Consider the following 144,179-nt stretch of genomic DNA (forward strand, 5'->3'; position numbering starts at 1 on the left):
AAATATCCACCATCTATGTTTAGTCATATAAGCTTCACTGAACCCAAATCAAAGGCTCAACTCAACCGCATGAATTTTACAAGCAAACAACGTCCTCGTGTGTACATTTTAAGAAATGGCACGATTTTTGTGCATTTATTGACAACGACGCATTTTGTTGAGGCATCAATTCAAAAACATTGTTACATATTATTTTGCTGACATTTATTAAAAATTGCATTTAAAAGGGATGCACTTGCATGGAAAACCGGTCAATTCTGGTCTTTCAGGGACACATTCGAGCACATTCATAGTTTAAGATTTTAACTACGAAAAATATCAAAAAATTAATTGCAATTAATTATTTTATATAATTATTAATTGATTAATTAATTAAATTCGTTGTTAAATAACAGCAACACTTAAAAAATGCCACCAGATTATACGATTTATTTTCAATGTGTTTTGAGCTAATTGTTTGCTATTTGAAATCATGTTCTACTTTTTATGTAGGCTAAAAAGTCTGGAAATGGCATGATTCATTACGATTCATTAGTCTTTGTAAAACAGCGAGATGGAACCTGCTGATTCACTCTCGCAGCTTACCTTGCCAGTGCGTAAGTTTTGTTTCTCCACCTAGGTTTCATTTTCTCTCCAATAGAGGCGGTTCTCAGTTCAGTGTACTGTTGACTCGAGAGAACTGTTGCGACCGGAGCGGTTCATTGCAAAGAAGAGTTGGCAAAATCCGTCATCACCAGTTCTAGGATCATATTACTCCCGGATATCGGTTCATTTCCAATCGGAGTGTCATGCACGTCCAAGAGACACGTTAGGATTGGGTAACTTGTGGATCAGTGTTGACTCGAGACGCGAACTGTTCCAATTTCCAAACGATTCAGTCCGGTTTGGTGAATTGGTTCAACTAGTTCACTGAAAAGAACCGGTTCAAAAGAACAATTCGTTCACGAAACTGACGTCACTAGAGACGCAGTTGTGTGTTGATGATAGCTGGCGCTGCTTGCTTAGACCTCTAACAATGGCCGACACATTGTCTCTGTTGAGTCTCGAGGACGATTTGACATGCAGCATCTGTTTATGTCTTTTCGATAACCCAGTGAGTTTACTTTGTGGACACAGTTTCTGCACGAGCTGTCTGGAAGCGACATGGAACGACACGACATCCTCTTTGTTCTGCCCTCAGTGCCGTATGCATTTCAGCAGCAAACCCGATCTCAAGAAGAACACCGTCCTCAGCGCTGTGGTGGATGCCTACATGGTAAAGGCGGGTGTCTCCGAACCCGTCAAGGAACCTGTTGAGGTGAAAAAGAAAGATACAGGGCAAATCAAATGCGACAGTTGTATGGAAGCCAAAGCGGTCAAAAGTTGTCTGACGTGTATGGCGTCTTACTGTGAGGATCATGTGAGGCCTCACCGGGAGAATGCCATATTCCGGGCCCATCAGCTCTCAGACCCGCTTCCTGATCTGCTGGAGCGTCTCTGTCCTGATCACGGCAAGCTGATGGAGTTGTACTGCACTCGACACCAGTGCTGCATCTGTAGCGCTTGTCTTCAGAACATACATAAGGGCTGCGAGTTAATCACAGCAGATGAGCAGCGTTCCAAACAAAAGGTATCTTAAACCCTGATTAGTCGAGGCTAAACTTTGTGACAACATGCCCCAATAGCTGATCATACTGTCACACTATATGGTAAGTTGTCACAATGGAACCTGCAATTAAACAGCCTATTTTAGCACATTTTAAGCGGTAAAACAATAATGAAACAAAATCACTCACGAAACAGCAGAAATGTAAAGGCAGCCTAGCCTAGCATAAAAACATAAAACAATTGTTCTAGTCAATATACAGTTCATTGTAATTAATTAATTGTATGGCACGTGACAACTTGCCCCAATAAAAATGTGACAGCTTCCCCACACTATGCCAGCGTTCACTTGTTTAGCCCAGTGTTTCCTAACCTTTTTTCTGCCACGGCACACTTTTTACGACTAAAAAAATTCTACGGCACACCACTATCAAACATAGGCTAACCATCGTCAATTATTTTCCTTTTCAAGAACTTGTCCATGTTTTCTGTCCGTCTTAGTAGCGTGTTTTCTTGTAATGTTTGAAATTCGGCTATGCAAAAAAAACAAACAAACAAACAAAAAAAAAAAAAAATCACATAGGTAGGCTACGCTGTGTGAGGTCACAGGTGGCAAGAGCGTTAAATGGGTAATGAAAAAACAACAAATTTGCTTATTTTCTAATTTTTAGGTTTGTTCTTGCAATGCCACAACAAATTACAGGGATGCAAACTCATGAGGGCCGAAAAAGGTACAGCGTTTTTAGTCGTTTTCGCGGGTCCGTGTGAACGGGGATCGTTTTGACAACGTTGTCGTCTGTACGCGAAACTTTTCAAAAACGCAAAGGAAAAACTTTTCCGTTTTTAGTACATCGTTGTCGTGTAAACGTACCCTTAAATTGACTCCAATCTGAATTCAGAGACAAACGCTCCATGACTTTTCAAGCATTGCAATCAGGGTACAACATTTTTTGCTCAATTTTAGCAGCCATTTAGATTTATTTACCAGCCACTTTTATTTTTCATATAGATTGTTTTATTGTTTTTAGTTTTTACTAATATATATGTATATACACTGGTGGCAAAAAGTTTGGAATAATGTAAAGAATTTGCTGTTCTGGAAAGAAATTGGTACTTTTATTCACCAAAGTGGCATTCAACTGATCACAATGTATAGTCAGGACATTGTATCGCCAGTGTATGTATATAATGGTTACCGAGTGCCATAGGTAATCACAGCAGTGCTAATTTAGGGCCATATAGCACGATTGCAAGAGTTATATTGCTTATATACAACAGTTCAATGAACAAGTACATTTTAAAAATGAGGAAAAACTGAGTATGATCACAAAAAACGCATTTGTAAATGGAACTCTCAGAATCTGCCGTTGCTAGTTCAAACCGAATGATGCATCCAAGCCTTCGTTATTAATTCAAAAATGTCACTTTAGAACTAGTATCACGGCTTGGGCTGTTTCTAACAAGTTATTGGGGAAACAAGGATGTGTGTGTGTGTGTGTGTGTGTGTGTGTGTGTGAGAGAGAGAGAGATGGAGCATGTGCCATCACCTGTTGCCACTCCCAAGCAGAGATGCTGTAGTGTGTTAGTCAGCTTTCTGAAGATAATGTAATTTTGGTCAAATTCATCCTATATTCTCAGTGGAAAAATAGCCGTCCAAGCGGGGGTATTTCTCCCTATTTTGTGGTAGCTGGTGCGCAAGAGTCATTCACTATAGAAGCCGCAATCAACTCTGCCATTTTGAACAGTATGTCCTCTCCAATGTGGAAACTCCGGTAAGAGGTAAGCGCCTTGAGTTTGTGTAATTAATCAGTCTGTTGTGTCTCTCAACTGTTATGAGGTTTAATGTTGAAGTTGTTAAAGCCGTTTAAAGCTATTTCCTAGCTTTAGTAGTGTAGTAGTAATACGAGTGATCACGTAGTGCACTGCTGGGGCCAGTTGCACCAGCTATATTTAAGTTACAACTTAGCCTAGTTGTGGCGTAAATGGGCACTAAGTCACAATTTACGCACTACTAAATATTTGGGTGTTGCACTATTAAATTTGGGTAGAATGTAACCCTTCGTATAAACTAAATATTTACGGAAGCCTCCGACCAGGAGTAATGGTTGGATGTTGACATTTACACTCAAAAACTTAAGCTCTTCAGCATGAAACCGTTCAAACGGTGCAGTTTTCAGGGTATGTTGCCCAGTGTCAAGTTTATTAGGATATTAAAATGAATAAATGTCTATTTTTTTCAGCCTGTAATATTAGTATTTATTTATCACCCCCTTATTTATTTTTGATACATTTCCTATATATTGTTATTTACAAAGGGCAAATAGACTATTTTTCAAATCTAATTTTATTATGTATCGTATTTTAATAGGGATATAATTTATTACAGCTGACAGTTACGTGAGCAAACAAGGTTTGAACATCAACCGTAACAAGATAAAACTAAAATGCATGGCTTTTTAACACTTCTGTGTCAAATTTGAAGTCTGTTTATTAGATCAATACAGATAAACATCATATTATGTGGCAATGCATTACGGAGAGCTTACGACCTACTAGCTAAGTCTTGTCTTAAGAACAGGTGGTGCAACCAATTTAAGCACTGACTTGGTTACAAACTAACTAGTAGTTACTAAACCCTTAGTGTGAACTTTACGTCCCAACTTAAGACCTTACGCATAGCTGATGCAACCCTACCCTGATGAATGAAAACACTGACTGACCCTGACTCACTTCACATCACCTGACTTATATTACTCAGAAAAATGGTCTTTTGCCGCCACCTGCTGGCTAAAATATGTAATGTCAAAAAATTAAATGTAAAGAGACACAAAGCTCTTAACACATATGCACAGCTCTTACACTTTAGTTTTGAACGGCACGAACACAAGCAGAGTGGTACAAACAGTGAAGCGTTGGAGTGCTGATGGTGTGAGAACCATCAATACTCGTAGAACGTCTCTCGTCCAATCAGATTCGAGGACCGGAACTAACTGTTGTATATAATATATATATATATATATATATAATGCCGCTTATAGCACGGTTACCACACCTTAATACGGTTTCATCTCAAGACATTTTTTGGTTTTCATCCCTAAAACACACATCTCAGCAGCAGCGAGTGTCGCCATATTTCTGTTGTAAACCTTAACAACTGTTTTCAACCCTGCTGAGATGCAGGTGTGCACTGACATGACAGCTCTGTTTTTCGATCGCAAGTGTGTACGTAATGCGTATATGTTTGTGTGTCCACGTGTGTGAGAGCTTAAGAGAGGGGGAGCGTGAGAGTGTTTCCCACAGATGTTTCAGATAATATAGAAATTTTATTGATCAAGTGTATATAGCTCTAATACAGCTCAAGCCTTCATTGCTAGTTCGACAACGTCACTTTAGAACTAACAACAGAGGATGTGCTGCTTTTCGGCAAGGTAGTGTATGTGTTTGTGTGTGTGTGCGCGTGCATGTATTTATATATTTATCCCCTATATCAGGGGTCGGCAACCTATGGCATGTGTGCCAGCATTGCCTACATTCTGTGTTTCATTTGTTTCTTTCTGCTTTCAGAACAACACGTGATGTAATAAGGAAAATACCACTATTAATCCTTGAGATTTCCAACCCAGCATCAGGTACACCTTCCTTAAATCATGGTCACACTCAAAATTACATTAAACGATTAAAAGAGAAATCTGAGTCTAATCAAAATATAAATTAAACCTGGAAATAAAGTTTTAGGATTTTGTAGGTGTGATTCACCGAAAATGGCTAAATAGTTGATCAGCTTGTAATGTGCGAATTGCTTGCATGCGCAGCGTGGTCTTGTCACATTTTAATAGTGTTTAGTCTCCCATCAGCTGATGAAAACACGCTGTGTGATCATCTGAAAGGATTACAACAAGATGTAGATTGGAATGCAGGTGCGAAAAACTTCATACAAGTAAAATAGCCTGCTCCACTCTCACTGTTGCTTGCGTGCTAGTAATTACCCCTCTGTGTGATTTTGAAAATGTAGTATGACATAATATAAGAAATATTTAAGATTGCACAAAATTTCGTGATCAGTAATCAAACAAGCAAATTTGTGACATTAACTGTAGCTCATTTAGTACAAAATGACAGGTTTTCTTTCATTAAAGCATTTAAGATGCTCTGTGAAATTCACATGCAGGATCATGATTATATCATAATCATTAGGTTTTCTCTCAAATTTTTGATAATATCATTTGTAATAAAAAATAAAAAAAAGATTAAATTAGAAAAATGCAAAATAGAAACATTTTCACAAGTGGACTCACATACAGGTGCATCTCAATAAATTGTCGTGGAAAAGTTCATTTATTTCAGTAATTCAACTCAAATTGTGAAACTCGTGTATTAAATAAATTCAGTGCACACAGACTGAAGTAGTTTAAGTCTTTGGTTCTTTTAATTGTGATGATTTTGGCTCACATTTAACAAAAACCCACCAATTCACTATCTCAAAAAATTAGAATACATCATAAGACCAATAAAAAAAACATTTTTAGTGAATTGTTGGCCTTCTGGAAAGTATGTTCATTTACTGTATATGTACTCAATACTTGGTAGGGGCTCCTATTGCTTTAATTACTGCCTCAATTCGGCGTGGCATGGAGGTGATCAGTTTGCGGCACTGGTGAGGTGGTATGGAAGCCCAGGTTTCTTTGACAGTGGCCTTCAGCTCATCTGCATTTTTTGGTCTCTTTTTTTCTCATTTTCCTCTTGACAATACCCCATAGATTCTCTATGGGGTTCAGGTCTGGTGAGTTTGCTGGCCAGTCAAGCACACCAACACCATGGTCATTTAACCAACTTTTGGTGCTTTTGGCAGTGTGGGCAGGTGCCAAATCCTGCTGGAAAATGAAATCAGCATCTTTAAAAAAGCTGGTCAGCAGAAGGAAGCATGAAGTGCTCCAAAATTTCTTGGTAAACGGGTGCAGTGACTTTGGTTTTCAAAAAACACAATGGACCAACACCAGCAGATGACATTGCACCCCAAATCATAACAGACTGTGGAAACTTAACACTGGACTTCAAGCAACTTGGGCTATGAGCTTCTCCACCCTTCCTCCAGACTCTAGGACCTTGGTTTCCAAATGAAATACAAAACTTGCTCTCATCTGAAAAGAGGACTTTGGACCACTGGGCAACAGTCCAGTTCTTCTTCTCCTTAGCCCAGGTAAGACGCCTCTGACGTTGTCTGTGGTTCAGGAGTGGCTTAACAAGAGGAATACGACAACTGTAGCCAAATTCCTTGACACGTCTGTGTGTGGTGGCTCTTGATGCCTTGACCCCAGCCTCAGTCCATTCCTTCTGAAGTTCACCCAAATTCTTGAATCAATTTTGCTTGACAATCATAAGGCTGCGGTTCTCTTGGTTGGTTGTGCATCTTTTTCTTCCACACTTTTTCCTTGCACTCAAGCTTCTTTGGCAATGAATGTTTGTGGCTTACCCTCCTTGTGAAGGGTGTGAGTGATTGTCTTCTGGACAACTGTCAGATCAGCAGTCTTCCCCATGATTGTGTAGCCTAGTGAACCAAACTGAGAGACCATTTTGAAGGCTCAGGAAACCTTTGCAGGTGTTTTGAGTTGATTAGCTGATTGGCATGTCACCATATTCTAATTTTTGAGATAGTGAATTGGTGGGTTTTTGTTAAATGTGAGCCAAAATCATCACAATTAAAAGAACCAAAGACTTAAACTACTTCAGTCTATGTGCATTGAATTGATTTAATACACAAGTTTCACAATTTGAGTTGAATTACTGAAATAAATGAACTTTTCCACGACATTCTAATTTATTGAGATGCACCTGTACATGCACATATATATATACAGCTCTGGAAAAAATTAAGAGACCACTCCAAATGCTTCTTAAATCAGTATCACAACAGGCCCTTTTACAACATTTTTTTGTGATGGCTACAATCAAATTGTAATGCCATGCTTTCTTTAGAGATCCCACATCAAGAGCTTTGCCATTTGTAGTAGAACATAGGGACGATCACTTTCGATTGGAATTCACCCATATTTTTTTGGCGGGGGTTGGGGGGTGTTGGGGCGGAAGTCGGCACAGCCATTAACTAGGAAAATTAAAAATGGCACTCCATGTCAAAAAGGTTGCCGACCCCTGCCCTATATTAATGACCGCCTCATCGCCTAAAATACAGAGTCTGGGGCAAAATGAAATTTGACGTCACACATAAAACTCTGAACCCTCAACCAAAAATCTTGGATCTTAACATACCGCCAAAAAACATGGGTTGTGCCCCCATCTTCTGATTGGCATCGCCAGCAGGTGGGTGTGTCTTTAAGACCAAGCCTATACAATCTAGAGGGGGTCCAATAGAATCAATGTAAAATCTTAAATTGCATAAGGCGCACCCTTGCATCTCTAGATGTAGACTTGACATTTTTTAGAATCCTAGCCCACACTCCCTCCTCCAACACCAAGTTTAAATCTTTCTCCCATAATCTCTTGAGAGAATTTGAAGCTCCGTCCCTCAGACTCTGAATTAGCAGGGAGTAATACACTGATGTTTCATGGCCTTTTCTAAAAGCAGTAATCACAACTTCCAGAGTATCTACCGCTTTTGGGGAGTGTATGCTACTCCCAAAAATAGTAAAAAGCAGGTGGCGCAGCTGTAAATACCTAAAGAATTGAGACCTGGGGATCCCAAAATGTTGAACCATATTTTCAAAGGATCTCAGCACTCCACTCTCATATAGGTCACCGAGTGTATTAACCTCCCTCACAATCCACTCTGTCCAGCAGAAAGGGGACTTATTAATACATAATTTTGGGTTCAGCCATATGCTCGAAGCAACATTTAAATAAATGTCTGAATTAAACACTCTGGACACTTTTGTCCATACCACGTGCATATGTAAGATAATGGGGTGTAACTTAACTTCTCCGATTAGTTTGGTAGAAAGGCTTTGCAATGGCGAAATAGGGGCAAGAACTTCCTGTTCAATACAAAACCAGGCAGGGGCTCTCTCAGGAGGAAGCGACAAATGAGCCAAATGTCTGAGACCGAATGTATAATAATAAAACAAAATCTTGGGTAGGCCTAGCCCACTTTTGTCAATTGCCTATGCAACTTACTGAAATGTAATCTGGGACGTTTACCATTCCAAATGAAGGACTTTGCTATGCTATCAAATTGCTTGAAATAAGAGAGGGGGACATCTAAAGGGAGAGATTGTAGCAGGTAGTTGAATTTTGGAATACAATTAATTTTAATAACATTAACCTTCCCAATAATAGATACATGTAATGAAGCCCACCTGCCCACATTGCTCAAACCTTTTTATTAAAGAATCAAAATTAACTCAAAACAAATTTGCAGGGAATAAAATGTCCAAATACTTAATGCCCTGTTTGGGCCACTGGAAGGCGCCTGGCTGAAAAGCCGTTACTGGGCAGTAGGCTGTCAGAGCCTAAGATTTGGATTTAGACCAATTCACTCAGTATCCTGAAAACTTAAAGGAATTAATATTTCTGTGGAGGCAAGGCATAGATCTAGTAGGGTCGGAGACAAATAATAAAATATCATCTGCGTAAATCAAAAGCTTATGCGCCACACCTCCCGCCACCACCCCTGGAAAATCATTCTCCTTTATTATCGTGGCTGCTAATGGTTCCAGGGCAAGACAGAACAATAATGGGGAAAGAGGGTAACCCTGCCGGGTGCCCCTGTCTAGGGTTGCAACTAGAGCCCGACCGATATGGGATTTTTGATACCGATTCTAGAGAGGGGAAATTCACAGATTACCTATATGGTGGCCGAGATATTTAATTTTTGAGCTGGAATGAAAACAGACCTTTTCTATGTGGATTTTTCACCGATTTTGCACCGATATGACTATGCAAAGGTACTCAGATGGCTGCTTTCTTGAACAAATATTTTTATCATGAATATTTTACATTATTATTATACATTGTCAACAAATTCTAGAAATGAACACTGAGAAAATAAAGAATAAATAAATAGCTTAATAAACATCAGTACTGTATGTTTAGTATGTCAATTGCTAACCATTAAAATAAAGAATAAATAAAAATAAAGTAATAGCTAAATAAACATCAGTACTGTTTAGTATCAGTCAAATGCTAACCATTAAAATAAAGAATAAATAAAAATAAAATATATAGCTAAATAAACATCAGTACTGTTTAGTATCAGTCAAATGCTGAGTATATTAATACTGCCGAGTCAAGATAAACTGTGTGTTACACCATATTCTGTTATACAAGTGCAGGGGAAACTTTCAATGGTGGAAAACCAGACTTTTAAATATTACATTTTGTAAATGCAACGACTGGAATTGTTCGGTTGAAGGGGGTACCAAACTGTGAATCCTGAACAAAACAGTTTGGTGAATACATGTATACTCATCAGCTTCCACTCAGCTGACAACAATGAAAGTAGCTACGTAATTAGCTAGTTAGCTATGAGCTTGTTGTCACAGAGAGTAAAAGACGGACGTTGTTTATTTTACTTTCCAGCATTGTGTCTCACCAACTAGGTAATAACATAGCGTGAAATCAACACTCAACAGACAAAATCCACCACCGCACCGTTGTCTACTGAGCTGCAAAAAGATGCTCTGATGTTTACCTTTCAATCTGCTACATTACTGACTGCACTGACAAACTATAGCTGGCTAACAGCAAACAGACATGAGTGACATGGTTGTTAACGTTATATTAGTAATATTGAAAAGGTAGAATTATGGGGTCATTTTTTATTAACTTTCCAGTATGTATTTCACAAACTAGTTAGCAACTTACCGTGAAGAGACAACTCCGCCCTATCTGCAGAGCCACCGTCAGCTCAGAGTCAGCTCTGTAAACAGTGGAGTCGGAGCACACTCTGCTGGACAAACTACGCTATGACACCAATTCTAAAGTATTGTTTTTGCAATATATGTTCTGAAAAAATTTTCATATCAGCACATATCGGTAAACATATACGCCGATACCGATATATCGGTGAAAGGATATATCGGTCGAGCACTAGTTGCAATGGTATGAGATTTTCACGGTATGATAAAAGTCTCAGAAAATATCACGGTTTCACTGTATACGGTATTACACAATAACTATTATCAGTTACAATGACCCTTAAAGCAGTGAAAACAGAAGGGGTTTTTATTTTTTATTTTTTTTGGTTGAGCAAACACTTTATTATAATTGAAACTTGAAACCATTTTTTTAAATTGAAGTATGTGTAAAAAAAAGTTTCCCTTTTGAAAATAAATAAAATAAATAGAATAAATAAGAAAGCTAACAGAATTATAATAAGCCGAAATATAAACATGATAAAAAAAATAGCATGTAATTATAACATGTTATATAACTAAAGCATGTTAGTTTACATGTCAGCATAGCATGTTCAGTTAACTACTAAATGAAAAATAACATCAGCTGTGTAAGCTTTTAAAGTAATGTCCTATGATTATTAATAATTAACATATACCGTAGGTGCGCGACTGCACAGCCAGACTGCTCCTGTCTGTACCATTAACTCAGTGGTTCTCAACTGGTTTTGCTTCAGGACCCAGATTTTACATTTCCTTTTATGTTGCATAGTTTTGTTCATGGTTTTCAAGTACAAGGACATGCATCAAGTGACATTATTTTTGTTGTTGACGTCAACAACAAAAGCGACAGGAAGGCAGGAACACATCTTGAAAAATGCCACTGTTGATGTAAAATGAGGTGTAATAGATTCTACCTTTAAATTATTTAATATGAAACTATAACATTTTGTCAAAATATAAAAATTACTTTTACTCATGTAAAATCGTGAAACAATTTTGTAAAGGTGATGATGCATAATGAAAAAAAATTAGCGCATAACACAGTGTTGATCTTTTCCTCCTCAGTGCTGTTTGGCATGTCAGGGCTGCCTACTGTTCGAGAGGTTCGACAGTAATGCTTTAAACTAGAAAAGTCTCACTAGAATTTAAATTGGTCACATCAGTTTTGAGGTCTGTGCTCCGTAATATTGAGGGAAGCCCGGTTGTTGCACGTGTGCGCCAGAGAGCTGAGCAGATCATTAGCGCAAGCTGGTTCCGTTACACTCGTGCAAAAGTGCGGATGAGAAGCCTTTAGCTGATTGTGAGATTATCATTAAATCTGCCTCGGCAGTCCTAAATAGGCTATCACTTGGCGGCCGCCGGAATATCTTCAATGGAGAACCATGGCATTGTTCTTTCCCTGCTGTCCACGACCCAATCCGAATAGACCTGCAACCCACCAGTTGAGAAACACTGCTTTAACTCACACACACACTCACTTATGTCAGACCGCCTTGCCTCGCTTCTCTCTGACATTTTCTCCACTGCATGTTTGTGGAGCAAGTTGACGAGTCTGACAGAGGAGGAAAGGAGATGCGCAGGTGAGATTCTCTGTCCGGTTAAATTTTTTTCTCAATACTGTAGATAAGCAAATGTATACGGTATGATAACTGTCAGTTTTCATACCGTGGTATACCGTGAAACCATATCAAACACCTTTTCGGTGTCAAGTGAGATGGCAGTGACCGGAGTCTGACCATTCGCCGCTGACCACATGATATTGATGAAACGCCTAATGTTATCAGAAGAGCTACGGCCCCGAATAAGCCCCACCTGATCTATATGTATAAGAGATGTCATAACTTCACTTAATCGGTTAGCCAAAAGTTTTGACAATATTTTTACATTTAGCTGGATCAGGGAAATTGGATGGTAACTCTTACACTCGTTTGGATCTTTGTCCTTTTTAGGAATCAGACTGATCCGAGCTTGTGTCATGGTTGGTGGAAGTTTTTTCCATTCTTTAATGATTCCTTATAAACTTCCAGCAAAAGTGGAGCCAGTTCTGTAGCATAAGATCTAAAAATGTCTGCGGCAAAGCCGTCTGGCCCTGGAGCCTTGCCTGTAGGCAAGGCCATAATTACATCGCCAAGCTCCTCCAAGGTTATCTCAGAATCAAGAGAATTTGTTTGCTCAGTCATCATTTTAGGAAGTTTTAATGGTTCCACAAAGTTTCTAATATCTTAATCAGTAGACGAAGACGTGGAACTATAGAGATCAAGATAGAATTCTTTAAAAGCAATATTAATATCAATGGCCGAGGTAAATATTTCACCACCAGCAGATTTCACTGAGGGAATGGTAGAAAAAGACCCTCTCCATTTTATATATCTAGCCAAAAGCTTCCCTGCTTTGTCCCCCAACTCAAAGTATGACTGTCTTGACCTGAATAGCCAAAACTCCACCTTCCGCAACAAAATAGTATTATATCTGTATTTCAATCAGGTCAATTCTCTGAGGTCATTAGACTACATTCGGCATTTCAGCTCTGCCTCGGCACTTTTAATATTCCCTTCCAATTCCACAAGTTCTTGTGCTTTGGATTTTTTGGTGAATGAGGCATACTGTATGATCCAGCCCCTAAGAACAGCCTTAAGTGCCTCCCAAACCACGCCCACAGAGGATACTGAGGACCAGTGGGTCTCCATATAGACATTTAATTCAGCCTTTTGCATTTGTTGGAATTCAGGATTTTGCAAAAGGGATACATTAAAGCACTAACCATATGATTTTTTTTTCTCCGTATGTGGCAACACCTCTAAACACACCAGGGTGTGATCTGAGACTAAAATATTTCCAATTGAGCAATCAACAACAGATGAAACTAAGGATTTGGATATATATATATATATAAAAAATCTATTCTAGAATAAATCTTATGAACTGATTAAAAATGTGTTATAGTCCCTACCAGTTGGGTTCAAATGTCTCCAAATATCAGTAAGACCAAGATTTTTAAACATCCTGAGAAGCGTCAATGTTGCTCTAGGGGGCTTGCACACTTTTGCTTCACTATGATCAAGGACTGAGTACATCAAAAACTAAATTCTCCTCCCAATATTATATCATGAGGGGTGCCAGCGGCTTGCAACATCCCTTCAAGATCTATAAAAAAGCCCTGATCATCAACGTTAGGTGCATAAATATTTGCCAAAATAAGACTTTGTCCCTGAATTTCAACTAAAACCATAATGACTCTTCCTAATTTATCTTTACTCTGTTTGAGACATTTGAATTTTAGATGTTTACTTATCAGTGTAATGACTCCCCTGCTCTTACTCGATCGATGCACTATAAAAAAACAATGCCCACCACATATCTTTCCAAATGTTTCAGCTTCCTGTGGGGAAAGGTGTGTTTCTTGAAGAAACCTTCATTCTTTTTATGGGATGCCCCAACCCATTCACATTCCATGTGGAGAGAGACAATCCACTCATATTAACATTTGACATTTTGAGATATAAGAAAAAATGTATTGTGTGTCAAAAACAGGATTATAAAGACCACATTCCAACATTAGTGCAACAGTCAAACCCCGAACATTCTCTAGAACCAAACAAACAGAAAAAAGAAAAACATGCACATTAACCCCGCACATGACAGCGCCAACTGGTGTCCATCCTTCCAAACTCAAACAGTCCATGCATGCCTATGAGAACCTCCGCGACAACTTTGCCGTCGGATTGCTCAAGTCTGGTGATTCTATAAAACTTTTGTGAGACAGAATTACACAGCAAAATATAATCTATTAAACAAACTCCAGCCAATAGGCAGAATAAACACAAAGAGCATGTAGCTTTATCCATAAAACTGTCCTAAAGTTGTTGTATTCAACAAAATGAACTCCAGCCGCTAGGCGGAACCAGCACAAAAAGAGCGCGCAGATTCTTCAGACAGTCAAACGGATGTTCAGTGAGCAGGTCCATTTGGCTGCAACATGAGTACAAGCAAATTACTTACTCCAGTGACTTTGCAAGAAATACTCCACAAAATAAACTCCAGCCGATAGGCGGCACCAGCACAAAAAAAAAAAAAAAATGTACAGAATTTTCAAACAGTCAAGCGAATGTTCAGTGAGCCGGTCCACCCGGCCGCAATGTGAACACCACAACATGACCCACTCACTCCACTGACTTTATGAAGGACATCGCTTGCTGTGGGCATGTGAATGTTTTACGGCCATCCTTAGTGTCTATTCCCAATTTGGACGGGAATATCAGTGCAAAAGCAACCTTCCATTGATGTAAAAGTTTCTTGCATTCCTTGAATCGATCACGTTTCTCTCGTCAAGTTCGCAAAGTCTGGGAACAAGAAAATGCTGTGGTTCTTCCAAGAAAGCCTTCCTTTATTTCTCGCCTCATGTAACACAAGATCTTTATTGGATGATCTCAGAAATTTGGCCAGACGTGATCGGGGCCTGTCTCACTCAGCGGATTGCTGAGTGAGACAGGAACCCTGTGAGCTCGCCCGATTTCCAGCTTATGGCCTGCTATTTTGAGCAGACTCGGAAAGAGCCCGTCCAGGAATTCCACCATATTCTGTCCCTCCACTCCCTCTGGGACTCCCACGATACAGACGTTATTCTGCCGGCTATGGTTTTCCATGTCCATGTCCCAGACACCCTCCAAATCCACCTTGGTCGCTAGCGGATTAGCAGATAATTCCCTCTCCAATGACTCCAGATAATCTATCCAATTCTCGACATTGTGACCACATCAGTAAATTTCGCCTCCATGGCAGTGATTGATCGACGTATCACAGCAAGATCCTCCAAGTCAGCAATGACCTTCGTCAGCATTGCTGACATGTTCAACATCTCTTGCGGCATTTCCCGCAACTCTCTGACCAAATTGACTCCCTGGTCCACGGTCTTCTCAGGGGTGTCAGCCTGAGCATGTAAGTGTCTTGTAATGTCTCCAAAGCCCAAGGATTTTGAATTCTTTGACATATTGTCCTCCAAGAACAGTTATGAAAAAGAGTGTATCGAATCTCACTGGTTTATGTAATTAAAAGGTATAAAAACTAGCAAAGTGTGCAGAGCTCGCCGTTCACACGTCCGATCTTCGCATGGCATTACACCCAGTCCATTGTTTGATGTTCTTAACCGATGTACTTTAACCAATGTCTTTGTTTATGTGGTTATTTTGGTGTGGTAGCATGTATGGTGTGGGTGTGTGTGTGTGTGTGTGTGTGAGAGAGAGAGATGAGAGAGAAAGAGAGGGAGCCCAAGGATGCTTTTCAATCGAAATTGAAATAAATGTAGGATATTATAGACATTGTCATTCTTATCCAATGTACTTAACCAGTGTCTTTGTTTTAATTGTTTATTTTGTTGTGGTAGCCTGTAGGGCTCTTTGAAATAACTGAAATAATTTTGCGAAGTGATATGGAACCATAATGCGGTCAAGACCTGGAACTACTTCATAGCCGTGGATTTACTTGAAAAATAATTGCACACCTTAGAACGTCCGTCAACCAATCAGAATCAAGCATTCAACAGACCCGTGGTTTAAAACGGAAACATGGCGTCACTCGCTGCTGCTGAGAAGTGCTTAAATTTACATCTTGGCGATTTTGAAGCAATGTTACTTCTGATGAGAGCTGCAACATATAAAGGTAATCCCACAGGTGATCTCGCTCAGTTTCTGAGCTTCTCTCTTTCGATCCCTCAAAAACAAACTTGCACACAATCTCTCACACATGCACAAATGCACTAATTTGTTACCACAGTAAGTGATCCAGTAAAGCATCACAAGCCTTGCTATCCTCCGTTGCTAGTTCTAAAGTGACGTTTTCGAACTAACAACAAAGGCTTGAGCTGTATAAGAGCAAGACGCTGAATCCGTAGCGGAAGAAAGTAGTTCCACTCACAAGAGCGTTTAAGGACAAAATTCACAAAATGTCTTGAGATAAAACCCTGAATGATGTATTAAGGTGTGGTAACCGTGGTATAAGCAGAATAATTGACTCCGACCTGTTGAATTATTGAAAAATTATACTACATCTGTAATTAGGGCTCGCTGCTAGAGCTGAATTCTGTAGGAAACACTGATATATATGTAAGGAATAATTGACAACGGACCGTTGAATTATTGAAAAATAATGCACACATGAGGTGTAATGGTCATGATGCACATTACCACCTCGGGTGTGCATTATTTTTCAATAATTCAATGGTCCGTTGTCAATTATTCCTTCCTTACATATATTAGTGTTTCCTACAGAATTCAGCTCTTGCAGCGAGCCCTAATTACAGATGTAGTATAATAACTAATAACAACAACCCTATTATAATTATACAAGTAATATTTCTTTAATAATTTCTTAATTTGTACACGGCATTGCTATGGGATCTGGTTAAAAAAAATCAGTAATTTTCTGTGTGAAATCACGTTAACAAAAGACTTTGAATGAGCACCTGCAAATTCCAATATGGTAAAATGCTCTCATCTCTGCTTCTGTCCAAAAAAAAAAAAACTGGTGTTATGAGATTTTCGATTTGAAATTGTATAGTAACTTGTAGTGGCCAGTTAAAGTGAATTTAGAGCACTGTAAATACAATTGAAGGCAACATCTGTTATTCTGTGCATGAGATGAGATTCGTGGAGGGCAGACAGAACCACCTCACATGCGCTCAGAACAGAGCTTCGCAGAGCAGCGTGTGGCGCATGCAGACTGTTTGCTTGATTAGATCACAGCCCTTTGCAGTTTAATATTCACAAGGGCATATCTTGATTTCGATTTTATTTCAATGGATCATTCTGCCCTACACAATGCAATAGAAGGACATGTTGTTTTTGCGCTATTTTGCGGAACGCGTTCTTTTTATCTCATCACATTGAATTCAGACTGCAAGCTCACAGCTTGAGTATCATTCTCTTGCCATGGCACTGTCACAGGAAGCACTGATATATATATATATATATATATATATATATATATATATATATATCAGCAACAACATTAAAATTGTGTAGGTCCCCCTCGTGCCGCAAAACAGCACCAACCAGCATCTCAGAATACCACTGAGATGGTATTCTTCTCACCACAATTGTACAGAGTGGTTATCTGAGTTACCGTAGACTTTAGTCTCTTTTCCACCATTGGGCCAAACGGTTCTGAGCACGATGAGGAATGGTTACAGTAGCTTTTCCACCTGGGCACAATTCGGCTCAGCATGGCATGATTAGAAACCATTTTCGGCCTGGAATTCTCAGCACGGTTAGACAACCATGCTCAACTGTGCTGGTGGAATGCCTGTAGTGATGTTGCGACACACGATTGGTCACTTGTCAGTTGCTAAGATTACTTATTTTTCTCTGTAGCTGGCTAAGCGCACTATTTGGGCAAAGTAAACACACTTCTCATGTGGTCCTTAAACTCTTGCGTTACCAAGGTAACGACTAAAGTATTTCTTGTATACATTCGAAGTCTGTTCTCAGCACCACAGTGGAAAAAAAATCCAGCTGGCCCGGATCAGCACAGAATAGAATGGTTTCGCAACAAGAAAAGTTTGGCCCGATGGTGGAAAAGAGGCTTTTATCAGTTCAAACCAGTCTGGCCATTCTCTGACCTCTCTCATCAACAAGGCATTTCCGTACACAGAACTGCCGCTCACTTGATGTTTTTTTGTTTTTGGCACCATTTGGAGTAAATTCTAGAGACTGTTGTGTGTGTAAATCCCAGGAGATCAGCAGTTACAGAAATACTCAAACCAGCCCATCTGGCACCAACAATCATACCACGGTCCAAATCACAGAGATCGTATTTTTTCCCCATTCTAATGGTTGATGTGAACATTAACTGAATCTCCTGGCCCTTATCTGCATGATTTATGCACTGCACTGCTGCCACACGATTGGCTGATTAGATAATCGCATACATGATTATTGGTGCCAGGCGGGCTGGTTTGAGTATTTCTGTAACTGCTGATCTCCTGGGATTTTCACGCACAAGAATTTACTCTGAATGGTGCTAAAAACAAAAAACATCCAGTGAGCAGCAGTTCTGTGGACGGAAATGCCTTGTTGATGAGAGTGGTCAACAGAGAATGGTCAAACTGGTTCAAACTAACAAAGTCTATGGTAACTCAGATAACCGCTCTGTACAATTGTGGTGAGAAGAATAGCATCTCAGAATAGAGTGTTGGTGCTGTTTTGGAGGCATGTGGGGGACCTACACAATATTAGGCATGTGGTTTTAATGTTATGGCTGATCGGTATGTATATATGTGTGTGTGTGTGTATGTATATATATATATATATATATATATATATACAGTTTATGCTTAAGTGTAGACAAGCACAGAAGAGAAATTGATTGTTAAAGCACAATTTTGGAGGCTGCACTGAATTATGATGACATATGTCATGACATTTCACCTGTAGTCCTAATGTCGCTGCATGCCCTTTGTACGGTAACGTATACAGCCACAAATATCTAGAATTATTAGAATTCTTATGCCAAAATACAGTGAAACTGCAGAGTTGTGTTCACAATGAATCGTGACTGCTCTGTGGAAATAAAGTGAACAAATCTCAGAACCTTTGCAGCGATCACATATTCAACACTATTCTTGCAAACTGTTTCTATCAGAAAGACTCAGAACAACATAGCTTAAAGGGAATGACAGTTTATTGATGAACAATAAAATAATAAACTCTTTTGGTGTAAGCCCCTTGCTGACAGTCCATTGAAAATTTTAGTGAACCATCAAATCCTGCCGGGGAAGGCGGCAGGGGCGAGGAACCTACCTAGATGAAGACTTGCTGGTGGTGGTGAGAAAGAGACGGTGGCCACATTGGCACCTGAAGGCAGCAGAGTGGTTGGCTGCTGGCAGACCTTTAAAGCGAGAGGTGTACCGTGATTGGTTAAAGGAAAATATGAATGAAACGATGATGTGTACCGTGCAAGTCTCCCTGACAGAACTACCTCTAGCGCTTCCATTTCTAGACAACTGACAGAGAAGAAAAAGTGAAAACACGCACAAAAGAGTCTTCACAGGCGCGTGCTCTGTGAGAAGTGCTCGCTGTGAGCTGCAGGGCGCACCTGAACCTTTGAACACACAGCTAATCAGGCACATGCACTGGCAGTTTTTGTGTTTCTTCAAGTGCGAGTCTGTGTGTCTGAAAGCATTTCTTGTCATATGTCACTCCGAGATCTCTTACAGGTCACCTGTTACAATGGTGGCCTAATGAGCAAAATTTACAGCCAGCCACTGCACAAAAAGGACTCACATTTGGCATGGGGCGGGTGCTAATTTCATACCCTGATTACAATCATGTCTTTACTTGTTTTGTTTGTTTTGTGGATTTAGGACAGGGTGATCTATAACTTGCAGCAATGAAGGGATTTCACATGTGGTCTTGTGTTTGTTGTAACACTTTTAGACTGACCTGATTGACAAGCTCAACACTCTTGATGTCAAAACTGACAAGAATCAGCAAGTCATCACGCAGATGAAGGAGCAACAAAACAAATTACAGGTTGGCAAATTTTCCTTTTCCTTTCGGGAATCTATCAGAATCAGTCTGTCCATAAAGTAGGCCTTTGTGACGTGTTTGATTGTTTGTTGTTCCTGTATTTTGACTGCAAGAACATCACGCTAGCAATGCTAAGGTCATCTGTTCGATTTGCACATAGTCTACTGATACAATGCATGCCTTGAAACTGTCTTATGTTGTTTTGGATAAAAGTGTCGGCCAAATGAATAAATGCAATGTGCTTGTCTTCTTTAAATGACAAGATGTGTATACTGCAGATCTCTTCACCTACTGTACCATCACAGACACCAGGTGCTCCTTAAAGTCAGTATGAAATGAAAATTCTATTTTATAAATGCATGTTATTGATCGTATTGTGAACGATTCATCCATGCATATGTTTTTATGTTGTTGTTTTTTTGACCTCGTAATCTTTAATCAAAATGTAATATCTCAATTTTCCGGTGAAACGACAGACTTCTCTCTGACGTATGCAGGACTTCTCCAATAATTTAGTTTGCTTAAACCCTGCCCCTTTCTCATAAATACCACAACCTTGAGTTGAACGAAGTGCCAATTGTATGTTGGTGAAGATGGCAAGGTGTATTTTCATCTGTTTTCCTTCAAAACTATCGTTCCTTAACCCAAACTTCCTTGGTTATGGGTCAGCTTGCTTGAATTTACATTTTGAATGAGACATTTCATGTCTGAATTGCTGAGGTGATCACTAATGAATACAACACTTCCGATGCCTCTGGAGTTTATTTATATTTTTGAATGCAGTTATCTTGGGATGCACAGCATGAGTAAGTGTTTTTTTCCCTTTATACTTAGTGTATTGTGATTCAAAACATTAAAATATGGTTATCTTTTACTTAATCGTTTTTCAACTTCTACAGCCCCTTCAAAGCAAAGACTGCGATGTGCTGGTGCGTTTATGTTGTCAACTTGATCATAAATGTGTTGAGATCGCTGCTCAATTTCACAGATAACTGGCTCTGACTCGAGCAGCACAGTGGTAGGGGTGTGTGTGCCCACTGCAAACTCTCATTCAGATCTGCCTTCATTCTGCTATGCAATGCCCATATTTTCACAATCCAATCAACAACCAATTGATAAACTCAAATCCCTGCCCCACATTTTTTTCTTGTTCGATAAGCTTTTTCACTTGGAAATATGTCACAATACGGAAGTCGGTCACAACTTCCATTTCATGCCGACTTTAAAGGGATAGTTCACCCAAAAATGAAAATTCTCATCGTTTACTCGCTCTCATATCATCCCATATGTGTATGACTTTCTTTCTTCTGCTGAACTCAAACGTCCTGGTTACTTTCATAACCTCCGTTCCCTGATGGAGGGAATGAGACGTTGTGTCGATGTAGTGACACTAGGGGTCACTCCTTTTTGAAAAAAGGCCAATGGGAATTGGCGAGTGGAATTTGCATGCCACTCCCCCGAACATTCGGGTATAAAAGGAGCTGGTATGCAACCACTCATTCGGGTAATTGTGCTGAGAAGCCGAGACAAGGTCCTGGCCATTTCAGTGGGTAGTTCAGTGTTGTGGCAAGAGGGACACAACGTCTCGTTCCCTCCATCAGGGAACGGAGGTTACGAAAGTAACCAGGACATTCCCTATCTGTCACTCACTCGACGTTGTGTCGATGGTAAGATTGGAATCAACCCGGTGTGGGCATGTTTGTGCCACAGCTGGGTGCGCAGGGGTGGGGGGTCCGCCGCCGGAGCGCCAAACCTGCCAACAGTGGACGGTGGTCGTGCGCACCTGACATGTGACCCAAAGAACAAGGAAACCACTCTTTTGTTGAAGTTTTGGGTACCGCAGCCTCTTGGGCATGCGGCGAAAAATTAAACAAGATTCTCCTCCCGGCCCTCCACCAGGGGATGGAGTGGTCTGTCCACCAGCTCCATAGAAGCAGGTCACCTCATCCCTGGGTCGCCCATCTCAAGGGCACTTTGAAGCCTTCCTTGGGTTCTTGGCGGCCGGCCATGAGACGGGTGGCATTTGCTTGTGGGCTCCATGCCGGGGCCGGGCTGTGGGGGCGGGCTGCGGTGGAGTCAGTGCTGTTGCTGCAGGAGGACGCCCTTGGCGACGAGCAGACGGGGTGCGGGGTCTTGAGCCGTGCCGGGGCAGGATGTGCTGTATAGCCTCCGTCTGCTTCTTCACCGCCGAGAACTGCTGGCCGAAGTCCTCGACGGTGTCGCCGAACAGGCTGACCTGGGAAATGGGGGCGTCAAGGAACCGTGCCTTGTCAGCCTCTCTCATCTCGACCAAGTTGAGCCATAGGTGCCGCTCCTGGACCACCAGGGTGGACATCGCCTGCCCGAGAGACCACGCCATGACCTTCGTCACCCGGAGAGCGAGGTTGGTCGCTGAGCGCAGCTCCTGCATCAATCTACCCTTGTGCAGTTCTCTTAGAGCCTTGGCTTGATGCACTTGCAGGAGAGCCATGGCATGCACGGCGGAGGCGGCCTGCCCAGTGGCACCGCAGGCCTTAGTCGCCAGAGACGACATAACCCTACAGGCGCTGAACGGGTGTCTCAGGCGGCCCCGCCAGGTGGTGCCGTTTTACGGGCACAGGTGCAGCACAACCACCTTATCCACCTGGGGAATCGCTGAGTACCCCCTGGCAGCCCCACCATTGAGGGTAGTGAGAGCGGAGGAGCTCAGAGACTGGTGAGCTCCTCATGCACCTCCGGGAAGAAAGGGACCGGGGCAGGGCGTGGCCGTGAGTGGCGCTCCAGGCCCAGGAACCAATCGTCAGGCTGCGAGGGTTCGGGGGGGGGGTGGACACACACAGCTGCCCAAGCAAGCATGGCTGCCAGCTGCGCGTCAGACTGCGACTGGGCCACCACACCCGAAGGTGGGAGCCCAGTCGAGTCCTCGGCATCAGACTGCTCTCCGTTGCTGCAATCGAGAGCACATCCATTTCGTGAGCGTGAGACGAGCCAGCGGTCTCATCCCAGCCGGGCAAAAGAGCATACTGGGGAATGGGAGGTCCGTGGGGAGTTACCCGGCGGAGTGGCTCCCATTGGGGTCCCCAAATTGCCCCCAGTGCTAACCATTGCGGCCTCAAACCCGTAGGTAGAAGGACCGAGGCGGGGAGCTGCTGGGGTGGTCTTTCCCTCTAATAATGAATAAACCATGACCACAACGTTGCCATGGTCAGGCTCTTGCAGTGAGAACATGACCCATCCACGAACGCTGTCTCCGCGTGGGCAGCGCCCAAGCACGTAAGACCACGATCGTGGCGATCGGAAGCGGAGAGGTAACGACCGCAACCAGGAAATACACACAAACGGAGAGGCAACTTTAAAAAGACACTCTCCATTAATGCCACTCTTTTAAGAAGGGAAAATATACACTTTTAGTAGGAAGAATATACTCTTTTAGCTGTTGAAGTGCCCAGGGGCGTTCTCTGCACTTCACCAGTGCAAGAGGAGAAGAGGCTGCTGTAATGCTCCGTAAATCCAACAGCTTTTCGAGGTGAATGGATCGGCAGAGTAATTCAGCTCGCTGAACACAACTGCTTGGCTCCGAAGAGAAAATCTGAATGAGTGGTTGCATACCAGCTCTTTTTATACCCTATGTCTGGGGGAGTGGCATGCAAATTCCACTTGCCAATTCCCATTGGCCTTTTTTCAAAAAGCAGAGGTTTGGGGCTCCCAAGAGTGACCCCTAGTGTCACTACATCGACACAACGTCGAGTGAGTGACAGATAGGGAACAAAGATTTTTAGAAGAAAATTTCAGCTCTGTAGGGCCATACAATGCAAGTGAATTGTGGCCAGAACTTTGAAGGTCCAAAAAGCATATAAAGGCAGAATAAAAGTAATTCATACAACTCAAGTGGTTAAATCGATATCTTCAGAAGAATGACAGCTTCTTCCCCCAAGCAATCAGACTTCTGAACTCTTGATCTCTCACGATCAATATACATCAGCACTGCACTTTATTAATCTTATCTCACACTGGACTGTCATAAATTATATTCTCTCTTAACAACACACTGGCAACTGACTATCAACCGACAGCCCAAATGTCAATACAGCAAATACAACCTACTGTATATTTTATATATGCTATATATACTATTTTTATTGTATGATGTGTATTCTATATTGTGTGTATGTGTATTCTATATTGTGTGTATTGTATACTGTACAATATTCTATATTGTGTGTATTGTATACTGTACATTGCATATTATTATTTGTATATTGTGTTGTGTGAAATTATGTGTATATTAGATATGAAAATTGTGATGTTTAAATCTGTTTATTGTAAATTGGTATATGTCTCATCACTGTCATGACTGCTATGTTGCTCGGAACTGTATCCAAGACTTTGACCCACTATTGCACTTGTGTATATGGTTGTGTGACAATAAAAGTGATTTGATTTGATTTGATTTGAGGTTTGGGTAAGAAAAAGATCAATATTTAAGTCCTTTTTTTTCTAAAAATCTCCACATTCACTTCAACATTCATCTTTTATTCTTGGCGATTTGCATTCTTTTTGCATATTGCCACCTACTGGGCAGGGAGGAGAATTTATATTAAAAAAGGACTTAAATATTGATCTGTTTCTCACCCACACCTATCATATTGCTTCTGAAGATATGGATTTAACCACTAAAATTGTATGGATTACTTTTATCCTGCCTTTATATGCTTTTTGTACCTTCAAAGTTCTGTCCAACCATTCACTTGCAGTGTATGGAAATACAGAGCTGAGATATTCTTTTAAAGATCTTCTGAGACCGCTGACTACCATCCCTGGAGTTGCGAGTTCAAATCCAGGGTGTGCTGAGTGACTCCAGTCAGGTCTCCTAAGCAAACAAATTGCCTCGGTTGCTAGAGAGGGTAGAGTCATATGGGATAACCTCCTTGTGGTTGCGATTAGTGGTTCTTGCTCTCAATGGGGTGCGTGGTAAGCTGTGCGTGGATCGTGAAGGGTAGCATGAGCCTCCACATGCAGAGTCTCCGTGGTGTCATGCACAACGAGCCACATGATAAGATGCACGGATTGACGGTCTCAGAAGTGGAGACTTGTCCTCCGCCACCCGGATTGAGGTGAGTAACCGCGCCACCACGTGGACCTACTAAGTAGTGGGAATTGGGCATTCCAATTGGTAGAAAAGCGGATAAAAAAAAAAAAAAAAGATCTTCTGAGACATTCTTCTGGGATGGCATGAGGGTGAGTAAATAATATAAATTAATTTTCATTTTTGGGTGAACTATCCCTTTAAGGTGCAGTGTAGGGTAAGTTCTTGTTTGTATTTTATGTCTCAGTTTGGGCTGTGCTTAAATTTTTTCTCATTTCTGCTTTCTCAGGAGTCAGCTGCATCCCGCAAACGTATTCTTGAGGCAGAATACAGACAGATCAGAAAAATGTTTGACATAGATGAGAAAGAGGCCATGCTTGCCATTGATAAGGAACGGGACAAAGGTCAGAGCAAACTGGCCTCCCTGATGAAGAAATTTAATGAGAACGTTGAGAAGATGAATAGAACCAAATCTGAGATCAACAGTCTGCTGGACCAGTCACAGTCACTCGCATTCTTAAAGGTGATTTAGAGTACAGTTTACGGGAAGAGATTCTATTGAATGTGATTTTATTGCATCCATCCAGATAGTTTTGGTTCATTCCTGTTATTTTTTTTAAAAACTTTTTACTTTTATTTTTATAATTGAAATTTGATCCAACCTAGTGTATGAAATCAAGTCTGAGAGAGTGTTGGAGTAGGATCTCTTAGGAAGAGCAAAAGACAATTTAATTCAAGCTCTCATACTTGGATCAGTTTTACATGTAACCCAAATGTTTTTTGTTTTTTTTGTGTTTTGTCATTGATGCAGTTTGTACAATGTATATTTGTACTCTTGACTTTCCTGTTTCTGTCACAGGCCTCTGTAGATTTGCCCTCAGTGGTAAATTTTGAGCCGTATAACCCTCGAATATGTGTGGACTCTAAAGAGGTGATAGCTTACCACTCCTCTGCAGTAGCACTGAAGGAATGGATCACCAAATTACTGAGTCAGCCATCAGAGAACAGAATCTCTGTACTTAAACCAGGTGTGTTAGTGTGGGAGCTTGTGTACATTGTCGTGCAGCATGTTTTAGCTGTTTTGAATATTGCCAGTTGTTATAGTATACAGCAACACCACTCATAGTCTTTGCATGCATTGGGTCTGACATACAGATGTTTTTACAGAGTTTGAGAAAGCAGTTCTTGTCCAAGGTGAGATTGTCTTTTGAAGTGATTATTGTGGAAATTATGATTGGATTATGAGGTATGAGTTATTGAAGTTTTCCTTACATAATATAAATGCATGCAGGTGGTGTGAACTACTCCTCTAATATTCCTGGAAACCAGTCCCCAGGAACCAGTGAGAATACTGCAACCCTGCCAACCATGTGTAAGTTGTAACGCCAATGCACTTAAAGCAATAAGTTATGCTGATGTTTGTAGTAGTATGGAGTTTTTGCTTATTCCACTGTGTACTCGCACTTGGGGCACTACCATCCATCCATCCATATCCAATGCAATTAAATGTTCTCTCAATATCTTTCAGTCTCTATTCAAACCACACATTTGAGGTCTCCCAGTCCTGGAGCCCCTCTAAAGGCCAGAGATTCAGGAGCAAAAAAGAAGAATCAGCCCCGTAAGTCATGAAGCACTGTTTTTAAACCATCAACAACAATATTAATTAAAAGAAATATGTTCATATGTTTGTAATTTATCATTTATTATTAATTTTTTTTGTTGTTGTTTATTTGTAAAAGGACAGTTCACAATAAAGGTATTGTAACAGTATTAGCCAAAAGCTAAAAAAAATATTTTTTTTACTTTATTTTTTATTTATAAATTATAAAATATAAAGACAAACAAACAAATATACAAAAACACAGAAACGAACACAGCCAGGACCAATAGGGTACATATCTTCCATGGATTTGCATTAGCGAAACATTAGGGATGAGTTTAGATGTGTAACTCGAATCACACCAACAAACTAAGGGCCTCATCTGGGCTGCGTAAAAATAATCTTGCAGGCAGGGCACAGATCTTCCTCCTTTTTCTTTTGATAATTGTAATGTTTTAAATCTAACTCTTGGTTTTTTGTTGTTCCAAATAAATCTAGATAGTATTCTATCCCAATCACAAAACTGTTTCTGTGGAATTTCAACAGGTAAAGACTGAAATAAAAATAGCAAGCGTGGTACTATTTTCATTTTAACTGTCTATCCGATTACTCATGTCTAATGGAAGTAATGCCCACCTAGTCAAATCTGATTTTATTGCCTTGGTAATGTGCCTGTAATTACTTTCATAGCGTAAATATATATCTCTCTGTATGATAATTCCAAGATACTTCATGCTCCGCGTGTCCCACTTAAAATTCTATCTCGTTTTGAGAATTTGCAATGGTAAGAAGTTTAGTGACATAATCTGAGTTTTGTGTGCATTTGTGCTCAAAAGTTTGCATACCCTTGGAGAATTGGTAATATATGTACCATTTTTAAAGAAAACATGAGTGAGCAGGCAAAACACATTTCTTTTATTTCTTATGGGACTGTAGGTTATAAAAGAATGGCACAATCATAAAACAAGACATGGCAACAAAGAAAAAAATGAAATGACCCCTGTTCAAAAGTCTGCATACCCTTAGTTCTTAATACTGTGTATTGCCCCCTTTAGCATCAATGACAGTGTGCAGTCTTTTGTAATAGTTGTCTATGAGGCCCCAAATTCTTGCAGGTGGTATAGCTGCCCATTCGTCTTGGCAAAATGCCTCCAGGTCATGCATAGTATTTGGTCGTCTTGCATGAACCACATGTTTGAGATCTCCCCAGAGTGGCTCGATGATATTAAGGTCAGGAGACTGTGATGGCCACTCCAGAACCTTCACCTTTTTCTGCTGTAACCACTGGAGGGTCAACTTGGCTTTGTGCTTAGGGTCATTGTCGTGCTGGAATGTCCAAGAGCGTCCCATGCGCAGCTTTCGTGTAGAAGAATACAAATTGTCTGCCAGTATTTTCTGATAACATGCTGCATTCATCTTGCCATCAATTTTCACAAGATTCCCCGTGCCTTTACCCCCAAAACATCAGTGAGCCACCACCATGCTTCACAGTGGGGATGGTATTCTTTTCACTATAGGCCTTGTTGACCCCTCTCCAAACATAGCACTTATGGTTGTGACCATAAAGCTCTATTTTGGTCTTGTCACTCCAAATTACAGTGTGCCAGAAGCTGTGAGGCATGTCAAGGTGTTGTCGGGCATATTGTAACCGGGCTTTTTTGTGGCATTGGCACAGTAAAGGCTTCTTTCTGGCAACTCGACCATGCAGCTCATTTTTGTTCAAGTATCGTCATATTGTGTTCCTTGATACAACCACGCCGTCTTTTTCCAGAGCAGCCTGTATTTCTCCTGAGGTTACCTGTGGGTTTTTCTTTGTATCCCAAACAATTCTTCTGGCAGTTGTGGCTGAAATCTTTCTTGGTCTATCTGACTTTGGCTTGGTATCAAGATATCCCCTAATTTTCCACTTCTTAATAAGTGATTGAACAGTACTGACTGGCATTTTCAAGGCTTTGGATATCTTTTTATATCCTTTTCCATCTTTATAAAGTTCCATTACCTTGTTATGCAGGTCTTTTGACAAGTTCTTTTCTGCTCCCCATGGCTCAGTATCTAGCCTGCTCAGTGCATCCACGTGAGCGCTAACAAACTCATTGACTATTTATACACAGACACTAATTGCAATTTAAAAAGCCACAGGTGTGGGAAATTAACCTTTAATTGCCATTTAAACCTGTGTGTGTCACCTTGTGTGTCTGTAACAAGGCCAAACATTCAAGGGTATGTAAACTTTTGATCAGGTCCATTTGGGTGATTTCTGTTATCATTATGATTTAAAAAGAAGCCAAACAACTATGTGATAATAAATGGCTTCATATGATCACTATCCTTAAATAAAAGACTAATGATATATTTTTTGTCATATTTTCAAAATCAATGCCAAAATTTCACAATTTCTGCCAGGGTATACAAAATTTTGAGCACAACTGTATGTTCAATGAGTAACCTGAAAGAGCCCCAAAAGCCTCCAAGGTGGACATTAACTTTGGTATACTATTTTCAGGGTTACTCAAAAATAACAGAATGTCATCAGCGTGAAGGCTGATCCAGTGTTTCCTCTAGGATTTGTTTCAGCAGCGGTGCTGTTGTGCGCGTGTCTGCAAGCCCACAACACTGGACTCGTATTAAAGGGTGTTGGTAAAAGAATAGATTAAAACAGGGGTGTCAAACTCAATTTCAGCCTGGGCCACCTCAGGGTTTATTTGTGCCCTCAAAGTGCCTTTAGAAAATATGGTACCAGAACCTGCTTTTGTAGCACCCATGCAAATAATATTACATGTTATGTGCATTGAAATGCACATTTGACAGTACAGCATTGATTTTGAGGTTGCGATGCAGATGAAAATTATGATATTAACAGCAGTATCATCTGTGGAAAAAATTAGCAACTAATTTTAATATGGCTAAATTGAAACATTCTGACAGTGTGACTAAGTTGGGTCTTCTTTACAGATTCCTTTCATCAGGCTCCAGGGCTCCAGACTGCTACTAAAATGGTCGTGGGGGGCCTGGGTAGCTCAGCGAGTAAAGACGCTGACTACCACCCCTGGAGTCACGAGTTCGAATCCAGGGCGTGCTGAGTGACTCCAGCCAGGTCTCATAGGCAACCAAATTGGCCTGGTTGCTAGGGAGGGTCGAGTCACATGGGGTAACCTCCTCGTGGTCACTATAATGTGGTTCTCGCTCTCAGTGGGGCGCGTGGTGAGTTGTGCGTGGATGCCGCGGAGAATAGCGTGAAACCTCCACACGCACTATGTCTCCACGGTAACGCGCTCAACAAGCCACGTGATAAGATGCGCGGATTGACGTCTCAGACGCGGAGGCAACTGAGATTCGTCCTCCGCCACCCGGATTGAGGTGAGTCACTATGCCACCACGAGGACTTAGAGTGCATTGGGAATTGGGCATTCCAAATTGGGGAAAAAACAATAAATAAATAATGGTCGCAAATGCGACCAAAAATTATTGATTGCGACAGTAATATAAAATCTAGTCGCCATTGGCGACAGTCGGGTTGTGTGCATTCATATGCGGTTTCATCAGATATCATCTTGTGAGTTATTGAATAAATTTTTAGAATGTGCACCACCGGTATGTCTTGCATTTCGGCTTTTCACCCATTCTGTTTCTGAAGAACTCGCTGAACCGCAGGCAGCAACAAAATCAGCGCAAAAGAGTCATGAACAAATGACTCTTTTGAATTGGGTCTTTTTCATGAATCACCCAAAAAGAACAGAGTTTGAACTCAGGAGCTCAGGATAGCAGTTTGAATCAGATTCACTTTCTCAGCGAATCAGCCATCAGTGATCTCACAACTGGGAGTGCAGACATTTCAAAAAAGAGTCCCATTTGTATTTTGAGGTTCTTTATCATTTAAAGTAATGTAGTGTATACCTGTTTTTTTTTTTCCTTCTGGAATTATTGATTGGGATTGGAGTAGCACAATAAACTGCATCTGGGATTTCTTTCAATTTGCACTTTTGTAGTCTCTGTGTCTGGGCCATCTGGTAACAGTAAAGAAAGACTAAGGCAATATTGTAAAACTAATATATATATATATATATATATATATATATATATGAGATCAAGCTTTTGACACTTGGGACAATTGAGGGACTTGTACACAACTATTACACAAGGTGCAAACATTTATTGATGCTCAAGAAGACAACACACTACAATATGCATACTGTCTGTAAATATCTGTAATGTAGATTCTGAAGAACAGTACTAAATAAAAAAATCTTTTATCTCTTATATTTGAATAAATTATGAAAGGGGTGTGAACATTTACGAGACTAAAGGGGATGCAAACTTATCTTCTCAACTATATATACAGTTTAATAAACCTCCGATTAATGGGTTATCAGCTGTCTTCCTTTTCTTCGGCTTTCTATCTTGTTTCGGAACACCAATCTAAATCAAGAAATTCTGTGATTTGGTGACTAAAAAACAGCCATTTGGCTCCTTAATGTTTCAGTTTAGGAGCCAATGGCTCCTAAGTCATTTTTTTTTGTCTGGAGCCCTGGGCTCCTATATACTGATTAAACTACAGTCATCTCTTGGAATTTCTGAAGGCAAACAAAACAACTTACATTTTCCTACAATCAGAGAGCATTACAAGAGTACAGGTTTTACACAGATGGAAATCTGATAGCTTGGTCCATAATTATGAAAATGCACCATAGTTCTTCCATAATTTTAACAATGATATTGATAATAGTTCATGGTAACCATAGGTAAAACCATGCATGGCTCCTCACTACCATGGTTAGTAACTATGGTTTCTATATAAAGAACTGTGGCATTTTTGTAATGACATAACAGCAGTCTAAATACATTTAGAAATTTTCTGTCACAACCACCATATTAATACAGAATAGTTAGTGTTACTACTGTAAATTCATGGTAAATTTAAAGTGTTGTGATTTGAGAATTGAAAAGCCTTCTAATTTGTTTTCTCTTGTTTGTTTTAATCTAGTTTAATCACCGAGACATAAGAGTTTTACAACAGACAATTCTGTACCGCATTCAAACGGGTTTCACGATCCCCACCACGCATCTCACTGGTTCACAAGCGCATTTAAAGACCTGGCTAAACAGCATGAATATAATGGCAGTATTAGTTATTTGTGTGCAGTGCAAGTCATAGTTTAAAATTTGTAAACTAAGTAAGTGTTAAGGTCCTGTGTTTAAAATACGATTTTTTATGAACTTTAAGATTAATTGGACTAATGAGAAAATTCAGGTACGTATGTTACTTCCTTGGACAATGGGGAGCAGCAACTAGACGCGGCGCATACTGTCACTGGAAGCAAGCTTAGGAGGAATCTCAGGAGTTTTATACTCTCGATGACATCATGGTTGAGGGACGCGTTCTGTTGTGCATTTCATCCAATAGAAGTTGAGAGTTTGATCCTTCAGAATCTCACACCTAGGTGTAAAGTGAGCAAGGCTTTGATGGATCTGTAGTCTGTTTGGACTCCGTTTGTTTGATTTTGCCACTGTTTTCGTGTTATCAAGCTTTGAGTGTTCCCATAGGCCTCAGTCAGGCTTTATGATGGTGTGTAAGACCTGCCTTTTGTCTCTTATCTGAGCACATGAGGCCCAACACAAAACTCTTTTCAGTGAGAAATTCGTGCCAAACGTGTGAGCGCAAGAAAGGGAAGATGTAACTGTGTATATCGGATTATTTCTGTAAAATATTTATGCAACAAACACAAGCCATTTACACATTTGCAGTAGTTTATTTTACACATACAGACTGATTCTACAATCCATTTTGCTGTTTATGACACCATTTCTTTGCTTGCATATCACTGATTGCAGGCTTGCAGTGTTTTTGGTCATGTTTAGGCGCAAAAACATTGCCAAAAGTGTAAGCGCGAAAAAAAGGAACAAATTTACTTTGTGTTAATAAGCAATTACAGATTCACAGCACATGAATTACACTTATGCAAAGCATTAAATATTGCTAATATTTTTTTCTTACGCTTGCAACTTGATTTACACCTTTACAAAACATTCTGTGTGTATGCAATTTATTTTTACACATGCAATTTGATTTATGCTTTCACAAATCTTACTCTGTGCATGCAAATCATTTAGGCACAATTTTACCTTCATGTTACCGCACCTGCTCTGCCTTCGTGCTGCTCTGCCTTCATGCTGATATGATTAAACCATGTTGATAATTGACCGGTGTAGTGCTGTTTCATTCCGCTTTTGAAGTGAGTAAAATGCACACCAAAACATACAGATGACAGGGGAAGGCTCATTAATTGTCATGAGGAAAGCGGTATCTGATTGTTCAGTGAAACGTTGCGATCCCCTGCCATCCTACGCTACAGAAATTAGCTTGCAGACCACTTGAAATGAAGCGAGTTTGACACGTGTTGTTATGCGGTGTAGGGATGGGCAGATCGATTTTAAAATATCGATACTTCCGATACTGGTGTTGTATCAGAAATGTTGATCCTCACACAAAAATATCGATTCTAAAAAAAAAAAATTTATTAATTTATATACATTTATCATTTGGTTACCATGAACAATAATCATAAGCTTGAAAGTTAAATAAAATGGATAAGGCCATATTAGCAAATACTTGTGCAGGATGGGAACTGTTTCTTCCTCCACTCATTTTAACATGCATGCTGAAAGACACAAGCAGACAAGCGCTTGCTACATCACATGTCTCGTTCAAACAAGAGGGATCATGCCTTGTAGAAGTAATGATAGAAAATCAGAGAAACAGCTTCTGGAGTAAATTCAACACATTTCTTATGTCACCTTTAGATATGTCATATTCTTAATAACTATGTGTGGTAATTGTGTGGTAACTATGGTTTAACTAAATACCATGGTTAAAATATAGTTACTGTAGTGAAACCATGGTTAATTTTTGTAAGGGTAAACAAAACTGAAGTCTAATAATTTTCTATTTAGGCTCACACATGTAAAAAATAAAATAAAGAAAATAAGTGGTATCGCCCATCACTAATGCTGTGACATCACTGTAAGTGCTTGTATTTGAGTGTGTGTGTGTGGTGGGGTGCCGTTCACGGTGTAGAAAGTGCACAGCTGACTGTGGCTGACAAGCATTATGTTGCGTCAAGAATATTAAAGTAACCATGTGAAACCCCAACAGTGGCGCTCATAATTCAGCAGTGGCGCCGTGCCGCTGCAAAACGCATATAGGGGAAACACTGTAATCTTCTCTTCCACATCTAAGTAATTAATTTTAATACCCTGTACTTCAAAGATTTTTCTTATTGATTGTGCTAGGGGCTCTATGAAAAATGCAAATAAGTATGGGGACAGAGGGCAACCTTGTCTAGTTCCTCGCTCCAATGTGATAGTTTGGGATAAACTGCCATTTATCTTTAATCTTGTAGTAGGGGCAGAATATATTATTTTTATAAATCTGTCTAGCATTTGATACAAGTATAGCCATCCCACCGATTCAAATGCCTTTTCTGCATCCAGACTAAAAAGGACCACACTAATTTTGTTTTGAGTTATATGGCTCATTACATGAAGCGTACATCTTACATTATCTTGAGTCAGTCTATTTCGGATAAACCCTGTCTGATCCAATTCTATTAATTCAGGCAACATTATTTCCAATCTCTTTGGTATGGTATACATTTTATAGTTTGCATTTAGGACTGAGAAAGGTCTATACGAACTACATGGTGTACTGTTCTTCCCATGTTTAGGTATTACAGATATAATAGCCTCTCTCCAGGACTGAGGAAGTTCTCCCTCTTTAAGTATGTGGTTAAAAGATCTAAGCAGTAGGGGAGATAATATTGAACTAAATATTTTATATCACTAGGATGGAAAACCATCCGTTCCAGGGGACTTATTCGCTTTTAACCTTGATAATACCCTATCTAATTCCTCTGGCGTTATTTCTGCTATTAACATTTTGTTCTGTTCTTCATTGATTGATGGTAAATTTAAAGAATCAAGAGTTCTATAATAATGTTCAAAATACCCTCCGCCCTGCATGCCATGGCTCTCCTGCAGGTCCACCAAGCCAATGCGCTAAAAGAACTGCACGAGGGTAGTTCCGCCCCAGATTTGATGCAGGAGCTGCACTCTGCGACCGACCTCGCTCTCCGGGTGCCCAGCAGTTCTCAATGGTGAAGCAGCAGACGGAGGCTATCCGGCATATCCTGCCCCGGCGCGGCTCAAGATCCCGCACCCCGCCTGCTCGTCGCCAAGGGCGTCCCCCTAAGGTGGCTACACCGGCTCCGCTGCAGCCTGCCCCTTCGGCCTGGCAGGAAGCAGACGCACCCGTCTCACGGCCGGCCGCCAAGAACCCACGGAAGGCTTCAAAGCGCCTCTGAGATGGGCGACCCAGGGACGACGAAACCCACCTTGGAACTGGAAAGTAGACCACTCCATCCCCCGGTGGAGGGCCGGGAGGAGAATCTTTTGTTGCTTTTTCATTTAATTTCGCTGCATGCCCAAGTGGCTGCGGTACCCAACAGTTCAGCAAAAGAGCGGTTTCCTCGTTCCCTGGGTCACATAACCGGTGTGCACGGCCGGCATCACGACCACCATCCACATTTTTATCCTTGCAGGGTCGGCGCTCCAACGGCGGTCACCCCGCCCCTACGCGTCCAGCTGTGGCACAAATCCGCCCCCCGATGTGACAGTCTCTACGGGTCGCGAGGACAGGCCTCTTCCTCCCCCATCCCAGGCCGTTCCGGGGGTGGTCACAAGGAGCCAGGTAAGTGCTTTGATGTCCCTGGACTCAGCACAGCCACAACATGGCGTGGCACCTCGTGCTCCGCTCCACCGCGAGGCCCCACCTGCTGGTACGTCCGACGAGATTGTCCCTTTGGTCCCCCTCGCTCGGAGCTTGGATGCGTGGCTTGCATTTTCCAATCCGTCGTGATGGCTGATCCGGACCGTCCGACTTGGCTACGCGATTCAGTTCGCCAGGCATCCGCCCAGGTTCAGCGTCATCCACTTCAACTCGGTGAAGGACGAAAACGCTGCTACCTTGCGCGAGGAGATCACTACACTCCTATGGAAGGATGCGATAGAACCTGTCCCTCCGGCCGAGATGAAGAAGGGGTTTTACAGCCCCTACTTCATTGTACTCAAAAAAGGCGGTGGGTTGTGGCCAATCTTGAACCTGCAAGTACTGAACCGGGCTTTACACAGACTCCCGTTCAAGATGCTGATGCAAAAACGCATTCTGGTGAGCATCCGGCATCAAGATTGGTTCGCGGCGGTAGACCTGAAGGACGTGTACTTCCACGTCTCGATTCTACCTCGACACAGACCCTTTCTGTGGTTTGCATTCGAGGGTCCGGCGTATCGGTAAAAGGTCCTCCCTTTCGGCCTGTCCTTGTCCCCTTGCGTCTTCACGAAGGTCGCAGAGGCAGCTCTTGCCCCGTTAAGGGAGGTGGGCATTCGCAATCTCGATGATTGGCTAATCCTAGCTCACTCTTGGGATATGTTGTGTGCACACAGGGACCTGGTGCTCTTGCACCTCAGCTGACTAGGGCTTCGGGTCAACCGGGAAAAGAGCAAGCTCCTCCCGGTTCAGAGCATATCTTTTCTCAGTTTGGAGTTGGACTCAGTCTCGTTGACAGCGCGCCTCACAAACGAGCGCGCACAGTCACTGCTGACCTGTTTGAAGGCGTTCAAACAGAAAACAGCGGTTCCACTGAAACTCTTTCAGAGGCTCCTCGGGCATATGGCATCCTCAGCGGTGGCCACTCCACTCGGGTTGATGCATATGAGACCTTTTCTGTACTGGCTTCAGACTCAAGTCCCAAGATGGGCATAGCGCCGCGGGACACATTGCGTGATCATCACGCCGATCTGTCACCGCCTCTTCAGCCCTTGGACCGACCTCGCATTTCTATGGGCAGGCGTTCCCCTAGAGCAGGTCTCCAGGTGCGTCGTGGTCACAACAGACGCCTCCAAGATGGGCTGGGGCGCTGTTTGCGACGGGCACGCAGCCACCGGCTTATGGACGGGCTGCATGGCACATCAACTGCCTCGAGTTGCTGGCAATTCTGCCGCCCTGCAGTGGTTCCGGCCGTTGATCCAGGGCAAGCATGTGATAGTTCGGACAGACAACATAGCAACGGTAGCATATGTCAACTGTCAAGGCACCTCAAGTCGCTGCGAGCCGGGCGACCTCAACACTGCAGCGGACGCGCTGTCATGGCAGGTTACCCTAGGGGGAGAGTGGAGACTCCACCCTCAGGTGGTCCAGCTGATCTGGAGTCGATTTGGACAGGCACAGGTAGACATGTTCGCCTCCCAAAAATCCTCCCACTGCCTGTTCTGGTACGCCCTGACCGAGGCACATCTTGGTATAGATAAGCTGGCACACAGCTGGCCCCCTGGACTGCACAAATTTCCCCCAGTGAGCCTACTTCCACAGACCCTGTGCAAGGTCAGGGAGGATGAGGAGCACGTCGTCCTTCTAGCACCCTTCTGGCCCACCCAGACATGGTTCTCTGACCTTACGCTCCTCACGACAGCCCCCCCCCCCAGGCGAATTCCCCTGAGGAAGGACCTTCTTTCTCAGGGACGGGGCACCATCTGGCACCCGAGACCAGACCTCTTGAATCTCCATGTCTGGCCCCTGGACGGGACGCGGAAGACCTAAGTGGTCTACCACATGGGTGGTCTCTACGAGGCACCTGTATGCCTTTAAGTGGCGTCTGTTCGCTAAGTGGTGTTCTTCCCGATGGGAAGACCCCCAGAGATGTGCAGTCGGATCGGTGCTTTCCTTCCTACAGGAGAGGTTGGAAGGGCGGCTGCCCCTTCCACCTTGAAGGTGTATGTAGCTGCTTTAGCGGCACACCACGACACAGTGGACGGTAAGTTCTTAGGGAAGCACGACCTGATCATCAGGTTCCTGAGAGGTGCCAGGAGGCTGAATTCCTTCAGACCGCACCTCGTTCCCTCATGGGACCTCTCTGTAGTTCTTCAGGTTCTACAGAGAACCCCCTTTGAGCCTTTGCAGTCAGCTGAGCTTAAGGCACTCTCCTTGAAGACTGCCCTCCTGACTGCACTCACTTCCATCAAGAGGGTAGGAGAACTGCAAGCATTCTCTGTCAGCGAAATGTGCCTGGAGTTCGGTCCGGGCTACTCTCATGTGATCCTGAGACCTCGACTGGGCTATGTGCCCAAGTTTCCCACGACCCCTTTTAGGGACCAGGTGGTGAACCTGCAAGCGCTGCCCCAGGAGGAGGCAGACCCAGCCCTGACTTTGCTGTGTCCAGTGCACGCTTTACGCATCTATTTGGATCGCACGCAGAGCTTTAGAGTCTCTGAGCAGCTCTTTGTCTGCTTTGGTGGACAGCGGAAAGGAAGTGCTGTCTCCAAGCAGAGGATCACCCACTGGCTCATTGACACCATAACTATGGCATATCACGCCCAGGATGTGCCGCCCCCGGTAGGGCTACAAGCCCATTCTACCAGGGGTGTAGCGGCCTCCTGGGCCTTGATCAGGGGTGCCTCTCTAACAGACATTTGCAGAGCAGTGGGCTGGGCAACACCCAACACCTTTGTGAGGTTCTACAACCTCCGAGTGGAACCGGTCTCGTCCCGTGTAGTGGCACGTGCTAACTAAAGCACTGTACTAGGGTAGGTGCTCCGCATGTGGTGGTTCCCCGTAGGTAACTCCATGCGATGTATATCTTCCGCTAATTAGTTTCCCTGTTGGTAAACTGCGTCTTCCTTGGCCAGTCTCCATGCTTGTAGTAACTCCTCCCCCGTAGGGTAGGACCTACCATGGGACTTCTCCACATGGCATACTTCCGACATAGCTCGGCAAGACCATGTGATGTATTTCCACTTAAATATTCCACTCAAATGCTGACCATTAAAATAAAGAATAAATAAAAATACAATAAATGGCTAAATAAACATCAGTACTGTTTAGTATCAGTCAAATGCTAACCATTAAAATAAAGAATAAATACAAATAAAATAAATAGCTAAATAAACATCAGTACTGTTTAGTATCAGTCAAATGCTGACCATTAAAATAAAGAATAAATAAAAATAAAATAAATAGCTAAATAAACATCAGTACTGTATGTTTAGTATCAGTCAAATGCTGACCATTAAAATAAAGAATAAATAAAAATAAAATAAATAGCTAAATAAACATCAGTACTGTTTAGTATCAGTCAAATGCTGACCATTAAAATAAAGAATAAATAAAAATAAAATAAATAGCTAAATAAACATCAGTACTGTTTAGTATCAGTCAAATGCTGACCATTAAAATAAAGAATAAATAAAAATAAAATAAATAGCTAAATAAACATCAGTACTGTATGTTTAGTATCAGTCAAATGCTGACCATTAAAATAAAGAATAAATAAAAATAAAATAAATAGCTAAATAAACATCAGTACTGTTTAGTATCAGTCAAATGCTGACCATTAAAATAAAGAATAAATAAAAATAAAATAAATAGCTAAATAAACATCAGTACTGTATGTTTAGTATCAGTTAAATGCTGACCATTAAAATAAAGAATAAATAAATAGCTAAATAAACATCAGTATTACTGTTTAGTATCAGTCAAATGCTGACTATATTAATACTGCCGAGTCAAGAGATAAACAGTGGCAGCCGTGTTACACCGTATTCTGTTATACAAGTTCAGGGGAAACAGTGGAAAACCAGACTTTTATATATTACATTTTGTAAATGCAATGACTGGAATTGTTCGGTTGAAGGGGGTACCAAACTGTGAATCCTGAACAAAACAGTTTGGTGAATACATGTTTACTCATTAGCTTCCACTCAGCTGACAACAATGAAAGTAGCTTCGTGATTAGCTAGTTAGCTATAAGCTCGTTGTCACGGAGAGTAAAAAACGGACGTTGTTTATTTTACTTTCCAGCATTGTGTCTCACCAACTAGGTAATAACATAGCATGAAATCAACACTCAACAGACAAAATCCACCACCGCACCGTTGTCTGCTGAGCTGCAAAAAGATGCTCTGATGTTTACCTTTCAGTCTGCTGCATTACTGACAGCACTGACAAACTATAGCTGGCTAACAGCAAACAGACATGAGTGACATGGTTGTCAGGGATAAGGTTAACGTTATATTAGTTAAATTGAAAAGGGAAAATGATGGGGTCATTTTTTATTAAGTTTCCAGTACGTATTTAACAGACTAGTTGACAACTTACCGTGATGACACCGCTGAACTGTCTGCAGAGCCACCGTCAGCTCAGCTCTGTAAACAATGGAGTTGGCGTGCGCTCTGATGGACAAACTACACTATTACACCAATTCTTAAGCATTGTTTTCTGCATTATATTTTCTGAAAAATAGTTTTCATATCAGTAAAATATAGGCTGATACCGATATATCGGTGAAAGGCTAATATTGGATAATATCAGCCAACCGATATATCGTTCAGGCACTAATTAGGAATCATGATTTCAGACTAAGTTAACAAAATTTTGTCCATTATTCTTTGCGACTAGAGTTTTATCTGTTAATTTAGAGTAAAATACCCTGTAATACCTTCATAATTATCCATGACCCATTGACTTTCATCTGATCAGGAACATGCTGATAACTCCGCAGTTTGTCACATATCTGAGCCTGATGACTCTACTGCTGCCGTTCACTCGCCGCATTTTCCCAAATCATTCCTTCCTCAGCTCTATAGCTGCTTCTGTCGCACTGTTGTAGACTTTAATCCTGCTGTCCAAGAACACTTTCAGTTTCACCGGGTATGGTGTTTGGAATTTTATTTAATTGTTCTTGAGAACTCTCTTGACCTCACCATTCTCTTTCCTGTGCTGAAGGATTTTTGTAGCGTAGTCATGATCGAAGAAAATCCTCCAGCCCTGGCAGTGTATTTCTTTCTTACTCCATGCGGCTCGTAGAACCATCTCCTTTACCCAATATTCCAGAAAACAGATCACCAGCGATCTAGGCTGCGCTTCATCACTTGGTTTAGGGAAAAGTGCTCTATGAGCTCTTTGTATCTGGAGGTTAATGTCCTGTAGGGTACCCAGTTCTGATTTTATGAATTCCGTCACAAATTCAGTCACATTCTTCCGCTCGCAATCTTCGGGAATCGCATATAAATGTTTGTTGTTCCGTCGGGGGTGTCCTTCCAAATCCATTATTTTGGCTCGCAAATTGAGCACATCCCTTATGTCTGTGGTGAACATCAGTTAAGATGGCATTTCAGGGACCAGTTTATGGCAGGGCCCCTCTCTAACTGGCGGTGTGGAAGAAGATGTGCTATACTGTGATTTGGATCCTTGGTGAATGAACATAAACAAATGTTCAGCAACATCAGATAAGATGCTAAAACAACTGCCAGACACCTCTTACAGGGCAGGAAGGGGGACCTTCTGCATCCTCCACCACCAAGGAGAGGACTTCTCATTGGACTAGAGGTTGACTTTAACCACCAAACTCATTCCTAAGGTTTAGGCAAGAACTGCCATAAAAATTCCTTCAGGACCTCCCGGATGCAGCAGCAGTGGAGGGCCACAGAGATCTATTCATACCTATGTTTGGAGGCCTTAAATTAATATGAACTGCAACACATCCACTCCATCTTCATGCAAAGCACAGTTTATGTTAATTAGTGCCCGACCGAAATATCGGTCGGCCGATACTATCGGCCGATATTAGCCTTTCACCGATATATTGGTATCGCCGTATATCTTACAGATATGTGCCAATATGAAAACTTTTTGTTAGAACATATAATGCAGAAAACAATGCTTTAGAATTGGTGTCATAGCGTAGTTTGTCCAGCAGAGTGCACTCCGACTCCATTGTTTACAGAGCTGACTCTGAACTGATGGTGGCTCTGCAGACAGGGCGTTAAACGGTGCGGATTTGAGCAGTTCCTTCTCGTTAAATTGCTAACTAGTTTGTGAATTACATACCGGAAAGTTAATAAAAAATGACCGCATCATTTTATATATCTAATATAACGTTAACCCTGTCCCTGACAACCATGTCACTCATGTTTATCACATCTGTTTGCTGTTAGCAAAAATTGTTAAGATAAATTAAGATAGTATTCTTAACTGGTGCCCCTTATTGCAAAGTGGGAGGGGTCATCTGACACACTCATAACCACACCTTAAGTGACACGTGATCAAAAATCACTACGTCATCAGTAAATTGAGTAGAAATCACTACACGTGGTGAGGCCTACTAAGATTGAAATGAGTCTTCTGTTCAACACAAAAGAATTCACCTAAAAGGTTGCAAGGTAATTTACTTTAACAGGAAACTAAAATTCTCAGTTTGGTCAGTTACTGTTTGCTTAGCAGGTGGTTCCTCCCAAGCCTGATTCACTCAGCTCTGTGGTACTATTTATGAATAGGATTTGTTACATTTGAATTGTTTGCAGTACATAGAGTTGTTGTTTAATCTTTGGACCACTTAACAGTGGCATAGTTCTGGTAAGGGTTTCCTCATTCAGGAAACTATAGTGTTAGCAGAGGTTGTGATTTATTAATTATAACTAATTGCTACTACTAAGTATAGCAAAGGGCTCATATACCTTATACAAAATTTGAGAGTTCTGTGTGAATTTAGATAAGTGTCAGATAAGGGAAGTTCCCACTGACCACTCATAGCCAAGTGATCAATTATCACTAGTCAGTGAGTGACTTACTTTGTCCCAGTGACTTCAAACTATCAACACTTTTGTGTTAAATACTGAGATTAGCTAGTTGCTAGGTGCAGTAAAGTATCTGTCAAAAATGGCAGAATTAACCCTACCTGAACAGCTGGTTGTAGACCTGACCAGTGCTGTGAACCCAGGTTACATAGAGATGATTAAGGGCTTAGAATATGATCAAATCAAATCAAAATCACTTTTATTGTCACACAACCATATACACAAGTGCAATAGTGGGTGAAAGTCTTGGGTGCAGTTCCGAGCAACATAGCAGTCATGACAGTGATGAGACATATACCAATTTACAATAAACATCAGATTTACACATTTTTTATATCTAATTTACATTTTACATATCTAATATACACATAATTACACACAACACAATATACAAATAATAATATACAAAGTATACAATACACACAATATAGAATACACATACACACAATATAGAATACACATTATACAATAAAAATAGTATATACAGTATACAGTTGTGCTCAAAAGTTTGCATACCCTGGCAGAAATTGTGAAATTTTGGCATTGATTTTGAAAATATGACTGATCATGATCATGTCTTTTATTTAAGGATAGTGATCATATGAAGCCATTTATTATCACCTAGTTGTTTGGCTCATTTTTAAATCATAATGATGACAGAAATCACCCAAATGTCCCTGATCAAAATTTTACATACCCTTGAATATTTGGCCTTGTTACAGACACACAAGGTGACACACACAGGTTTAAATGGCAATTAAAGGTTAATTTCCCACACCTGTGGCTTTTTAAATTGCAATTAGTGTCTGTGTATAAATAGTCATTGAGTTTGTTAGCTCTCACGTGGATGCACTGAGCAGGCTAGATACTGAGCCATGGGGAGCAGAAAAGAACTGTCAAAAGACCTGCGTAACAAGGTAATGGAAATTTATAAAGATGGACAATGTTACAAAAAGATATCCAAAGCCTTGAAAATGCCAGTCAGTACTGTTCAATCACTTATTCAGTCAATCACCTATCTGGACTCAAGATGGTGCCGAGTATGGCTGCTGCGTTGCGAGCTCCTACACAAAGTGTTTTGTTTGTTTTGTTTACAATTCTTATGTTTTTTGTCTTGGATGTTGTCTGCCTTTATTGTCTATGACAGACAAACACTTTTGGACATTGGTTCTGCAATTACACACCGTAAACCGGACTTCAAATTCCTCATTACCTACTTGCTGTTTACAAACACAACAGCGGAGCCATTTGTCTGGGTAGCCCAGCCGTGAAAACGCAAAAGATAAAGGGGAAACAGAGCCGGCGTTCTCATCAGAGTAAGACGTCGTGCAAATCGACCCCCGCTACCCAGTATTCTACTGGCAAATGTTCAGTCTCTGCGAGCAGTGAGCGCGGATCTCTTTCCAACGAGAGATGAGGGACTGCTGCATTATCTACCTTACGGAAACTTGGATGTCTGCTGAGATTCCAGATTCAGCCATTGAACCCGCGGGGTTCTCCGTGCACCGAGCGGACAGAGCGAAAGACCTCTCAGGTAAAAGCAGAGGTAGTGGTGTATGTTTTATGACCAACAAATCCTGGTGTGATCAGAGGAACGTACATTCTGTCAAGTCCTTCTGCTCTCCTGATCTGGAATTTCTCATGCTTCTGTGTCGACCATTCTGGCTACCGAGGGAATTCACAGCGGTCATTATCACTGCTGTGTACATCCTGCAACAAGCCGACACAGACCGGGCACTTAAGGAACTGTATGGCATCATAAGCAAGCAGGAAACCACGCACCCTGAGGCTGCGTTCATTGTGACCAGGGACTTTAATAAAGCCAGTTTCAAATCAGTCGCACCAAAATACCACTAACACATTAGTTTTAACACACGAGGGGACCGGGTTTTGGACCATTGCTACTCTCCCTTCTGGGACGGCTACAAATCCCTCCCCTGCCCACCATTTGGCAAATCGTACCACTCTTCCATTCTGCTTCTGCCCGCTTACAGGCAGAAACTGAAACAGGAAGCACCCACCCTCAGAACAATCCAGTGCTGGTCGGACCAATCAGACTCTACGCTACAAGACTGTTTTGATCACGTGGACTGGGAGATGTTCCGGTCTGCCTCTGATGACGACATCGAGCTTTACGCTGATAGCGTAACGTGTTTCATCAGAAAGTGTGTGGAGGATGTCGTTCTGACCAGAACAATACGGATCTACCCGAACCAGAAACCTTGGATTAATAGCGATGTTCACGCGGCACTTGATGCGTGGACCTCCGCTTTTAATTCCAGGAATGCGGAGGAGCATAAACAAGCCAGTTATGCCCTCCGAAAAACTATCAGAACAGCAAAACAAGATTGAAGGACAGGGGACAGGGCAGGGAATTAATATCATCACGGACTTTAAAGGGAATAAAAACTCCGCCGTGAACACCGCTGCCTCTCTCCCGGATGAGCTAAATACTTTTTATGCTCGTTTCGAGGGAAATAACACTGCCCTCGCGGAGAGAGCTCTCGTGGCCCAAGCTACAGAGGTTAGTTCACTCGCCGTCTCTGTAGTTGATGTAACCCGATCCTTCCGACAGGTGAATATCCGCAAAACAGCGGATCCAGACGGCATTCCGGGCCACGTCATCAGAGCGTGCGTGAACCAGCTGGCTGGTGTTTTTACGGACATTTTCAACCTTTCCCTTTCTTTGTCTGTAGTCCCCACATGCTTTAAAACGTCCACCATTGTGCCTGTTCCAAAGCAATCCAAAATCACTTGCTTAAATGACTGGCGTCCTGTTGCTCTGATCATCAGCAAATGCTTTGAGAGACTAATCAGAGATTACATCTGCTCTCTGCTGCCTCCATCACTGGACCCATTGCAGTTTGCTTACCGCAACAACCGCTCCACTGATGATACTATTGCATCTACAATACACACTGCTATCTCCCACCTGGGAAAAAAGAACACTTATGTGAGAATGCTGTTTGTAGACTACAGCTCAGCATTCAACACCATAGTGCCCTCCAAGCTTGATGAGAAACTCCTGGCTCTGGGCTTAAACAGCTTGCTGTGCAGCTGGATCCTGGACTTCCTGTCAAGCAGACGCCAGGTGGTTAGAATGGGGAGCAACATGTCCTCATCACTGACCCTCAACACTGGAGCCCTGCAGGGCTGTGTTCTCAGCCCACTCCTGTATACCCTGTACACACATGACTCTGTGGCATCACATAGCTCCAATGCCATCATTACGTTTGCTGATGATACGACGGTGGTAGGTCTGATCACTGACAATGATGAAACAGCCTACAGAGAGGAGATGCACACTCTGGTGTCAGGAGCACAACCTCTCCCTCAATGTCAGTAAGACAAAGGAGCTTGTGGTGGACTTCAGGAGAAGAGACAGAGAACACAGTCCCATCACCATCAATGGAGCACCAGTGGAGAGAGTCAGCAGCTTCAAGTTCCTGGGTGTACACATCACTGAGGAACTCGCATGGTCCATCCACACTGAAGCCGTTGCGAAGAAGGCTCATCAGCGCCTCTTCTTCCTGAGATGGCTGAGGAAGTTTGGAATGAACTGCCACATCCTCACCTGGTTCTACACCTGCACTGTAGAGAGCATCCTGACTGGCTGCATCTCCGCCTGGTACGGCAATAGCACCGCCCACAACCACAAAGCACTGCAAAGGGTGGTGCGAACTGCCAGACACATCATCAGAGGTGAGCTTCCCTCCCTCCAGGACATATATACCAGGTGGTGTGTGAAAAATGCTCGGAGGATCATCAGAGACTCCAGCCACCCGGGCCATGGGCTGTTCTCACTGCTACCATCAGGCAGGCGGTATTGCAGCATCAGGACCCGCACCAGCCGACTTCATGATAGCTTCTTCCCCCAAGCAATCAGACTTTTGAACTCTTGATCTCCCACGATCAAAATACATCAGCACTGCACTTTATTACTCTTACTCTTATATCTCACACTGGACTGTCATAAATTATATTATTATTATATTATATTCTCTCTTAACAACACACTGGCAACTTACTATCAACCGACAGCCTGAATGTCAATACAGTACAATACAACCTACTGTACATTTTATATATACTATATATACTTTTTTATTGTATAATGTGTATTCTATATTGTGTGTATTGTATACTGTACATTGTGTGTTATTATTTGTATATTGTGTTATGTGTAATTATGTGTATTTTAGATTTTAAATTGTGTTGTAAATCTGATGTTTATTGTAAATTGGTATATGTCTCATCACTGTCACGACTACTATGTTGCTCAGAACTGCACCCAAGAATTTCACACACTATTGCACTTGTGTATATGGTTGTGTGACAATAAAAGTGATTTGATTTGATTTTGATTTGATTTGATTAAGAAGTGGAAAATTTGGGGATCTCTTGATACCAAGCCAAGGTCAGGTAGACCAAGAAAGATTTCAGCCACAACTGCCAGAAGAATTGTTTGGGATACAAAGTAAAACACACAGGTAATCTCAGGAGAAATACAGGCTGCTCTGGAAAAAGATGGTGTGGTTGTTTCAAGGAGCACAATATGACGATACTTGAACAAAAATGAGCTGCATGGTCGAGTTGCCAGAAAGAAGCCAAAAAAAGCCCGGTTACAGTATGCCCGACAACACCTTGACATGCCTCACAGCTTCTGGCACACTGTAATTTGGAGTGGCAAGACCAAAATAGAGCTTTATGGTCACAACCATAAGCGCTATGTTTGGAGAGGGGTCAACAAGGCCTATACTGAAAAGAATACCATCCCCACTGTGAAGCATTGGCGGTGGCTCACTGATGTTTTGGGGATGTGTGAGCTCTAAAGGCACGGGGAGTCTTGTGAAAATTGATGGCAAGATGAATGCAGCATGTTATCAGAAAATACTGGCAGTCAATTTGCATTCTTCTGCACGAAAGCTACGCATGGGACGCTCTTGGACTTTCCAGCATGACAATGACCCTAAGCACAAGGCCAAGTTGACCCTCCAGTGGTTACAGCAGAAAAAGGTGAAGGTTCTGGAGTGACCATCACAGTCTCCTGACCTTAATATCATCGAGCCACTCTGGGGACATCTCAAATGTGTGGTTCATGCAAGACGACCAAAGACTTTGTATGACCTGGAAGCATTTTGCCAAGACGAATGGGCAGCTATACCACCTGCAAGAATTTGGGGCCTCATAGACAACTATTACAAAAGACTGCACGCTGTCATTGATGCTAAAGGGGGCAATACACAGTATTAAGAACTAAGGGTATGCAGACTTTTGAACAGGAGTCATTTAATTTTTTTCTTTGTTGCTTTCTGTTATAACCTACAGTTGAATATGAATCCCATAAGAAATAAAAGAAAAGTGTTTTGCCTGCTCACTCATGTTTTCTTTAAAAATGGTACATATATTACCAATTCTCCAAGGGTATGCAAACCTTTGAGCACAACTGTATATTTGTTTAATGATAAATAAGCATTATTTATCACCATTTTGCCAGAGCCATTAGGTGGTTTCCCATAAGGAGAATTCCCATACAATTCTCTCCCATTGCTACATTCTGTTCAACAGTATTGCATTTATCCATTCTGTGTTCAAATAATTTATATTGTTTAATTCAGTACTTTCCTTTTTGGTTATTAGTTTATTATCCTTTAGCAGTGCATATTCATTATTAGCATTATTAATCGTTGTGGTATTTACTCTTGCATATCTATTGTATTTTTTGTTGTTTTTTTTGCTCCCAATTTGGAATGCCCAATTCCCAATGTGCTTTTTTAAGTCCTCGTGGTCACGTAGTGATTCGCCACAGTCCGGGTGGCGGAGGACGAATCCCAGTTGCCTCTGCGTCTGGGACCATCAACCCGCGCATCTTATCACGTGGCTTGTTGAACGCATTGCCACGGAGACATAGCGCGTGTGGAGGCTTCACGCCATCCACCGCGGCAACCACGCTCAACTCACTACGCGCCCCACCGAGAACGAACCACATTATAGCGACCACGAGGAGTTTATCCCATGTGACTCTACCCTCCCTAGCAACCGGGCCAATTTGGTTGCTTAGGAGACCTGGCTGGATTGCATATCTATTGTTAATAAATTTCATTAATTTTATTACAACTGTCTTCATTGTGTTGATGATCAAAGACTCTACTAGTTGTCCAGACTCTCACAAATCCTTCAGATAAATCAGCTGGCCAACTCCCTCTAGTTTACATTAATTCTAAATTATCGAACAGCTCTTTTGGGAATGTTCTTAAATTGTTAAGATAGTATTCTTAACAGGTGCCCCATATTGCAAAGGGGGAGGGATCATCTGATACACTCATAACCACACCTTAAGTGACACGTGATCAATGTCATCGGTGAACTGAGTAGAAATAACTACATGTCCATACCCCACTCTTCCAGATCCACGGTTCGTTTCTCCACCTCATCCACATTTTCCGCTGTTGTTTGCAGAGATTTTGATGCCTCGTTAAGTTTTTGGTTGATTTCTTCTTTGAAATCTGTCAGGTCCTTCCTCTAAATTTTTGAGGGAAATCATTTAGTTCACCTTTGGAATCAGATCGTAGGCCCAACAGCTCACTGTGAATTGCATGCATACAGTCCTAAATCGCTGTGTTAATTTCAGAGGAAAGCGGGGACACGCTAGTATCGCCACCTTGATCTCCGTCATTTTTCTGGCCTCGTCGATCGCTCTCTTCTTCATTTTTCCCCTCTTTTTCTAGTCTTGTACCCAATTTCCTCATCTTCTTGTGTCTATCTCCCTCTGCCATCTTAATTATAATGATTTAATCTTATCAGAGTTATTTCAGTTGAGGGAAAATATCACAGACTGGGAGAGCTTCTCTCACACTGCCATCGGCTGCGTGGCCAGACCGGAAATCCAAAAGCTGAATTTCAACTGTTGTCCCCAAGCGGAGGTTACTATAATACGTAAAGAAGGCATTGCTTTAAGAAATGTGCATTGTCTAAAAAGACATTCCTACATTTATCTATAAAGAAAAAAAGAATAGAAGTTTGCACATAAACAGTTATGTTAAATACTCATACCCTTGTATACACACTGTAACCTTTATCTCTTTATTTTTCTCTGCTTTTGTGTCTGCATCATTCTCTAATTCTACATCTCTTTTTTTCTTTTAGAAAAGAGTCATGCTAAGGAGCAGAAAGATCACAAAGTGCGTAAAGACCAGAGGGCAGACAGTAAGCTCCAACCACCCTGCATATGTTGACAGTTATTGTTAATTGACACCCTGACCTGAAATAGTGGTGTGTGTAGAAAAAAAAAAAAAACACTTGAGGTGCTTGGATTGGTATGTTGGTTTTTATGTTTTACAGAGTTAATCCCAGAGTGTTCTGAAAATGAATGTAGATTTAACTAATTTTTCACAGGATCAATCTCTTAAGAGACATGATTATAACATGATTTTTTTTTACCCCAGGAACCACCCTAAAGAATTGAGTCCTGCTTTCTCCAAAAGCATGGAGAACTTCTAGACCTCAGACCTAAAACTGTAGAGATACGTGAAATATATATGTGAAAACGTTTAATTTCACCCTATTTAAAGGAATACAGTTGCAATCAAAATTATTCAACTCCCCTGACCAGCAATACATTGTGGTGATGTGAATTAAAACACATCAACTACAAGTCAGTAAACAGTCAAAGTGTGATTTTGAGAACAAAGAGTTCAGTTTTCCCAAAATTTAAAATAAAAAATGACTAATTCTCTCCACAAATGTCATGTCAAAAATATTCAACCCCCAAAGTCAATCATTTGTGGAGCATCCTTTATGCTTAATAACAGCAAATAAATGTTTCAGGTAAGTGTTCTCAGGCTTCGGACACCTCTCTATTAGAATTATTACACATTTCTCTTGAGCAAAAGCTTCCAGCTCATTGACATTCTTTGGTTTCTGTGCTGCCACTGCTTCCTTGAATTCCAACAAAGGTTTGCAATGGGATTTCAATGATTGACTGAAAGGGCCATTTAAGGACATTCCACGACCTATTCCTGAACCAGATTTTGGAAAACTTGGATGTATCCTTAGTGTTATTGTCTTGCTGGAAATTCCAGTGATCACCGAGCTTCAATTTACACACTGAAGGCATCATATTTTTCATGCCAAAATGGCCTGATACCTGAAAGAATCCATGGTGTCAGTCACATAGTCAGGATAGCCATTTCCTGCAGCGCAAAACACCCCCATAACAGGACTGACCTACCTCCATGCTTGACTGTGGGGATGGTGTCGTTCTTGTCATCACCTTGTCATCTTACTCCAGACGTACTGCTGACCCATGGGTCTAAAACTCATTTTCAGTTTAGTGTCATACATCTATAAATCCTTCTTCCAGGACTCCACAGATCTTTCCTAACTACTTCTTGAGTACTCAAGTCAACATTTCAATTGGTGAAGTTTTGCTTGCCACCTCAAGCAGGTTGCTGTTGTGCCATATTTTAAAAATGTATGAATGGTGCTGCCAACTTTGTCTATTGGAAATTGAAGTGCCTTGGAAATGTACCTTTAGCCATGACCTTTCTTGTGTAATGAAATAATCTCCTCTATTAGCTTTTGAGACAGCTTATTTTTAATTGCATTTTTTCATAGAAATATATTTTTGCTTACAACACTAAACTTACATTTTAAAACTTAAATAAGTGTCATTGCAGATTGATGACTTAATTTTGTTTTAAAACAATTACTTGTGTAGCCTTACATATTTAAGAAACGGCTACATGCAATAGGGGTTGAATAATTATGACATGGCAGTATTTTGACAAAATCCTGCTATTTAGAAATATTAGGTTATGTATGCACACTATGACTTTGAATGTGTCACTCAACTGATATAGATATAAAGTTTAAAAATTCTGGGTCATCAGAAAAGCTTACCTTTGTAAATCCTTTTTTTGGGGGGGGGGGCTGCTGAATAATTGCAACTGTAGTTCACCTTAAAATAATTTACAAATAACCCTCATGTTGTTCCAAACTAGCATGACTTTCTTAATTATGCGGTATAAAAATGGAGATGTTTTAATAAATGTCCCGGTCTGTTTTTCTGTACAAGGGCAATTGATAGGTACTCACTTTAAAACTTAAAAAAAGGCCACAAAAGTATCATAAAATTAGTCCAGGTGATTTTTATTTTATTTTTCAGTGGAAATCTTGACCTGTTCTCGTGGGAACGTGTGCCACTGTAAACAAGCTTCTCTCATTCACTCATGAATGGATGTCAAGATTTTAACTGATAATTGATTGTCTTATTTGAGTCATCATTACCTTAATTGTCTGTTTCTACTTTATCTGGATTGGACTAATCATCACTTTCCTGTCAAAAAAACACTATGGTTTCAACTGCATCAGAACGAGTCACTGAATTTTTCCCAATACTTAGCTTCTCAGTAGCTACTGGCTGTCACTATAGTATGTTTGTTTAATATGAGTACAGAGACATTTAAATGTGCTGTAAGCGATTTTTGCCATTCTAGAATTTCAACAAGTTGAGCTGTTGGATTAGCCACCCCCCACCCCCCATCAAAAACAACAGCAGCAAAATAGCGCCCTCATGAGCAACATGGCATAAAAATGGCATTATGCCTCAATATTTTGCTGCAACTACAATACTATGACAACGTGGAAAACGATTGACAGGTAAAAAGTGTCATTGTCCATCGACAATTTTATGTTTGCTGTTTACAGAGTCTAGAGCTGTCAGAGACTGGTGAGATATCTCAGGACACTTATTTCATTAATATCTAGTAGTACAATTTATTGAATACCTTTCCATAAAAAAATTGCTTACAGCACTTTTAAATACCTGAAACAGAGGGGTTTGCTAAAGCATTAATAAAACGATCAAATTTTTCATTCCCTTCAAGAGGGATACATTAGTTATTGCTGAATGCTTTATAGTTCCTCTTTCTCTTATTCCAGATCAATCTGCAAGTTTATCAGCTCTGGAAAACTTTGTTAAAAGAAGTGACCTTCTCAAATGTGAGATACATCAATTTTGTATAGTTTAGGTTGCCTAATGTATCCACATGTTCATCTTCACCATCGTTTACATTTATGTGCATGTGTTCCTCCCTTCTAGATGGCACTATCCTCAATTTTGATGTCAGGACAGCCCACAAGCGGATCTTCCTCTCTGAAAATGACACCAAAGCAACAGTCTCAGATGAGCCCGCTAACTATCCCGACATTCCTACTCGCTTTTCTGTCTGTTCCCAGGTGCTCTGCACCAAGGGTTTCTCTCAGGGTCGCCATTACTGGGAGATCAAAATGAGCAGCAACAACTTCTGTGGATTAGGGCTTGCGTATGGCAGAATCGACCGGAAGGGTCCATCCAGCCGTTTGGGGCGTAATGCAGAATCCTGGTGTGTGGAGTGGTTTAACGTGAAGCTTTCTGCATGGCACAACAGCATTGAGACGGTGTTGGCGAATCCCAACCCTAGCCGCGTAGGTGTCCTGCTGGATTGCGACGCAGGAAGTGCAACGCTCTATAATGTGCAGGACCGGGCCTACCCCTTCCACACTTTTGTGTTCCCTTTCTCTGAGCCTGTGTATCCAGCTTTCTGGATTTTCTCAAATGGCTCTTCTGTATCTCTGTGCAAGCTCAGTAACTAAAACTGTATGAGGTGAACTCATATTAGATTAATGTTGATTATTTCATTTTTAATAACTTTGGTGTCTTGTTGTATATTATAATATGGGTGTGTTTCAAAGGACCATGGGGATAAAATGAGCTAAGATTAATGCAAATTAAATTTTTAATGCAAATTCCAGTCTGCTGTGATATAATGCATTAAGCAGACTTCCAGAAATAATTTCTCTATCTTTGAATTCTGACCAAAAATGTAGTTGATAGATATGGATATACACTGCCTGGCCAGAAAAAAAAGTTGCATACCCTAATATTTAGTAGGACCACCTTTAGCTTCGATTACGGCACACATTAGTTGTGGCATTGTTTCAACAACCTTATGCAACATCACAACATTTATTTCCATCCAGAGTTGCATTCATTTTTGGCCGAGATCTTGTACTAATGACTGGAGAGTCGAACCACTCTGTAAAGTCTTCTCCAGCACATCCCAAAGACTTTCATTGGGGTTAAGGTCAGGACTCTGTGGTGGCCAATTCAGGTGTGAAAATGATTCCTCATGTTCCCTGAACCACTCTTTCACAGTTTGAGCCTGATGAATCTTGGCATTGTTATCCTGGAATATGCCCATGCCATCATGGAAGAAAAAATCCATTGATGGTATAACCTGGTCATTCAGTACATTCAGGTAGTCAGCTGACTTCATTTTGTTGCTGAGCCTAGACCTGACCAATTGAAGCAACCCCAGATCATAACACTGCCTCCAGAGGCTTGTACAGTGGACACTATGCATGACAGATGCATCGCTTCATGCGTTTCCTTCTTACCCTGAAGTGCCCATCGTTTTGGAATAGGGTAAATCTGGACTCATCAGACCACATTACCTTTTTCCATTGCTCCAAAGTCCAATCTTTATGCTCCCTAGCAAATTTAAGTCATTTTTTCCAATTAGCCTCACTAACAAGTGGCTTTCTTGTGGCCACACAGCTGTTTAGTCACCAATCCTGTAAGTTCTCGTTGCATTGTGCGTGTGGAAATGCTCTTACTTTAACTATTAAATATAGCAGTGAGTTCTGCTGTCCATTTTTTGTGACTTCAAGTGTTTTAGTGATCTCCGATCATGATCATTCAAGATTTTTCCGACCACATTTGTTCTGCGAAGCTGATGGTTCACCACAATCCTTCCAGGTTTTAATAATGCGTTGGACATAATAATGCGTTCTTAACCCAATTCCAGTGATTTTAGCAATCTCCTTAGTTGTTTTCATTCCTTGATGCAGGCCAATAATTTGCCCCTTCTGGAACACAATAACATCTTTTCCACGACTGCAGGAAGCATCTTCCAACATGGTTGTTTAAGAAATGAGAAGCTACACACTGCATCAGTTAGGGTTAAAAGAATTGTTGCCAGCTGAAACATACTAATCACAGCAATAATGATCCAGTCATAGGCTCTTAAGTATCTGCTTATTTAAATCCAAACGGTGACTTTTTTTTTTTTTTTTTGGCCAGGAAGTGCACTATATTGATTAACAAGGGGTAAATTCAGTGTGTGCATAAATGTTAACACATAATATTTCTTTGTTGAGTCTCTGTTAGTTTGGAGGTCTTAGTGTTGTTTGATGTGTTTAACTTTATCACATGAACAAATTGTCATGTGTTGATTTTATTACATGGGCAAAGTCCTTTGCCAATGTGCTCCAGATAGAGCTGAAGTAAGTTTGCATGGATTCTGACTGTAGTATCCTGATATTCATTGTCTATTTGGAATGCCATGTTTTTAAGCATGAGCAGTCCTGCCAAATGAACAGGCGTTTAGTCAGTGTTGGGTAGTAAATAACTACATGTAATCTGGATTGTGTAATCAGATTACAAAAATAAGAATTTCTATTACATTATTAGCAGGGTGTAATCAGATTACAGTTACTTTGTATGTAAGATTACATGATTACAAATGGACTACATTATATATCAGTCTTTACTTTAAAAGATGCACCCAAAGGGGGACTGAGTGGGGCTGACACACAGCAAATTGTTGTTTGATGTCATGTTTAAAAATGTTTAATGCAAGGAGTGCAAATTTATACTTAATACACATTAAAGTAGATTTTCATATAAACATGGAATATGTAATCCAAAAGTAATCAGATTAAATTACCTAAAAATGTAATCTTAAAGATTGCATTACAGATTACAATTTTAGTTGTGTAGGTTGTAATCAGTATCGGATTACACTTTAGAAGTGGTTTGCTCAACACAACACAGTTCAATACAGTGATCTTAAAGCACAAAGCTCAAAATGCCAGTAAATCTAACTGCTACCATCTCTTTCTGACTGGGCAACCCAGAAATGAAGTGCCTATTGAGAGAGATCACATTAAATATAGCTGATAAAACGGCTAGATCTACATACAGGCTAACAGGAACTCAAGCTTATATGCATTCTGTGCACTTTAAGATCCTTGTTTGTATGTTAATTTTGTTCTAGGATCATAGTGCATTGTATAAAATAAAAGCCTACTGGTCTTGTCACATGTAAAGCACAGGTACATGACTAACAGTAGCCTATTCACTTTGATGTTGGCACAGCATAGATATGACATTATATGACTTGCATTTGCTATTTTCAGATGAGATCTGATTTTTTTTTTTTTTAAATCCACAGTAACAAGAGTTCTGTTGCTTTGGAAAAAATAAATCTCAATATAAATTTGTAATATATTTTAAGTTTCCAGAACAGCTCAGGAAGTTCTGTTCCATGGCATTTCTATTTGCTTGTATTGCTTATTACAGTTGTGATTGATATTGTATTAAAGTGTATATTTAGTGTGTGCTTAATGAAATTTGATGCAAAAACAACTACAGAATATAAAAAATATTTATTGTGATTGTTTTCTAAAGTGAAAAAATATACATGAAGTTAAATCAGAATAAATACAGATTTTAAGGTACAGACTTAAACATACCCATGTATCTTATCAGAATATAATATCCTTATATTGATATATAATTCTTCCTCTCATTCTCAACTGTATTCAACATACTTATGGTACAATATGCATTGTGTGAATTTATATTCAAAATTGACTTAATCTTGCTTCTGAAATGGTGATTATTTAATTGTGCAGCTCACATTGTTGCCAGTTGTATTAGAAAATGAAATGCTTAAATAAATGGCCAAAGAATTCTGTGATTAAGTTCTGATTAACTTCCAAAAAGTGTCTAAGAACAAAAATGATTTTGCAGAATCATCTGTACTTTTGAATATGTGTTGGTATGTTCCCTTACACAAATAAGCCTAGTTACACATTAAACAGAACAGTTCCATCAAGTGCAGCTACTGTGGCATTTACAGTGTCAGTAGGCTTAATTTGTATTTGGAGGGGGAAAAAAACAAGACATAAACCATAAATGTCAAACATATGTCATTACAGGCACACAGTATTCAGTACAAAATGTCCCACTGAGAATAATCTGCTTAAACATTTTTTACACATTCAGAGCATTTGTAAACAGTCTTTTTAGTAACATTACAATGTCTTCAGCATAAGAAACAAAGCAACAATTAGAAAGTGCTTTTACATAAAGGAAAAGGTTTTCATGACCACAACCGCTTTCTCAGCAATTAGACATATATTGAAACATTTGCATGTAACTTTACATGCCGTTTTAAAATAGATTTCACATGATATTCTCTAAGGAATATTTGGAGTTCAATAAAAGTTAAGCTCAATTGACAGCATTAGTGGCATACAGTGAGGCACTTACAATGGCAGTAAATGGGGCCAATTCGTAAACGTTAAAATAATCATGGTTTCAAATGCATATCCACAAGACGTAAACAATGCGTTAACATGATTTTAGTGTGATAAAACCACTTAGACTACTAACCTTTTCTGTGTAAAAGTATATCCATGACGTAATGCTGTAAATCTTAAAACGACGATTTAAACAACTTTACAGCTCAAATACACAAGTTTTAACTGAAGAATTAATGTGCTTTTATAAAATTTCAAGCTTCACATTTCTGCCTTTAAATCCTCCAAAACTGATCCTTTCACTTCCATTGTAGTGCCTCGTAACATTGGTTTTGTTTTTTAAGGAGGGAAGAATCTAATTATTTTTTTGTAACAATTATACCATAAATGCTATCAATTGAACTTAACTTGTACTAAACCCAGAATATTCCTTTAATAAACACATACAAATTTCGATTTTTTGTTTTTCAAGCTGTAGAAGGGTTTTTGCAGTTTTCACATATTAGAGACTAATACTGCAATGGTCTTCAATGGACAAGTGATGGAGATTTATGCAACAAGGAAAAATATTCAATCAATTCAATCACAAGGATATTTTTGGCAACACATACTCTTGTAAACAACAACAACAAAAAAGGATCAAAAACTCCTTCACAATCATCTATGAAAAATGGCTGCCGATTGGATCACAATGAAAGTGACAACAGTTTTACAACAAGGCTGTCATGGATAATATGGGAAAACAGTAAGCTTAACTACTGCAAAGAGAGGGCACATTGTCAGAGTGAGAAAGTCAAGTGCTATCGCCTTTCCAAAAGGGAAGCCATACGATGTAAATAACACTGTGTAAAACTGACATAATTACCGTTTTTCCCTTAAAACTCTGATTTAGTTCCTCAAGAACATCTCTGCCTCTGAAGATGACTCATAACAGGCACAACCATACAAGACACTATAGAGTTAAGCTCAAAATGAGTCATCAGGCAGGACACACCAATGTAGTGAAACTGGACCTCAATCAGCTAAATATAAGGTGGTGATGAAAGGAAACTTAAAAGACTTGGAAGGGAGGGCTTATAGACATTAAGGCTTACTTAAAAATGTTTAGGACTCATCCTTAAATTAAAAAAAGTATTTATAGGAATGTTAGGCAAAATAAATCACCTTATGTGCTAACAAAAAGTTATTTAAATCAAGCAGCATGCACAGAAACTGTAACAACAACAAAAAGAAAAAAAAAAAAGAGAAAAAACACAAACATCCAATAAAACAACACAAAAATAATAACCAGCAAATGCAAAAAAATATGACAGTGCAGCTTGGCAAAAGACAAAATTCAGATGATAGAACAATCATCTGAATTTTAATACAGTGCTCTAAAACATTTTACTGCCATTTCAAAAACTTAAACCAATGACTTGGAATAGTCACAAAACATGAGGGTATACATGGCACATTAATCTGCCCTTGATTCAAGCAGTGCAAAGGTTTTTCAGTTATCAGAGAATAAACATGTTGACACATAGTTCCTAAATTTGACCACTTTGCTGGAATTTCACAGAAGGAGCAACAACATGGAAAGACCCATTCAAAATTATTACACTAAATTTACTCAATTGTAGTGAGCAGTATATTCACAGACCTATTGAACAAGGTCAGTGCAAAACATTCACGTCTAAGCAGCTTTGTTTGTAAGATTCTCCTCTGGACTAATTTTTTTTCTTTTTTTTTTTTTTTTCGATTGCCTGAGCTCTGCTTGAAGCTAAATATGATTCCATTTTTGTCTAGTAAGGGCCAAACCCTGAGCCACTTTTTACAGCTTCCAGGTAACATTCCCTGGGAAAAAAACACAGGAATAAGATTTTTTTGGGTAAAAATGAACAAACTGCCATTATTGATTGAGTACATCAGCAATCAGTGTTCAAAACAATGTCCTTCCCTTACCCCGAATCACTTCTGTAAGCCTATAAAAATGATTTGCATTTTGAGCTGTCGGGTTTGATTTGGTGTGAAATCGCTAGTTTATGATGTGCATCCTTGCGTCATTACGTCATGTCCGCACACACAAGAAAGAAGTACCGGCTGTCTCATGTTCCAGCTGGAGAAACAAACTAAGCTGTTCAGTAACACACTCACAGTTCAGGACAGCATCGCTGCAGTCTAGATGGATGTTTATCTGTTATCCGTTTGGTGAAGTTGTTTACCTACTATAATGCTTGGATATGTTTTCTGGTAGGGTTGCTGAAGCTTATATTGCTTCTCATGCATTTATGAATCGAACATTACTCGTGAGTTAACCGATAGCGCAGGGGAGCCAGGAGTTCTTCACAGGCGCGGCCGGGCAGGGTCCAGCGATCAGTCTGTGGTGGCACATTGTTGGAAGGGTGGGGGGGGATTGTTTGTATTGTCGGACGGATGGGTTTGCTGGGGGGGTGTGGATGGTGGTTGTTGGTGAAGAAAGACAAGACAAAACATGACCAAAACGGCAATTGCCATTGGGGTGGCCAGGATTCGGTCCATGGTGGCCACGTCCACCCCCTAGCTCCGCCCTTGCAATCGCAATGTATCTACATTGTCCGGTTAAGTTACTGTGACATGTTCATTATGTATGACTTCTGAAATTGACTTCTTGTAAGTGTTATATTGCATATTTAAGCATATTATTTTACATTTAATAAAGATTATTTTATCCCTATCATTATTGAATCCTCATCTTATGTTTTTAGTTTATGTGCTATTGTGTGCATTGCATAGATATGCTATTGTAGTAATTGAGGCTGTCTTCTATTGAACTCGTATCAGCCATATCAGAGTTTAACCTCTTAAATTGAAAATTGTAGTACAATTCAAACATTAATAGTAGATTAAACACTTGAATAATCATATTAAGATATACTGGTGGTGGCTGAGGAGAGTCCCCTGTTCTCTATTTAAAAGTGCTTTGAGTGTAGTGTCAGAAAAGCGATTTAAGTGTAAAATTCATTCAAATATGTAAATAAGAGTGTTGTTTATCTTCATCAAAGCAAGTAATATTTCCATTTCAAACGTTTAATCGTATAACATAATATCAACATGAAAATAGCACGTTATGACTCCGGCTCCAGTCATGAACACACACGTGATGTCAAGGTAAGTTCAAATTGGGAGATTCATCTGCCAGAAGAGCAGTGCCAGAACACGACTGACGTAAAGTATTCTTCTGCAAATTGCTTGCAATTTTAAGTTCCAATCACAGATGTCACTTGAGAGCACTGTTACATAGTGCAGCTTTAAGAGAGAAACTCTTGTAAAGACTCTTGTAAAACTCTTACAGCAATAACCATTGCAGATGTTACTGCTAGAGCAGCACATTCACATTATGAACATTTACAATTATGACATCACACTAGACCTGAAGACAAAATCAGAGCAGCATGCCCTCCTTTCATGCCATGCTACTTTCTGGAGCAGAGAGATTTCAGCCTTACTGAGACTCCGTCACTGTTTTCTGGGTGTTACTAGCTGTGTCAATGTGATCAGCTGAGGGCTCTTCAGCCTCTGAGGTGCTGGAGTCATCGTCATCGGTGTGTTCTGCGCTGTGGTACAGCATGAGGGCCTGAGTCTTATGGGTAATGGTGATGGTGCACGGACCCTGTGCCCATGGCTCTCCATCTACCTGCATTGGCATCCGGGAGCTCTTCAACACCAGCTACCACAACAAAGCAAAGGTTAATTAGATTGGGCTGGGGGTTCTGCCATTTGTTAGTGGATAAGGTTGATGTTGAAAGCCTAGAGGTTTGCACATGTTATTAAGCCCGAATCGGCCCTGTTATGAGACCCTGTGACCCAACCTGATCCAACCAATTCTGTCAACTTTTACACTAATTTGAAATTGTTACACTCTATTGTTTCTATGAGTGAGCAGAGCAAGATCCAGCTATATGCAGTTATTCATGAAAAACTAATCCGAATCTAGCAGTTTTTTGGGTCATGTGAAGTTCGTCAGGTAGCAGACCTCTAATACAATAACAGCTACCACTTGATTTAATAATGGTAAAACCTTTCAGATCTGAATTATGTATAAATATGAAGATCTTATGTATAGATATGTTTTAATTCTATGCTAAATGCAGCCATAAAATGATAATCAATCAAAAAAATGTATTGATGTCATTACGATGGACATTGGTTCTGAATGGAAGCAACATCCAGACCATTATACACAAGGTGGGGAGAGTTACTTTTATAATGTATTCCACTACAGATTACAGAATGCATGCTGCAAAATGTAAATTGTAACGTATTCTATTAGATTACTCATCGTGATGTAATCTAAATACTTTGGCCAGTACAGTGAGACAAAATCAACTTCTCTTAATAATACACATAATACATTCTCTGACTATATATCTTATGTAGTGTAGCTTTTCAAGTAAAAAAAATTCTCTCATCATTTACTCACCCTCATCACATCCCAGATGTGTATGACATCTTTAGTTCTTGTGCTGAACACATACTAAGATTACATACTAAGCTCTGTAGGTCCATACAATGCAAGTGAATGGTGGCCAGAACTTTGAAGTTTCAAAAGCCTATAAAGGCAGCATAAAAGTAATCCACAAGACTCCAGTGGTTAAATCCATATCTTCAGAAGCAATATGATAAATTTGGGTGAGAAACAGATCAATATTTGCCTTTTCTTTTTTTTTTTTTTTTTTTTGCTCTGACACTTTTTCAAAAAGTCCTTTTTTACTATAAATTCTCCTCCCTGCCCAGTAGGTGGCAATATGCACAAAGAATGTGGGATGGCATGTGGGTAAGTAAATAAGAAAATGTAAATTTCTGGATGAACTATCCCTTAAAGGATTTATTAGATATTTTTACAGATAATAAATCAAACACAAAATTTTTAATTAAGAGTAAGTATTTTGCAGTACATCTTTGTCTTAATAGCCAAGTTCTTACTAGAGGAAAGAAAACACAAAATCTAGATGTGGACCTTGCATGGATTTTCTAAATAGAATTAATTCTAAAATATAATCACGCCTGTTAACAGGTGCTCGTAAGGACTAGAAATAGTATGTTTCTTTGCTAAATGTTCACATTACAATTTGCACTAGGTTAACTATTTTTGCTGCTCCAAACTTACTTAAACTCAACAGTGCACACATTGACACCTCTATCTGATTGTATGTGGATTTGTCTATTAAGTTCCCAAGGGCAAGTTCTTCAATGGCGTCAGATCCATTCAGTGTGAAAGTGCCCTCTGTCTGCACGTATGAATATAACGCATCATAAGAAAATGTTTCCCCGCTGTTTAAATGCTCCTCAGATCGCATCATTTATATGGATAAATGTTTTCCAAATGAATAGACTGCATTTTTTTGTAATTTGTTTCATTTAATATTTAAAGTAATCTCTTCAGCAAACCAAATATTTTTTAAAGTAACTGTATTCTGATTACCAACTATTTAAATTGTAACAGCAGTGAAATACAGCTACTAATATTTTGTATTTTAAATACGTAACGCAGTTACATGTATTCCGTTACTCCCCAAACCTGATTATACATATAAATCTGTTGTAAATTATTTCAGGAAAACTTTAAATAAATAATACTTTAAAGGGATAGTTCACCCAAACATTCTCACATAATTTACTCACCCTCATGCCATCACAAAGAGTGGCCAGAACTTTGAAAGTTTATAAAGCATATAAAGGCAGAATATAAAAATAATCCATAAAACTTCAGAGGATGAATCCAAATTTTTAGAAGCAATATGATAGGTATGGATGAGAAACAGATAAATATTTAAGTCCTTTTTTACTATAAGTTCTGGCAATTTACTTGCATTGTATAGATCTGCAGAGCTGAGATATTCTTCTAAAAATCTTTGTTTGTGATCAGCAGAAGAAATAAAGTACTCATCTGGGAAGGCGAGTGTGAGTAAATGATGAGAGAATTTTCATTCTTGGATAAACTATCCCTTTAATGCCAAATCATTATAGATTCAGGATGTTTTTAAGAAACCAAATTACTTTAATAAATATATCAAAGTTTGACTTGGCAGCATCCAATCTAATAATCTGGGTGATCTGGGTGGCAACAAATAACAAAAACTATAAAAAAAATTAATTCAGGGTCTGAAAAGTAAAAAAAACAGAAGACCAATTTAATGCTGTGATATAATCCATAATCACCAATGGCTCCATTTTAAAATGACGCAACATAACAATCACTTCTTTCTCTGTCGCTTTAAGCACCTTAACTGCTACCAGAGACTACAAAAAACTAAATAAATTCTCAAAACTATGGAGACATACTTTAACTGTACTGCACATATTAAAGCAGTATGAGTAAATAACATAGGCTGTGGTCTCACCCGAACTGTGTGTGCCTGTCCCAGCCTCACGGGATTGGCCAGTTTAACCTGGATCTGTGCACAGTGAAATGAGCCATACACACCCACCACCTCTAATAAACCATCATCCACACTAAAGACAGAAGACAGAAAGAAAATAAGTAAACAGGCAGTAATTTCAGTCATCATTCCATAGTGATTCTGTTCTATGAAAGTTCTTTTTCAGGATGGCAATCCATAATCACAAATTTAAATCTATGAAGATTCTGTAAAGTGTATAGTGACATTTGGATACTCACCGTGTTGGAGGATAGGGCTCATCTCCCATCCCCTCCCAAAGTCTGCAGCCACCCCCCCAGTAGCCAATATTGCACACAATTATCCCCTCCAGACTGGGCAAAGTTACTCGCTCTCCATCCAGCTCCAGCTAAAGAGACAAAATTAAACATGTTTTGTTTGTTTTTAAAGCCATGCCAACTTTTTTGGCTATTTTTATGGCGAAATTCAGGTTAAAATTAAATAATAATAGGTGAAACAACTAAAATCTATACAAGATTAATTTTGAATAAAAACTCTGGACTGAGTGTTAAAAACCTTTTTAAGGGGGTCAGCAGTTTTCTCAGAGGTGTAGAAATACCGCAGACTGAGTTCTGGCAGGAGGCACATATGGAGGATTCTTTAACTGATAGTTAAAATTTGTGCACTACACTTGAATGGTCTATCCAGCATCGAGTATAAATGACTTTGTTAAAAAGAAACATTAACAATCAATAGAACTGTATTCATGCAGCACTTTCCATAAATGTACAGTTTAAAGCACTTTGCAAATATAATAGAAAAGGCCATATACATACATACAGGTGCATCTCAATAAATTAGAATGTCGTGGAAAAGTTCATTTATTTCAGTAATTCAACTCAAATTGTGAAACTCGTGTATTAAATAAATTCAATGCACACAGACTGAAGTAGTTTAAGTCTTTGGTTCTTTTAATTGTGATGATTTTGGCTCACATTTAACAAAAACCCACCAATTCACTATCTCAAAAAATTAGAATACATCATAAGACCAATAAAAAAAACATTTTTAGTGAATTGTTGGCCTTCTGGAAAGTATGTTCATTTACTGTATATGTACTCAACACTTGGTAGGGGCTCCTTTTGCTTTAATTACTGCCTCAATTCGGCGTGGCATGGAGGTGATCATTTTATGGCACTGCTGAGGTGGTATGGAAGCCCAGGTTTCTTTGACAGTGGCCTTCAGCTCATCTGCATTTTTTGGTCTCTTGTTTCTCATTTTCCTCTTGACAATACCCCATAGATTCTCTATGGGGTTCAGGTCTGGTGAGTTTGCTGGCCAGTCAAGCACATCAACACCATGGTCATTTAACCAACTTTTGGTGCTTTTGGCAGTGTGGGCAGGTGCCAAAACCTGCTGGAAAATGAAAGCAGCATCTTTAAAAAGCTGGTCAGCAGAAGGAAGCATGAAGTGCTCCAAAATTTCTTGGTAAACGGGTGCAGTGACTGTGGTTTTCAAAAAACACAATGGACCAACACAAGCAGATGACATTGCACCCCAAATCATCACAGACTGTGGAAACTTAACACTGGACTTCAAGCAACTTGGGCTATGAGCTTCTCCACCCTTCCTCCAGACTCTAGGACCTTGGTTTCCAAATGAAAACTTGCTCTCATCTGAAAAGAGGACTTTGGACCACTGGGCAACAGTCCAGTTCTTCTTCTCCTTAGCCCAGGTAAGACGCCTCTGACGTTGTCTGTGGTTCAGGAGTGGCTTAACAAGAGGAATACGGCAACTGTAACCAAATTCCTTGACACGTCTGTATGTGGTGGCTCTTGATGCCTTGACCCCAGCCTCAGTCCATTCCTTGTGAAGTTCACCCAAATTCTTGAATCGATTTTGCTTGACAATCCTCATAAGGCTGCGGTTCTCTCGGTTGGTTGTGCATCTTTTTCTTCCACACTTTTTCCTTCCACTCAACTTTCTGTTAACATGCTTGGATACAGCACTCTGTGAACAGCCAGCTTCTTTGGCAATGAATGTTTGTGGCTTACCCTCCTTGTGAAGGGTGTCAATGATTGTCTTCTGAACTGTCAGATCAGCAGTCTTCCCCATGATTGTGTAGCCTAGTGAACCAAACTGAGAGACCATTTTGAAGGCTCAGGAAACCTTTGCAGGTGTTTTGAGTTGATTAGCTGATTGGCATGTCACCATATTCTAATTTTTTGAGATAGTGAATTGGTGGGTTTTTGTTAAATGTGAGCCAAAATCATCACAATTAAAAGAACCAAAGACTTAAACTACTTCAGTCTGTGTGCATTGAATTTATATAATACACGAGTTTCACAATTTGAGTTGAATTACTGAAATAAATGAACTTTTCCACAACATTCTAATTTATTGAGATGCACCTGTATATATATATATATATATATATATATATATATATATATGACAAGGAGGAGGGCAGGGCCGGGCCGTGACCAATCGGGCTAATCAGCCGAGGAGAGGGATAAGTGCAACGAGATTCGTCCGGTTAACGCCACCTCATTTCCGGGTTTCGGCACCAATGTAACAGGGTTCAATGGAAAGGAGGAGGCTGGAACTGGACGAAGCATTAAAGTAACGTTTAATGAGACATTAAAACATAAAGACAAAACATAAACACAAACGCATACAGGGCAGCTGCCTGTAGCTCTCTCTCTCCCGAACTGCCGCTATCCCTCTCCTCGGCTGATTATTATTATTATCTTTTTTTTATCATCATAATGGCGCCATGGATGGTTGCCTCAGTGTGGAGCTCCTCAGTTCTTTTGTTGTTTTTGTTTGTTTGTCCTGTGTTTAGTAATCTTTTTCCAGTCAGTTTTAACAGAGACGAACTGCTGAACATTCGACAGCTTATACCAGACAATCTTTTCCTGGTTTTTGAATATTCAGACGTTTTGCTAGACATTTTAGTTGGAGGCGCGGCTTTGTTGTTCAGGAGACGCGGGTGAGGGAGACGAGCCAGTGTGCTGGTCAAACTCCGTCGGCGCGGAATTCGAACAGTGCTGCCAAGAATTCACTTAGCCAATCTCCGCTCTCTTCTTAACAAAACAGACGAACTACATCTCCTCACCCCCACAAACAAGGACTTTTCAACCTCTGCTGCCTTGTGCTTCACAGAAACCTGGCTGAGTGAAGCCATTCCAGACAGCGCGTTACACCTGCCGGGCTTCCAGATGTTCAGAGTGGATTGCATTGCGGAGTTAACGGGAAAAACGAGATGTGGTGGAACATGCTTTTATATCAATGAAAGTTGGTGTACAGATGTAACAACATTAAAGAGGATGTGCTGTCCTAATTTGGAAGCGCTCTTTATTAACTGTAAGCCTTTCTACTCGCCGCGGGAGTTTTCCTTGTTTATTCTGGTGAGTGTGTATATCGCACCAAACGCGTGTTTGAACACAGCGCTGCAACAACTGGCTGATCAGATCACAGACATGGAACCAACGATACCCGGACTCAGTTATTATTATTCTTGGGGATTTTAACAAAGCAAATCTCACATGTGAACTGCCCAAATACAAACAGCACATCACATGCCCCACCAGAGACAGGAACATACTGGATCATTGTTACACAACAATAAAGGATGCATATCGCTCTGTCCCTAGAGCAGCTTTGGGACTCTCTGATCACTGTCTGGTTCATCTTCTTCCAACCTACAGGCAGAAATGAAAATCAACCAAGCCAGTAGTAAGGACTGTAAAGAGATGGACCAATGAAGCAGAGCGGAAACTACAAGCCTGCTTCGATTGCACGGATTGGAGTGTTTTTGAGGCTGCCGTCACAGACCTGGACGAGCTCACAGATACTGTTACATCATATATCAGTTTCTGTGAGGATATGTGCATTCCTACTAGGACTTATTTAAAATTCAACAACGACAAACCGTGGTTTACAGCAGAGCTCAGGCAGATTCGTCAGGCCAAAGAGGATGCTTACAGGGGTGGGGATAAAGTCTTGTACAATGAACTGAACAGGGAAATCAGAGTGGCTAAAAGGAGATACTCTGAGAAGCTGAAAAACAAGTTTTCAGCTAACGACCCTGCATCCATGTGGAGTGGCATGAAACAACTCACAAATTACAGGACTCCTACCCCAACCCTGTAGGGAACCAACAACTGGCTGACGACCTGAATGTGTTCTACTGCAGATTTGAAAGGCCCAATCTCACACCCCACACCCACTCTGACCTTCACTTCACACAAACACCAACATCTCCTGCAACCCCCTTCCTCCCCCCTCCTGCTACTCAACCTGCACTTAAGATCTGTGAAGATGATGTGAGCCGCGTATTTTGGAAACAAAAGACGAGGAAGGCTTCAGGCCCAGATAGCGTCTCACCAGCGTGTCTTTGATCCTGTGCTAACCAGCTGGCCCCCATCTTCACACAGATCTTCAATAGATCACTGGAGCAGTATGAAGTCCCATGCTGCTTCAAACGCTCAATCATTATTGAAACAACCACACCGTCTTTTTCCAGAGCAGCCTGTATTTCTCCTGAGGTTAACTGTGGGTTTTTCTTTGTATCCCAAACAATTCTTCTGGCAGTTGTGGCTGAAATCTTTCTTGGTCTACCTGACCTTGGTTAGTATCAAGAGATCCCTGAATTTTCCACTTCTTAATAAGTGATTGAACAGTACTGACCGGCATTTTCAAGGCTTTGGATATCTTTTTATATCCTTTTCCATCTTTATAAAGTTCCATTACCTTGTTACGCAGATCTTTTGACAAGTTCTTTTCTGCTCCCCATGGTTTAGTATCTAGCCTGCTCAGTGCATCCACGTGAGAGCTAACAAACTCATTGACTATTTATACACAGACACTAATTGCAATTTAAAAAGCCACAGGTGTGGGAAATGAACCTTTAATTGCCATTTAAACCTGTGTGTGTCACCTTGTGTGTCTGTAACAAGGCCAAATATTCAAGGGTATGTAAACTTTTGATCAGGGCCATTTGGGTGATTTCTGTTACCATTATGATTTAAAAAGGAGCCAAACAACTATGTGATAATAAATGGCTTCATATGATCACTATCCTTAAATAAAAGACAGTTTTTTTGCAAGATCAGTCATATTTTCAAAATCAATGCCAAAATTTCACAATTTCTGCCAGGGTATGCATACTTTTGAGCACAACTGTATATTTGTGTGTGTGTGTATATATATGCACATGCCAATTTGGTTGGTTCACCTTCATGCATTCACCATAGACAGTATTAAAGAAAGCAAGCTGGTCTCACATAAGCACCAAAGAGCATTAAATACATTACAGCATTATTCTTCATTACAGCATCAAGGAGACACCAAAGTAATGAAGCAGGAAGTTCATGTCAGCGCTAAGGACATTCAGAGAATGCACTAATTTTATAAATGGTAATAACATACAGGAAATAATAAGAGAAGTGTTTACCTTTCAAATATTTTTTTAGTGAATGTGATAAAATCTTTACCTCAATAATCTTATCCAGATCTTTACATTCTTGCACCAAACAATCTTTGGTACCGTAGAGGAAGTACACTGCCTGTGAGAGAAGACCACTGTCATCACTATCAGCAATAAACTTACAAAACACTTTTTAGCAAATGTTTTAAGCCATATATTCATACAGAGATGGACAGCAGAACATTAATCAGAACCCCAACTTAAATTTATGTCCATCTTCTACTAAAACAAACTTTTTTCTCAGAATCCAGGCATTTTCACAGCCACATACCACCTTAAGAGTTTTATAATAATAAATGTGTCCCCACAATGGTGGTTTTCACAAAGATATGCAGTTTTGACTAACACTGAACATAATGTAGAAACAATCTTGCATGCATTTGGGTTAAATTTTCCTGTGAAATGAAAAGATGGATGGATGAAAAGATGGCAAGGCTTCAGACCTTGTTGATGATTCGACTAGAGAAAAAGGAGGGTGTTTTCTCTCTGTGTGTGTGGAAGTTCAGTGCCATAAGAGCATCAGGACCCACTGAGAAATAATTATTCATGGCCAACACCTGGTGATAAAACAATATTGAGCTTAAATCAGCATCTCTTTATATCCACTAAACTCTTCAGATACTTTATGACTGATTTAATAAATGCTAAGCATATTTCATCTGATTTCTACAGCATCAAATTAACCAAATTAAACACTAAATATAAATTATATTAATTCCATTTACTTCCTAGCCTGATGTATAATCCTGCTGCTGATTATTCACATATGGTATACTGACCTTTGGCTTACGAAAGTAGTGCCCTTTGGAGGCTACCTGCACTTTCCACCTGAAATATTCACAGCAGACAACAAACTGTTTTCACAGCACAATACAAACTGAGGAATGACAAAATCCAAGCCTCTCAATACAAGACTTTAAAGCACAGGTAGAGTCTTACCTGTCCATCTTGACCACCTCAGCTTCTAGAACATTCCTAAGCACCTGCTCTACAGATATCTCTCCAGCATAACCTGCCCCCCATCCCAGAGAGTTTGATAAGTCATTGCCTGTGCCCAGTGGCAGGATGGTCACGAGAGGGATAAACTGATCTTGTCCCTATATAGAATACGAGAGAGAAACACTCACAGACAGACTTATTTTTACACCATAAATGTGAAGGCTTTGCAGCGAACCGAGACATTATACATCCTACTATACTGGACTCAAATATATGCAGGCATATGCTGCAGCACTTAAACTAGTGTCCAGAATTTCTGTTTTGCCTTACCAGCCAATGCTGGGTGTACTGAGAAAAGTTCCTAGCCATACATATTTTTTAACAGCCATGAAACTGTATTTAGTATTATTTCTTAATTCTTTTTACTATTGTCCCAATTAAATGAAATGTTTAGCTGTTTGTATATTGCATAAGACAGAACAGGTCATTGTCTCACTCCCAGCATCATACGCTAGTCAGTCCCTTTGTGTAAAGTCAAACCATTTTTAAAAACCACATCACCCACCGTGATTGTGTTTATGTTTTGGTGGCGTAATACCAGGAATTGCCACATAACATTATTAAGTTAAAACATTTTTGGCTGGCTCACTTAACTTCTGATTGTAAATTTTCAGCTGAGGTAAAAGCTGTTAGAAATCAGTGATCAGTCACTGAACATCTCTTTATTTTTGTATTTTCTCACTTCACTAGTATTACATAATAGCAATGGTCAGACTATTATTCTTACATAGCCATTTAAAATATACATATTAGTTCAGAAAAATGTAACCGTCTAAGTGGCCTTTATTTACTCAACAAAGAACATTTTTACTTGCATTTGGCACTTGGTGAATGTAAATGACTTTTTGGGTTAATTAAAACACCTGAATCTAATATGCCTAATTCTATTGGACACATTCCAGTACACTCAACTTTTCTACTTCTATAGCTCTCACCTTCAGCCTCATGGTGTCGATGGCATCCAGAACCCACCCTACTGTGCCATCTCCCCCACACACAAGAACACGCACACTGCCGGGGGGCAGAAGAGTACACAGCTGCAGGGCTTTAGAAGGGGGCAGCTCAGCGAGATCAAATACCTGAAATAGAAAAATTAAATCAGCAGCTTTCCATGACATGTTAAACCATTATAAAGAGGTTTGGGAATAGTAGCAGGGATGTGATCTGTCCGACAAAATAAAAAGAGACAAGTTGTATGTAAACAGAGAGAAAATGGCTCAGACAGGCTGAGTATGTGAGCACAACCTGTACAGGGTTGAGGAGGGTACGAAATTCTCCCAGCAGAACCTCTCCCATGTTGTTGCCACTTCGAGTGTTTGCCAAGACCAGAACTGGAGTCCAGCCACTCCCACACATTGCAGCAAGCTACATACACACATAAAGTATTAAACATTCAAACTAGGTTTATTTAAATAGGTTTAGTGGAGTACGCGTTGACTGGATAATTTTGCAACTAACGCATTTTAAATGAAATAACAATTTAAACCAATACATTTTGGTGATACAATCTGGTTTATATATGGTGTAAAAATCAGAGATTCACTTCAGGAATTCAAAGAAGAAGAATTACTGAAGAAATCCAGTCTATGCAAATCAAAAAAAACTAGACGATACCCACTCATTCTTTATTAGAAGTATTTTCCACATGATAGGATAATAGTAAAGTCATCAAAACTATAAAATAATACCAAAGGATGTATTGGAATTGTGTGATGACCATAAAAGGTAAAACCATCTATTTATTTTTGCTTCTATAAAGTAGCCACTATTTGCCTTGATAACAGCTCCTAACAATCTTTGCACCCTCACCTCAGCTTCATCATGAATTCAAAAGGCTTCCTGTAGCTCAACTGGTAGAGCATGGCGCTAGCAACACCAAGTTCATGGGTTTCATTTGCAGGGAACACACAAACTAATAAAATGTATATGTCTATACTGGGCACTTGTTGGCTGCTTTTCCGTAACTCTATCCAGTCCATACTACAAATCCATTTAAAAAATTGTATTAAAATGTTTTGTTTTGTAAATAACAACTTTAAGCATTAGCACCTTTAGATCAAAAGGTTTATCAGATCATGAGAAACATAAATTTAGGCAAATATGTCCAAACTTTTGACTGGTAGTTTAAACTGTGCTCAATTTCAGCAGATGATACAGTTGAAGTTTACATACACCTTGGCCAAATACATTTAAACTCAGTTTTTCACAATTCCTGACATTTAATCATAGAAAACATTCCCTGTCTTAGGTCAGTTAGGTCACTTAGGTCAGTTAGTAGATCACTACTTTATTTTAAGAATGTGAAATGTCGGAGGGCCTGGGCAGCTCGGCGAGCATTGACGCTGACTATCACCCCTGGAGTCACGAGTTTGAATCCAGGGTGTGCTGAGTGACTCCAGCCTGGTCTCCTAAGCAACCAAATTGGCCCGGTTGCTAGGGAGGGTAGAGTCACATGGGGTAACCTCCTCGTGGTCGCTATAATGTGTGGTTCTCGCTCTCGGTGGGGTGCGTGGTGAGTTGTGCGTGGACGCCGCGGAGAATGTGTGGAGGCCCACGCTATGCTACGTCTCCATGGTAACGTGCTCAACAAGCCACGTGATAAGACGTGTGGACTGACGGTCTCAGACGCGGAGGCAACTGAGACTCGTCCTCCGCCATCCGGATTGAGGCGAGTCACTATGCCACCAAGAGGACTTAGAGCGCATTGGGAATTGGGCATTTCAAATTGGGGAGAAAAAAATTTTATTAAAAAAATTTGAAATGTCACAATAATAGTAGAGAGAATGATTTATTTCAGCTTTTATTTCTTTCATCACATTCCCAGTCGGTCAGAAGTTTACATACACTTTGTTAGTATTTGGTAGAATTGCCTTTAAAAAATCTTTAACTTGGATCAAACATTTTGGGTAGCCTTCCACAAGCTCCTCACAATAAGTTGCTGGAATTTTGGCCCATTCCTCCAGACAGAACTGGTGTAACTGAGTCAGGTTTGTAGGCCTCCTTGCTTGTTCACACTTTTTCAGTTCTGCCCACAAATTTTCTATCAGATTGATGTCAGGGCTTTGTGATGGCCACTCCAATACCTTGACTTTGTTTGTCCTTAAGCCATTTTGCCACAACTTTGGAGGTATGCTTGGGGTCATTGTCCATTTGGAAGACCCATTTGCAACCGAGCTTTAACTTCCTGGCTGATGTCTTGAGATATTGCTTCAATATAGCCACATAATTTTCCTTCCTCATGATGCCATCTATTTTGTGAAGTGCACCAGTCCCTCCTGCACCAAAGCACACCCACAACATGATGCTGCCACCCCCATGCTTCACGGTTGGGATGGTGTTCTTCATCTTGCAAACCTCACCATTTTCCTCCAAACATAACAATGGTCATTATGGTCAAACAATTCAATTTTTGTTTCATCAGAGCAGAGGACATTTCTCCAAAAAGTAAGATCTGAGCACAACCTCTCCCTCAACATCAGTAAGACAAAGGAGCTCGTGGTGGACTTCAGAAGAAAAGACAGAGAACACAGTCCCATCACCATCAATGGAGCACCAGTGGAGAGAGTCAGCAGCTTCAAGTTCCTGGGTGTCCACATCACTGAGGAACTCACATGGTCCATCCACACTGAAGTCGTTGTGAAGAAGGCTCATCAGCGCCTCTTCTTCCTGAGACGGCTGAGGAAGTTTGGAATGAACCGCCACATCCTCACACGGTTCTACACCTGCACTGTAGAGAGCATCCTGACTGGCTGCATCTCTGCCTGGTACGGCAATAGCACAGCCCACAACAGCAAAGCACTGCAAAGGGTGGTGCGAACTGCCAGCCACATCATTGGAGGTGAGCTTCCCTCCCTCCAGGACATATATACCAGGCGGTGTGTGAAAAAAGCTCGGAGGATCATCAGAGACTCCAGCCACCCGAGCCATGGGCTGTTCTCACTGCTACCATCAGCCAGGCGGTATCGCAGCATCAGGACCCACACCAGCCGACTCCATGATAGCTTCTTCCCCCAAGCAATCAGACTTTTGAACTCTTGATCTCCCACGATCAAAATACATCAGCACTGCACTTTAGTACTCTTATATCTCACACCGGACTGTCATAAATTATATTATTATTATATTATATTCTCTCTTAACAACTTACTATCAACCGACAGCCTGAATGTCAATACAGTACAATACAACCTACTGTACATTCTATATATACTATAAATACTTTTTTTATTGAATAATGTGTATCTATATTGTGTGTATTGAATGCTGTACAGTGTATGTTATTATTTGTATATTGTGTTGTGTGTAATTATGTGTATATTAGACTTTAAATTGTGTTGTGTTAATTTGATGTTATTGTAAATTGGTATATGTCTCATCACTGTCACGACTGCTATGTTGATCGGAACTGCACCCAAGAATTTCACACACCATTGCACTTGTGTATATGGCTGTGTGACAATAAAAGTGATTTGATTTGATATGATCTTTGTCCCCATGTGCACTTGCAAACTGTAGTCTTTTTTTTTTGTGGCAGTTTTGGAACAGTGCCTTCTTCCTTGCTAAGCAGCCTTTCAGGTTATGTCGATATAGGACTCGTTTTACTGTGGATATAGATACTTGTTTACCTGTTTCCTCCAGCATCTTCACAAGGTCCTTTGCTGTTATTCTGGGATTGATTTGCACTTTTTGCACCAAACTACGTTCATCTCTAGGAGACAGAATGCATCTCCTTCCAGAGCGGTATGATGGCTGCATGGTCCCATGGTGCTTATACTTGCATACTATTATTCGTACAGATGAACATGGTACCTTCAGGTATTGCTCCCAAGGATGAACCAGACTTGTGGAGGTCCACAATTTTTTTTCTGAGGTCTTGGCTTATTTCTTTTGATTTTCCCATGATGTCAAACAAAGAGATACTTAGTTTGAAGGTAGGCCTTAAAATACATCCACAGGTACACCTCCAACTGACTCCAATTAGCCTATCAGAAGCTAATTGCCTAAAGGCATGACATCATTTTCTAGAATTTTCCAGGCTGCTTAAAGGCACAGTTAACTTAGTGTATGTAAACTTCTGACTCACTGGAATTGTTATATAGTAAATTAAAGTGAAACAATCTGTCTGTAAACAATTGTTGGAAAAATTACTCATGTCGTGCACAAAGTAGATGTCCTAAACGACTTGCCAAAACTATAGTTTGCCAATATGAAATCTGTGGAGTGGTTAAAAAATTATTTTTCATTACTTCAACCTAAGTGTATGTAAGCTTCTGACTTCAGCTGCATCTTCAAGACGGTAACTGCATCCAGTCCGACCTTGAAAAAAAGTGTTTGTGAGATGTAACAATTGGGACTGTCCTCTCCTCACCTTGCTGTACTCATCAGGATGTCTGCGGCGGAGCTTGTTGACTTGATAGAGGTAGTATGGAGGTATGATAACAGAGCAGAATTCTCCCAGATCACACACATCTTCATCATTCAGACTGGACAGACAGTCATCATGCACTGTGGTCTGACACCACACACACCTATAGTACAGATTGAAACAACAACAAATAAGTGGTGAGACCACCACAAACTGAGCAAGCCCACTCCACAATGGTAGCTTGTTCTGAAATGAATACTGGTACTGGCTCCAAACCTTCTGTAGTAAACCTCAATAATAATGAGACAAGAATGGTACATGCATTTAAAACAGTACTTGTCTTGTGTATAATATGTGCCCCTTTTTCTTTACTTTGAGCCTCAGCTGAAGTTGATTTGACACCAATTTAGGTGGAAGGACTGGACTCTGGTCCAGACAATATAGCTGGATTACAGGGACAAATACTCTTTTATCCAACCAAACATTATAGAGATTAAATACAGAAAGAAGGGAAGGCATTTGATTATTCTGAGAGCAGTCAGTGATGAATTAAAAAGATAAACATACCTTATTTAAACAACCTAAAACAGCCATTAGTTTTTGTCCACTGTATTGAACATAAGCATATTAAAATCTTTGAGACCATGCATCCCACTGTTCTAAACCCTGGTGTATTTTAAATGTGCACTCAATAATTTTTTCCTCATTAAAAAAAGTTTTACTTCAAAAGAAATTAATAGTCATTTTTAAACATATGTATAAAATCATTACCACTCACATGAAATTAAGACTCCAGTCATATCAGTACCTTATAAAAGCTATTTTATTCTACATGGAGAGGGTCCCTAATGTGGGCTGCCATGTTAGGATCACATGACGAGCATCCATAATTTATACTTTTTCATTTGAAAATCATTAATTATTACGCAACATAAACAAATAATTACTAAGTGCAACTTTAAAAAGGACAACCTGGGCTTTTCTGTGATACCAAAATAATAGCATTAATATATAACATGATAATGATAAAGTGTGATGATATTACAGACATATAATTATTAATACTATAATAATAATTTAGTGTATATCAATATATTTGTCGGGGTAAACTCCAAACACAATAAAGAGGTAAGACCATACCAACCCATTTTTACTTGGTCTCAGGAGGATATATTGGCTATTAAAACGACGAAACTAAACTTTAGCTCAGGGTTACACTGAGTACCTATAGTCGCAGAGTTTGGGCTGAGTCCCACATTGCTGTTTGCAGACGGCACAGTAGCTGGCGAGGGGCACATTACCCCTGACCCACCGATGGCAGAACCCCCCATCCGTCTGGGTCTGGGTCATAATCTCCTTACATGACAGGGTGCGATCTGCTCTCTGTATGCACTGCTCATCTGCACATATGCCACAGCAGTCACAGAACGCCCCCTGCAGGATGTGTTGAGAGCACACGCAGCAGTAGGTGGGCTTGTTGAATAGGTCCGTGTAGTGCCAGCCGTGTTTGCTCCTACGAAACAGATCTTTGAGCTGTACTTTGCGTTTGGGACGCTGAAAGCTGCACCACAGTGTGATGAGCACCGGGACCAGAACAGCAACCGTGGTCCAGAGAAGCAAAGTCCAATTCTCCCTCACCTCCACAGCACTATCCTCCATGGCCATTAATTTTACAGGGCTGTCGTCATGTACAATTCAGACAAGCTCAACGTGATCAATAAACATCAATGTAGGCGATTATCATCAGTAAACACGACTATCTTCCTTTTCAGACAGCATCTGAGCTGCGCGAATCATCACATCACATCATCATCATCATCATCATCATCAACAACATCATCAACATCATCAACATCATCATCATCAGGCGATGCACCAATCCTGAGTCACAGTCATTACAGCAGCAGCGCAGCCATCGTAAACACCTCCACTGTACACGCCTCCTCGCTGTCAAACATTTGGCACGCCAAGGCAAGCTGGATAACAGCAGATAAAATACATGCGCGGTTATGTTCTGTTATTTTAAAAGAGGAGAACCCGTCATCATGAAATCCTGTTATCCAAGCTTTTAAAATTAATCTCAGTGAAACCATTTCCAGAACACAAACAGCTGGTAAATGTAAAACCCTTTGAAGATTAATCTAGATACGGAAACGGAAATGATAACGTAGGTTGTCCGTTCCGATGACGTCACGACACAGCGCCGTCGCGATAAAAACGCGGGTGATCGTCTGCTGCGCAGTGGGAGACATATATTACTAAATAATAAATACAGTACTGTATTACTAAATGGGTCATTCTACAGAAACGTCCACTTTTGAGGTAGCAAAATGTCTAAAAAATATATTTTATTTTTAAACATTGAATCTAGGTTACATTTATTGTTAAGCCTTTATGAATCCACACACACACACACACACACACACACACACACACACACACACACACACATATATATATATATTGATTTAAAGAAAGCTTGTGTCGTCTTTTCGTCACTTGTGTTATTTTATAGTTTTTGGAACATTAAATACATTTGACAAATGTTGTTTCTTAATCTATTCTGCATATGTAGTTACAGGCACAGAAGGATTATTATAAATAATGTTTAAAAAAATTAAGCTTTTATTAATTTCATGAAGGTTTGTGAAAAGTGTGATTGTGAGGCATTTGATCATTTACATCATCATATCTTTGCTATAATTTGCTATAAAGGACAGTAATATATATATATATAAAATTATACAATCCTTAAAATACTTACTCTTAAATAAAGAAACTGTCAATTAATATAAAATCATGTATATGTTAAATATGACAACAACAAAAAACACTGGTAGCACCAGTGACAATGAAGCTCGAAAGATTGCAATCCTTCAATATTAATGACTTGGATGAGTTTAGAAATTTATTTGAGTTATTTGTTATAAAACCAAAGATTATCACTGACACTTAGAAAAAGATATTTAATAACTGTCTTTGAGTATTTAAAATAAAAAATAGGAAAACATACACAAACACATTCTCTAACTCGACTCTTAAGACTTTATAGATATTATCGTTTCATTTTCTGTTAATGCATGATTTTCTGTAAAGCTGCTTTGAAACGATGTGTGTTGTGAAAGGCGCTATACAAATAAAAATTACTTGACTTGACATTCTCAGGCTCATATGGCATATATGAAGTCTGCTAATACTATGTTGTTGGACAAAGAGTGGGACGCTTGGAACTGTCCTCAGCTATTAATAAAGAACAAAAGACATGATGCCTTTGCACCTTTCTATCCACCACCTCACTTTCAATGTCCAGGTGCCCCATGATGATCTCCCAGAACACCTGCTCAATCTCAGTTGATCACTGTCATCAGTGCCAGGATCTCTGTAATTAAGCAAATAATCTGTTAGTCACCAATATCAATTAACGTCATCTCTAAAGCTTGGCGATGTGGCCAGATTAACTTCTATCTGTACTATGTTTGGCCATACCTGACTAAAGAAACAATGACAGAGAGAAGCTACAATCAAGAAATGTGTATTAATAGTGCCATTGTATGCAGAACAACTTCATAAACAGACTTTGCTAAAGCTTTTTCACCCAAGGTTGTCACTGGTGTTACTGGTCATCACTGACAAAAAGGTAACTTCAGTGATGGTTATACCAGTAACTTTTTATGAAATATGCATTTTATAAAATGGCTGCTATAGCTCCTCAAGCCACGGAAATCGTCATGATTCTTATGACTTTTCGAAATTTGGCTAATTCGTATGATATTGTGCGACTGCACTCGTTTCAATTCATATGACTTTCACTACAGCCAGTGACGTCACTGGACATCGTTTCCATCTAATACACGAGTGCTTCTGTCACACACAACAGCTTTCTATCATGTTTACACACTCTACTGATTGGTTAAGTTTAGATAAGGGGTTTGAGTAAGGGCATAATATTAATAAGTATGTCCTTAACACCTCGTGCGCTGAACTTGCGCTTCCGCATTATCAAATCAAAATAAAATAAAATCAGTTTATTGTCACTCCAACCATATACACAAGTGCAACAGTGGGTGAAAGTCATGGGTGCAGTTCCAAGCAAACATTCTCACATATGTGTTCCTTTTTTTCCAGGTGGGAGAGGGCAGTGTGTGGTGTAGATGCAATGGCATCATCAGTGGAGCGGTAAGCAAACTGCAGTGAGTCCAGTGAGGCAGGCAGCACAGAGCAGATGTAGTCTCTGATTAGTCTCTCAAAGCATTTGCTGATGATGGGGGTCAGAGCAACAGGACACCAGTCATTTAAGCAAGTGATTTTGGATAGCTTTGGTACAGGTACAATGGTGGACGTTTTAAAGCATGTGGGGACCACAGAGAAGGAGAGGGAAAGGTTGAAAATGTCTGTAAAAACACCAGCCAGTTGGTTCGTGCACGCTCTGATGACGCAGCGCGAATGCTGTCTGGACCCGCGGCTTTACGGATATTCACCTGTGGAAGGATAGGGTTAAGTCCGCTACAGAGACGGAGAGTGAACTAACCTCTGTAGTTTCGGCCACGGGAGCTCTCTCCGTGAGTTTTTATTCCCTTTGAAGTCCGTGATGATATTAATTCCCTACCACATGCTTCTAGAGTCGGTGATGTTTAACTGTCCTTCAATCTTGTCCCTGTACTGGCGTTTGGCTGCTCTGATAGTTTTGCGGAGGGCATTAGACATCCGAGAATTTGCACGTGATGAAATCGTACAAGTTTATGCGAACAACATCGTACGAGACCATACAAAATAGATGTAATAACTCGTAAATTATGTACGACTTTTAATGAGATCGGGTTGACCAGTGACGTCACCTAAAAGCCTCGAATGAAATTATGAGACAAATGAGGACAGTTCTGATAACTGAAAAGAGACAGAAGACTTATAATGTGCCTTTCTTGATACAACTTCAGCAAGTAGGATGCTGGATGTAGTAGTTGACATCAAAATCTGGATATTTTTTCCAAACAAAGGTTTTTTTGGTACGTGGTAACACCAGTGACATGAACCGCTCTTAAGTCCATTAAGTACAACTTAAGCTGGTGTCAAACTAGAAGACTCGGAACAACTTGATTTGGGTGGGGGGTGTCCAGTGCTGGTCCTACATCATCAGAAAGAAAACAGACAGACTTTCAGACAGAAAGCTGAGGCTGCAGTGCATGGGTCTACCATCTGTGTACCTCAGCAGAAATCATCAGACCATGCTATGTTTATCCAGTCTATAACTGTCCAGTTTTAGTGAGCCTATGCCCACTGCAGCCTCAGCTTTCTGTTCTTGGCTGACAAAAGTGGTCCCGACGTGGTCTTCTGCTGTTGTAGCCAATTCGCCTCAATGTTCGACGTGTTGTATATTCTGAGATGCTATTCTGCTCACTACAGTTGTACAGGGTGGTTATCTGAGTGTCATTCTCCGTTGACCTCCCTCATCAACAAGGTGTTTCCATCCGCAGAACTGCCACTCACTGAATGTTTTTTGTTTTTGGCATGATTCTGAGTAAACTCTAGAGACTGTTGTGCATGAAAATCCCAGGAGATCAGCAGTTCCAGAAATAATCAAACCAGCCTGTCTGGCACCAACAATCATGGCACGATCGAAATCACTGAGACTAAATTTTTTCCACATTCTGATGGTTTATGTGAACATTAACTGAAGCTGCTGACCCTTATCTGTATGATTTTATGCACTGCACTGCTGCCACATGATTGCCTGATTAGATAATCCCATGAATAAGTAGGTGTACAGGTGTTCCTAATAAAGTGGTCAGTGAGTGTATATTATATATGAAATTGGTAAATATGGAATATTTATCAAACAACAATACAGCCATTCAAAGGCAAACCGCAGTGACAAAATATTTTGTCCAAACTGAGCTATGACCAGAATCGTGTCTCTTTGTCCATATCTGTCCTGTGAAGGCAGATTAGACTCGACAAAGATTCTATTCTGCCCCACAAGAACAAAATGAAGTAACTGGCCTATATGCCTCTTGAATAGGCTATTGACAACTAAAAGAGCTCAGTCTTGGCTGGATAACTTATAAGCTATTTCAGAGAGAACATTAATACATTAATACTTATTCTTTGCTGTTACAGTTTGACTGAGAGTAGTTCTGTAAAATTAGCCATAAAGTTTATATATAAATGTTCTCTTTGATCTTATACGGCTGCTTTTACAGAACTAGCCTGCTCTCAGTCAAACTGTAACAGCAAAGAATTAGTATTAATGTATTAACCTAGATATCCAGTTATTATTTAGAAGAGACCCAGACAGCACTGAGGAGAAGCATTGAGAAATTAACATTTTAGCCCTAATATTTTAACTTGTGCCTGTTGTCATTATTGGCGTAAACGACTCACACAGTCGCCAAAGAGAGCACATGAACTAGTGGTATGCTTTGGGACAGTTGATCCAGGTTTGGATATTCACGAGTAATCGCGAGTACCGAATTTAAAGCGAAATTAAAATAAAGCAAAGATCATCATCATAAACAGATACCAGAAGACAACTTACATTTCTTGATGTCACAGTAAAAACATTAATAGAGGGTATTTTCCCCGCGCTGAGTTAATGATCTAGCCCTCACCCTGTGGCTGACATGCAGATCGGGTTCGTGACATGGTCGCTATGGCAACGACGTTACATGATGAGCTCATTTGAGCAGCACATTCTATTAACTATATGCATTTACATATATACACATTTGGTGTATGAAATTCACAACGTTAACACATTTGCTCAGTGAAAAAGTGCGTCTCCCGTATACGCCCATGACAATAGTAGCCTAATACAGAATGTGAAAGCGGCAATTGTAACCATTGTATAGTAAGAAATAATAATAAAGAATAAGTGTTACATTAAATATTATACATAGTGATCCTAGATGTCCTAACTGACGTTTATTTCTTTTCTTTTTCTGTTCTTTTTTCCTTCTTTTTTCTTTTCTTTTTTATTAATGAACCGCCCAGACTTTGCGTAAGTCTGGCTGAGTGCGACATCTAGTGGAATAGATAGCCTCATGCAGATGTATAGACAAGAGGGAATGAGTAAACTTGTCAGTTAACCGCAGTGTAGAGGTGTTTGATAAGAACATATGTGGGATAAAATAAATACCTCCTCTTGTTTCTCTTTCAGCAATTTTCAAACAATTTCTTGTTTTCCTATTTTACAAATAATTAATCTTCTTCCTCCTCCATGTATGTATCCAGTGGCCTGTGAGCATTTAATTGCAGTAGGTGTAACTTCTAAATGACGTAGACATGAATTTCTCCTACTTATAAGTTGGGTAAATAAGTTATTTCGAGCTGAGGACGGACAGAAGTGAAAATGAAGCTGGTGGCATGCCTTTTTTGCGTGGTCTTATCGACTTTATGCACAGGTATGTGTTTTCTGGTCAAACGCTTAGGCCTAGACCTATAACATATTTTTCCATAACACTGTGTTTTATTTGCATATCACTGTGAGTTGAGACGTTGGTGTGTATTGTACATTTCACTGAATCTAATTCTCATGCAAAATCCCTTTTCAGAATATTTTGGTACAATGGCACTTATTTTAGAGCATACATAAATGGTTCTCACAGTCATTTAATCACTGACAGAACTGGTGCGATATGAAACTCTATGATATTATTATAATTATGCGTTGCCTATGCTCATTATTTTTAAATTATTGTTTATATCCTCTCTCACATGTAAACATTAAATGTCATATACAACAAACGATATGTATACAATATATAGCCTATATGTATAGGCTACTCTTTTCTATTTTTTATTTTCTATTTCCTGTCTTTGTTTATTAAAGTTTTCGATTTTTTTGCATTTCAAAATATACTATAAATATTTAAAATATATGCTATATTATATACATTCTAGTATATAAAAATATACAAGTATGTCTCCCAAAAACTGTTCTGTGGGTCAGAGCTTCAGGTCAGGCGCGCGCTAGTTCGCGCTCCCTGGGGAGACACGCTCATGAATGGGCACTTTGTGTAGAGAACCATAGAGAAACAGCGCTTGTGTGTGTGTGTGTGTGTGTGTGTGTGTGTGTGTGTGTGTGTGTGTGTGTGTGTGTGTGTGTGTGTGTGTGTGTGTGAAAGAGAGAGAAAGAAAAGAGAGGGGTGACGAAAGTGTTAAAGAGAAAGGCCAAAATTAAAACAAATTAGATCGCCAAAGGACTCGACGAAAGATGTATTTATTTGTTTATTTTTAGCGTCATGTCAGCAACAAGGCTATCCACGCGGGGAGAACAGATTAAGTATCAAAAACATAAAAATTAAATAAGGAATTTTAGTTTTATGTTAGACAGAAACTCTTAGATATTTTTAAAACCTTTCTCTAATAGTATTAAAAGCAGCGCAATCCAATAAAATGTGCTTAATAGTCAGTACAGTCTGACAGGAAAGACATGACGGAGGATCTTCACCTTTTAATAAAAATCCATGTGTCAGTCTAGAATGACCTGTTCGACACCTAGTATATACAATTCGATCATGCCTTTTTTCGAAGTTAGAGGAAATATTATTAGTTATACTGGGATTTATTTCATAAAGCTTATTGTTTTTACATTCGTCCCATTCTATCTGCAATTTGTTAGAGATATAAGAGTTTAGTAAGGGTTTTAGGTCCGTGGGTGGAATACTACACTCTGTGATTTCTAGAGAAAGGGCTTCTTTAGCTGCGATATCTGCTTTCTCATTGCCTGACAGTCCAAAATGACCTGAGATCCAGCAGAAAAAGATACTTTAGTTTTCTTTCTGTAAGTTGTCTACTTTAGTTAAAATACTCAAAATAATGGGGTGATCAGTCTTTACAGATTCCAAAGCAAGGCAAGATTTTGAGTCTGTGAAGATTAAAAAAATTTCATCCTTGTTCATTCTTAAAATTTTCCAGGGCTAAAAAAGCAGAGCATGAGCTTCAGCAGTAAAGATGGAGCATTGTCCAGGAATATGGATTCCATAGTGCTGATCTCCGATAACTGCTACTGCCGAAACTTTATTATCTGCTTTTGAGCCATCAGTGAAAACAGGTTTATGGAGAGGAAAAGGACATCTAATATCTAAAAATTGCTGGTGGTACTCATTAGGGTGTGTCTCAGTATTTTTGTGCTGGGTCATTGTCAAAATGATATTTGGCCTTTTCAGATCCCACAGTGGTATAGAACAAACATGAGCTTGGGTTAAGTTGTCCAAATTGATATCCAGGTTTTCTAGATAAGGTTTCATCCTCATTCCAAAAGGTCTGATATATCTGGGTCTGGCTTCATATAAGTAAGATCGTTCGGGGTGAAAAAATGTCTGGTAGGCTGGATTGCTTTGGTTTGCCTTAAGTTTCACTGCATATTGTTGTGCCAACTTCAAACGTCTGTTCTGGAGTGAAGGTTCTCTGGCTTCTGTGAAAAGACTCTGAACAGGAGAGGTTCTGAACTCTCCTAAAGCCAGTCGTAGTCCTTGGTGATGTAAGGTGTCCAGAATTTGAATGTAGAACTTTCTTGCTGAGCCATATACAAAGCACGCATAGTCTAGCCGGGATCTGACTAGCATTCTGTAAAGTCATAAAAGTACAGTGAAATCAGCACCTCATTTTGATTTTGCCAGCACTTTTATAATATTCAATGTCTTGAAACACTTTTTCCTCAGGTTTCTCATGTGTGGAATAAAAGTGAGTTTGTTATCGAACACAAGTCCTAAAAATTTAAGTTCTTTGACGACTTTGATGGGTTCTCCTTCCAAAAAAAAACTCTGGGTCAGGATGTAGGCAAAAGGCAAAAGTGCATACAAACAGTCTTTGTTTTAGAAAATTTTAATCCATTTATGACTGACCATTCATTTATTTATTGATGCATAATTGTACTAGTCATTCGATTACATTCATATTTTTTCCTCTGTAACAAATACACAGATCATCAACATATAAACTGCAAAAAATATTGGGCATTATAACATTCGCTATACTATTAATCTTGATACTGAAAAGTGTAACAGAGAGAATACTTCCTTGAGGGACCCCTAGTTCTTGAATATGTGAATTTGACAGGGTAGTTCCTATCTGAACACGGAAGACCGAGTTCATATAGATCTTTTAAGGATGCCATATCTCCAAGTGGTATCATAAGCCTTCTCCAGGTCAAAGAAAACAGCTACAGCATGTTCTTTTAAAGCTGTCCCATACAAATGATTCCAGTCTAATAAGGTGATCCAGTGTGCTTTTTCCTTTTCTAAACCCACACTGGAATTTACTGATCTTGTGTTCAGACTCTAGTATCCACACTAGATGATCAATGACCGTTCTCTCCATAGTTTTACAGAGGCAACTGGTCAGTGCTATTGGGTGATAATTGTTAGCATCAGAATGGTACTTTTTCGGTATGGGTATAATTATTGAATTACAGGATGAAGGTCCAGATGGTATTAAAATTTCCAGAAGGAACAGTAGTACTGTATGGGGCAGATGCTTTAAAAACTCATAATGAATTTTGTCTGGTCCATCTGCTGTATTATGAGCGTGCTTTAAAGCTCTTGAAAGCTCCTCCACTGTGAAAGGCTGATTATATGGTTCCATATTGTTTGAGGAGAAATCAAGGGGTTTCTGTTCTTGTTGTATTCTTATTGTATTGAAATTATTTTGACAGTTTTCTAGTGAAGAGTTCTTCTCAAAAGACTCTGCTAGTTTATTTGCTATTTCCTGTTTTGTAGTTAATAGGGTGCCTTGATGTTTAATAAGTTGAACTTGTGGACCACCTCCCCTATTTTCCATCTTTCAAATCAAATCCTAGATCTTTTTGGATGGTGTATCTGATGTAAGACTAGAATCAAAATTTCTCCAGCTCTGTCTTTTTGTCTCATTAGTGATTTTTCGTGCTTTTGCCCGACAGCTTTTTAGTTTTGTAAGATTCTCTGTTGTTGAATGTTTGTTGAAGAGTTTCTCTGCTTTTTTACGGGATTTGATAGCCTTTTTACAGTTGTCGTTGAACCATGGGTTAGACTTACAATGTGGCTTTGATGATGTCTTAGGAATAGTTTCATTTGCTATTTCAATTAAAGTGTTTGTAAAGCTTTTTGCTGGGTCTTGGTTATTTTTAATCCTCATTTTAAATTTTTCATAGGGCATGGTTTGAAACATTGGCTTTTTTGAGTTGCCATCTTAGGGTTCTCTGTTGGATGTCTAGTCTTGTAGAGGTGAGTATCAAAGGGAAGTGGTCACTTCCACATAGGTCATCCCAGGTTTTCCATGAGAAGTCAAGCAATAACTCAGGTTTGCATATTGTCAAGTCAATGGCAGAATATGTTCCATATCCCTGGTGTAAGGAAGTATTTGAACCATCATTGAAGAGGCACAGAGCATTATTACTAATAAAGTCTTCAACTCTTTTGCCCTTCACATTAGTGTGGCTTCCTCCCCATAATGGACTATGACTGTTAAAGTCACCCATAATGATGTAAAGGGGTGGCAACTGATCAGCCAATTTGTTCAAGTCTTGTAAGGTCACGGTAACATCAGGGGGTATATAAATTGAGCACAAAGTAATAGTTTTATGGAGAGTTATATGTAAGGGCATTGCTTGTAGGTGGGAGTCTATTGTGATCTGACTGTGAATTATATCCTGTCTTAATAAGATGGCCACCCCGCCAAACGGATGATGTATATTTGGGCCAAATGCATTAAAACGTATAAATTGTTTCAGAGAAAAAGTGCTGTTTGGTGATAAGTGTGTCTCTTGTAGACAAACAGCAAGAGGATTAAGTAAAGCAGTTAGATGCTGAAGTTCTGCAAAATTTGCCTTAACTCCTCGACCCATCAGGTGGGTAGAACGGGAATATGCCCACTACTCCTAACCCTAGGGGAAGCACTACGGCTACGGGGGACTAATATTCCCTCCATATCGATGTCCTTTGTGTGTTCAATCTTCCGAGATCTACTTTCCTGACTAGCCTTTGATTGATGTGCTCTTGTGCCATGCTGTGACTTCTTTCCTTTTTGAAGAGAGAGAGTTCTCTATTATCAAGCTTTGATCTTCACTGGTTTGAGTCTGACATGTTGAAGTTTGGGTTTCTTGCACCTTCTTTTTTGAGGACGTTGAACTTTTGATAATTAGTTGTGGTTTGTCTTTATTTAACCAGGTCATATCTGTTTGGCATTCAACAGTATTCGTCGTCAGTTGAGCTACAGAGGCAAAGGATTTTTCAAATTTGAAGTTAGTCATCCTCTCAACCTTTTCGCGTGCTTCCAGGTAGCTCATCTTTTTAAGGCATTTTACTTTTTGGATTTCTTTTTCTTTGATCCATATAGTACAATCTTTAGATGTGGCTCGATGGTCACCTTTGCAATTAATACATTATTTATTACATAATACATTAATTAATACATTACATCCAGCAGAGCCATGACCAAACTTTTGGCAATTAAAACATCTTAAAGGATTAGGAAAGAAGAACACTCAAATATCCTAGTCGGATTCCTTCTGGTGGTTGAGGTTTGTTAAACGTCATGATATATGTGTTAGTTTTTATTATTTGGACTTCTTTTTTAATTGTGATTCTCTTCACATATGTTACTCCTTGCTGTGTTAGTTCTGAGGCTATTTCAACCTCATCCATATCCTGAAGTTCTCTTGTACGGATTACTCCTCTGCTGTTATTTAGATGTGGGTGATAAGAGACTTTCATAGGAACCCCATCCAATATATTAGCATGCATTAGATTATCAGCATGAGCTTTCTTTGCACATTCCACAAGGATTTGACCAGACCTCAACTTCTTCACATCTTTGACAGTCCCTGCTATACCTGAGATTCCTTTCTGTATTGCGAAAGGGGATAACTTGGTAAGGGGCGCGTCAGGTGATAAAGATTCAAGTAGAATAAACCTCTGCCGGTTTACAGTTTTTTGGGAGAACACGCAACCATTCTCTGAATCATTGTCCGAATTCTGATCCAACATTTGTCTTTTTGGGGTTTATTTGTTAGCCATGTTAATATTATTTGGTTTCATCATCTCTGCTCCCCACCCACCTCGGAGCCCAACAGGGGGATGCATAGAGCCGCGGATCTCCTGCAGATATGCACCATAGATACAGAGATGATATACTCGAGCAAGAAGGACTGAAAGTTCAATTTACTGGATTGACCCTAATCCATCGCCTTCAGGATGAGTAAGATATGGCTGATTGAATTGCCAAAGACTATCCAGGGCATGTCATGACTAGCCGCTTGATTGGATCGGGACCTTCCAACCTCCCGTCTATATGAAGTTAGAGCCAAAGCACTGTGTTGGACCTGGGAAAGCTGCAGCTAACCACATTCCTCAAGTACCAGGACCTCTTCCTCCACAGACACGGATTGCAACTTACATCAAAGAAGTTGCCCCATTTGTCGACTTTTACAAACAGCAAGGGGGTGCTGGGGACCTATTCTACCCCGGGTCTTCTCGGGGGATGAGTATCAAAGTAAAATGGAGAGAAGTTTGTAAACCTAGTAAGGGAGGCTTAAGGGTTATTCTTCTCTTGCCCAAGGAGAAGACCCTAGCACTACAGAGGGAAGGAGCGTGCCACTGTTCCTTTCATGAGCTACCACCAAAATTATGGGTCCCGTGCCGTACCCGGGATTTGATGAAAGAAAGAATGAACAAATGAATGAAAGGACACAGACTGAAGTCTTTGAGAGACCAATCACCATTATTTACATGTAAAAAATTAAGTAGGCTATAATGAGCCAAATGTTGTGAAATCACATTAATATTAATAATAAATCTCAGGGATTTTTTTAAATTTTGAATTAATTTTACATTAATATATCATGTTGTCATTACCATAAAAGTACTGTATCTTGATGCATGTCATGTTCTTAGATGCAAACCCCATAATTGAGAGCTTTGCAAAGCAGCTACTCCACAGCAAGAGACAGAAGCCTGGATACCCTGATGAACCTATGAGGGTGGGAAGCCAACAACAAACTCTAGGATTATTTAATTCACATTTTTAATAACAATACAAACATCATGCATGAGAATCTAGCTGTAGTTTTCTTCTTCAATTTTTTTTTTTAACCTGTAATGGTAAAAATCTGAGGGTGCAATGTTGCTTTGTGGTCTTTTTCAATACAAAATATTCAATAAATCAATAGCTCAGTTCAAGGACAATACTCCAGAATTTAGAGTTCACTGTGTGTATTTCAGGAGCACACGCTGCATATGCAGAGTCTGGAGCAGAGGGCTAGAGAGACCAATCTGGAGCTCTGGCTGAACCCTCACTGTTCCCCCGTTGTGACCGCAACTATGGCCACCCTGCCTAACCAGTCTGCAGTGATCCATAGGTTCTTTAGTGTTTGTTTGACTGCAGTGTTTGAGCTTACTAACGTGGTTTCAAATATTATTGTGCCTTCACTCTTCACTCCTTTCTCTAGATGCCTCGTTTAATTCAAACAATAACCTTTTTTTTATAACATTCGGTGCAGACAATGATTAAGTCTGCTCATATGTGTCCAGACAAAAACTTTATATAAAAAATGTTGGTGAATGCAACAATAATGGTTTACACACTCTAAATTTGGCTGGGTTAAAAAATAACCCAATTTGCAACCCAGCGCTGTGTAAATATTGGACAGAACATACGTTGGGTTAAACTAGCCTAGCAAGTTGGGTTACACATTTTAACCCAGCAAGCTGGGTTGTACATTTAACCCAACATGTCAGCTCCTATTGACAATATGCTGAGTTAATTTTACCTAATAAATTGTTATTGTTTTCATTTTTTTCTACAGCAAAATCTGTATATAGAGATTTTGCTGTAAGATAAAATGAAATGTTTTTTTATTGTTTTATATATAGCCTATATATACTGTATATATATATATATACTGTATCCACCTTATTTTGCAATGTGGATGTAAGCAGCTGCTGCATTTCCTGGCGAATGTGTAAAATTTCCGCTGTTATTGACTGCAATGTAAATAAATAGAAGGATAATAATACCAGGATTTAGTGATATAAGTTTATAGACTACACACAACCACAGGATGTACAGCAGAATGTTCTGCATGTCTGTTTACTATACACTGCTAAGAAAGAGAGAATGCTCTCTAAAAAGAATGGAGAGTAAAATGCATTTATTAATTTTTACTTTTATAAAAATTAAGTTAAAACAAGATGCAGTTTTGGCGCAAAGAAAGTTATAGCAGCATTTGCCCAGCGGCTTTCTGCTCTCTGCTGGTTGTGTAAAGTTTGTGGAGGCGTGTCAGATGGTGTGGAGGTCTGTCATGTCAGCACCTGATCCCTCATTCATTGTGCCTGTGCAACAGTGTGATAAAACAATGGCAAAATGCGATATACAGTAAAACTATATGCATTCAAAACCAATGAGTTTATTATTATCATAATTAATGATAATAATATGACGACATATATTGCCAGCCTGTAATATAAAGCAGCATAATGTAGTATTTTTGTATCCTAAAATAGCTGGTGGTTATGATACCGGAAGTGGTCTACATTCAAGGTTGATAATGGCGGCACTCTAGTTTCGCTGAAAAATAATATATATATGATAAGATTTGATAAGAATGAAATAAACACAAGAACATTTTAGATTAACTTATTTTTTATTTGAGGACAAATCTTAAAAAGTATAATTATGACAAATTCATTAAGATCCATAAAGTAGTCATACATAATTCATAAAACATTTAAAGGAATAGTTCACCCAAAAATTAAAATTCTCTCATCATTTACTCACCCTCATGCCATCGCAAATGTGTATGACTTTATTTGTTTATTTATTTTTTTCTGCAGAGCACAAATGAAGATTTTTAGAAGAAAATCTCAGGTGCCAACATTTTGAAGCTCCAAAAAACAGCAAAGGGTAGCATAAAAGTAAAACATAAGATTCCAGTGGTTTAATAAATATCTTCTGTAATATCAGTATCTAGGATTACCTACTGCTTGACGCATGTGCACAGCCGCTAGATGGCGCTAGGAAGAGTAATTGAGCTTAAAATCATGATCGTACCTAGAGACTGCAATGACAAGATTTACAGTGAAAACGGAGATACATTTTGGTTTGTTCTCACCCAAAACCAACTGGGTCACTTCAGAAGACATTGATTAAACCACTGGAGTCATATGGATACCTTTTATTCTGCCTTTTTCTGCTTTTTGGAGCTTCAGATTTCTGGCCACCATTCACTTGCATTGTATGGACCTACAGAGCTGAGATATTCTTCTAAAAATCCTTGTTTGTGTTCTGCAGAAGAAAGAAAGTCATACACATCTGGGATGACATGAGAGTGAGTAAATGATAAGAGAAAGAGCTTTACCTTGTGTCACTGTTGGACACAAGTTTCAAATCCTGTCGATACTCGATCGCTCTCATCATCGATGAAGTCGTTAACGGCAAACGCGTGACTTCTGTGAGCTACCTCGCAAAGTGTCGCGTCATGGCTGCTGTAGCGCGCCACTCTCTTGACATGGTCGCGTCGCTATCTCTGGGTGTGTAGACATTGTTAAGCATTTAAGCAAAGCCAGCGACCTTAACAGATATGAAATGAGTTAGCTGCCAAACTAGCTTGGTATTACGTTAATGTTGTAATACAAATAATACATTTAAAAAACAAAAATTATCATGTGAGACAACGGAAGTTGTTCCTGTCTGTGCAGTAATTACTGACAGGAATACAAGTGAATACAAACCTTAATTTTATTGAAGAAGATTCCCCTCAGGACGTTTTCTCAGGACAGGAGGCAAAAAATGACAGATGAACAACTGGTTTTATCCAGTTTGGCACAGATAACCCAGCAGTGGGTTATTCTGACCCAGCAGCTTGAGTTGGCAGTGGTGAATTTTACTGTCAGAAAATGACCCAACCATTAACCCAGCAACGTTTGGTTAAAAACTACCCAACAATGTGAAAATAACTCAACATAATGACCCAGCAGACTCAACCCAGCATTCTGGGTTTAAAAAATAACCCAGCAAAATTTAGAGCGCACTCATCATTTGGAATTTAAATTGTTCAACAATGCAGGTCAGGGCAACTAATACACTAAAACAAGAGTTACAGAATAGCATCTCGCTTGTATGGGCTTAAAGTGGACAAAACTTGTTTTGAAAGGAACAACAAAAGTGCTTGAAGTAGACATGCTGACTGCTCTAAATAGTTTTACAGGCCTACAGTTAATTGCTATCTCATCCGTTTTATCAAGGAAAACGGATCATTAAAACATTAGTAAATACTTGTTTTTACGTGAATGCAAAATTAATGCAAAGTGCTTTTTTTTCCAGGGTGAAGACAACAACTGCGGCAATGACTATGGTGATAAAGACAACGAAACGGATTGCAATAAAAAAAGAGCCTAAAATGCTGAGGAGGCCAAGGACACAAAAAGCCATGAAGACACCTACCCATCGATAATTTAGAAGCATTTTAGAGATTTCTTATTTAGACTATGTAATCGGTCGGATAAAATATGAATTTGTAAAATAAAAAAGAATTACAAAATATAATTTTAGATTGGAGACTAATGATGAACGCTGTACACTAAATAGCTATAATAGCTAGACTTATCATGGTACTTAATTCGGCAGTTGAAATCCAACCTAAGATCAGGGAATAAAAAAATAGAAGGCCTATTACCTTCAAACAAGGACAGATCTCGTCTTGCATTTAATGCTACTCTAATTTCGCAAATAAGCGAAATTTATATCGACTTTATATCGACATATCTATGGTCGTGTGTTTTATTTTGTTTTTTGTTTTCCCTTTTTAAGTGTTTCGCTGAGTACAAGTTATTTACAAAATGTTCCATTCCTAATAATGTTAAGGAACTTTTATTTAGCCCTATTTATGGATATATTTATGTTATTCATTGACAAAACTATGAAGAATTCTCAACTCATATAATTTAGCATTACTCGATATTTACGAATGCGAGTTTGAGTTCCAGTAAGAAGAATCGAAAGATGCACGTCCATTAGGGTACAATTCAGACGAAAATGAAATAGGCACTTTTATATGTGAAAATTGTTTAGGCTGCAGTAGCCTACCGTTTAGTCTACAGGTACATAAAGATTATAACTGGAGAAAAAAAAAAAAAAAAAGAACCAGTAAATTATTACAGTAATTGAAAACTTAATGACGCATGTGTGCAAAATTACAACTTTTAAGTTTCACGCATATTAGTTTTTAATTGTCATCTGAGATACATTTGAGATTATATATATATATATATATACACACACACACACACACACACACACACACACACACACGTAAACAATTTCTGTTTAAAACTTATAAAAATTAATAAAATAAAAAGATCTGAGAGCCCATGTACGTATTTTGAACGCATTTGTATTTACAACAGCTTTGTTTAACATATCTAGTGCATGCAAAACTTTTAAATCAACAATTTCACAATAAATACAGGTTTCAGTGTGACAGAAAAAGCTATAAGAATTTTTTTTTATATACAATGCACAGGATATTTTGATAATAAAGGATTCATGACGAGGGCACAAAGATACAGTTCATAATCATCTTTTGTCTTTGAAGAAGCCTTCCTGTGTGCTACTCTCTTTGATCGTTACAGTCAGAAAGTTCGTGGTCACATCCGTAACTATGACCTGCTCCGCATTGCTAAAGGAGGGTCTCCATGTATCTGCCTCTTCGAGCTCTCCGTATATGCGCGACACTGGGATTTTGGCGATAAGTGAAGGCTGTCTGTTAGTAGAATCGCCGTGTTCAAACGTTCTTCGTTTTGAAAGGTGCTTCAGGTGTTTATGGTGAAAGTGGCTTGTTTGCTCTTTAGTTCTGCTCTCCTGTAAATCTGCATCCATTCTGTTGGAATGCAAATTCCACTTTGCAGACATCTGCTGGGTGCATCTGGTGGGAACAACTGTGTTCCGTTTGAGAGAATATGTAGTATCCAGGTGCTTGTGAGATAACTTAATTCTCTCACTTATGTCAGAGCATCTCTCTTCTTCTTCTCCCAGACCTAACTTTGCCAATTTGTAAGGAATGCTTGCCATTGTTTCCTCTGCTGCTCTTTTGGCTTGCTCTGGATTTAAGGAGCTTGTATACCCATCTGTGAAGCGTAGTTTGGGTTTCCGTCCCCTCTTTTTAGGGGTAGGGCTAAATGTATCAGCACTAGGTCTGGGTAAGTGTGGAGAATGTTGCTCCCTTGGCTCTGGAGGTGGAAGCCACACACTCTCCCCTCGGTTGACTGTGCTGGGAGGAAAAATGGTGGGCACCACAGCACGCAAGCCCTCTCTCGCTCTAGGGGTTACCACAGGTTCCGGACTGGGATATGTAACACGGATTCCTCTGGAAGAATCATTCCTAAATTCATAAGACTTTGACTTTGCCTTAGCTTGAGCCTGCAAAAAAAATGAGTTTGAAAAATTATAGCAAAATACAAAATTATGCCCTTCTGCAAAAATAGTATTTATTTATTTACTTACACAGGGAGATGGCTGCAAACATACTGATTTAAAAGTTTATATTATATAAAATACAAATGCAATGTCCAAAAAAAGAAGAAGAATTGCATTAACCTTTAGAAGAAAGGTCTTGAGTTTAGGTCCTCTTTTCTTTGGCCCAAATATTTCTCTCTCACGTTCCCTGAATGAAAACCCCCAAAAATGTATGAGAGGAATTGTTAGATTTTTTTTCTCAGTGACACCACAGAAATGGTCGAGCACCTAATTGTCTTTAATCTTATATATATACCTCTCTTCAAAGGCAACGAAAAGGCGAGAGTCGAGGATATTTTCCTCAGGTTCCCAAGTACTGTACCTGTGAGAATAATAAAAAGTTTAACACGGTGCACTTGACAGTCAATCTCTGGTTGCATTAAAGCACTGTTTTTTTTTTTTTTTTCGGCCAGCTAGCAGGACCAGCTAATCTTGCAGCATGCAGTCTGCCCAAACCAGCCAGCTGTAATAACTAGTATGTTATCCTGACAGTGGCTGTATGCTCCTTTGATATTTTTAACAAACATTGCTTGCACTAAAACACTGTGACAAGGCACGACAGAGAGGATGGTTTGTACTACTCACTTGGGTGACCAGCCTTTCCATTTCACGAGATATTCCATTCGACCCTGCGCGTGCCATCAGACACAAAAATGAATTCGTTATCGCGAACCCACGACATGATCACATACATGCAAAAAAAATCGCGATCAAGCTCACGTAATACATACCCGTCGTATTCGTCTCTTGATGATCGATTCGGCCGCGAACACCCTCTCTCCGACAGCCGACAGCTCCATGTTTACCTTCGTCTACCGTTAGCTTACAGAGAGGCTAGCTGTGTGCGCGAGTCCTGTCCGCCTGCACTCGCTTCAGAATTCCATACAGCCCATAATACTCTCGTGCACAGCCAGACGTCATCACGTTCTTTAGCATGTTGCCTTGGTACCGCTGTAGGTGGAAACGTTTTGAGGCCGTTCATTGGCTCCGCTGTTGCTAAGTGGCTGGGGCTTGCTTGCTCAGTGACATACCAATCTAAATCCTTGACAGAAAATGATAAGCTCTCCTCAATGCTTGTATGGACACATCAGAAGGTTAAAGCTTATCAAAAATAACAGTGACGTCAAGACTAGAAAGATTAGAATAGCCTACATGAAGAAAAAATAAAATAAAAAAAAAATAATAATAAAAAAATAAAAAAACTAATTAATTAAACAGTACAGGCCAGGAATATCGTTTTGAACTTTTGGGGACTAAACATTTTTTTTTTTCTATTAATAGGCCTATTATTATTATAGCCTATTGTATTATTCATCTGTTATTATAGCAATATGACAGCTTATTCTTATCACTATTCTGTTATTGACAAGGCTGTCTTGCGAATTCTAATCCGCATAAACAAACATGACGTGCCAAACTGGTCACCGCTAATTACAACATGTCCGATCGGGTATTAGCTAGCTTACAGGATTTCAGTATTTATTGTATTTTTTTTTTTTTTTTTTTTTTTAAACAAAAGTAGGTATACAAAAGTTTATCTGTTCCTGCTACAGAATTAAAGTCTATTTTATTCAAATCGATTCTTTGCAAATTCATAAAATATTTCTAATTGTTGGTGATGAAAAAGAACGCACTTAATTTTACTTAAAATGATGATAGTTTCGGATATGATGTAACCTACTTTTGCACATTATTAGCGATAAGATGAAGACTCATTGGCTCTGAGGGGGGTCATTGATTCGTAGGTTGAAAGAGTCAAGAAAATCAACAACCATTTGTCTCAGTAGTCAGATAACCTTATGCTTAACTATACCTATATTTAGCAGCTATGAAAATCAAAAACAAATTGATCAAACATCGCCACGTGAAAATATCATAATATCCCAAACATATCCAAAATTTATCTTATTTTTTAAACGTTATTTTATATATATATATATATATACCAATTTATTTATTTGAAAAAAATAAATAAACATTTTTTGAATATGTAATAATCGTATAGGCCCTATAATAATTCTAGAAGATAAGAAAATTGTAAGATTAAACAATCATTTGGCCTAATGATAACACCTAGTAAATACAACCAAATAACAAAGCAAAGAAAAAATGCTGGAAAACGGATTTTATCTTTATTATCAAGAGCTAGCTACTAAATGTAATAGGCTACTAAACGCTATGTTTGCAGTGATTAGCTGTTTCCAACGTTAAAGCAAGTTTTTTACTCAAATAATCACAAAACAACAAATTAACATTGATTATAACGCCAATTGAAGAAATGTTTTAATTTCGAAGAAAAAAGACGTAGATAGAAAGTAGAATAGAAAAAAAAAATAGTGTATACTATATTATTTAAAAAATTCAGTTAATCAAATCTCATATAATTATGGTGGTTCAACGAAAAATATGAATATTTGCAGCCTGTAAAAATTGAAATTGCGTGCACACATTAATGTCAAATTTAGGATATGGGAATTTCTTTTAAACCCAGTCATTAATTTACTGTGATTAAGCCACACAAAGACAAGTTTTGAAACTTGTTCACAGATCTCTACTCATATCTGCATAATATTTTCGGTTTCTTACAGGGAGCAATTAGTGACCTTATTTCAGCAGTTTAAAAATATAAGTCTGCCAGTCACATGATAAATACTCCCAAACGATTTTCTTGTGGAATAACTTACATTTTCAAATTGTTAACACACGTTTAGAAAAAATTAGCTTCTGTTGAACAAGAATATCTTGGAAATTTTCACAGGACAGAGAGGATAATATTGATTTACCTTATAACTTGGTGGCCTGTAATCTTATTGGAGGTTCCGCCACATAATTATGAACTGTTGCATGGTTTGAACATGACTGTGTGATGATTGTAAATGGATTTCGCTAAAATAAGATAAAATCAAAGTTTTTCGTCGTTATATGCACACAGAATGAAAACAGTTAAAGACCAGGCTTGCGGTAGATTCTTTGCGGAAGATGATTGGTGGTTTGACTGCTGGATGGTTATCCGTATATGGGCGCACGATCGAACTGGAAGAATATTATTGGTTCATTCGTTTCTGAGCAACCAGCATGATAAATTGTGCACAATTTACGAACAGAAAGAGCAAATATACTACTTTGCCCCCCGAAGTTTGATTTTATGCAGTGATGTATCTGTCGAGTTGTTTGCCCCCCAAAAATAGTATCAGTCCAGTTTTCATTGTTTCCCCGATTTTGTTAGATTACTATGCAGGTTATGTCAGTTACATCTGTAGGTTAACTGGACAATACAATTATAATATTGTCTATCATATTTTAAATCGATCCCTCTGCTTCATATTAATAAACAAGTCGCGATCCTTTTTTATTTATTTCATAGTTATAGTAAGTAGACTGTTGTGTGCATTTCAGAAAAGTAAATAAGCTATTGATTTTATATTTCAATAAAAGTGATGTATTTAAAGATCAATTTAAACGTTTCCACTAAACGATGAATAACCACATAGCCTATTAACCCCATTTAGATTTGATTATTGGAAAACACATCTCTATTTGAACTAGGTAGCCTAAATTGCTCAATTTATATATATTCTGATAATTATTAAACTGAGTTAAACATAATACATTTGCAAACTGGCTTCCTGAAGGCTAGTTTAATTTATTAAATTATTTTTTACATAAGACAAATGTAGTCTATTCTAGCAGGTAGCCTGTTCTAACTCAGTGTTTCAATAATGACCACAAGCATTTACAGATTTCCAAAATATTTCATCCACAGCTTCACGTTTTGCTGTACCTCTCCCAAACCAAAACGAGCTTATTTTATTCACTAACGCGATTTGGGCTCATATAAGTAGGCTAATGCTTAAATAATTACAATGACATTTTGATTAAAAAAAAGCTGTTCAAATCGCCTTTTAAATAACCTTTTATAATTATCAACCTACATCCAAAATCGCATGCTGTAAAGCTGAATTCATAAACTGATTGCAAATAAAGTGGATGGACCAAAGGAAGCCATTTTATAACCGCAGCGCGCGAGAGAGCAGCTTCATCTCAGGCGGTGCAGCAGAGGAAATGGTTGATTCCGTTTCATTTAGGCTGAAGTGTTTTCTAAAGCCCATCTTTAAAACCAAGTTCACCTTTAGCAGCCCTCTGGTGGGTTTTTTGAGAGACTAATATGGGGCACGATCATGCCGTAGAGGCGTTTGCTATCCGCCATGTTTGCTGTAATAAAAAATAGAGTCGAATTCTGCACCAAGCTGCTCAAAGCTTTATTATGATAAAGCAAAAGCTACCAAGCCTATTTTAAGTCTTCTAGCGTATCATCTTTCACACTATAACCCTTTCGAAGATGATATACGGGACTGAATCTCTTCTTGTCCGTCTCATTTGGACCGTTCTGCGCATAAAGAAACTTGTCAATAGTCCGGAGGCTATCTTTATAATATTCCAATCGTAAACCTGTAGAATATACAGATGTTTAATTTTTAAAAGCGATTTCATTTTGGCAAGCTTTAAGAGCGTTACAGAGGCTATAGCTGCTGCTTGAGATAATCGCATGTAATGCCTGTAAAATAATTGTTGAAATGTCGGCGCTGTTTAGATTTACTTTCCGGAGGACCCGCAGTGCCAAAAGATAATCTGATTAAATCGTTTAAATTAAGCTTTATTTCGTTGTCTGTTTCAAAACTGTCCTCAAAATGTATTCGTGTAAACAGTCTTCTTACAGGAGCAAAGCATGCTACCAAGTTTAGGAAATTAGTTTTGAACGATTTGAACTGCGTTTTTTAATTTGATTACCATTCACGGCATGCACATAAATTAATTATAATCGATTTACACAACTAACCTTCACTACGCTAAATTGTGAACATTTTTCGGAATAAATGGAAATAGAAGACATCTGGAAGGCCCAGTGTAAGTTTCCCTTTTTTCTAACAGTGAGCTAGTGTCTGGCCACTTCTGATCACGGAATCTCTCTCTCTCTCTCTCTCTCTCTCTCTCTCTCTCTCTCTCTCTCTCTCTCTCTCTCTCTCTCTCTTTAGGATTTCTGGGGGAATATACACAAAAACAGAAGAAATAATTTTACTAGACTAAATCGGCCGAACATGCTTCTTTTATCCTTGCTTGTTTCTCACAAGTGGCATGTAAAAAAATTGACATATGCTATCTTGTCTTAACTAAACCATTTCAAAGACGAAGACACTGAAATGTTTCCTTGATAATCCCTGATGTTTTGAATAGGTTTTATGTGATCTCCATAAGGGCCACTAGATATGAGCGTTTATTAGCTTCACGCAGAATTAACCATTAGAGGTCCTGTTATTTTCATTTACTTTTCAAAGGATAGTAATAGAGCCTCTCACCTGCAATGATCACCCTTACTGTGCTTTGAAAATCACAATAACAAAACAACACTGCCAGCACACCAGAATATGTGTTCTTTTATTCCGATGACACTGATCCGACTTATTACCGTATCAAGAGTTGCCACATTTCTCTTTAAAGATCAAGTATTTATTCCCAGTATTGGAACTCTGAAGTTGTGTGTGTGTTCAAGAAAAAAGCTGAACGGTATTTTATCGAGACCTTTTACATGTTTGTGTAAAATTACAGCAGGGCCTCTTGTTCTAAGGGAATCTTAACTAAACTAACCTAACTAAACGACCACTATCTGTCAAATGACGGCAGGTTGACATAATAAAGTAAAATAAATATAAATAAATATTCCATCACCTCTCTACTCGTAATTTACATGCTTACATTGTAACCGGCATTCTACAAGCAGGCCCTTGTCTACTAAAATATGCTTTCATTTTTTTATTTTTCATTAGCTGCCAGAAATTATCAGTTCTGCAGCTCTTGGGCACTACTTGCAACAGGGCAATGTTTCATGCACACCTACAAATATTTAAAATCTAATATATTTTTTTGTCTTCCAGTGGAAATGTCTGATGCAAACAATACTGAATTGTCAACTCGTTTAAGGGCCTAAGAATTATATCATAATGCTCAGTGTATGCAGTAAATGCAGAGGAATGCAACACTTTCTTAAGGACATCCCCTCTTTAGCATACAACTAAAAAACAAAAATGTGATAAAAGTCCAGGTGTCACACACCCCCACTCTCATCTAGTGCTATTTATGGGCTGTGCAAAGGTCAGACTTATACTGACATCTTGTGTATTTAAATGATAGTAATAATGCCATGCTATCTTTCACATGGCCTACCATGCTTGCAAAACATAAGTCTCAGGTCAGCAAGCAATTAATAGAGAACTTGTCCTTCACTACACACACCTGCTTGAAGTACAATCAAAGACTGAGGTGTTATTCAAACATAAAATAGAACTTTTAATACACTTAGTCAAACCTAAATAACACATTGAGTGACATTTTGTTTTGAAACAAAGACTATAAAAGACGTATCAGTAGAAAATGTTTCTCAGTATTACATGTAGTAAGTGCTTCTTATATTATAAGCCTTCTGAAATGCAGCACTGCAAATAGATTCAGTGCTTACTAATATTATACAAGCTATTAACAGGAAACCTGTTCAGTTTCATTTTTTTATATTACTAACATGAATAGTTAAAAGTGTGAATTTGAAAATCAATTCAGTTCAATCATATGCAGTCTGAGGACTACCCAAAACTTTACACTATAGAAGACTGTTTCAAAATATTCAGGCAGGCTTAAGGACTTGAAGATTAAACATGCTTTACATTTGTTCAAATTCACAGTAAACAGTGAGTAGTCTTTACAGATTTTTTTAGCCATCACATATTCATTAAACGGTCACATACTCCTTAAATGTCACTGTGAGGCAGTTTGTTGTGACATCTGTAATTATTATATTCCCAAGAAAAGGAGTAAAGCTTGGAACACATTTTGGTCCCATTTTTGTTTCTGCCTCTACCCGTTCTGGTGTGGATACTGCTTCTTTCCCTGTCGGCATAGAGTTTCCAATCTGAGAATGTGTAGAAACCATCCTCTCTTCTCTTGATCGTACACAGCTGAGGTCTATGGGTTCATCTTGGTTGGAGTCCAGGTTCTCAAAGTCATGTCCACCAGAGTGCTGATGGCCATTGAAGTGCATAGTGCAGCTGTAAGAGTGAGAGACGTCTGTATTTGGAGCACTTATACTCCGAGAACTCAAGAACCTCTTGGCCTCCCCCCTGCCAGTCTCTGGATCAGAGCAGCAACGCTTTAGAGGGAAGGTGGGAGGACCACATTGGGTAGACTGGGTGCTTTGATCACCCTTCTCAATGGCGACTGGAGTCTGAATGGGCTTGGTTATCAGTTTCAAGGGTTGATCATCAGATGCATATTCTCCAGTGCTGCAGAGCTTCTCGAAGTCATTTGGCTCAAACACTGTTGGGTCTGCTTTATTAGGATTGTCCCTTGCACAGATTAATAGCGCATTGGAAAGCCCAGAAGGGACAGACTCAGTTCTACTGTCCTTTTTAACCACCTTCTCAAGACTTTTTTTCTTGGTGTACTTTAACTTCTCTATGCTCTCATTAGTTCCTATAGACTTACAATCCTGTGCTTGTCTTTTTTCTTCAGCATCTGCCACTCCCTTCTTAATTTTAGCTGCCTGGGTGCCATTTTCCATGTACTTGCTCATGACAATGACAATGCGGCCGTTTTTATTTTTGTTCTTCACTATTTTCAACTTGCTGCTTATTCCATTGGCCGGTGCCGTGTCCTTTGCATCACTTTTTATGTTCACTTTTGAGTCAGCACCACTATTTAGTTTAGTCGGAAGCTTTTTCAACTCCATCGTAATATTTCTCATCTTACTTAAGCACTCAGAATCATTGTCTTGAACCCATTTCTGCTGTAAAGCTGGAGATAAGTTCCAACCTTCAGGCACTTTGGTCTCTCTGACCTTCTGATACAAAGAGTCATACAATTTAGGATTTGGTTGGTAGTGGTGGTGTTTCTTGCTGTTGAGCTGGTAGTAGTGCTTCTTTTCCCCATTTGTTCGTGCCTCTCCCTGGTTGTCTTTTGGGTTGGGCTGGTAGGGATGGTGCTTCTTGCTGTTAAGCTGGTATTGCTGGCTTTGGACCAGGTCTGTAATTGTTTTGTTTTGGTTATCCTCACCTTGAGACACATCCTGGAAGTCCGTAAGAACACTGGATCTTCGAGCAAATGATGGTACCTTGGAAGTCAGACAAATCAATTATAAGCTATGTATGAAGGAGAAACAAGTAGTAGCGTGTCATCCACAGCAGTTAATTGGGCACATTGTGTTCATGGGCATGTTTGTAAGTGATGGTGAATTACCTGTAAGAGAAGATGTTTTGGTTTGGGCCCTCGTTTGCGATAACCCATTATCTGATCTTGTCTTTCCCTGCATAGAAGTGTTTCAGATTATTCAAAGTCATAAAAAAAAAAAAAAATCTAAATTCAAGACAGGGCACAAGACACTATATTTAACAGTTGACTACTCTGAGCTTTGTCCCTTCATGATAGACAGATGACTGATTGCCTTGTGTACCATGTTAAAATGTGCTTGGGTTTTAAATCATTTAAATGACAAAGCATGACCATAAAATAGCATATACCAAGGAAAAGCAAGTCTGTTAACTTAGTTTACTATTTTGGTGTAAAATTCCATTTAGAAAGAAAGAAAGAAAGAAAGAAAGAAAGACTTTAATAAATCCAGCAATTTGTCCAGTAGCCTCCGAGTTGCATGTTTTAAGTTATTTGACAGGCTTTTCAAATTGGTTATATTATTTACTTGTCAGCTCAAATTGCGTCTGTGGGCTGAGATAAATGGGCCATCAGCTTTTCTCCCATACACTCCCTTCTGTCTAATCATATTGCAAAAAACCTAATTAGACGACCTTGAACGATCTATACTCGAGGGGCGCGAGCAATTACTCCAAACAGAATTCCACTTCGCGTGGGAGCCGTCTAATGGCGCGCGGAGATGCCAGTCAACGGGGTGAATATCCGACATAAATGTGCGTGGAATTTTGGGGAGGCGTGAATATATGTGTAGCCACGAAATCTGACCATTTGTCATGCAAAATGCAGTCGATTACTGTGGGTGTTGTGCACCTCTGCATAGAATATGATGGAAAATTGCATGTTCGTGTGCGCGTAATGCAATGCCAAAGACTTTAGTTTTATGTTATTTCGAAACTGTGGTACTGTATGCGCTTTAAAAATACTAAGAGGGCAAAAGCGATCGAGAAGCTGTCAGCCAAAAACAGGATTAATATTATGTACAATGTTGAATAGTTAACTGTTAAATACGTTTGTTGAGGTAAACTATGTTCTATTAGAACACGGAACATAAGGCTTCTAATAAACTATCGCATTTTCTGGCCTGTAAACATCCTTTAATGGTTGGGTCCTGACCGTGGAATTAGTGTGCCGCGCAATTACATTCAGTCACATTTCATGGTGCGCCTGCGCACAAGCTCTCTCCCGCTCTTGCTTGCTCAACCCCCCCTTCTGTCAGCGAGAAAACGTGAAAAAGAACAAGCACGACCGCAGCGGCGGTAAAAGCTTCTCCCCTCCTCCCCTTTCGTATGTACAAGGTCAGGGCGTCAAGCAGAGGCAGCTTCTATATCTCACCTGTTTTGGAAAGCGACGAGAAGTCTGGGGTCCAGAATATTTTCCTCTGGCTCCCATGTGTTAAATCTAAAGAGAGAAGAAAGGAGGCGGAGAGTGAGGTGAGAGAGGGAGAGCAGAGAAGCATGAATATCAATCATCAGCTCTCTCAACCAAACTATCCAACGTGCTTGTCATCCGAGCGATTATAGGATTGAGACACTAACATGAACCAACTAAATTCATCTTCAAAGAAGTTAGAGAGCAAAACTATACAGAACATGACAAAGGCCCCCTTTAAAAACAGCAACAATATGTCCTATTTTGTAATAAAATAAAATAAAGTATTAAATGTTTTCAAAACAGAGCCGTTTTCCCCTGGCATTAAGCTTAAATCTGAAACATTGCAATTCACCATCAAAACTATGGCATTCCTTAGTTAACAAGCCTAGTTAGCCTCTCTCTTTACTCATACACTGAAAAAGCAAAATTACATCTTGCAGGGAAACTTACTTGGGAGACCAACCTCTCCACTTGACCAGGTACTCAAACCTTCCCTACAGAGATATTAAAATAAAAAGTCATCTACGATTGGAAAATGCTTTAAAATCAAATAAATACAGACATGACTATTATCATGGGTTTCAGAAATAAATCCGTACAGTTCTTGCGTTTAAAACACAAGCCTTACTTACACGTTTTTATACGCTTCCAGCGTGTATAATGTTAACAGTGTTAAAAGGTTAAGACAAGAATCACAAACCTTTCGAATACGTTTCTTTTCAATGCTTTCCACCGCGAAGACGTGCTCACCCGCGGAGGGCAGCTCCATTTTCAGCGCGCGTTGTTGGTTCTGCTCAGTGCGCGCGCGTTAACATGAGTGCCCTTCTCTTCCAGATTTCTCGCGCTCTCCTACTCTGCTCTGGATGGTCTTTCGCTTCGCGAGTGAGATTCAGTTTTAACTCTCAAATGAGCTGCAGAACGTGCTTCATGCAAATAGCCATGGCGTGACGTCACACGCAGAAGGGGCGGTGTAGAGGCTGGTCAGCCTGGTGCCGCGGGTTTACCAAGCGAATGAAGAGTCGTAGCCCCTAATTTCTGGGGCGAAAATTATCCATTCATGACGCAAAGTAAGGGACACTCATGGCAATTAATCCATTTCCAAACTTAAGCTTGATTACACCTTCAATTGTCAATTAGCAGGTCCAATCATTATTAACATCCTCATCAGCAGCAAGGCCTTCTGTGTTTTCCCATAAATTTAAAGTTGATATCAGTGGAGACATTAATGGAAATAATATATTAAAACCTATAAAAACGAACAGCTGCTTTGCTACATAGCCTTCTATGTATGTGTGTATGTGAGCGCAACTAATAGGCTACTCAGAACCTAAATTATAGGTGTAGGTTTCACAAAAACCTTTTCAGTGACAGCACCAAAACTATAGGCAAAGGTTATCAGAAAAAGATAACACTTCTAATTTTGAATTGTGCTTTTCATTTCTTTCTCGTCTTCTCAATGAAAAAAATAATAAAGGAAATGCAAATACCCTAATCAAATGGGATTCATGGGATTCATTATCATATAGGTTAGACATTGCAGTGCCATCTCATTCTAATTATTGGAGTGGTGGTGGCGTAGTGGGCTAAACATAACTGGTAATTAGAAGGTTGCTGGTTCAAGCCCCACAGCCATCACCACTGTGTCCTTGAGCAAGGCACTTAACTCCAGGTTGCTCCAGGGGGATTGTCCCTGTAATAAGTGCACTGTAATTCGCTTTGGATAAAAGCGTCTGCCAAACGCATAAATGTAAATAACATCAATTTTATTTAATGTTCTGGCACAAAGCTCGTTTATAAAGGTAATGCCCATTTCCACGTCATTAATGCAACTTATTTAATTGACTGGATAGCTACCGCATATTAGACTACAGCTAACAGAATGTCGTTATGTCTAAACCTATGTGCGCATTCAATGCACAAGTAAGTGGACCGCGAATGTACTATATGTAGGTCACTGTGGTTGGTCTTCAAAGCCTCCAGCACTCATACACATTTTCATCTGACATCTGCCTTCTGACGGCCAACGGCTGCTGTAAGACCTGTGAAAAGAAAAACTGCAGTGACAAACGAACGTGTGAAAACCCTGGGCATTGCGCACTCACTCACTGCCTGTGCCAGAAAGACTGTGCGCCTTGTACCAGTTGAATTCTCTTGAGTGGGCAAGAAATCTCTCTCTCTCTCTCACATACACACACACACACACACACACACACACACACACACACACACACACAGAGAGAGAGAGAGAGAGAGAGAGAGAGGTACACAAACAGTTACGTACACACTCAATATATGCACCCACATATTTTAACACACACCCAATGATTTGTACAATCATACAAACACAATACTGTGTTTTAAATCCGCGAAATTGTAATAAATCTTCAGAATAATTCAGCAGGATAAGGGTTAACTCCTGGCGGCAATTTTCAGCCTATTGCAGAGAGGCACGACTGCCTTTCCTTATAAGGCAATGAGTGCTGCGTAGAAGCGAAAATACTGGAAATATTAAACGATACATATTTGTATGCAGTAATCAATGGCATTATGAAATTGCATAAAAATGGTCTGCTCAAAGAGGTGAATATTGTCCTTCCATGGATGAATCTCGCAAATTGTTTAATCGCATAAACCCTCGTTAGGAGAAATTCTGTATAGTGTATTAGGCTATGTCCAAGTCTACATCATAGAATAGTTTAGCATTTGACGATCTTTAGTTAGCCAACTTGTTTCCTCAACCTGCTGATCTCTACTGCTAGTATGCTGTGAGACGTTCCTGTAACTCCTGAAATGTAGCCTACAATAAAGAGTCTCGTCAATTTTTCTCATATCCTGCCTTCCTTGTGACATAGATGGACTGCAAATAGAATCCCAAATTAAAATCCAAGCGCTGTAAACAACACAACAGAACAACCAAACACACAATCATTGCTTCAGATTTCAGAAGAGCTGACAACTTTACTGTATTCTGACGTGTTCAGTGCAATAAAACACTGTTAATCGGTTAAGTGTCTCAAGTCGCTTTTTTGACATACTGTAGTGAGAAGGAAAATTATGTTTTAAACTCTGTCAAAGGGTCATCTCTAATTATATTTTAATGCTGGTGTGCAGAAACTTTAATGCAACGAAATAATTTCGGTCGGTTCTATTCGGAGACGAAGATCTGCAAAAAATGTTTAGAGCTGTCTGTCACTAAGGATGTTGTTTGCAAAAGTAAGCAGTTCTTCTCTACGTTCAAATAATGAACTGCTCACATTCATAAATACTCGAAGAATTTCTTCTCGAATTCTGGCTTCGATATTCAAACCCATTTTTTCGCAGTGACAGATATTTGGGGGAAAAGTTTGAAATGTAATAGTGATGCAACTAAAGCTCGAGAGTTTTAAACTCGAGCTTCACTGCTTGTTGTGCTTTTCTGCAATGCAGAACTTGATACCACAGTCTTCAGTTTGTGATTCTTACTTGATTATTAAAATATTACGCAAATTGAGCAACCTTTTCAAGAGACTTGGCCAAAAATGAAATATGTTAAAATTGTGCACCAAAGTGCTCATTATCTCATTTGAAAACCCCGTTTAAAATCCCGCAGTAACATCATAACTTATCTCTGGAATGGGATGTTATTTTGTTTAAAGGGTCAAGCTTCAGGTGCTTCTAGCGTTGTGATGCTGATGAAACTAAGAGTTGATCCTTATATAGATTAATGCAACTTTAAGACATGCAGAGACTTTTCTCAAACGGTGATGTTACACGTTGCATTGTTGAGGGAATATTCCAGATAACATTGATAACACAATACCACAAGTTTGTTGAATAATGTACTTTTGAGTTGTATTTGAGTCTCCTCTGGTTGCCCTAACATCTTTGTTTTGTCCACTTGTAGGATTGTCTTATGACAATAATGCCTAATTGTGTGCCCTGCATAATTATCTGTGGTTTGAAATGAAGAGCAAGACAATCCATTTCACCCCATTCCAGAGTGACTGTCTCTCAAAGTTTACTGACCATCATAAATGTGAATGTATGTGAAGGGCATTTGGTAATTGTTCATCACAGAACATTGCCACAGTTGTCAGAGGGACTTACTCATTAATCATTACTAAAATGTATCATTAAAAAACAATGGGAGGTAGGCCAAGGAGATGATTTTGCAATGATTTGCTCCTGTTTAGAGCATAAAGCACAATCAACTAAAAGAAAACATTTTGGTGGACAACTTTCAACGCATTTTAGTGGAATAAATCAGACTGACATTACTGAAAAAAATTAAATGTTCTTGGTTAAAATGTCCAACTCTATAACATGAATTATATTAGATCTGTTATCAAAGACAAAGAGGATCTGAGCACTGAGTCTATCTGCATTAAACTGGAATAGGTTCATCCAGTTTGGGCAATCTGCTTTAAATAAACAAACGTTAACTCTCATAACTGTGGTCACAGGGATTAACTACAATATTGGTATTAGAGAACTTGAATATGCAGTAAATGGAAACATTGCTGTTGATTCTTAAAAACCTTTGATGGTGCACCAAGGCATAATAATTTCAGTCAGTATATTCAGGGGCACAATGACTGTTATTTCACACTGTCTTTAAGGAACACACCATCTCTACCCTCAGACTTTAATGGAATGTTAATTATTACATATAAGATGAATTGTCACTGAGTGAGGTAAGCAGCTCTTTAAATATCTTTATTAGAAAAAATAAATGTGATTGACATTAATAACATTAATGTTATAAATACATAAATGTACATAAATGTTGTCTTCACAAACATTCATTTGAAGTTCAGTTTGTAGATCTATTCATTTGGCTGATTACCAAATCAACTTTTGAATACTTTTGCATATTAGTGTAACAACTAATACTGCAGGTTACAATTCAAGCACACTGGCAAAACAGAGCAGTGGCAAAAAATAAATAAATAAATAAAAAGAAAGAAAGTATGTCAAGGGTTTCTTTTGATGCTATGAACAGAAGTTCTATTTACAAGGAAGATGTTTGACACATGACTACACCTTGAACATACTTATTACCTACATAAGTAGCATAATAAAACCTGTTTATAAAGGTGTATAAAAATGTGTATAAACATTTGCATTAAATACCTATCTTTATAAAAAGTTCCTAGTTGGCATGAGTCAACTATTTCATCTCTTTCAGCTAATAAGTAACCAATGAAAACCAAAAAGAATGCATTGTTTCTTCTGGACCAACCAATGTTTTTTAAATGTAGAATTAAATTCTAATGCATATTTCTGCAAAGCTTTCCATATATATGCACACATACAGACAGTATTGTATACAAACACACATCTACAAACAAATGCACACACTCACAGTATGACAACAGTTGTCTCAGAGTGCTTTATTGCCACCGCTTATATGAGAATGGAAAAATGCATCATCACAGTCACTCAGACGAGCCCTCTGAGTCAGATACTTTGATTGGCTCAGAGTCCCTGAGAGTGCAGTACGCAAATACCAGGTAATGTTCAGAATTATTGAACAATTATGACCTGCCAGAATGACTCACAGTGGAACACTCTATTATTCTGCACACACACTGTCTTCATTTCTCTCTGGCTCTCTTCCACTCCTCTCTCATTCTCCCTCTCTCTCTTGTGGCTCTGACGCACTTACACTCTGGCAGTAAAGGTTAATCAGTGGGGATAGTGAGTCTTTGTACAGCTGACTCACACCTGTTAGCTTGACGTTAATACTTTTCCTGATTCATAATTATTGATCAAGTGTATGACTATAACTAACCATATTTCAATCATCTGTAGCAAATAAGAAACCCAGAACATTTACAAGCACAAATCAGAAAGATTTTTCGATGTTTCCATTTGATCAAAGCAGCTATAAGACTTTTGGAAAAATAATATATAAAATTACACGTCAAAACAGAGAGAGAGAGGTGAAGAGAGAGAAAGAAATGTTTGGAGTGGCCTCCAGCATGGCAGTCAGACATCAGTGGGGGGTGATTAGCTTCAGACTCTCTTACCCTCACATTTCCACATTAACACTGAGCAGCATGATCGGCATCCAGCTCCATAACAAGCCTAGATGAAAACCGTTGATAGCTAAAGGATGATCAATTCTGTTTGATGATGTGCATATTTACAAGCAATTATGTGCACATACTTACACCTCAGATTATATGAAGATATTTTATTAACAGAAAAATGGTTTACAAATTTGAATGGTTGTGTGTGTTTTCCGGATCAGTGCTCTGAAATGGCTGTGCTGCAGTCATTGTCATCACGACTGCTGTGGAGTGACTGGCTCTTTAAAACACACTGCCTGCAGCACCATGCAATGAGCCACCCCCACATCACACACAGGGATAGTGTGCGGACACACACTTGCACATACAAATGCATGAATCACATGCACATTCAAAGCCATGATATACACGCACTCTCTCACTCACTCTCTTTCTCTCTCTCTCTCTCTCTCTCTCTCTCTCTCTCTCTCTCTCTCTCTCAGCCACACACACATTTAGTGTCACCACATCCCTTGAGCTGGAGATGGGGGGATGGGAGAAGCGATGGAGACAGAGCGAGCAAGAGAGGGAGGGAGGGGTGGAGAGACGGACCGCCAGGCTCGTGGAGGGGAGTCAGTGGAATTCTGCAGGTTGCTTTGGAGAACAAGTCAATACTGTATTGAGCACTTTGCAGCCACGGGGAAAGAAAGTGAGCAAAATAAGCTCAGAACTGAAAGTGTGTGCATCAGAGTGTGAGGTAACCCTCAGACAAAAGACATATACAAGAACAATGGCATGCTTTTGCGTGGAGTTTTCCCCACAGATATTTCAGGCTGTGGAAGAGGCACATTGCACTCCAGGTCAGTTCAGAGTCAATTAAAGAAAAACTCTTTTATCCTTTTTTTTTTTTTTTTTTTTTAAATGTATGATTATTTAAATGGACAATTTTTTTTAACAAACACATTACGTATACATCATCAATATGATAATGGATCTAACATTCCATGGAACACACAAAAAACGAGATGTTAGGCAGAATGTTAGTCTCAGTCACTATTAACTTTTATTGCATAAAAAGAATTTATGTAGTGAATACAATAAAACTGTGACTGAGGCTAACATTCTGCCTATAACACCTCCTTTTGTGTTCCGCAGAAGAACGAAAGTCAAACGGATTTAGAACAACATCAGGGTGAGTAAACTGCCAGAGAATGTTCATTTTTAGGTGAACTACCTTTAAATTACCACAGCAAGTCTCATGTCTTTGGAATCAGTCAATACTACTGTAAGCACTACTGTACTACTGTTTGCACCTGCCACCTCATATCTGTGCAATATCTCCATCTTCTAGAACACTTTAATCTTCTTGCGCCAGTGCCCACCTCCTCTGTCATGCAAATCTTTAGTTTCCTCTCTTGCCTGTGGAACAAGGTCATTGATTTGAGTACCTAACTTTCCCTCTTGCTCTCAAAGACTTCCTGTGGGGAGGCTAATTTGCCTGTTTGCATGTTAATGCAGTGGAGCATGAGACAGAGAAAGTCTGCTTTAAACAGAAACCATCTGCTTTACTTACAGTCAGACCTCATAAGCGGCTTGCACACAGATAATGATCCATTAGCAAAGTCGTGACTGGAGACTAGCAATTTTCATATCAATTACATACTGCATTTTCATATTTCAGGAAAATGACCAAACGTGAAAAACACAGCTTGGGTTACTTTCGGGTACTTGCAAAACAAAACATGTGGTTAGAGTTATGTCATTATTGACGGGATATGTTTTATTAACAAAAACAAACAATAATAAAAAAAAAAAGGTATAAAATCACGTGTTTTTCATAACATTTCGTACTGGACTAATTCTTTCAACTTGCCTATTGAAAAAAATTGCAGGAAAAAACCTGCTATTTGTTAGCTCAAAAATCTATTTATAGTTGATCTAACCCACAAAAATTACTTTTGTTGGTTTAACTTGTCAGGTTAATTTTAATCAGATTACATAATATTTTTTGACTTATATATAAACAGTTAATTTAGATGTTACCACATAAAGCATATTTTTAGGTTAACGGTCATAACATTTTTACAGTGTTGGTATATCTTTTTTTTTTTTTTTACTCAATTTTACACACCGATCAGCCATTACATTAAAACCAATCAAATCAAATCAAATCACTTTATTGTCACACAGCCATATACACAAGTGCAATGGTGTGTGAAATTCTTGGGTGCAGTTCCGATCAACATAGCAGTCGTGACAGTGATGAGACATATACCAATTTACAATAAACATCAAATTAACACAGCACAATTTAAACATCTGATATACACATAATTACACTCAACAATATACAAATAATAACATACACTGTACAGTATACAGTACGCACTATATAGATACACATTATTCAATAAAAATAAAAAATAAAATATATAAAAAGTATATATAGTATATATAGAATGTACAGTATTGTACTGTATTGACATTCAGCTGTCGGTTGATAGTCAGTTATTAAGAGAGAATATAATATAATAATAATATAATTTATGACAGTCCGATGTGAGATATAAGAGTAAGGGTAATAAAGTGCAGTGCTGATGTATTTGATCGTGGGAGATCAAGAGTTCAGAAGTCTGATTGCTTGGGGGAAGAAGCTATCATGAAGTCGGCTGGTGCGGGTCCTGATGCTGCGATACCGACTACCTGATGGTAGCAGTGAGAACAGCCCATGGCTCGGGTGGCTGGAGTCTCTGATGATCCTCCGAGCTTTTTTCACACACCGCCTTGTATATATTTCCTGGAGGGAGGGAAGCTCACCTCCAATGATGTGGCTGGCAGTTCGCACCACCCTTTGCAGTGCTTTGCGGTTGTGGGCGGTGCTATTGCCGTACCAGGCGGAGATGCAGCCAGTCAGGATGCTCTCTACATTGCAGGTGTAGAACCGTGTGAGGATGTGGCGGTTCATTCCAAACTTCCTCAGCCGTCTCAGGAAGAAGAGGCGCTGATGAGCCTTCTTCGCAACGACTTCAGTGTGGATGGACCATGTGAGTTCCTCAGTGATATGGACACCCAGGAACTTGAAGCTGCTGACTCTCTCCACTGGTGCTCCATTGATGGTGATGGGACTGTGTTCTCTGTCTTTTCTCCTGAAGTCCACCACAAGCTCCTTTGTCTTACTGACGTTGAGGGAGAGGTTGTGCTCCTGACACCAGTGTGTCAGAGTGTGCACCTCCTCTCTGTAGGCTGTTTCATCATTGTCAGTGATCAGACCTACCACCGTCGTGTCATCAGCAAACGTAATGATGGCATTGGAGCTATGTGTTGCCACACATAGTCCACCTGCCTAATATTGTGTAGGTCTGACTCGTCGAGGCATGGACTCCACAAGATCTCTGAAGGTGTCCTGTGGTATCTGGCACCAAGACGTTAGCAGCAGATCCTTTAAGTCCTGCAAGTTGTGAGGTGGGGCCTCCATGAATCGGACTTGTTGGTCCAGCACATCCCATAGATGCTCAATCAGATTGAGATCTGGGGAATTTGGAGGCCAAGTCAACACCTTGAACTCTTTGTCATGTCCCTCAAACCATTCCTGAATTTTTTTTGCAGTGTGGCAGAGTGCATTATCCTGCTGAAAGAGGCCACTGTCATCAGGGAATACTGTTGCCATGAAGGGTGTACGTGGTCTTCAACTATCTTTAAGTAGGTGGTACGTGCCAAAGTAACATCCACGTGAATGCCAGGACCCAAGGTTTCCCAGCAGAACACTGCCCAGAGCATCACACTGCCTCCGCCGGCCTGCCTTCTTCCCATGGTGCATCCTGCTGCCATCTCTTCCCCAGGTAAATGACGCACACGCACCCGGCCATTCACATGATCTAAAAGAAAACATGATTCAATGTTGCCAGTTCACCGGTTGTCCTTCCTTGGACCACTTTTGGTAGGTACTAACCACTGCATACTGGGAACACCACACAAGACCTTCCATTTTGGAGATACTCTGACCCAGTCATAGTCATCACAATTTGGCCCTTGTCAAAGTCGCTCAGATCCTTACACTTGCCCATTTTTCGTGCTTCCAACACATGAAATTCAAGAACTGACTGTTTACTTGCTGCCTAAAATATCCCACCCCTTGATAGGTGCCATTGTAACAAGATAATAAATGTTATTCACTTCACCTGTCAGTGATTTTAATGTTGTGGCTGATCAGTGTAAGTGTATATCTAAAACTGTTTTGTTTTCATGTTGTAACATTTAAATTATATTAAAGGAATATTCTGGGTAAAGTTAAGCTTAATCGACAGCATTTTTGGCATAATATTGATTACCACAAAAATTTATTTTGACTTGTTCCTCCTATTCTTTAAAAAACGCAAAATCGAGGTGACAGTGGGACACTTTCAATGGAAGTGAATGGGGGTAAAGTTTTGAACAGTAAAATATTCACTTTCTCAAAAGGTTAGCCACAAGACATAAACAGTTTGCATGTTAACATGATTTTAGTGTGATAAAATCACTTTAAAAACTTTGTTGCCATGGTGATATAATGTCAATAAACCCTAAAATGACTGTAAAAGTGACAATTTAAACAACTTCTCAAATAATACACAAGTTTTAACAGAAGAATTAATGTGAGTGCTATTATAAACTAATAAGCTTCACATTTCTGCCTTTAAACCCTCCAAAAATGGGCTCCATTCACTTCAATTATAGGTGCCTCACTGTAACCTTGATTTTTGCTTTTTGTTTTAAAGAAAAGGAAGGGTGCATCAAATTATTATTATTATTATTATTAATTAATTAATTAATTTATTTATTTTATTTTTTTTTGTGGTAATCAACATTATGCCACAAATGCTGTTGATTGACCTTAACTTTTATTGAACCCAGAATATTCCTTTAATGTCAAAAAGGTTATTTAATATGACTAAATCAACCTATATTAGATTGTATTAAGGGGCTTTTTACCTTGACAGTGCATTCATCATTTATTCATTCATTATAAACTTACATTTTGTTAAGCTGCATTGTGAGTTTAGCATGCAAATGTTTATGTGTGAATGAAAATAATTTGATATGGACAACTGCTGAATCAACTCACTCCAGTCCACATCCAGTTTATGCTAAATGCCTAAATTTTCTTGTTCCTGAGTGTTACATTTCATTGAACATTATTTCCATAGCAGGACAGTGAGCTGCTCCAACCTCACTGATTTTGCCAAAAATGTGTTCAGCGGAATAGAAAGATAGATAGATTTATTTTATTGATTCCAGAGGGGATCAATACATCAGAATGGTCCCTGTGATGTTTACTGTAATTTACAGAGAGAGAGAGAAATAGTGAGAGAAAGAGAGTGAGAGAGAAAGAGAGAGAGAGAGAGAGAGAGAGGTCCTATAGTGTGCAATCCCGGTCTATATGACCCTGCCCTCTCTCTTACACACTCCCACACACTTAGTTGAGACTCTATAAATAACCCACCCCCCTCGTTCTAAACAAAGACTCGGACACTCGCTACCATCCAGATCACAGGACTCAAAACATCATTAAATCAGTCAATGACTCTCAAGTGTTCCTTGTTGGTTTCTAACTGTGTCGATGGCATGGAGTTGTTTAATATGTATCTTTGTAACTGGTGCCAGAGATGTTTACCAATGCCCCAAAACCACTAAGATGATCATGTTTAGGTATGTCAGATAATTTTAATGTTTTGTAGAGCTCTGAAAAAGAGCAACACACAGATGTAAAATGCAACACCCACATGCATGCCAAACATACATTGACAGGCACAGAGAGAGAATAAAATTCTTTAGATTAGGTATACAAGCGCTTACATTAAAACACACAGGCATAGACACATTTACAGGCTAAGTGTTCCTGCTTAAAGTGCCTGCAGAGGCCTGAGAGGGGCTTAGAGGCCTCCTCTGGCTTTGGTTCAGATCCTGCAGAACTAACAGTGTGTAACCCAACCCTAATTTGGCACCGGTCAGCACAAATGCTCACATACTCTCTCTCACACACACAGCACACTGGGAACTGTCACATCAATATGTGCGGCTTATGAAAGGCCCCGGAAATTGTCAGACAGACGTGTATATACAGTATGTGCGTGTTTGGTGGAAATTCCTGTCTAAGGGTGTGTCTATGTTTTTTTTTATTTTCACAGTATATCTAAATGTTCACAGGTACATTGGGTATGCACAGAAGGAAGTGTTTGACACTGTCATAGTGTGTGTCTATGTGCTTTTTTCCCCATGAAGGTACTAAAACCTCTCATGACCGGTTCCTGCAAAAAGCTGTTCCAGAGAACTCATGCACCATGTGTGTGTGTGTTGTGAAAAAGGGATTTAGAGGGGGTATAACTCAAGCGCAAATGAAGAATTGTGCAAATTCTGAAGAATTTCCCACTGCTGGAGGAGTTTGGATGTGCCAGAGAGAGGAAGGGAGCAATGGAGATGTGCATTATGCAAAGAAAGTTTACACAAGACCACAAAAGAGGGCAGAATTTGTGTTTTAAGTCTAGACAGTGAATGTGCAAAAGTGGGATGGAAAAGACCAAGACCTTCCTCTTACACTTGTCAGTTCCTACTAAGAAACAACCCGGATCAACAGAAACACAGAGGGAGGAATAGCCCACAATTCTCTCTCTCTTTCTCTCTCTCTTTCAATATTTGCAGAGAGGCTGACAGACATCCTGCAGTTTTCAGTTTGTAAGAACGCCTACACCAAAGAGGAACCACCTCAATCACAGGAATTTTACATTTGCCATAAATGTAGCCATAAACTCTTTATTAAATAATCATAAAATGTAGCCTTGTGAAGCTCTCTCAGGTTCAATGTGGGAATGAAGGCTTGCACTGTAATAAGACTATAAAACACAATGTTTAGGAAGAACAGAAGCCTTTGCTGATCAAAGAGGTCTGTAAAGGTTTATTTTAAACATTAAGATTCCAGTTTAGGAAGAACTCACTTGGTGACTACCTGTAGATGAACAAAGTTTGAACACTGCTATTTGTCTTAATTTGTTTGTTGAAATATGGGTCAATGACAAATAAAGGCCCCTGCACACGTCCTACGAAATCAAAGAACAGATGTTTGTGACATAATTTAGAACAAAATCTGGCCAAACAAAGGTGTTTTTGCATTTGTTTCGGTGGTTCATAACAGCTCGCCAGGAAAACTTTCAGGAAAACTTCTAACCAACTGCTAAACACCTTCTTACTGCCACTGGTCCACATTATCGGTAGGTGTGACCTGGAGCTCCACCTACTTTGAGGCCAACAAATCATTTCTGTTCAGTCAGTAAAGATCAGTCAACATGAACACACCGGTGTGCAGAGTTATTAGCGAGCTGGTGCAAATTTACCTACATCTGTACAATCGTTAGTGTAGAGACATTTTCCAAGACCATGTGATATGATTTTTTGTTTGTTTAATTAGTCTACAAAAGAAATCAAATCCACTCAAACACTCAAAGTGCCCATTCACTCTGTTGTTTGATATGCTGCTTTACTCATGTGCCGTCTGCAGCCAAAAGACATTCACACATCTGCCCAAAGTAAGACATGCCTATCATCATTCTTTTGTCATTCTGCCCATGAACACTCTTTTATACACCAATCATTGCAGTATCATCAGTGTTATCATAAATTACAATAACATAGTGTAACCAGTGCATATATGGCCGCGTAAAGCATGTTAGCTCATTAGAGCCATGAATTCAGAATGTAAACAAAAGAAATACATTTTCCACCTCATATATATATATATATATATATATATATATATATATATATATATATATATATATATATATATCCGGGTGGCAGAGGACAAATCCCAGCTGCCTCCGCAGCTGAGACCGTTAACCCGTGTATCTTATCACGTGGCTTGTTGAGCGCGTTGCCACGGAGACATAGCGCGTGTGGAGGCTTCACGCCATCCACCGTAGCATCCACGCTCAGCTCACCACGTGCCCCACTGAGAACGAACCACATTATAGCGACCACGAGGAGGTTACCCCATGTGACACTACCCTCCCTAGCAACTGGGCCAATTTGGTTGCTTAGCAGACCTGGCTGGAGTCACTCAGCACGCGAACTAGCGAACTCCAGGGGTGGTAGCCAGTGTCTTTACCATTGAGCTACCCAGGCCCCTTAAAAATAGTTTTTAAAACAAATGTGCCAAGTTCTTAGAAATGTAATCTTTGATGTAAAATTTAAAAATGTGATCTTCAATATTGGTTTCAGACAGTTTTGAAAAAAGTTTATTCCATTTTCAACAACAAAAATTTTGATTTACTGAATTTAATGTAATGTAACCATCAAGTAAAAAGTATTAAAATAATTTTTTTACACCTTGAGTGAGAGTTCACAATTGTTATTTTTAAAGAAGTATTAATTTTCTGGAATCTTCGGAGAGGGAATTAACCGCTAATCCGCCCGCAACCAAAGTTGATTTGGAACATCTCCTTGAAAAGCTTGAAGATCGAATTGTTGGAATTCCTGAGCATGAGGAGGGCAGAGATATGGTGAAATTCCTAGACGAGTTTTTCCCGAGTCTGCTCGACATAACAGGCCACAAGCTGGAAATCGAGCAAGCTCACAGAGTCCCAGCTCACAGATTTGCTGAGGGAGACAGGCCCCGATCGATTCTGGCCAGATTTCTGAGATCATCCGATAAAGATCTTGTGTTACACCAGGCAAGGAGCAAAGGGAAGCTTTCTTGGAAGAACCATGATATTTTCTTATTCCCGGACTTTGCGAGTTCGACAAGAGAGAAACGCGATCGGTTCAAGGAATGTAAGAAACTCTTACATCGACGAAAGATCACTTTTGCTGTAATGTTTCCGGCCAAACTGAGAATAGAAACGAAGTATTTACATGTCCCAATCAGGCAAAGTCGTTTATTGAATCATTGGGTGAGTAAACCATTGGGTGTTTCTTATGTGAGTGGGTCGACTCGCTGTACTTACTCTTGAGGAAGCTGGGCGACATTTTGTTTTTTTTTCTTTTTGCGTTGGCTCCGCCGTGCGACTGGAGCTTGTTTTGTGAAGAACACTTTTCCTTAAAGAAACTTTTGCATTGACGAAAGATTACTTTTGCATTGAAGTTCCCGGCCAGTTTGAGAGTGGACACTATGGATGACCGCAAAATATCTACATGCTCACACAAAGGATGTCTTCTATAAAGTTGATGGATTGTGTATGTCATGGTATATACTTTTATGCGGCCTCCGAGTGAATTGACTCGACCATCCGGGGAACTGGGATGCCGGTTTTGTTTCTTTTTGTATTGGTTCCACTTAGCGGCTGGAGCTTGTTCTACTGAATAACACTCCTTTGGAGTGTTTATTCCTCCTGCTGGCTGTAGTTTGTTTTGATGAGTTTTTTTACGGGACACTGGAATGATTACGTCATCCATTGAACTCATAATAGCCAGCTCACTGAACATATCTGAACGTTTTATATCAGCTGGAATTTGTTTTGGAGAAGATCACATCTTTGAGACAGTTCTGTGAATGAATCTGCATGATCTTTGTGTTCATTCTGCCTATTGGCTGGGGTTTATTTTACAAATTATTCTGTTATGTAATTTTGCCTCACGAATTTGTGAGGCAAAATTGTGCAAAGTTGTCGTGGGGGCTCGTGGGCGTTCATGGACCTTTTGAGTTTAGAGGGATTGACGCCGGTTGGCGCTTTCGTGCGTGGGGTTAATGTGCAAGTTTTTCTTTTTTCTGTTTGTTTTGTTCGGGGGGAAGTTCGGGGTTTGATTGTTTCACTAATGGGGAATGTGGTCTGTATCATTTTGTTTTTGACACACAATTTATTTTTTCTACTATATCAAAATGTCAAATGTTAATATGATTGTACTATCTCTCTCCACATGGAATGTAAATGGGTTGGGGCACCCCATAAAAAGAAGGAAGGTTATTACTTTTCTTAAATGTAAGAAATATGATATAGTGTTTCTTCAAGAAACACATCTCTCCATGCAGGAAGCTGAAAAATTTGGGAAGATATGGGGTGGACATGTTTTTTTTTTAGTGCTGGCTCAAGTAAGAGCAAAGGAGTCATTATATTGATTAATAAACATCTACAATTCAAATGTCTCAAACAGACTAAAGATAAATTAGGGAGAGTAATTTGTGTTGTAAATTCAAGGGCAAAGTTTGATTTTGGCTAATATTTACACACCTAACGCTGATGATCAGGGTTTTTTTATAGATCTTGAAGGGATGTTGCAAACCGCTGGCACCCCTCATGATATAATATTGGGAGGAGACTTTAATCTTTTGATGGACTCAGTCCTTGATCACATTGAAGCAAAAGTGTGTAAACCCCCTAGAGCAACATTGACGCTTCACAGGATGTGTAAAAATCTTGGTCTTATGGATATTTGGAGACATTTGAACCCATCTGGTAGGGATTATAAATTTTTTCATCAGTCCATAAGATTTATTCCAGAATAGATTTTTTTTTATTTTTATATCCAAATCCCTCATTTCATCTGTTGTTGATTGCTCAATTGGAAACATCTTAGTCTCAGATCATGCCCTGGTGAGTTTAGAGGTGTTACCATATACTGAGAAAAAGAAATCATATAGTTGGCGCCTTAATGTGCCCCTTTTGCAAAATCCTGATTTCCAACAAATGTTAAAGACTGAAATCAATGTTTATATGGAGACCAACTGGTCCTCAGTATCCTCTGTGGGCATGGCTTGGGAGGCACTTAAGGCGGTTCTTAGGGGACGGATCATACAGTATGCCACATTCATCAAAAAATCCAAAGCATGAGAACTCGTGGAGTTGGAAGGAAATATTAAAATTGCAGAGGCAGAGCTGAAGTGCAGTATGTCAGCTGATGGCCTCAGAGAATTGACCCGATTGAAATATAGATATAATACTATTTTTTCGTGGAAAGTGGAGTTTTGGTTATTCAGGGCAAGACAGTCATACTCTGAGTCGGGTGACAAAGCAGGGAGAGAGTCTCTTTCTATTATTCCCACAGTGAAATCTGCTGATGGTGAAATTTTTACCTCAGCCATTGATATTAATAATGCCTTTAAAGAATTCTATATTGATCTTTATAGTTCCATGTCTTCGCCTACTGATGAAGATATTAGAAACTTTGTGGAACCATTATATCTTCCTAAACTGACGACTGAGCAAAAAAACTCTCTTGATTCTGAGATAACCTTGAAGGAGCTTGACGAGGTAATTAAGTCCCTACCTACTGGCAAGGCTCCGGGGCCAGATGGTTTTGCCGCAGAATTTTTTAGATCCTATGCTACAGAACTGGCTCCACTTTTGTTAGAAGTTTATACTGAATCATTAAAGAATGGAAAGCTTCCTCCAACCATGACACAAGCCCGGATCAGTCTGATTCTTAAAAAGGACAAAGATCCAAGCGAGTGTAAAAGTTACCGTCCAATCTCCCTGATCCAACTAGATGTAAAAATATTGTCAAAACTTTTGGCTAACCGATTAAGTAAGGTTATGACATCTCATATACATATAGATCAGGTAGGCTTTATTCAGGGCTGTTGCTCTTCTGATAACATCAGGCGTCTCATCAATATTATGTGGTCAGTGGCGAATGATCAGACTCCGAACGCTGCCATCTCAATTGACGCCGAAAAGGTGTTTGATATGGTAGAATGTGATTATCTTTTTAAGATTTTGGAAATGTATGGGTTCGGGAGTACATTTATTGGTTGGATTAAGTTATTTTATAGACACCCTGTAGCAGCAGTACAAACAAATGGATTAATTTCAGATTATTTTACTTTGGATAGGGGCACTCGGCAGGGCTGCCCTCTTTCCCCTTTATTGTTCTGTCTTGCCCTGGAACCATTAGCAGCCGCGATAAGAAAGGAAGATGATTTTCCAGGGGTGGTGGCGGGAGGTGTGGCGAATAAGCTACTGCTTTACGCAGATTATATTTTATTATTTGTCTCTGAACCTACTATATCTATGCCTTGCCTCAGCAGAATTATTAATTCCTTTTCCAAGTTCTCAGGATACAAATTTAATTGGTCTAAATCAGAAGCTTTGGCACTGACAGTGTACTGTCCAGTAACGGCTTTCCAGCCGGGTGCCTTCCAATGGCCCAAACAGGGCATTAAGTATTTGGGGATTTTATTCCCAGCAAATTTGTCTGATTTAGTTAGTGTCAATTTTGACCCTTTAATAAAAAGGTTTTCGAGCGATGTGGGCAGGTGGGCTTCATTACATTTATCGATGATTGGGAAGGTTAATGTTATTAAAATGAATTGTATTCCAAAATTTAACTACCTGCTACAATCTCTCCCTGTAGATGTCCCCCTCTCTTATTTCAAGCAATTTGGTAGCATAGCGAAGTCCTTCATTTGGAATGGTAAACGTCCCAGATTGCATTTTAATAAGTTACATAGGCCGATTGACAAAGGAGGGCTAGGCCTACCCAAGATTTTGTTTTATTACTATGCGTTCAGTCTCAGACATTTGGCTCATTGGTCACTTCCACCTGAGAGAGCCCCTCCCTGGTTTGTTATTGAACAGGCAGTTCTTGCCCCTATTTCGCCATTACAAAACATCTCTATCATACTAATCGGAAAAGTTAAGTTACACCCAGTTATTTTGCATTTAAACTTGGTATGGACTAAAGTGTCCAGATTGTTTAAATTGGACACTTATTTAAATGTTGCCTCGAGCATATGGCAGAGCCCAAGATTATGTATTGGCAAGTTATAAATTCGGGCGACAAATATACAAAAAATTGGGTTCTGACTGGCGTGATGATCGGTAGACAAATTATTTTAAGGGGATGGAAGTCAGACGGAGCGCTACCATTTCCGGAGTGGTGTGAGGAGATGGGGAGGGTGGTGGCTTATGAGAAGAAGATAGATGGAAGGCTGGGGCTGGAGGACATATTTTTCAGGAAGTGGGGTAGGTATTTGGCAGTTTTGGAGGACTCTAGGGGAAGGGATGTCTTCTCAAAAAGGTCAAAATATCTGAAATTTTCAAAATCTTTTTTAAAAATAATACCTTGACACACAGTCATGCGGGTCTAATGCTGAATTTCATTTAACTCAGAAAGTCGCAATTCCCAAGTTCCTACTTGGAAAAATGAAACGGAACACCACTTAAAGTCAGACTTTCAACTTGGAAACTTCCTCAACTCTGATTTCACCAAAAGCAGGTGCATGATGCCACACAAACATGTCAGCACCCAGAGAGATGCACATTAACACTAACATTAACATTAGGCAAAGTTCCTACATTACATAATAATAAAACTTGTTTATCAAATGTTTGCAGAGACAGGCATAAAATATGGTAAACTATAATCTATTTTGATAATCATACACCTGTCAAACAAATGCTAGCATTGGATAGCCTCTGTAATTTGGTTGTTTCTTAATGCTAAGAATGCAGAGAACAGACTTGCATTTGTATGAAGACCTGTCTTGCCAAGCCTCTTTGGAAGAATGTACTCGGAAGGACAGGTTATCTTCCTGTTGCGCAATTGCCCATCCTAGCACATTTGTGAGGTTTTGCAGGACTAGTGATACATTGAAGGAATAAAGTCTGTTAATCGTCTTTTCCTCCATTTATTTATTACTTTATTAAATAGTGCCCGACAAAACAACAAATGCTGATGGAGTATGATGACTGTCACAAGCCGTTAGACTCTCTCGAGCTTACAGCAGGAAACTCTTCAGAGAACACATGATAAATGTCCATCATCTGCAACCGTAGTGCTGCTATGACATCTCTGACTTCAAATGGGTTCTTGCGCACAAGTCACCATCTGATGCTTTCTTGATATCTGGCCTGATCAAGAACACATCTGGGTAATTTTGTGCATTCTTGGTATTCTTTAATATTGGAATTGAACTTCGCCAGTGGATGATGATGTCGAACGAGTCCACGATAATGTAAGAACACATAAGAACGCACACTGAGAAAAGCTTAGGAGACATCTTCGTTGACAAGTGAACATCTGCTAAGCTAACGGGACTGTCACAGTTTTGTTTCCTTAAATGTCATCTTCCGAGGATATGACAATGGAATGCCTTTATGGTCAGAGTTCAGCGATATCAAGTAGGAATATCCCACATCCGACTTGAATGGAATGCAACATATGGGATCTGTCTGTGGTATAATTTCCTGTTAAATTATTTTCTTGTCAGGTGACAATAAAATGGCCACACTGCCTTTTGATTTGGGGGACAACATTTTTCAAATATTAATAATATTTTAAGAATAAAAACTGCTTCACTGCTCTTATTTTAAAAGAATAATAATAATAATAATAATAATAATAATAATAATAATAATAATAATAATAATAAATTATACCAAAGAACAAAAGTTTCTTATTGCAAAAATGTCAGCATTTTTAATGATACTTTTGTTCTCTTTGTAATCTCCGGACAGTTACTCCACCTGAACATTTTTTACATCAAACCCTATAAAAATTATAAAAATTAATTTCCAAAAAGAAATTGAAAACATGTTCATCATATAAGATGTAGGCTACATTCAAGTCATTTTTTGAATTAATTGCATTTTTTATGTATTTTTAACATAATAGATCCAGACAGAAAGTGAGCACCACGTCACTGACCTGTACATATTATTATTGTAATATTTACATTATATAACAAATATGTCCTTGGTAGCAGTCTGCTCGCAGGTGTCCTCGGGGTATACAATCAGTTACACTGCATGGCAACAAGGTCTTGAGATTAGAGGAGGTTTAAGGCCAGCTGTGTTTCCACAGCCCTTTAATATAGATTCAGTTTAACTAAAGTTCAAAAGACACTGAACGATGATATGGGGAAAGTCTTTTAAGCAAGTCAGTCTATTCGGCTGCCATCTTTGGAATGCTACCGGGCATCTACCTGTATTTTCTATGTAAACAAGGGTCATACAAGTGCAGCTCCTATCTACTTGAACGGGGAAAGACGGAAATCTCCAAAATGGTTAGTCAAGATTATGATCAAAGACATATTTCAAATCAGCAGTGAAATCTGACAACACTGGTATCATAAATTGTGCTTCTTTACCTAAGATTACACTAAAAAACAAATTTTCCCAGCTTGTATAGCTAATGCGCTCATTCTGGAGTTGATTGACAGGCAATGTCTGTATCTAAAAGGCGACTGGATGTTTTACCTGTAAGGCGGGACTTCCTTTCTACATCCGATGACTGTTGGGCATTCCAGTTTCTCCCATTCATTTAAATAGAAGTTGCCCATCTCTGCTAAATAGTCTCTGTTATGGGGCCAACTAGGTTCCAGAACTCTAAATTTCCAGTGGAACTATCTGTCAATAAGCTAAGTGTGAAAATCCATGAGGGAAAAAAAAATCTATACTGTCAGTACAATATAACCTTTAATGTTTTGATGAACAATCAGTACTAGCCAATACCCTCCCCCCTCTGAGAATGGAAAAGGAAGTCACAGAAAACAAGATGGGAACACCATTGCCTGGAGACATAATTTGCTGTTATACTGCGTGAATGTGTGTGTGTGTGTGTGTGTGTGTGTGTGTGTGTGCAAGGCTTTCCTGTTTGCGTAACACATTTTATGATGGTTTCAGATGGGCATATCATCTTTCTCAACTTAACAAACATGGCTTATATCTTATGTATATAAGGATTTTAAAATCACATAAACATAACAACCAGGCTTTGACATTTAAGTGTAGGTGTGTGGCAGTGTGTAGCTGCTAGGCAGTTTGAGTTGATCTCTTGTGTGTATGTGTTTGTGTGTACCAGTCCTCCCTTGCTATACTGTGCTAATGCTGTTTGAAAGCTCTACTATATAGTTTTCCTAAGAGATACAACTGTTAGAAAAACATGCTGTGAAAATGACCACATATGTCATTTTCCCTCCTCTCCTCACCTCTCCTCTCCTCTCCTCTCCTCTCTAGCCCTTCAGTTATATGATTGTAATTTCAGTTGTTCTAAACAAGAAATATTGCTTTCTTTATATTGTTGTTTTCTTACTCTCCCTGTTCCTCTCCTTCTGAAGATGTAGTGTGCTATTGTGTGCATCTCTAATATTTGGAGGTTACATATCAACATCTACATACTCATACTGAAAATATCAGTTAAAGGTTTCACATTCAACACACCTTAAAAGGAACTAAGAGGTGAAATTATCTTTACCTTCACCGTGTGAACATGATGGATTGAAACAGAATTGCTACTTTCTTTAGATTAGTTACAATAATTAGACCATAGCGGTAAAGATCAGTGTGGAAAGGGTAAGTTCTGCGTCCAGATCCAAGTAGTTCTGCTCTCAAACAGGCATATTGTTGTTGATTGTTTTGTGAACCATGAGCATGTATTGTTCTTTAAGATCATTTCCGGTCTTAAATATAGCAGGATTTGGAAAAACTGGGTGGCTGGGGTAAAAATTTTGACTCCTGCTGCTCTTGTCATTGAGGAAAATATTAAAAAGACAGTACAGACACTGTGCAAATATCACTATGCAAATGAGGTAAACAACAGTGGATGGGCTGCTGTGAGCTGCAGTATTTATCTGCTGCTCAGTGCATGCCATAGGAATGTAGCTGCATTCTAAAGTTTGAGCCAACTGAATGTCGGCACAGGGACATAACATCCGGGTTTTACTTGCATTTGTGATATTTTGCCATTTTCATTTTATTTCTATTATAATCTATCATTATCACAGGCAGAATACTAATGCTGAGCAGGAACACATCGACACATAAATATAAATCAAGGCAGTGTCATAAGCGAAACATCACTCTTGCAACTTTTATCCTGCTCGTAAATGTCACTATTGTACATTGAGTCAAAGGTTCCGAAATCTTCAGATATAATCATGGGTGTGTTTAATGTCAACATGTTTTGTTATATTTATATTTATATTATAAATATATTAGTATAGTTACGTTTTATGTATATTTTTATAAATGTTTTTGCCCCTAACCTCACCCCTAACCCTAAACACTTCTCAAAAGTGTAAAAAAGGTAACAGACAGATATATGGACAGTCAAAAATTTAGTTATATTATACTATTATATAGAATTTTGGAGCCCTTAACACTTACCACTTCTAAACAATATAGAGAAAAAAAGTTACAGGCAGATAAATGTCGTCACAAGAATTTAAAATAAAACAACTATAAAAGAAAACAAAATAAAAACACTATAATAATGCTCAGAGCTCTGAAGCGTCGGCCAGAAGGCAACAGTTCAAAAATGTAGTGGGTAGGGTGAGTGGGGTCCAGAGTGATTTTTCCAGCCTTTTTCCTCACTCTGGAAGTGTGCAGTTCTTGAAGGGAGGCAACCAATAATCCTCTCAGCAGTCCGAACTGTCCTTTGTAGTCTTCTGATATCCGATTTCGTAGCTGAACCAAACCAGACAGTTATTGAAGTGCAGAGGACAGACTCAATGAGTAGAACTGTATTAGCATATCCATCCAGTGCAAGTCAATGGTGTCCAACACTTCCAAGCTCCAACATAAAAGCAGCATAAAGATTATCCATACGACTCAAGTGGTTTAACCATATCTTCTGAAGTGATACAATCGGTTTTAAATTAAAAGACTAGGCCTAGGAGACTGCAGATGGCGAGATTTATCGAGAAAAAGGAGTAACATTTGGTCTCTTTTCACCAAAAACATTTGGATCGCTTAAGAAGACATGGATTAAACCACTGACTTTATGTACTTTTTGGTTCTTATTACATGGATATCCACATCATCCCTCCATCAGAATATCTTTGTTTATATTCCGCAGAAGAAATAAAGTCATATGAGTTTGAGATGGCATAAGGGTAAGTAAATGAGAGAATTATCATTTTTGGCTAAACAATTCCTTTAAGTTATTAATCACTGAAAATATTCCCTTCTGTCAAGGCAGTCACATCTTATTTAAAAAGATGAATCCAAATTTTGGCATGTCGCATTCGGTCACAAGAAACACAGAGCAAATGAGCATTTGACATCACTGACATCAAACCTGTGTTGTAATGCTTCTAGAGGTAGCAATTTTTAAATGTTTAAATGAATGTGGGATTTGAGTGTTATAGCGATAAATAAAGACTTCACTGAATAAAGACTTACATTTCAGTCTGTTCCTCGCACAAAGCTATCATTCTTCTTCAGAAAACTTGGAATATAGTACACAATTAGAATGGATTACTTTTATGATAATATTTTGCTGCTTATGTCAGTTTTTTGAGCCGCAGCTCTTTTTGTGTCCCATAGGAAACAAAATAAAAATTAAATGAAAAAGTAATCAAATAAGCAATAAATATAATATTTAATTATAACATTTAACAGTTAAGCCTTGTTTTATGTAATGGAATTCTCCGAAACGATAATATGACACCAAAGTGACATTTAACAAATAGTCTATGAGTGACATTTTGGTGGTGCAGGACAGAAGTAGCTAGAGTGACGTGTGTTGACATGGACACCCTATAAATGTGTATATTGAATGACAAGATGTAACTGTGAAGACTTCAGCATGGGGTTACTGCTACATTTCAATTAATTCTTCTTGTTTGACAGGTTATAGGAAGCCATTAAAGTCTCCAGGTGTGAGTGACTCAGACTGGGATGGTGAGTCACCCATTGCCCTGGCTTCACACCCACAGGCCCATTATAGGTTATCAGAAAGCACAGCAGCCTCCTACTCGCTATCACGTCACAATACTAATACCTAACACAATTTTATCCACGTACTGGAACATTCAGCAGCAAACAAGTACATTCTCCACAGTCTTGGCTTTAGGTAGATTAAAACTGAAGATGAAAGTAAAATTACATTACATTGATCCAGATTGTGGTTAGTTTAGCTCTTTTGTCCATGCTATCTACACTCACCGACCACTTTATTAGGTACACCTGTACATCTACTTATTCATGTAATTATCGAATCAGCCATTTGTGTGGCAGCAATGCATAAAATCACACAGATATAGGTCAGGATCTTCAGTTAATGTTCGCATCAACCATCAGAATGGGGAAAAAAGTGGTCTCAGTGATTATGACGGTGGCATGATTTTTGGTGCCAGACGGGCTGTTTTGAGTATTTTTTAACTGCTGATCTCCTGGGATTTTCATGCACAACAGTTTCTAGAGTTTACTCAGAATGGTGCCAAAAACAAAAAAACATCCAGTGAGTGGCAGTTCTGCGACAGAAATGCCTTGTTGATGCGAGAGGTTGACAGAGAATAGCCAGACTGGTTCGAGCTGACAGAAAGGCTATGATAACTCAGATAACCACTCTGTACAATTGTAGTGAGCAGAATGGCATCCCAGAATGCACAACATGTCGAACCTTGAGGCGAATGGGTTACAACAGTAAAATACCATGGGTTCCACTTCTGTCAGCTATGAACAGAAAGTTAAAGACTGGAAAAATAGAGCCTGGTTTGATGAATCTCGATTTCTGCTGAGGTACATAGATGGTAAGCCCACATATTTGTGCTGTATGTTAACTGTGTGACTTTCTGCTGAAAACTATAACTTTACATATGCTTTAAAATACCTTTTATGGAAATAACTGGTTGATTCAATCAGTATGTAATTGTTGTGATTCATTTTAAGTTTTGATATGAGTCACATTTTCCCTTTGATCACTGCATTTTTATTTTTATTTTTTGGATGAGTATAACAGCAAAGTAATCTTTGTTGAAAATGTATAAAAGTGATACAAACAACAAAAAAGATGTATTATTTATTTCTTAGTTAACTGGTTGGGGTTTATTTTAAGAAAAAGGAAATTACCAGTACATGTCAGATTTGTTTGTTTTGAAACTACTATCAATTACATATTTAATTTGTTGCTAACATTGATACTTTGACTGTATAATTAAATAACTAAATAACTTGTGTTTAAGGGTGGAGATACAGGTGCATCTCAATAAATTAGAATGTCATGGAAAAGGTCATTTATTTCAGTAATTCAGCTCAAATTGTGAAACTCGTGTATTAAATAAATTCAATGCACACAGACTGAAGTAGTTTAAGTCTTTGGTTCTTTTAATTGTGATGATTTTGGCTCACATTTAACAAAAACCCACCAATTCACTATCTCAAAAAATTAGAATATGGTGACATGCCAATCAGCTAATCAACTCAAAACACCTGCAAAGGTTTCCTGAGCCTTCAAAATGGTCTGGTTCACTAGGCTACACAATCATGGGGAAGACTGCTGATCTGACAGTTGTCCAGAAGACAATCATTGACACCCTTCACAAGGAGGGTAAGCCACAAACATTCATTGCCAAAGAAGCTGGCTGTTCACAGAGTGCTGTATCCAAGCATGTTAACAGAAAGTTTAGTGGAAGGAAAAAGTGTGGAAGAAAAAGATGCACAACCAACCGAGAGAACCGCAGCCTTACGTTTGTCAAGCAAAATCGATTCAAGAATTTGGGTGAACTTCACAAGGAATGGACTGAGGCTGGGGTCAAGGCATCAAGAGCCACCACACACAGACATGTCAAGGAATTTGGCTACAGTTGTCGTATTCCTCTTGTTAAGCCACTCCTGAACCACAGACAATGTCAGAGGCGTCTTACCTGGGCTAAGGAGAAGAAGAACTGGACTGTTGCTCAGTGTTCCAAAGTCCTCTTTTCAGATGAGAGCAAGTTTTGTATTTCATTTGGAAACCAAGGTCCTAGAGTCTGGAGGAAGGGTGGAGAAGCTTATAGCCCAAGTTGCTTGAAGTCCAGTGTTAAGTTTCCACAGTCTGTGATGATTTGGGGTGCAATGTCATCTGCTGGTGTTGGTCCATTGTGTTTTTTGAAAACCAAAGTCACTGCACCCGTTTACCAAGAAATTTTGGAGCACTTCGTGCTTCCTTCTGCTGACCAGCTTTTTAAAGATGCTGATTTCATTTTCCAGCAGGATTTGGCACCTGCCCACACTGCCAAAAGCACCAAAAGTTGGTTAAATGACCATGGTGTTGGTGTGCTTGACTGGCCAGCAAACTCACCAGACCTGAACCCCATAGAGAATCTATGGGGTATTGTCAAGAGGAAAATGAGAAACAAGAGACCAAAAAATGCAGATGAGCTGAAGGCCACTGTCAAAGAAACCTGGGCTTCCATACCACCTCAGCAGTGCCACAAACTGATCACCTCCATGCCACGCCGAATTGAGGCAGTAATTAAAGCAAAAGGAGCCCCTACCAAGTATTGAGTACATATACAGTAAATGAACATACTTTCCAGAAGGCCAACAATTTGCTAAAAAATTTTTTTTATTGGTCTTATGATGTATTCTAATTTTTTGAGATAGTGAATTGGTGGGTTTTTGTTAAATGTGAGCCAAAATCATCACAATTAAAAGAACCAAAGACCTAAACTACTTCAGTCTGTGTGCACTGAATTTATTTAATACACGAGTTTCACAATTTGAGTTGAATTACTGAAATAAATGAACTTTTCCATGACATTCTAATTTATTGAGATGCACCTGTATTCTTCAAAAACTACTTATTGAAGATCTGGAACTCAAAAATTCAGAAAATTACGGTCCTCCTACATTGTCCTGAGGTGAAAGAGTTTTAGGAATCCTTTGTTGTGTATTTTCCATCTAGTGTGTGTATTCTCACATGGGAGAGTCAGGCCTGTCCTGTTACCGAGGCTGTGGAGTGCAGGATTAACTACGGCCAGACTACAGCCAAATATTCTTGTTTTTGTTTCTTTTCCCACTTTCACACACACACACACACACACACAAACACACAAGAACACATACACCCTTTCCTCCCCCTCTTGCGCTCCCTCTTTATCTCCCTCCCTCTCTCCCCTCTCTAGGAGGTCATGGGTGCAGGTAATTAAAATGTAGAGGGAGAGGTTTTCCAGCTCTCCCTGCCAGCTGCTATGGGCCAGTTTTATACAGAATGCTGCTGACCCAGCACCCTAACAGAGACACAGAGGCTATGAGCGAACATACAAAAACATTCATGCCCAGATGAGGACAAATTCTCAATTTCTTATTCAGTTCAAATGGAATTTTTAATTAGCTTTTTACAGTCTGTTTCTGTATTAGTGTTCTGTTCCTCTGTATTAAACATTATAAGAGCCATCATGTATAGCTTTTTGTGAGCAATGTGTGTACGTGTTCCACCTCATAGAATGGCTGAGATTTTATGTGAATGCTCTGTGTCTGTTTCCTTTCCATTGGCTTATGATTAAATGCTTGTAAACAGGACTTTAAACTGAAGGATCCTTCTGTAATATTTGCACATTTACACACAGATGTACATACTTGCAGTTACTTATAAATGCACATACATAAACATCCACCCACAAACACCCACACACACACACATACGGACACAAATACTTGCTTGCACCTGTAAAGCAAACACATACAGGATGCACTGAAAACTGGCTTCTCTGAAGTGCGACTTGATATTATTTTATATATATATAAATGCTTTGTATTCATAACACATGCTTGTAAATACAGTTGAATGATGGTAATGAAGATGATGAATTATATCTCACATTTACAAATCTACCAGGGTCTAATACCTGAAATATTATTGCTTCCAGCCCCACACAGTCTGACTGCTCTTAGATTTTATTTTCAGTCATTAAGCTTCTACAAAACTATGGAGATTGGATTAATTTCAGAATGAGAAAGGTTGAATTACAGCAGTATTTTCTTCCAGCTTGAGGAAGGAGTGAGTTTGCTGCTCTGATCGTATAGGAGAGAGCTTGGCTTTCACATGCTAATGCCATTTTTATCTCAGTGTTCTAATTGAAGGCCATGGCAACGCGGATATGCTGCTGACGACACACGTACACACACACTTACACAGGTGGATAGGGCGGCAGTCGCACACTCCTGACAATGGGATTATTTAACATACACTTGCACGCTTTTCAGACATACCCACACACTCACATGAATCCATCTGCATACAGTATATGCACACACATACACAGACGTACACAGAAAACACGCATTTTTCTCATAAGGATGGTTCATGCACTCACTGAACTTTATGATCCTACATCCAATTTCATTGTTTCCTACATGCACACAAACATACACACATGCTCACTCATGTGATCATGTGAAACTGAGTGTATACCGGTACATGCAGGCAACATATAAAGATAATGACACTGATTCAGTTGCCTCTGGTAAACACATTACATTGACAAAATATTATTGCCACCTGACATACAAAGCAAGTGCACGTCTGAACACACATACATTTACACACTCATTCTATTTGTCCCTGTCTTGCTCTGTCTCTCTCTCTCTCTGAGGCATTTTACTTGACAGTTTGGTTAGAGCTGCCTGATTTCGATTTATGACCATATTACAGTCATTACCCAAACACGTGTCAGAGCACAACTTTACAATCCTGCATGTAACAAGGTCACGTTTGGCTATGATTTTAAAACAATATATCTGTACCAAACACATGCTTTCATTCTCACCCACACATCCATGTGTTAGCACATAATTTTATAAGAAGCTCTCTTTCCAAATCAAACCTATTTTTTTTAGCTACATGTGTGAAAATGAGAAAACAGACAACACTAGAACAGGAGAAGGAATAGAGTAAAACACACACACACACAAGGAAATTGTGTATGAGAGAAAAATATATGGAACATATGAGAAAAAAGACAAAGACAGAGAAAAAAAAGAATGGGAGAGAGAAAAAGAGAAAACAAATCTCCATTTTATATTTCTCTCCATAATTGCATCAGAGTTCATGTATTCATGTTCCATATAATGTCATTCCTTTGTTTTATGGATCAGGAGGGGATAGCTTCGGTTCTGACCCAATCAAGCCCTCTGAACAGAAAACCACATGCAAACATGATACTCGCTGATGTGCAGAGTCAACAGAAAAACCAAAGCAAAGCACAAACAATAATCCATTTCATTCTTATCAAGAGATTCTGAGATGACCTTAACAGTGCATTCAAGGTCCCATTCACTGCGGGTAGGTAATTTGCCTCAGGGAGTGATCAAACATGCTTTATTTCAGGACAAACAATGAACAAACACTTACAGAAAACAATTACAATGTATTCAATAAATTAACTTAAGCAAAAACGTTTTAAATACACAGAATAAACATTGCTTGTATTTTTACAAGACACAAATGAGATGTAAAAGGCGTATGGATTTAGTCTTCACTCTTCACACAGAATTGATATTTAGTTGTATGGCCACAGTAAAACATTCCTTAGACTTCTTCTCTTTACAGTACAAATAAAGACTTTAAAGCTGATTATTCACAAAGTAATTATGGTTGCTGTAATTAGATCATTTAGCAGCCTTTGGAATGCTGATTAAGCATTTAATGTGATCTGCAGATTAACATTCAAAATACAGTCATTCAAAAACAGTGCAACATTTAAGCAAATCTGCTATTATTGATTTTACTGACAAATGGGGTGTTGTTAAAATCTTCAGTGTAATAAATTGAGGTGAATTCATAAACAAGCATCAGTAAACAATTATTGCAGTTTTTAATATGATTGGAATTGAAAGAATGATGTTTATTGTCAGGAGATTAACACTTTACTTGGTAACACTTTACATTATCGTTCCCTTTGTTAACGATGTGGAAAGGGGTTCATTAATGACTAATACTTTATTTACAATCCATTATAAATGGGTTCTTACAACATGCATAAACATTACGAACCAAAATGTATGCAATACTTGCCAAATAGTGATGATATAAATGCCTAATGACACTTTTTTAACATTAGTAACCTATGTAATATACTTTAATGTAAAGTGGACACATATAAAGAATTTAAAGAGATGCCAATATAAAATTTATTATATAATATATATGCTGTGAATGAGCATGAAGACATGAAAAGTGTTTTTGCAGAGGACTTTAGGTAACTAGACATGGTAAGTTGAGACACCACTCGAAGAAGCACCTTTTTTTTTTTTTTTTTATCAACGTGACAAGAAAATTGACTACACAAGTGAATCAAGATATTAAAATAATTCATATAAACACAATGTGAACTGTAGTAATAACCAGTTAATTTCGTTCTGATAATTTTTTTCATGAAACCAAAGACTAAAGGTATTACCACAGTACATTTTCGGAACTACACCACTTCCTGTTGCCCAAAAAATAGGGCTCCTCTCTTTTTAGTAGAACATGATAAGCATGTGCTTTAATTCTGAAGGAAACTTCTGCATCACACATTTCCTAATTGCCTAAATGCACATTGGGGATGTAGTCTCCTGTGTCAAGCTGAAGACCTTTTTGGCAACTGTATATAATTACGATATATACATGCATGATTAATCCAGATGCAAGGAAAAATATCGAGGTAAAAAGTACATTTCTCAGTTGTTTTAGTATATTTCTTCACTGAATTTTTGTTAGATATGATTAATACAGATTTGATGCTGCCGAGAAGCAGATCTCTATTTAAAACAAATAATTAAAATAAAATAATTAAACAATTATTAAATAATTAAAATAAAATTATTCGCATTAGATGACGTTCAGTCCAAACGTGCCCACGCAGTGTGTGTGTGTATGCAGAAGAGAGATATTTAGACTATTAATTGATTTTAGATGACCAGATGTATATCTGAAATATTTTTAACATTTTTGGAGATATATTTAATATTACATAAGAATACATTTCTTGAAAAGACATTGTTTTAACTACTATGCTTGCTCTGATTTCTATGCTGATAATTCTTCTACATGCTTTATACTTTTTTTGGGTGAGGCAAGTCCCTTATTTTGAGCTTGTTTTTCCAGACCAGGTCACTTGTTTCTCTTGTGAGATCTGGCAACACTGCAACTGGTATATCACCCACCCTTAGCACAGAGTACTGTCATTTTTAAAGGACATTATTAACTGTTCTTTTATATAATTCTAACCAGTTACCAATTGGAAAGGAGGCTGCAGAATGCCGGAACCAGAACGAAAAAATATTGTTTCTGCTCAAATGAAAAAAAAAAGAAAAAAAAAAAAAAAAGAAAAAAATTATAATAATTTAGACCCTGTTTATAACATGTAAGTTTAAATGCTATTTGGCAAGATTGTTTTATTCACGTTGTTAACTGCACATCAATTTACGGTTTATAGTGCATTTGTAAATGACTTAGTCATTACTGAATCCCTTTATAAACCCTTAACAATGGGAACATTAATGTAAAATGTTAATATAATATTTAAGAGTAAATATATCTCCCAAGAGTAAATATTTGCAAACAAGCTGAACAACCAAAAGAGAGTCTGAACATTTCAGGATCAACACAAGCATTTCTAGATGTTATTCACAAGAACAACCTGACACAGAGGTGGCCTGGACACTTTAGATCAGAAAACAAAGGCAAAAGTGGCACTGAATGTCTGATGAAGAAGATGGGTGATCTCTTGCGTTCAGGGCCCAGGCACACGTGAGGATGCATCTCTGGAAACATTTAATTCCTGCTGTCAATGTGACAGGGTTAACTAGAGCTAATGGGTGTCTGGGGATGTTTGGATGAGAGAGAGTGAGAGAGAGAGAGAAAGAGATGGAGGGGGGGGGGAGATAAGGGGAGGGTTAAAGACAGAGGTGTGGAGAGAGAGGTTGGGGAGACAGAGTGAGGGGGAGAGAAAATGGTAGAATGGAGGGATGCAGGGGGAAGGAGTGGACAGTGAGATGATGGGACAAGAGAGGCAAGAGATGAGGCTCATTTTATCATCTCCACTGTCTGGAGTTTCAGAGGTCTATTACTTCTGAATGTGCAGAGATCCACAAGCTGATAGGCCCCTTTAGTATGCAACACTGTTAGCCCTTTTCCACCGACATGGTTCGGGGGCAGGTTCCTGGGCCGGTGCGAATTCTCGAATTGTTCTGCGCATTTCCACTGCTGTAAAGGCCGTTTCTGGGTGGAAAATCTGGTTCCGCACCGGCCCCAGAAGCTTGCTGGTCTCTTCACACGCACTGATTATGTCAGAGGGTGGAGGGGGTGATAATGTTTAGTCACCAGGTAGTTTCCAAATAACAACAGTAGCTACCGTCTGCAGCAAGGAGTACTTTTTCACTCTATAACAACAATAAAAACCCCACAAAAAATGTCAGACATCAAAAAAGCGTTCAGGAAGCGCTGTTTTGCAATGTTTTGTGCAGTAATGGGATTACTCACTTAGTTAGGAAGATCGCTGCTATGTCTGTTATGTAAACTGGTGGTATTCTCAATCAAGGTGTAAACATAATATTAAATGCAATGGCAAAAATAAAAATATAACCATCTGCTACACCAATTTTAATAATGATTACACTGTTACAGTTTATAGTACTTAGTAATATAAGCCACTTTAAAAAGTGTATACATAATAATGTGATTACGTTACCTGTCATCTTGGAATTGGTATAGTCTCTGGCAATCTTGTTGAGAAATATAATAACGTGCATCGTTAGTTAAAACAGTTAAAGTTAAACGCACCATGTTTGTTCAAGTTTGAGGTAGTCATGTAAAACTACCACATAGCCACATAACCTGTTTTGTCACTGTTCGGCTCTTAGGTCAGTGGAAAAGCGTGGACGATTTACGATAGGCTCCAGATTGCCCTGGCCGTGAACCAGCCGAGCATAGGCTCAGCACGAGAACCATCGCCATTTCAGTGGAAAAGAGCTATGTAAGAGGGTGAGTGGGTCAGTGTTGAGAAATTCTTCATGACCTGTTCTAAAGATTTAAGTATGAAAGCAAGCTTCTGAAATGCCTCGTTTATTGACAACGTTTCTACCAAAATTAGGTCTTCGTGTGTGCAGTTAGCAGTTAGCAGTGTGCCATCATCTCTCATTTATTTATGAACATTAACTTGTTGCTGTGCACCTGCATTTTTTCTAGATGTGCGTAAACTACTTCTAAACTTTTAAATGTTTTCCTGTATGAAATGAAACTCCATTTGTAACACTAGACAAACCACAGACATTTGATGCAGTACATGTTTTTGAGGTGTGATTAATTTGCATGTGACAAAATGAAGTATTATCATTAGTATTTCCAAACCATTACATTCCAACAGCTATGATTGGGTGAACAAACCCTGGCTGGAAAAGTACCACCCTTGCCTTGCCCCTGTTAAACAAACAAGCTATAGATAATGAGCAGTTAATGGAATTATCAGCCTGTATCATTACATCAGCTTGATAATGTGATTGATCACGTGATACTGTCTGGTGACCTGTCTCAGAACTACACGTCTCAGTGCAAAAATGTGATCTCTCCTGTGTAACAGTGAAGGGTTGAAAGGGACAGATTGGTGTGTTTAGTTGTTGACTTGCTTGCTTATCATTATGTGAATGACAAAAACTATGAAACAGCCATTTTTTTTGTAGAAAGTAGAGAGAGGGAAAGATGAAGCGAGTCTGTGGCGGAGGGGTAGAAAAGACAAAAGAAAAAAGCCATAGAGGCCAGAAGAGGAGAGAGAAAGAGAAAAATGAGAGATGGTACATAGAGAAGCAGAAGATGGAGGGACAGAGGAGAGAGAGCTGATGGTGATGGATGAGTAAATTGTGGGTATGATAGGTGCAGGTGGAGAGAGAGAGGGAGTGAGTGAGCGATTCAGCTTACCAGAGCAGCCTTGACTGTGAGAGTTCAGCCCCATTAGAGCTTCAGGCTGTTCTCTGCAGTCTAACATGGCTGCTGATTACTTCACATTTCCCTCTGTTCCATACTTCTAAATGTGCCATTAACACACATAAAGAGAGAAAGAGAGAGAATGGGGGGTGGGTCATCAAGCTTTATTATATGATATGCTGTGAATAAGCATGAAGACCTGAAAATTGTCTTTGCAGAGGACTTTAAGTATAGGACTAGGTAAGTTGGGACACTACTTGGAGTAGCACCATTCTTCTGACATCAACATAACAAGAAAATGGACAAGTTGTTAAACTTGTCGGTAATCAATATAAACACAAAGCAGAATGTAGCAAAATGACTTAATACCTCCTTTTAATCTCACTATAGAAGTCTATTTTTGCTGCATTGTGACATAATCATGAATTCAGGTATGTTATTTTATTAAAAAAATTATTTAGACTAATTTTTCCTTTATTAAACAAAAAGCAAATATGTTAGTTATAATAAGGCACTACCATGGACGTAAATAGGGCCAGTCTATTAACATTAAAATACACATTGTTTAAAAAGAATAGCCACAGGATGTAAACAATATACATGATTTTAGTGTGATAAAATTACTTAGTAACCTTATCTGTGTAACATTATTTCCAATATTACAACTTCATTGTCATAACAACGAAACCCTGTAATCTCAGTATTGACTATAACTTTGCACAGATAAGGTAAGTGACTTTATCATGCTAAAAACATGTTAACATGTATAATTGTGTGTAAATTAGTTTAAGATGGAATGGCTACATTTACTTCCATTGCCTTTCTGTAACATTTTTTTTTAATAAATGAGAAGCTAATTGTTTTGTGGTAACCAACATTATGCCATAAAAATGCTGTTAATTGAGCTTAACCTAACTTGTATTGAACCTGGAACATTAATTCTTGTAAACAAAAAACTGCAAAAGCATTTATATCTAATATTGTCAATCACAACAGAAGAATATACTGTATAAACAGTCACTTAACTCACTGCAATGACAATTTTCCTGACATCCCTCCTCCACCTCTATTTCTAATAATTTCTATGATATATTACATTTTACAGTCTTCATTAATTCAGTAGTCATTTTCAAGCCCTCTGTCATGGACAGCAAGCCAGATATCTCTTTCTCTCACTCAAGGATTATATGAAAATGTGCACTCATGTACACTTGAAAAACTGTTATTTTGGTTCTGCATACATTTTTACATTCAAACTAGAAACACACAAAAACACATATGCGCACCCCAACACAATGATATGACCCAAAGCAGCCATTAGGAAATGAAAAGATCAGGGTTTACACACCCATTGTGAATAAAATACCACAACAGTACACACACACATTACTATCTGTTAAGATGTAATTGGAAAGACGCGTTAATATCTATTGTCTCTTCGCAAAACCTCTGTAAATTGATTCATTAGGAGTGAATCAGTGTTGAGATTTAATGACACAGATAATCAATACTGTCACTGTGACCTTTTGCACTGCAGCAGATTTATTCTAATTTATTCAGTCATTTTTAACAGTTTACAAAAATCAAAAGAACATAAAAACACACAACTGATGAACAGATACATCAGTTTTAAATCATTCACACACAGGCATTAGTATTACCTACTTACAGTAAATGGAAGAAAGAATTTAAAGACATTCAAAATAAAAAATAAAAAATGTTGGATGTGAATTAAGTAAAATAATGAATGAATGAATGAATATATGAAATATATGTTCATATATATGTACAAGTATGTGAATTTTTTAATTCCATTGAAAAACAACATATATGAACATATTCAATATTTCATATACACTGATGATCAAAAACATTATAACCACCTGCCTAATACAATTGCAATCAAAATTATTCAAGCCCCCTGACCTGCAATACATTCTGGTGATGTGAATTAAAACACATCAACTAAAACCTCAGTAAACAGTGATACACAGTTGAGTGATTTTAAGAACAAAAAGTTCAGTTTACCCAAATTTTAAAATAAAAAATAACTTATTCTCTCCACAATTGTCATGTCAAAAATATTCAACCCCCAAAGTCAATCATTTGTGGAGCATCCTTTATCCTTAATAACAGCAAATAAATGTTTTAGGTAAGTGTTCTCAGGCTTCAGACACCTCTCTATTAGAATTTTTACACATTTCTCATGAGCAAAAGCTTCCAGCTCATTGACATTCTTTGGTTTCTGTGCTGCCACTGCCCCCTTGAAATCCCAACAAAGGTTTGCAATGGGATTTTAATGATGGACATTCCACGACCTATCCCTGAACCAGATGTTGGACAACTTGGATGTATCCTTGGTGTTATTGTCTTGCTGGAAAGTCCAGTGATCACCAAGCTTCATTTTACACACTGAAGGCATCACATTTTTCATGGCAAAATGGCCTGATACCTGAAAGAATCCATGGTGTCAGTCACATAGTCAGGATAGCCGTTTCCTGCAGCCGCAAAACACCCTCATAACAGGACTGACCCACCTCCATGCTTGACTGTGGGAATGGTGTCGTTCTTGTCATCACCTTGTCATCTTACTCCAGACACACTGCTGACCCATGGGTCTAAAACTCATTTTCAGTTTAGTGTCATACGTATATAAAACCTTCTTCCAGGACTCCACAGGTCTTTTCTAATTACTTCTTGAATATTCAAGTCAACATTTCTCTTGGTGAATTGCTTTCTTCCACACCTCAAGAAGGTTGCTGTTGTACCGTATTTAAAAAATATATGAATATTCCAGCCAACTTTGTCTATTGGAAATTGAAGTGCCTTGGAAATGTACTTTTAGCCATGACCTTTCTTGTGTAATGAAATAATTTTTGCATAGAAATACATTTTTGCTCAAACTTAAATTTTAAAACTTAAATAAGTGCCATTGCAGATTGATGACTTAATTTTGTTTTAAAACAATTACTTGTGTAGCCTTACATATTTAAGAAACAGCTACATGCAATTGGGGTTGAATAATTATGACATGGCTGTATTTTTACAAATTCCTGCTATTTAGAAATATTAGGTTATATATTCACACTATGACTTTGAATGTGTCACTCAACTGATATAGATGTAAAGTTTAAAAATTCTGGGTCATCAGAAAAGCTTACCTTTGTAAATCCTTACTGTCTTGGGGGGACTGAATAATTTCGATTGCAACTGTATGCTCTTGGTCCTCCACATGCCACCAAAATAGCACAGAGGCATGGAATCTACAAGATCCCTGAAGGTGTTCTGAGGTATCTGGCACCAAGACATTAGCAGCAGATACTTCAAGACCTGTAAGTTGGGAGGTGGAGCTGCCGTGAATCAGACTTCTTTGTCCAGCACATCCCACAGATGGTCTATTGGACTAAGATCTGGGGAATTTGGAATAGGCAACACTTTTAACTATTAATCATGTTCCTCAAAACATTCCTGAACAATGTTTGTAGTGTGTCAGGGCACATTATCCTGCTGAAAGAGGCCATTGAAGGGATGTACCTGGTCTGCTTTCTTATATATGATTTCCAAATATAAGATTTCTGTATGGGAATCAGGGGACTGACACTGAGCTAGACTCAACGCTTCTGAAGATGTTTTATAAGCTGATTGTCTCTGTAACGCAGCAAAAGAAACATCTGGTCATGTAGACCTTAGCCTCCTTCACACCCACATCATTACATATCACATAGATCCCAGCAGGCCAATAAAACGCATTTTACAAGGTATATATTGATACAATATTAATCACATGAAAATGCAGACTTCAAATTAATGTATTTTACCATTTAATTTGCAATATAATCAGTGTTTGATTTTAGAGAATAACAATTTCCATATTAAAATTCATGGGACTGAATCTATAAAGACCAAGTGAAGGTAAATAATTTCATCCTTTAATGAAGTACTAAGAGGATAATGAAAACTGCACACACATTCACAGTAAAAAAAAACAAAAACAAAAAAAACAAAACAGTTTAAAGATTATAAACCATGATACAGAGAAAACTGATTGTGATCAAATGCTTTGTGAAATATGACATGAATGTTATGAATGATGTGGCATATGAATGTGGAATACAGATTGTTTATGGGTAATCTAATCATACTGCTAATGTTGATGGATTGTTAAATAAAGCAAGAAGGGATCTACAACGATAAGTGAGAGAGAGAGAGAGAGAGTGAGAGAGAGAGAGAGAGCAAGAGAGAGAGAGAGCTAGAGAGAGAGCTAGAGAGGTAGCGGTGACTCTTTTCACCAGCTATTTTTAGGCCTGGTTGATTGGAGATTAATTCTCCCAGGGGAGTGTGTGCATGAGTGTGTGTTTGTGTATGCATGTGTGAGAGAGATAAATTGAAAGAGCAGAAAACTGCTCTAAGAGACACAGCTGTCACTCAGCACAAGTATGAAATGGCTAATTTCCGCTTGTAAGCTCCCTGGTGTGCAATCCTAATGTATGCATACACTGGACACACCTTTATGAGAGAGAGATGCGACAGAGAAAGGTGACAAAGGGCAATACTGTAAGCACAAAATTTGTGTATAAGTATGTATCAGAGACAGAACATGCAGGACATATGTCAGAAGGACAAACCTGAAAGAGAAAGCCAGCGATGAAAAGAACAACAGCCCTGAATAGATGAGACAAGAGAATCCAGCCTGACAGAACAAAGAAAGCTCTTAATAGTAGGATTGTTTTGTAGCTGTCAGCACCACTTCCTGTGTGTGTGTGTGTGTGCTTGTGAGAGAGAAAGAAAGAGATTTCAGGGATTTAAATGTCCCCTTTGCTCCTCCTTTCACAAAAAGAGCATTTGCCAGTTTTTAGCTCCGCAAAGGAGAGGAGGACAGACCTACTGTGAGAGAAGAGTGAACACAAAGATAATTCATCATAATACAGTGAATGAGAGAAAAAAAGAGATGGGGGGGTGATGCTGGGGAAGCCACCAGTCTGGTCCCCTCCCCCTACCTCTCTCACACAGCAGCTTAATAAGTCTGTGTCATCTGCCTGAAGTGTGTGTGTGTGTGTGTTTGTGTGTGCGTGCGTGTCTCTCTCTCTGTGTGTGTGTGTGTGTGTGTGTGTGTGTGTGTGTGTGAGTGAGTGTGTATGTGTTGGTTTTTGTGGTTTACGAGGATTTTTTTTTTAGGTTACACACTAGTAATTATGAGGGTATTATGCTATACATATGGTTTATGAGGACACCCCTAGAAATTCAAACGGCTTAAAAAACATACTAATCAATGTTTTTTTGAAAATGTAAAAATGCCAAAAGTTTTCTATGAGGGTTAGGTTAGGGGTAGTGTTAGAGGATAGAATATATAGTCTGTACAGTATAAAAACCATTATGTCAATGGAGAGTCCTCGTAATGATAGGAGTACCAACTATGTGTGTGTGCGTGTGTGTGTGTGCGTGTGCGTGTGCGTGTGCGTGTGCGTGCGTGCGTGCGTGCATGTGTGCGTGCGCATTTTTATTTGGCAGTGGTTTAGGGATCGCTTAAAGAAAAATGACAGTTATCACAACCAATCAACAGACATGCTCAAATAAAAAAGGGAATTACCAAACGGTTCCCCCTGGAAACACACATACTGACCACAGCTCCAGAC

General features: G+C 39.2%; 4 protein-coding genes and 1 pseudogene across 8 annotated transcripts; 2 read left to right on the forward strand and 3 right to left on the reverse strand.

The window, feature by feature from the left end:
- Window positions 1–889: 889 nt before the first annotated feature.
- LOC127445747 (E3 ubiquitin/ISG15 ligase TRIM25-like) lies at window positions 890–56,099 on the forward strand. Of its 3 annotated transcripts, none has more exons than XM_051706014.1 (10): window positions 890–1,609; window positions 19,859–19,954; window positions 25,306–25,539; window positions 25,876–26,044; window positions 26,184–26,210; window positions 26,308–26,388; window positions 26,545–26,634; window positions 49,441–49,500; window positions 52,237–52,296; window positions 52,397–56,099. In XM_051706014.1, exons 1-10 carry the CDS (start codon window positions 1,016–1,018, stop codon window positions 52,927–52,929), a joined length of 1,944 nt encoding a protein of 647 aa, XP_051561974.1. In that variant the 5' UTR covers window positions 890–1,015; the 3' UTR covers window positions 52,930–56,099. The 3 variants fall into 3 exon arrangements, with proteins under 3 accessions (XP_051561974.1, XP_051561976.1, XP_051561975.1); XM_051706016.1 differs by having other exon boundaries at window positions 49,441–49,475; window positions 52,397–52,723; XM_051706015.1 differs by lacking the exon at window positions 26,184–26,210.
- On the reverse strand, window positions 55,771–77,023 carry LOC127445750 (diacylglycerol kinase epsilon-like). Of its 2 annotated transcripts, XM_051706018.1 has the most exons (11): window positions 76,104–77,023; window positions 74,882–75,041; window positions 70,759–70,878; window positions 70,449–70,592; window positions 69,454–69,611; window positions 69,294–69,342; window positions 68,958–69,071; window positions 68,522–68,593; window positions 63,305–63,432; window positions 63,027–63,138; window positions 55,771–60,352 (listed from the first exon to the last, which is right to left on the reverse strand). In XM_051706018.1, exons 1-11 carry the CDS (start codon window positions 76,541–76,543, stop codon window positions 60,128–60,130), a joined length of 1,722 nt encoding a protein of 573 aa, XP_051561978.1. In that variant the 5' UTR covers window positions 76,544–77,023; the 3' UTR covers window positions 55,771–60,127. The 2 variants fall into 2 exon arrangements, with proteins under 2 accessions (XP_051561978.1, XP_051561979.1); XM_051706019.1 differs by lacking the exon at window positions 70,759–70,878.
- A 5,200-nt stretch (window positions 77,024–82,223) lies between these two features.
- Window positions 82,224–89,186, forward strand: LOC127445674 (uncharacterized protein C17orf67 homolog; annotated as a pseudogene).
- Window positions 89,187–93,062: 3,876 nt separating this feature from the next.
- LOC127445753 (chromobox protein homolog 8-like) lies at window positions 93,063–95,237 on the reverse strand. Its single transcript, XM_051706024.1, has 5 exons — window positions 95,092–95,237; window positions 94,946–94,989; window positions 94,617–94,682; window positions 94,442–94,508; window positions 93,063–94,264 (listed from the first exon to the last, which is right to left on the reverse strand). Exons 1-5 carry the CDS (start codon window positions 95,158–95,160, stop codon window positions 93,422–93,424), a joined length of 1,089 nt encoding a protein of 362 aa, XP_051561984.1. The 5' UTR covers window positions 95,161–95,237; the 3' UTR covers window positions 93,063–93,421.
- Window positions 95,238–100,676: 5,439 nt separating this feature from the next.
- LOC127445751 (E3 SUMO-protein ligase CBX4-like) lies at window positions 100,677–104,967 on the reverse strand. 2 transcript variants are annotated; one of them, XM_051706020.1, is made up of 5 exons: window positions 104,682–104,967; window positions 104,432–104,475; window positions 103,943–104,008; window positions 102,641–102,707; window positions 100,677–102,515 (listed from the first exon to the last, which is right to left on the reverse strand). In XM_051706020.1, exons 1-5 carry the CDS (start codon window positions 104,748–104,750, stop codon window positions 101,139–101,141), a joined length of 1,623 nt encoding a protein of 540 aa, XP_051561980.1. In that variant the 5' UTR covers window positions 104,751–104,967; the 3' UTR covers window positions 100,677–101,138. The 2 variants fall into 2 exon arrangements, with proteins under 2 accessions (XP_051561980.1, XP_051561981.1); XM_051706021.1 differs by lacking the exon at window positions 104,432–104,475 and having other exon boundaries at window positions 104,682–104,965.
- Between the last annotated feature and the right edge of the window lie 39,212 nt (window positions 104,968–144,179).

The sequence above is a fragment of the Myxocyprinus asiaticus genome, chromosome 9 (genome assembly GCF_019703515.2).
Source record: "Myxocyprinus asiaticus isolate MX2 ecotype Aquarium Trade chromosome 9, UBuf_Myxa_2, whole genome shotgun sequence".
NCBI lineage: Eukaryota > Metazoa > Chordata > Actinopteri > Cypriniformes > Catostomidae > Myxocyprinus > Myxocyprinus asiaticus.

Excerpts from the sequence above, each read along its gene's own strand:
- LOC127445750 (XM_051706018.1), bottom strand. The coding sequence starts at position 76,543 with ATGGCCATGGAGGATAGTGCTGTGGAGGTGAGGGAGAATTGGACTTTG. Across the intron at positions 70,593-70,758 it reads CCCTCCTCAACCCTGTACAG|GTATTTGATCTCGCTGAGCT; the intron begins GTTGTGCTCACA and ends TTTCTATTTCAG. Across the intron at positions 69,343-69,453 it reads GAGGTGGTCAAGATGGACAG|GTGGAAAGTGCAGGTAGCCT; the intron begins GTAAGACTCTAC and ends TGAATATTTCAG.
- LOC127445753 (XM_051706024.1), bottom strand. The coding sequence starts at position 95,160 with ATGGAGCTGTCGGCTGTCGGAGAGAGGGTGTTCGCGGCCGAATCGATC. Across the intron at positions 94,683-94,945 it reads TGGAAAGGCTGGTCACCCAA|GTACAGTACTTGGGAACCTG; the intron begins GTGAGTAGTACA and ends TTATTCTCACAG. Across the intron at positions 94,265-94,441 it reads TCAAGACCTTTCTTCTAAAG|GCTCAAGCTAAGGCAAAGTC; the intron begins GTTAATGCAATT and ends TTTTTTTTGCAG.
- LOC127445751 (XM_051706020.1), bottom strand. The coding sequence starts at position 104,750 with ATGGAGCTGCCCTCCGCGGGTGAGCACGTCTTCGCGGTGGAAAGCATT. Across the intron at positions 104,476-104,681 it reads AAAAGAAACGTATTCGAAAG|GGAAGGTTTGAGTACCTGGT; the intron begins GTTTGTGATTCT and ends ATATCTCTGTAG. Across the intron at positions 102,516-102,640 it reads CAAAACATCTTCTCTTACAG|GTACCATCATTTGCTCGAAG; the intron begins GTAATTCACCAT and ends CTGACTTCCAAG.
- LOC127445747 (XM_051706014.1), top strand. The coding sequence starts at position 1,016 with ATGGCCGACACATTGTCTCTGTTGAGTCTCGAGGACGATTTGACATGC. Across the intron at positions 19,955-25,305 it reads AGCAACAAAACAAATTACAG|GAGTCAGCTGCATCCCGCAA; the intron begins GTTGGCAAATTT and ends CTGCTTTCTCAG. Across the intron at positions 52,297-52,396 it reads AAGAAGTGACCTTCTCAAAT|ATGGCACTATCCTCAATTTT; the intron begins GTGAGATACATC and ends CCTCCCTTCTAG.